Raw genomic sequence first — 140,596 nt, 5'->3', positions numbered from 1 at the left:
TTGACTTATATCAATCTATAAACATAAAATCCAAATATTATAATGTATTCTATTGTTCTCTATGCTATTTGAAACGTCGAAATAACAATAACATACCAAATCTTAGATGACAATGCTTCTTTTGGTCACAATATCCCTCATATACCTCATGACGTAGTATCCACATTCGGTGCTCCCAACTTATAGAGAACACTACAGAGAAAAAACCATTAAATAATATTGAAGTGATCTTTACGCGCTAGATGTCTACTTAATATGATGAATAAGTAGTCGTTGTTAATTTATACTTGCCTTTACTGTTCTCCATAAAGTTTTCTTTCAGGTTTTTAAAATATTCTTTTAAGATTGAAACATCGCAATTGCCCTATTTGTCAAGAAATAACCACAAATTATTCTAAAATAAAGTAGTATCACTCCATCCATATCTAACTTTTAAATTATACAATTTAATTAATGTAGACAACTTAGTGTATTTTTTGCACCCTTCGTATACTGGTTTTTAGCATCATTAAGCAACTTCTCAAATCCATTTGGATCTCTTGAATATTCCTCATGAGCAACTTCAACCATTTATTTTAAACATCCAACATCAGTCTCTTCATAGATATGAGTGTCAAACTTAGAAGATTCTCCACAAAATGATGAGTTAGGAAGTTTTTCCCCATGTTAAAACAAAATTTTATAACTTTCATCAATCCCATTGACATATAAACGATCTCTACTATCCTTGCTACTATGCTTTTCACAATTCCCACATTTCAAACAAGGACAAGGAATATAGGAGCTATTTGTCTTAGAAAATCCAAATTTAATAAAGTTTTCCACACCCAATTCATAATCTTTGGATAACCTACTCTTGTGCATCCATGATTTTGTTTAGATTGGTGTCCTAATTCTCCCGATGGTCTCTTAGTTTATAAACATTTTGTACACACATTTTTATTAATAAAATAAATGTTATTTTATATGCATTTACTCAAATCCAATAAACTAAGATTTGTGGTTATTTCATGTAACTTAAGCATGTATATGAGACACACAAGTGAATCATGCCTTAAGTAATAAACTAAATGGTCTGTAGTAGATGGATAAAGGAGAGATACCTTATCCTTGTGACACTATGGATACGGCCCGCTTTATAGATATTACAAGTGTTATAGAGTGCTACAAATGGTCTGATCCTGACCATTCATATGGAGACATGTGAGCGAGGTATCCTATACAAAGAGTTTGTATAAGATCGAACCACAAGATGATTAGTTTCTTTATATAACGCCATTGATAATTGAGACTTACATTTCACTAAAATGACCATAGGTGACATGACCTTAATCCTGAGTGAGTTGGGAACTCTTGCTCATGAGGGCGGTCCTTTGATTAATATGGGTAAGAGTGGCCAGATAGCCAACTCAACAAGTCTATCTTTTTTGGGGATTCGTCTAATTAAGGAAATGGGAACTCAACTGCACAAAATGAAATTCACTCCTTCTCCAAAGCAGGGGTAAGTAGATAAATTGCTCCCTCAAGGGCTGATTCCGGTCTCGAACATAGTGGCCACACCCTCTCTTGGGAAGAAAGGACTTAGTCATAGTAGGACTATGACTTATTGTTCATTAGAGGAATCAGTGGTACTTAAAAAGTTAGATGTAACTGAAGGAAATCGGATTCGAGATTTCCATGAGTAGCGGAACAAGATTATTCCAAATCAAAATCATGAATGAACAATACATTTACAGTTGACTTCAAACAAATGATTATACAATTCATATAGAAATTACAGCATGAAAAAACTCAAATGAACAGAGAATAAACTCTATGAACTTTTGAAGATGCGTCTCCACGCTTCGTTGCGCAATCGCTCGAACAACAGTAATCTCGAATGCTCGATCTACACAACCGCAACACCACATGAACACTTCGCGCTCGTCCTCAACAATCTCCTCAGTCACGAACTCCTTCGCAACACGAATGGCCTCCACAGCACCACGAACGACCTTCAGTAACCCTCGACGGTGTCGAGTTGAGTCTGACACCACCAATAAGGCGACCTTGGTATTCTCGGTGTGAGAATCCAAAGGGTGGGCTCTATTCAAACTTGGTATAAGGCTGACGAAGGAGGAAACACCGATCGTGTACACGACTGGGCAAGTGGGAGATGGCGGAGATCTATCGCATAGGTCGATGTCCAATCGTTTAGATAGAGCTAAGCGATCGTCTAGCAAAAGCTATGCGATCGTTTAGCTCGGTCTGTCGCCTACAAACATTACACGATCGTTTACTTAGGGCAAGTGATCGTCTAACAAAACTATGCGATCGTTTAGTAAATACTGCACGATCTTTTAGCTCGCCACTGCATGATCGTTTAATTCGCCCAGCCGTCGTTTAGTAAATTTGTATTTACTTGACTACCACCGTGAGATCCTTTGCGTCCAGTGAAAAATTCAAAAAACTTTTATCATTTGTAAAACTTCTTTTTCAAAGTAGGAAAACCACTTTCCTTTTAAACTCACGGTTATCATGATCCAATAACCACTCACTCAATTAGTTATTCAAAGAAAAAGGATTAATTAGCCAATAATTAATATTATTATAAATATAAATGATAACCAACTTATCATACTATATTTATAACCTATAGTTTTAATATTTCATCTCATAAAACATATAAACCATAGTTCTTTTTCTATTCTATGGTACTTAATGTAAATCTCATTTACATCAATCTTCCACTAGATGTATCTCATACATCATATCGATTACATCATATATAATCAAAATACCTCTTGTCAATTTGAACATTTCAAATCAACACCAAGAACTGATCCTCAACTGAATCCATTGACCTATGATGACGGAAAATTAGATGTCAATTACTCAACCACTAAACTTTCGTGGACGCAATATGCGATGCATGTTCTTGAAGTATGCGTCGATGGTCATGCGTTGGAATGACTATGCGTTAACAAATGTATGCAATGACCATGCATTCTATCATAAGTTTTCTTGCGCTCATGCCAAGTATAACGCGAACGCAACTTTCTCAGGTGATTCGAGGTCGAACTCAGGGACTTATAGCTGGATGTATGCGGTAATATGCATGCGGTGGTTTGAATAAAAGAATGATGGGGAGGTTTCTAAGCTAATACTACTCCTACTCCTAACTAACAAACGACGCAATGAGAATATGAATGAGAGGTAGAGACACGACAGCTATTGACATAAAGTAAATGGACAGAAAAATAGATAAAATGTGGAGATGTCTTCATTGCAACCCTTAAGAGTGATCGCAAGAGCAACCTTAGTCAATGTAAGCCATGCAATCATGACATCTATACTTGAGCCTAACTCTAAGACGTATGCGGTGTATCTGCGATATTTCCGGGAAGCCTATACCTGCCTAAACCTCCATAACCCACTCACGTGCTCTCGCCGCATGAGTGTGCTAGCCGCATACCACCGTATCCTACTTCCTGGACGCATGCAATATCCTATCCGTAGGGTGTATACGCTGGGTGATAGCAAATGGAGCTTATCTCTAAGTTCCCCATTCTTGCCTATGCGTTCCAATCTGCTCTCTCGAGTCTTAGATTTGGGTTTTAGACTACTCTCTCAAGTATGCCCAAACGATTAATGATGCGCTCATAAGACAAGGTAACTGCATGAACTTTGCTAACATAAGATTATTCCTATCTCTAGTGAACAATGGCTTACATTGCTTAACGCGACCAACTACTTATCCTCTCGGGCAGTTAGTTATTGTTGAGTTTACTCATAGACAAGCGTTGCATCTGCCTATAGACAGGCGTAGCTACAGCTTCACACTGAACAAATAAGGTTTATTCACACACTCACAGAACGCACACCTCTCAGTGGTTTGCTACATGCTTCATATCCCTAATCCACATGACTAAGTATGCAATACTCTAGCAATCTCACTAAGTGATGCAATGAAAGTTAAAGATGCTAAGTAAAGAAGACGAAGATGGAGTCGAAGGAACACAGAAATGCATTGAACACATCATGTATTAATTCCTTAATCACAATATGTATACAATACAATATAAGAAAAGAAAAGAAAATGAAATGACCGGCTGGAAGCAATGACTTGCTTCCAGCGGATGTACGTCAAGGCTGTCGGTGGTGCCATGGATGGGCGTAGGAGCTGACTCTCTCGAGATCTAGCTCCGGTCGAAGGCTCCGGTCGTCACTCGAAATGGAGAAAGGAGGTGAAGAACTCTCAAGCTTCTTCTCACGCATTTGTCTGGATCACAGGGATAAACCCTGGATTGCAGGGATAATCCTCGGATTGCAGTGGTAATCCCCGGACAAGTTGAAATTCTGCTCATCGACTTCTTTAAATAGAGCCTGGATCACCGACAGCATTAATGGACTGCTCTGATTCTGACATCCGCGGCACGTTTAATCCTTTCTGAATCTCTACTGCTAACGGCGTGGTAGGTGAAATGTCAACATTAGCTTTTGATTTTCTCGAGATGTGCGTTGATGCATTCATTCCACTAACCTTGTGTTGATCCTTTATTATGCGCTATCGTGTAGCCGCAATCGTACAGTGATCGCATTCGCTTAATACCGCAACTCTACACGATGACCGCAATCGCTTGACGAGCGCAACTCCCATGCGATGGACGCATGCGGCTGATTACCGCAACACCCATGCATTGATCGAGCGCGTTCGCCTTTGCGATGGAGAGTTTCTTTGCATGCGGTCATCTATACAGTAATTGACTTCCGCGTTTGCGTCCACTTCCTGTGTTAAGTACAAAAATAGAACATTGAACGCATAATAATGCATAATAATCGGTTAGTCGAGATTCTTAATGTTGAACAACGCAAGCTCATTTTCTCATGAATTCTTAACATAATTTCCGGATATTCTACTTATCAGCCCTCTTAATTCTAAATAAAAGGCCTAAAATGACATGCATTTCTGCATGTCATCAAGCTACCAATGGGACCTTATGAACCTGTAGCTCGAAGTTCCAACGGTATGTGAATAACTTACTAAACTCTTTAGTCACGGGATCCACCATCCGTTAACTGCCAGGCACTCCACTAAAGACCGATAACTGAACTCTCCTTACCATAGATATATTATGTGTCCATCTTAACCCATCAGCAGTGTGACAACCCTTCACAGATCGCTCGTAAGTACAGCTGAGCCAATAACCATTATGCTCCTGTAGTTACATCTGTCTCCTTAAGTATCATTGATCCCTCTAATGAACATAAGTCATAGTCCTACTATGACTGAGTCTTCTCTTCCAAAGATAAGTTGTGGCCACTATGTTCAAGCCTCGGAATCAGCCCTTAAGGGAGAAATTTCTCTACTTATCCCTACTTCGGGAAAAAAAAGTGAATTTCATCTTGTGGATTGAGTTCCCAGCTCCCAGATCAGACAAGTCCCCAAAAAGGTAGGCATGTTGAGTTGACAGTCTGGCCACTCTCACCCATACTAATCAAAAGACCCCCCCTCAAAGGTAGGAGTTTCAGAAACACTGAGGATTGAAGTCGTGTCACCTATGGTCGTTTAGGTGAGATGTAAGTCTCTTGTGTCAACAGCGTTATATACAGAGTCTAATCATTTCGTGGTCCAGGTATTATACAAACTCTTTATATAGGACACCCCCGATCACACGTCTCCACATGAATGAACAAGATCTACCATCTGTAGTAGTTTACAACACTTACAAACCTCTACAAAGTGGGTCGTATCCATAGTGTCACCAGGATCAGGTATCCCACCTTAATCCTTATACTAAAGACCTATTTAGGTTATCACTTAAGGCATGATCCACTTGTATATCACATATACATGCTTAAGTTCACATAAGATAACCAAGGAGATTTGCTTATTGAATATGAGTAAATGTCGGAATTAAATAACACTTATTTTATTCATTAAACAATGTGTATCTTTACAAAACAACAAGACTCTGGTAGAATTAGGACACCAATCCCAACAATCTCCCACTTATCCTAATGACTCGGGAGACTAATGTACAATACTATATAAAAATGTACAATATACAATAAACTAGGGCATACCCCAGTATCATCTCCCACTTTCCCTAGACAAGATGTTGCATGTTCCACAGACCAAGACTCTCCAAGTGACCTTCGAACACTTTAGTCGTGAGGGCCATTGTAAAAGGATTAACAACGTTTTGCTCCGATGCGATCTTCGTGACTATCACATCACCTCGATGCACAATCTCCCTGATTAGGTGATATTTACGTTCTATGTGCTTACCCCAATGATGACTTCGAGGCTCCTTCGAATTTGCCATAGTCCCACTATTATCACAACATAGTGTGATTGGAAAATCCATATTTGGAACAACTTCTAAATCTGAAAGGAAATTCCTCAGCCAAACAGCTTTCTTAGCTCTTTCACAAGTCGCTACGTATTCGGCTTCCATAGTGGAGTTCACGATACATCCTTGCTTGATGCTTCGCCAGACTACAGCCCCTCCATTCAGAGTAAACATTGACCCCAATGACGATTTGTAAGAATCTCGATCGGTCTGAAAGTCAGAGTCTGTATATCCTGTAAGGATCACATCCTTATCTCTATACACAAGCATGTAGTCCTTCGTTCTCCAAAGATACTTGAGGATCGTCTTGACCGCCATCCATTGATCAAATCCTGGATTGGACTAATATCGACTGACAATCCTTACTGCATAGCAAATATCGGGTCGAGTTCACAATATTGCATATATCAAGCTTCCTACAACAGAAGCATAGGAAATCTGTCTCATCTCCTCAATTTTTTGAGGTGTCTTAGGACATTGATCCTTAGACAGAATGATTCCATGCCTAAAGGATAACAAACCCCTCTTAGAATCCTGCATCCTGTACCTGATCAATATTTGATAAATGTACGATGCTTAAGACAGGGGTAACCGTTTGTTCTTGCGATCCTGAATGATCTGTATCCCTAGAACATATTGTGCCTCACCAAATCTTTCATTTAGAACTGGGTAGCTAGCCAACTCTTAATGTTAGTCAGATATCCTACTTCATTCCTAATGAGTAAGATATCATCCAAATACAGTACAAGGAAAGCTACTAAGTTGTTGATGATCTTTTTGTAAACACAAGGCTCATGAACATTCTGGTCAAAGCCAAACGACTTGACTGCAGTGTCAAATCTGATGTTCCAAGATCTAGATGTCTGTTTCAGCCCATAAATGGACCTATTAAGCTTGCAAACACTTTGCTCTTGATCTGGAACTATGGACCTCTCTGGTTAAGTCATATAGATCGTCTCCTCAAGATTACCATTCAGAAAGGCAATCTTGACGTCCATTTGCCATATTTCATAATCATAAAATGTGGCTATGGACAACAGAATCCGGATAGACTTCAACATGACAACAGGTGACAAAGTTTCCTCATAGTCAACTCCCTCAACCTGGGTATGACCCTTTGCCACGAGTCTAGCTTTAAAGGTTTGCACCTTTCCATCTATACCTATATTTCGCTTATAGATCCAATTACACCCAATAGGTCTTACCCCATCAAGTGGATCAACAAGCTCTCATACGTTATTGAAGTAAATAGATTCCATTTCCTGGTTCATGGCCTTAACCCATTCATCTTTGTCAACATCCTCTATTGCTTTCTTAAAAGACAACGGATCCTCGACCCCATCATTCGTAATGACGTTTTGGGCTTCAGTAAAACCCATGTAGCGATCCAGTGTGTTCACAACCCTTCCACTACGTCGAGGCAGTCTCAACTCTTAAGCTGGTTGACTAGACGTTTCGACCTCAACAACTCTTGTTGATCTGTCGGCTTGTTCAACAACTCTTATTAAATACTCAGCAGTCTCAGTCTCACTTGAGATCTCACGTAAAACGAGCTTACTTCATGGCTTATGTTCCCTCATGTGATCTTCTTCCAAGAAGATAACATTAGTGGAAAAAAAATACTTTATTCTCACTCGGATTATAGAAGTATCCTCCTCTCGTTTTCTTGGGGTAGCCTACAAAGAGGCAAACCTTCGAGCGCGGTTCCAACTTTTTTGGGTTAGTCACTAGCACATGTGTCGAACAGCCCCAAATTCTGAAGTGGCGTAACATACCTTTACGGCCTCTCCATAACTCAAAAGGTGTTTCAACTTCAACCTTATACTCCTTGAACTTGTCGAGGGCTTCAGACTTACGTTGCATTAGGAAGAGATACCCAAACCTTGAATAATCATCTATGAAAGAGATGAAATATTCATACCCACCTCGAGCTCTAACATTCATCGGACCATAGAGGTTTGAATGTACAACCTCCAAGGCTTCCTTGGCTCTGTAACCTTTTCCAGTAAAAGGTCGTTTGGTTATCTTGCCTTCGAGGCATGATTCACATACTAGCAAGGAGTTTTCTTCTAAACTCTTTAGAACTCCACTTTGCACCAACTTCTCAATTCTATTGAGCTTGATGTGACCTAACCTAAGATGCCAAAGATGGGCGTTTTCTTTTGAAGAAACCTTTGGTCTTTTAGCTGTCAAGTAAAAAGTGTTTTTACTAAGTGATAGCGTTGAGAGCATACACGTCGAGCTGCGAGTTGACTATATGATAGTTACTTGCTTGATCGTTATTACACGATCGAGTAGCAAAGTCTATACGATAGGTTTCATCTTCTAAACGATCGAGTACATCATCTATATGATAGACAGTCTTCATCTCCAACTTACTCGATCGTCTACCTCCTATTTTCCTCAATCCAAGATCATATAGAGCCCACAACTCCTGAATTCTGACACTGAGAATACCAAGGTAACACTTGTGGTGGTGTTCTAATTTAGTTCGAGGATTGAGTTGAACTTGATTGGGTTTGAGGTGCATCCAGTTGTATGTGTTGTTGGCTATTTCATTTGTTGTATTCATGTTCGTGTTGACTGAACGATTTGCTGAATGATCAAGGGATATTTGAAGAAGAGTTCTTCAAAGGTACGCATACTTTATCCCTTGTATCTTCATGTAGCATGCTGTAATTTATGTTTATGCATAATCTGTTCGTTGCCGTTTAAGACTGTAATTATTTTGTGTTCATTCTGAATGGGATTTGGAACGATCCACTTCCGCTGCTTAAAGGATCTCTATTTAGATTTCCTTTAGATTTATCCATGATTGTAAATCTAGTAAGAAAAGATGATAACCAATGATTAACTTCAAAAAACAAGTTGTGGAAAACAAACAAGTTTTCAATACATACAACTTATCATTTCTAGCTCTACGACATTCCAATCTCTAGAAAGTAAGACAAATTAGAGAACCTCAAGGCAAATCAGAGAACAAATACAAATACGTCTAAAAAAATTGAACCTAAGGTGTAATCGAAACCTTAAAAAATTGAACTCAAGGTATGTACGTGCTCTAATGTGCTAAACATATATTAATTCCAATAACTAAAAATTGAACCCAAGTTTGGGAAAGCATTGCTTAGTTCATAAAACCCTAACAAATTAGACACAATGACATATCTAACTTTGGCAAGCATTTAATTAAAGAAAAATGTCAAGTTCTCTAAGATTAAAGCCCCAACTTTGGTAAAGTGGCAATCCCAACTATAGCAAGTTCTGTAAAATTCAATCTCATTCAAGAACAATATGAAACAAGAGTTTATTATGAGATTCAATAATATACATGAGAGATTAAACCCTAACTTTGAAAGCTCAAGCCCTAAACCAAAAAAATCAAGCCCTAACTTTGAAAGTTCATACCTCAAACCAAGAAAATCAAACCCTAACTTTGAAACTTCATGCTTTAAACCAATAAAATCAAGCCCTAACTTTAAAACTTCATGCCTCAAGCCAAGAAAATCAAGGATTAAACCTAATCTAAACAAGAAAATCAAGATTAAGCCTAATCAAACCAAGAAAATCAAGACTTAAACTCAAATCTACTTACCTCAAATCTACTAAAAGCGCTGCAAAAGATAGATTGAAAATTGACTGCTGGAATTTCTTTTAAACTTGTCTGATAGCATTGCGACGCTACTAAAAGAGCGTTGCAACACTGTTCAAGAGGTGCGCAATTTTTTCGTCAAAACCCGAAGCGTTGCAACGCTGCGTGCGTGAGGCGTGCACGTTTTTCATTTTTCCGTCAAAATATGTAGCGTTGCAACGCTACCCTGTATATTCTACAATTCTTGACGTTTTTAAAACGTCAAGAATCTATTAATTGAACTTGACATTTTTAAAACGTCAAGTATTGTATTTTCCAGAAAAAATGCACAACCCTACTTTTTAAAATTAATTCTTGACTTTTTTTTTTCCTTTAAAATCACCTATTTCTTGATATTTTTCATAAAAACGTCAAGTATTTAAAATTGCAAACATCAAGAAATGTAGTTTTTCATGTAGTGTTTTTTTGCAACTGTCTGATCGAAGTTATATAAACCCAATGTATTGTCCCTCTCTCTGCTAGGATTCAATAGGGATTGTCGTATGTCCTTTTGTCCTTTATATGGGGCATATCTTGTTATGGTCATGCAAATATTTGGTTCCATTTTTACTTTGACACCCCTCCCCCCCCCCCCCCCCCCCCCTTTTTTTTGTTTCTTAAAATGGTTTAACATCCAAATTATCATCATTTGAGGAGCATGTTGAATTTGGGGTTGGATCTGATATTGGACTTGAAATTAGACTTGGAGAATCTTTATTTGTAGAAAGTGATGAAGACATCGTTTTCAACCTACCAAAGATTTAATTTTAAAAAATCCTATTTAGACTTAGACTTAATTTTCAAAGAATAAAAGTAAAAAACACAAACGGCAAACATAATTCTATTTTTTTTAAATATAAGCTTGTGAAAATTATCTTCTAGCATTCAAACAATAATTTTAAATTAAATCTTAACGAACACAAATACCCAAAGAGTTCAACTTTAGAATAAATTCCAATAGTAAAGCACAATAGTTTCAACATTAAAGAACAATAGTTTTTGTTATTTTTTAGCATTTTTCAGTATAAATTTTGTAAAAATATTCATATATATTCTTTACATGAAATTATTATTATTAACTAATTTTGATAAAATTTAACTTTGAGTGATTAAATTTAAGATTTATTAAAAATATAGGGACTCAAATTGAATATTTAAAAGTATATGCACTAAAATTAAACAAACCTCAAATTAAAGTATAAGAACCAAAATGATATTTTAAAAAGTTTAAATAAATGACTCCTAAAAATCATAGCGTTTGTCCGTAGTTAGACGAATCAATATATCTTGATTCAACCCCAACCAATGTAATTGAAAAAAAAAAAAAATCTTTGAATGAATGTTATTCTTATAGTCATGATCACTACTAAAACTATATTTCTATCTAAATAGGTTTCAATTATTTTCTTTAGTTTCAAACTCTTATTTTTATATTATTAAATTTACAATGAAAAAAAAAATCAAATAAAATTCAAGAATTCAACTCTATCCATATATGCAGAAACAACATTTTAATAATAAGAAAACGAGAGAAATTTTTTCAATGGTACATTTTAATAACATATAATAACAGGCTTACCGAATTACCATGGAGATTAGACTGAAGAGCGATGACGAACGTCGATAGCGTGACGTTGAACGGTGACGAACGTGGAGGGGCACAGAGCAAAGGCACAAATCAGGGAGCCGACGAACGCCGATAACTTGAGGTTGAATGGTGACGAACTTGGTCAAACTTGGCTTGGGAGGCGTCGAGGCGAGCACAAATCAGGGGCAACAACAGAGAACTTCTTCAATCTTCAGATAGAGATGGAGCTTGTCACACCCCCTCACAGTTTACCCTTTAAAACCAAAAGGAGCCATTTGATTGGAGACTTGGAGTTGGAGTGAGAGTTTAGGGGGTTTTTTTTTTTTTTTTTTCAGTTTTTAGGTTTGGGCTTGGCTTGGGAGTTGGGCCAGGAGTTTGGATAATTGTTATAAATCCTTGGTCTGCAATACAATAATATAAATCAATTATATTATATATTATAAATATATTTTTTAAAAAAATATATAAATATATCAAACTAGGGTCAGGGTCGGGGTGTCCCCGTCCCCGAACGGGGATCCAAAAACATTCTCCAGTTTGACCCCACCCCTTGGTCAAACTGGGGAATCCCAGACCCGAACGGGTCGTGGTCCTGCAGGTTTTTTTGTCAACCCTACTTCTCCCGGATAAAATCCAAAATTAAAATTGAACCAATCAAAATAGCTCAATTATCTAAATTTTGATTGTGGAAATTTCAAAATTAAAGGAAATAAAAATTCAATAATTTAAGAAAATTAAGTTGAATTTAACTAGAATTCGGAATGTTACACTATCAATTTAAACTTCAAACTAATAATTGTATCAATTTAAACTCTGAACTTTTATGAGTGTATCAATTTAACCCCTCGACTTTCATAACTGTATTAATTTAAACCCTCCATTATGTTGTACTTGAATACACTTATGAAAATTTAAGATTTAAATGGATATATTTATGAAAATTTATGGTTTAAATTAATACGCTTAGGAAAGTTTGAGATTTAAATTGATACAAATATTAGCTTGGGGTTTAAATTGATACAACTTCTAAAGTTTTAGTGTTTAAATTAATACAATCTTAAAGTTGGAGGGTGTAATGTAATAGTTATCCTTATTATTATTATTATTTTACCAAAAGAAACAATGTGTGTAAATGAACGAAGCTCTTTGGGGCCTTAACTGCGACGCTTTGGTCTTAAGGAGGGTAGTTATTGGTAACATGTGCGATAGCCAACACTGATGGTAAATATTCATAAACCGTAGTATATCAATTTTTTACACTGAATAACTTAAAAAGAAAATTTTGGTAAAATCTAGAGCAGATTATTTGTGCTATATATAAACCTTCAAAAAAAAATTAAAAAAAATAAAAGGAAATATGTTTATTTAAATATCATATATTTTTTTAACTCATTTACCAGGAAGAAATATTTTGTCCCAAATTCTTGTAATTGACTGGTCAAGAAACATGTGCAAGTAAAGTCGGGTGGTTATTTTAATCGTCATCAATTTTTAAAAGTTAAATAATGCAACAATGTTTATTTTAATGTTTTAGATTATTTTATTTTCTAAGAAAAAAATAATGCTTCTATGTAGTACAAAGAGTGAAAACTTGTGATAGTAGTTAAATTGTCAAATAATGTTTTAGTTTGTAGGCTAACAAGAGGAATAACAAATTTTGACTTTTCATTTGTAAAAATAGCAAATCAATTTTTTATTCGTAAAAATAAAATAAGAAATAAATGAGTTTATAAAAGTCTAAACTGCCCCCAACCATAAAAATGAGATTGTAACTGACTTATTAAGAAATATTCGTAATTACACTTTAATTAAAACAAACATTTAGAGACTATCACGGTCTCTCTTGGCCAGACTCTCCACTCTATACTTTAAGAAAGCCATTGAAGCAAATAAGAAGATGGGAGGATGTGCATCCCTATTGGGTTAAAATAACTTAAGTTTTTTTTTTTTTTTTTTAAATAAAAAAAGATAACTTGCATCATATATTGATAGATATATAGACGTGTGCCTTCAAATATGATATTTGATTGTATAAATTTTTCAAACTAATTAAAAAATCAAAATACAAAACATAAATTAAGTTGAAAAAAGATCAAAACAAAAAAAAACATAATGATATATGAAAAAAAAATTGATTTTATGATTTAAAACAGGTGAGATATTTTAGAAGAAAATAAAGATCTATGATAAAAAAAAAAAAAAAAAAAAAAGTTACACGGTAATTCAGATGAAATTTTGTAGTCATAAAGGTCTCGTGAAAGTTTTTTACAATACTTGCTATGAGATATGTATGTGACCTACAAATACAAATACACGATAGTTAGTCTCCAAACTACGTCGAATAAATACACTAAACTTAAAAACAAATATATTGTAATTAAAAATCAATTGACCAAACCATTTAAATTGCTCTTGAATTTACCCAAAATTTTGTAATACTTTTTCTCGAATATAAGTTGAGAAAGTAATACTTTTTCTTGAATATCAGTTTAGAAACCGAGGGTTGGATTGATAAAGAATTTATTTAAATAATTGCATTCATAAAGAAAGAAACTAATTTAGATTAGAGTATGGAAATTTCAATTAAAAATTGTCAATTGAAATTACTAACCAATTATGACGTGATGTTGACGTCAATTGTGAAGATTTCATGAACAGTAGAGAAACAAACAATATTCAACGATTGTAATAATTTCTTGATTGGATATGTCAAGGTGGGTTTAAGACCCCACAAATTGGTTAATACTAACACCATCTTTTACGATGAATCGATAAGAATCACCTTGGAAAGAAGAGACTTTGCGACTTGAACTCTTGGACGATGGTCGATTAAGTCGAGCCTTTCATCTATGCATAGGTTATTTGAAAACAAAAAATAAAATCAGTAAAAAAAGGATGAAAATTAAAAAATTATATAAAATAAAATTTGAAATTGAAGATCATATCAAATATGATATTTGGAAAAAAAAGATTATATTCAATTTTTAAAATTTGAAAAAGTGTAAGGAGATACTTTAGAGAAAATCAGGATTCATGCTAAAAAATCTACAAATGGCAAAATTAACTACAATCTAAAATCCAGACGGAGACATTTTAGGGTTAAAGAAAGGCGGGAACACGCGACAGAGTGCATTTATTATAAATTTGATGAAGTCTTTGTTTTGCTATTCTTCATAGCAGAATCTTTAAAACAAAAAATAACATGATTCAAAATATTAAAATAAGACTAATTAATAAAAATGAGATGATTTCTAATATTTCATGTTTAAAATAAAATTATAATAAAGATAATTATACAAACAATTTAGAAAATGTTTGATATAGTTATGATTAGGGATGTTCAAAAAATTCGATGACCCGAAATAAGCAATCAATCCAACCAATCCGTGCGGGTTGGGTTGGGTTCAAATAAATGAAATTTTTATGGATTTGGTTGGTTCATGGGTTCACCTAATATAACCTAAACCAATCTAAACCAACCCGAATTTATTATTAACTTTTAAATATATATATATATATATATATATATATATATATATATATATATATTTTATTACTTACAACATAATTATTTATACATATGTTGATTTTAATTTTATTTAATTCTAATATTTTTTGAATAATTTATTCTTCAACAACTCTTTAAAGTAGTTTCTTTGCACTTTAGAAAGAAAATGTTCACTATATAAATTGAAATTGAATTGTTAATCTTAATTCAATATATGAAAATAATTAAATTATATTTTTATATATTTAGTTTTGCTCGGCTTATTTTTAGAGAAAAATTTTAAATAAATGACCCGATTAACTCGAACCGAACCAATCCTTGATGGTTGGGTTGGGTTGAAGGTCCCTTAGTGTGTGCAACTAAAAAAATTGTACCTGAGAGTTTCTTTTAAAATTTATTTGGGTTGAAAAAATTTACAACCCGAACAATTTGGTTGGCTCTAAAAAGCAACTCAACCCATGAACACCCTGATTATGATTAAGAGAAAAACTAATATAAATATAAAAGGTTAGTTAAGAAAACTAATATAATATGAGATTTAAAAATTCAGAATAAAATAATCATAAAAATAATTTTAAAAATATGATTTAGTTAGGATTAAGAGAAAGTGTAATATAAATATAAAAAGACGATTTAGGAATTTAGAAAAGGATTTTGAAAAATTTTAAACATTCATTGAAGATAGAAGGATGTTGAGATATAAATTTCAATTATTTTCAAATTAAATCACGAAATTTATGATAGATTTTTCACATGGAAAGAGACATTTATTCTTGATCTCAAATAAAGTCAATAGAGTTCGCATTATAAATTTTATAAATTAATTACAATATAATTAAGAAATATGCAAATTAATTACCTGGAATTAAAAAATTGGTGAGGGTATTTTAGGATTAATAGAAAATCAACTCACCTGTGTGTCACGTAATTTGCTATATTTCAAAAAAATTATATAGTTAGCTATTTCTCCAAATGAAAGTGTATCTTGTGTTGTATATCTTATTTTTCCTTAGTTTTTTTTTTAATATAAATAATGCAACAATTTTTTTTTCTCTAAACTTGGATAGCACATAATTATTTTCTTAAGAATAAAAATAAGTTTATTTTATTTTTCTACACATACAATAGAAAATGTGGTACACTAGTTTGATATATAACTATCTCTATTTGAAACAGACAATTCACATCAATCACATTTATTGGATTCGAAAAAAAAAATACTATGAAAAAATCGTGTTCTATCTCGAAGAGTCACGTTCTGTCAACATCAATTACATATATTCGATATATGACTCTAATTTTGAAATATATAAGATTATTTTATAAATTGAAAGATCATCTTTATCGTTTTTCAAACATAGAATTGCACCCAAAAAGTCACATTCACTGCAAAAAGCAATATAAAAATTTACTGAAACTATAAAGACAGATGAAATACGTAGAGATTCTCCTCTCCTAACTCTCCGGATTTGTAAATTGGGTTTATAAAAAAAAATATCTTCATATAATAAAATGGTTACTTTCAATTTGGTATTATTTTTAAAAACCAATTTATTTTGTAAATAATACCACCAAACACGTAAAATGAAAATCCAAAACAATCAAACCATTGCCAATGGAATTGAAATTTTCAAATTTCAAATTAGTGGAGAAAAAGTCAGAACGAAAGTCCTGGTGGAGCATAAAGTCGGTGGTTGAAAGTTTGTGCCACCCACGTGTTGCTTGCTCACGTTTCCCAATGAGTTGACTGACAATTACTTTTAAATTATAAATTCTAGAAAAGAAAAATTTTTAAATGTATTAATTATTTTTTTATCCTATCAAATTGTTCGGGAAAATTAAAAGGATATTGTCATTTTAGAAATTATTTAGGAAAATATTGTTATTTTTTTTTAAATAAGTCGAGGGTTGAAAATTCGACCTTCCTTTCATTTGTACGTCGAACTTTGAACCCTCGACCTTACTCTTCCTAACATTATTATTGAGTCTGTTTAATTATCATTCCGGAGACCTTCCTCTATCAAAATATCATATTTCTAAATTTTCATAAGGTCCCAATAGAATTCCTTCCAAACCTTGTGGAATAATTTTTATAGATTATGTCATCTAAACTAAATAACTAGCTAATGAATCTTCTTCTTTTTGCCACTGAACTTCCCAATCAAATTCGAGAGCAAGATTACCATACAAATTTCTTTTTTTTTTTTTTCCTTTTTTAATTATTACACATTCCACCTTCTTCTTCTTCTTCTTTTTTTAATTTTCCATTTATAAAAACAATTTCTAAAAATATTTTATTATTTTATTTAAACTCTAAAAAGAATAAATTAAAAAATAATAATAACTCATAATATATATATTAAAATTGACTATAATTGAATAGTAGAGAAAAGTGTGAGAATAACTTTATTGATTACAATAAAAAAATGAATATACAATAGATTATTATAAAAAAATTAAATATACAATAAATTATAATAAAAAAATTGAATATACACTAAAATAATATATAATAACAAAATTATTTATTTTTCAATCCCTAAATATCTGGAGTCCATCTTAGTAACGAAGGACACTTCCTTCGATTATGTCCTAACTGGTTACAAAATCCACATCGTCGTCGTCGAGTGACTGGTTCTGTCCAATCTATCTCGTCGTGATAACGTGAACTTTTCGGTCTACAAGGTTTTCTCAAGAACAATGGATTAGGATGTAAGACGGGCATATTACGGTGCGTGATCCAGTAATCTTCATGCGGTACAAGTTGAAATCGATGAGAGTAACATTCAGCATACGTTGACAAAATTGTAGTAGTCCTCAATAAAATTAGTTCATGTTAAAATGTGAAAAAACGGCCATAAAATGCGAGCATTGAATGCCAAATGCTTGCCACTTATTACATGAACAGTACCGCTCGGACCTGTTTATCCTGAACGTTTCCTCCTTTGGCATTGAGACTATAACGTCCGGTCTTCACATGAAACACACGATCGTATGATTGTACTTCATGTTTATTAGATCGTGCAACCCATTTATTTATTTTGTCGTGTGCATACCTGAATTTTTACTCCACTTAGTATTATAAAATATATTTAAAATAAATTAATAATATATATATATATATATATTACCGGTATTTATCTCGACGCTCTAATGCATCCCTTATTTCTTCTCTTCTTTTCTTGAAATAGTTCACGCATTTGAAGAATGTTATCTGAGCAAGAGTATCTATAGACAACATTCGAGCTCCTTTGAGGACTCCAATAGATTTGTCGTCATCCACCCATATTTGAATCCTCCATCATGTGCTTGAGTCAATTGCTCTAAACTAATGTTGTAAAAAAAACTATTTATTCCTTTGATATCTTCAATTGCTTTGTTGAACTTTCGAATTTGAAACTGACACCCGGCACGATAAACATAATTTTTCAATGAATTAAATTTATACTTTTTATTGAAGTTGTTGACGATATGTCGTAAGCAGAAACGATGGTGACATTTCGGTCCCGTCCAACCATTTGCTGGGTTGTTCACTGCTGCAATTATACCAGTATGTCGATCTGAAATCAAACACACTTCTTCGTGTGTTACAATTTGTGTTTCAGGAACCATCCCCATGAGTCTGCGAACTCTTAATCAGCAAACGGCAGCGGAAGTAGATGGCCGTTCGAGTCAACTGATGTAGCAATCAACAGTTTTCCTCTACATTTGCCGTACAAGTGTGTACCATCTATCTAAATGATCGACTAACATTTATTAAAAGCTTCTATACAATGACCAAATGCCCAAAATACAGAAGTTAGGATAACATGGCCTTCAGTAAGCGTTTTAACTCTAACCATATATAACCACCTAGCAACAATTTGTAAGACTCATCCCAATCACCAAACATTTTAGCAACTCCATCAATACCATCAATCATATTACCATTTGTAAACAACAAAAATCCCAAACATTTGCCTGTCATTTTCTTAAAAAAAAAAAAAAAAAACAATTTTTTGTATTATACTTTTTATAAGAAGTATATTAAAAAATATTAAATTTCTTAGTTTATAAACATAAACTTTTTAAGTTTTATGAACATCAACTTTTTAAACCTGACAATAAATTAAACTTTGTATAACTATTTTTAAACATAACAATAAATTAAACTTTTTATAACCATTTTTAAAAATAACAACAAATTAAACTTTTCAAATTAAAATGAGGTAAACTTTTTAAAACTATTTTTTCAAATTTAATACAAAATAAAAAATTAAATTAAATTAAACTTTTTCAAACTATTTTAAACTATATTTTCAAAGTTAATACTAGAAAATATCAACTTATCACAATAAACATAACAACAATAATTTTCATATGAATAAACTAAAATTTTCAAACTATATTAAACTTTTGAAACTATACTAAACTTGTTAACTATCACAATAATTTTGTATTAAACTATAAATATCAACTTCTTAAACATAACAATAAACTAAACATTTTAACACTATAAACATCAAAGTTAATACTAAATAAATCAAATATCATAAGAATAAACTAAACTTTTCAAATATCATAAGTTCTAACTCACAGATTTGACGGTAGTTCTCTTTTTTCCTTCAAAGTGACAACGTTCACCTTTTTTCCTGTTATTTGTTATCTGACAACAATTACAAAAAATTAAAAAAAAACTAGAATCTATAAAAAATATATATATATAAGAACAAAAATAAAATTTATAATTATTCTTAAAAAATAAAAATTTAGTAGAGTAACGTACGGTGTGATAATATTTTGTATTAAATGAAATACAAGAAGAGAAATGGAAATGGAAATGGGAGGAGAGGAAGAAGATTTCAAAGGCAGTGAGGGGGCAGTGAGTTATGAAGGGGCAGTGAGCAAATCAATGGGAGGGGAGTGAACAAAATCAAGGACAGTGAGTCTTAAAAAATTATCGAGGAGTGATTGAGATAAAATGAAGAGGATGGTGGTTTAAAAGGATGTAGTTCGAGTGTTCAACACTCGACCCATGGGTTTAGGGTGGTTGAAAAGGCATTAAGGCTATGACAGAGAGGCATGAATGTGTCAATGAATGCATGGAATCGGAGCAGGGGAATCGAATAATGCCAATGCATGCAGGGTATCGTGTAGGGGAATCGGAGCAGGGGCAGCTTGGTGATATATATGCACTTTTTCAGACTTATGGAAAGTAAATAAAGTGAAGACGATTTCCATATGGTAGACCATGTCAGCGGACTAGTTGACCGTTTAATCCATGTGGCAGACTCAATCTCGCTCTTTCTTACAATCTGCTTCACCCACTTATCTTCTTCGTCGAGGGTTGAAGTTTCAACTTATGTATGCCAGAACTTCAACCTTCGACAACCTAATATACAAAGTAAGTGAGATTCCCTTCTAGAGCGAGATCATCATCACAAAATTAGTAAGATTTCATTTTCCTTGTCGAGGGTTGAATTTTCGACTTATGTATGTCGAAACTTCAACCTTTGACAACCCTAATTTACGTATTGTTTCCAAGTTTTTCTTTGTTTGTCGAGTTCTCAACTTTCGACCTCTACATTAGTCGAATCCTCAACCCTTGACTTCTAGCCTCGAAATCCCAAAACAACAATATTTCTCTAATAAGTTTCAGAACAACAATATTTCTCTAATAAGTTTTGAAAACAACAATATTAATATTAAAGGTTCCAAATTGTCCCCTCATAAATTGATATATAATAAATTCTTCTCACTCTTATTTTAAAATATTCCAATTCATGTGGTATATATTTGATAAATGTGAGGGCATTTTAGGATGCACTCACGAATTGTTTCTAAAAATATTTATTTAAACTCTCGAATTTGTAGTTTTGATTTTTCTAAATTTAGGTTTTTAAGCAGCTAAATATAGTTTCCTAAATGAATTTGATCAACATTATTATTAATAATAATTTCTTAAAAAAAAACCCACCGTTTGAACGTGCCCCTAAGATTTATAAATGAAAGATTAGTAGAGATTTTTTTTGTTTGAAAAAAACTATGCAACCATGGATTAATTTTTTTGTTCGAGAGTACAAAATTTAAGTTTAGACATTTAAAAGTATGTATTGAAACCCTCTAATAAGTTATAACTCTAAATATCCATAAAAAAATATCTTATACGTTCCATGAATTATAAAATATGTGTGAGATATGAAATTAATAAATTTTAGAGAAAAGTGAAATAGAGTTAAACTTTTTTTGGTTGAAATATAAAATGTTGTTAAAGTTATTCCATAGTTAATTGATATACAAGTCAAACTTATATTTTGTGTATTTTATTAAAAGTTAATGAGTATATGAAAATGTTTACAAAGGTTAGTGAATTAGCAAATAACGACAAAAATTATCGCACTTTTTCAGTTCAATGTCTAATTTAATGTAATTAAAAGTTTATGATGCAAACTACTATAATATGAAACGTGTAGGGGAACGTTTGTTCACAACGAAAATTTAGTGCTTCGGTTAAAATAGAGTAACGTGTACATTTTTTAAAAAATTTATGCCAACGAAATTGAAACTTTTTCCGACAAAAATATGTGTGGGAAAAAGTTTTTAAACAACCCTTAGATTTTATTAGATTTTCTAATTTAATTTATCCTAATTTCAAATTAAATTTTAAAAAATTAAATGAAGATATATTTAATTTAATTTTATTATATTTTTTCCTCAAATTTATGTCAAAGCAAGATTTGGACCTATTTTAAATTTTATTCAAAATCAAATTTAAATAGTAGATAAAATCTCAAATAAAATTTGGTCATGTTCCAAACTTTATTTAAATTCAAATGGTTCAACTTTGACATTAAATTGTACATAAAATCTCAAATTAAAATATGGACATATTCCAAAATTTATCCCAAATCTAAATCATCCAAATTCAAACTTTTATCCTCAACTCAAATTAAATTAAGGATAAAATCTCAAGTTGATGTAAAATTCAAATTTGGCATCTTCCAAATTTTATATCAAATTCATCCAAATTTTGGTTTTTATCCCTATTTTCAAATCAAATTGTGGGAAAGTCTAAAATTCATCCGACCAAATTTTACTCTCTCAATTACTCTCTTATTAAAATCTGAGTATATTCAGAAATTTATCTCAAATTCAAATCAAGTATGGCCTTTATCCTCAATCCAAATCAAATTGGGTAAAATCTCAAATTAAAATTTGTTCATACCATATACCAAATTTTATCCCAAATTCGAGTTAAGCTTATGTACTAAATTCATAGTTTGACTGGCACATTAATTGATGTCAAATTCAAGAACAAATATATTTGACTTTCGATTCTAACTTTATATTTTTTTAAGATTCATCCACCCATATATGCGCTTAAATCTTGAAAAAGGCATTTGTTGAATGAGAAATTTTAGATCAATGATAAATTGTCACGTTATTTACTAAATTAATGACGAAATTCCAAATAATTAAATTTGAGACTAATTAGAAGTGGACAGGTGTCCCAAATTGAAGTTGAAAACATAAATTGGAGAATTTGAATGATGCCACGTGTTTTTATCATGACCTTTGGATTGAATAAAATTATCAGGTCCAATTTAATATTATAATTTTGGCTAGTCCAATTGAGCCTAAAAATGGGTTTAATTTGGCCCAAATGCCAAAATAGACCAAAATCCAACTACTTAGGCCCAATGGCCAAGTCCATGGACTAACCAAGCTCAATCCCACGAAGCCCACCTAAGAACTCTAATTATCTTCATTTATGGGAGTCAGCAATTTTATATACCAAAAAGCCTAGAGAGAATTCTCATTCAACTGCAGACTCCTTAAATACACAAGTCTCTTGAATATACAAAGACTTCAGGAGACACAAAGACTCCTGAAGGTACAAAGACTCCTTCGACTTCAAGAACATCACGCACTCCGCTTCTTCAAGTGAAGTGTACATATTCAACTGGGAGAATCAGATGATCAAGTACTAAAGATCGAATCACATCACATTGCATCAACATTAAAAACTACATCAACTTAAATTCAACTCTACAAAATATGTCTGCTGATCCTCCAAGAAGACCATCAAGCCCAAAGGTCGATCATCCAAAAAGATCAACCAGCCCAAAAATTCGATCATCCAAAAAATCAACAAGCCCAAAGGCCGATCATTCAAGAAGATCAACAAGTCCAAAGGCGAATCATCCAAGATCGACAAGCCCAAAGGATGATCATCCAAGAAGATAAACCAACTTAAAGATTAAAGTTTATTTTAAACCATCAAAAAATTATATATGAGAGATTGTACTTGTTATACTAAAATCAATACAAATACAACGTTCAAATTCTACGAATTAAGTTTCTCCGGAAACCTCATGCGAACAGAGAGCATCATTTATTTTACTTTTTTACCCTATTTTTTTTCTTAGATATATATCTCAATGTTCTTTATTTAGATCTTATAATTAAAATAAATATTGTCAACCATATATATCACTCTTCTTGGTTATATTGTAGTTATTTTTATTTTTTTTTCAAAGGCATTTGAAGAAATCTTCTTTCTGGTTGCCATGATCAAGTCTATTAGAATACTCTTGTCTATTGTCACTTTTTATGATTATGAAACTTGGTAGATGAATGTCAAGATAGCTTTTTTGAATGACTATCTTGAAGAGAGTATCTATATGTCTCAATCAAAGGGGTTTATTGCACACGGTCAAAAGCAAAAGGTTTGCAAGCTTAATAGATCCATTTATGGGCTAAAACAAGCGTCTCGATCCTAAAACATGAGATTTGATACTGCGATCAAATCCTATGGCTTTGAACAAAATGTTGATGAATATTGTGTTTACAAGAAGATTGTCAACAATACTGTAGCTTTGTTGGTTTTATATGTTGATGATATTCTACTCATTGGGAATGAAGTAGAATTTATAGCTGACATTAATACATGACTAGCCACGCAATTCCAAATGAAGGATTTGGGAGAAGCAAAATATGTTATTGGGATCCGAATAGTTCGGAACCGCAAGAACAGAACGATAGCATTGTCTAAGGCATCTTATATAGACAAAATGTTGTCTCGATATAAAATGCAACATTCCAAGAAAGGTATGTTGCCTTTCAGATATGGAATTCATCTGTCTAAGGAACAGTGTCTTGAGACACCTCAAAAGGTCAAGGTTATGAAACAAATTCCATATGCATCAGCAGTAGGGAGTTTAATGTATGTCATGTTGTGTACTCGTCCCGACATATGCTATACAGTTGGAATTGTCAGCAGATATCAGTCCAATCTTGGATATGATCATTGGACCGTAAAACATCCTCAAGTATCTTTAGGAGAACGTGGGACTATATATTCGTGTACGGTGCTAAGGATATGATCCTTACTGGATACACTGATTCTGACTTTCAAACCGGTATAAATTCTAAGAAATCTACTTCGGGGTCAGTATTCACCCTGAACGGATGAGCTATAGTGTGAAGGAGTATCAAACAAAGTTGTATTGCTGACTCCACCATGGAAGCTGAGTATGTAGTTGCCAGTGAAGCAACTAAAGAAGCGGTGTAGCTCAGAAAGTTCTTGACCGATTTGGAAGTTGTTCCAAATATGCATCTGCATATCACTCTTTATTGTGATAATAGTGATGCAGTTGCTAACTCAAAAGAAACCTAGAATCCATAAACGCAAAAAACACATCAAGTGCAAGTACCATCTCATTAGAGAGATCGTACACCGAGGAGACGTGATTGTCACACAGATTGCCTCTTAAGACAACTTGGCCGATCCATTTACAAAGGCCCTCTCGCGTGTTCGAGGGTCACCTAATGGGACTAGGACTGCGAAATAGATATAACTAGGGATAAGACCGGGTAGATAGTTGGGAACATAGGGTGCAAGACGGAATTCACTTCTATCCACTTTTAGGGATAATAGAGAGGTTGTTCCTTTAAGTATTAACTCCGGGTCTTGAACAAAGGCCCTCCACCCTCTCATTATCCCGAGAGGGACTCGATTTAGTGATTGGGTCACAAACCAATTGTTCATTAGAGGATCGGTGGGACTTAAGGAGCAAGATGTAATGGTCATAGTATCTTGTGTTCAAATTTAAGCATGAGGAAAAATTGTATTTTACATGAAATATAATTTAAAATCAAATAATTAATTAATTAATTAATTATTTTTTAAAGTATTCTTGAACATTAGCATGGAAGTGTTTTTTAAACTTGATTAATATGATTAATCAAAGTTAGGTGTCAAAATAATTTAATATGTGATATTAAATTTGTTTTTAAATATTTTCTAAATTATGAAAAAAAAATTCATAAAAAAAATTGATTTATTGATTTTTTAAATTAGTTAGTGGAAAAACCCAATTGTTGGATTTTTTCTCTAACTAAGTGGATTTTGAAGTGACATTTCCCAAGCTTGACACCTAACGATTACATGCTAGTGGATTTTGAGGTGGAAGACATGCAAAATAGGATTTTGCATGAAATTTGTCTTTAAATAGTTTGGTTTTTCAAATGTAAAGAGACTAGTGCTTCTTTGACTTTTCACTTGACTTTTCCACCAAAATCTATTTACTCTCCATTTTTCTAGAGTGAAATTCCCTTGTCTTTACTAACAAAAACAGTCCCACCACCATGTTCTTCAACTGGAGAATAGCGAGGACTTACCGCTGGTGGTGTCAATCGAGTACGAAGAGGAAGATTGTGGTTGATTCTACAAAGGTTGTATTTTATAATCTTTTATGCATGCTTATTCTTAGTTTTATGTAATAAGAATGTTATCGATCCTTACTTTCGTTGTACATGTTGTTCTTTATGTTCCATTAGCATTTAGATGGTTTGCTTTCTAATTGTGAACCTTACCAGGGCTTGACATGCCACGAATCCTCTTGAAAGAGAGGGGTGTCTTCGGGAACGCGGACACAGGTGGTGCATGGCTGTCGTCAGCTTGTGCCATAAGGTGTTGGGTTAAATGCCGCAACGAGCGCAACCCTCGTATTTAGTTGCCAACCATTGAGGTTGGGTCATATGGTATTTTTACGTTATCTCCCCGAAAGATCTGGTGGGATAAATGAAAATTTTATAGATAAGACCTTTTCAACTTGGGTGGTTGGGATATCTTTATTCCATACATATTTGGTTGCAGCCTATAATTCGAACTAAGGACAGGTTTTTGGAGTTAGCTCACCCTTGCGGGATCACGACCCTTTTTCTCGAAATATGGACCAATGGAGGTTTAACTCCTAAAGAAGCACTTCATGAAGTCTCTCGGAATTTGATTGATTCGTGGAGAAAGGGGGCTCGACGAGAAGAGGATTGTACACTAATAATAGTAGAATCACTAGTAGATAGTCAAAACCATTGTGCAAGCAATATTAGTTGGATTAGCCAACTTTCTAGAAATAACCCCTCGCGTGCGAAAGAACAAGCATTTCTAGGATTTAATGATTCATAAAAGTGGAGTAGTTGGATAAATCTTAGCGATGGAATTATAAAAAGGGAAGAAACTTGGACAAAAAAAAAGTAACTTGGACAAAAAGAAACGAAGTGACCGCCGACTAGAACACTTAGAGGAGCTCTCGTGTCAATCACTTCCAATGTTCCATTAGCATTCATACTCAGTTTAAATTAATATTTATTTTATGAAAATTCTTAAATTAATATGGATTATTTTGTTGAAAAAAAAACATAAAAAATAATATGAACTATATATTTATTTTTAAAAAATAAAACTAATAAAAACAAATATGTTCTATAAACTTAAATTATATCAAATTAACTACAAATCAACGAATAGTTGAAGGAAATGCTTAGAATACTATGTACATATAAGATATTTTCGAGTACAAATGTTACTAAATAAAAATAATTATCCAAATATTTTCATTTATCTGAAAAATATTCCTACGAAATAAATAATCGATGTCAGACGTATATTTAAGTATCCATGATTTTGGACATTCAAAGTGAACTCCTAAGGGTTAAAATTGGTATTTCGCAAATCCCTTTTATTTGATTAATCTGAATATTCCGATTGTACTGCTAAGGCGTTGTGCCACGTTAGCTTATGCTTTTTGGCCTTTTAAATGGATAAGCTTCAGATTCCACCAATGCAATTTATGTATACTCAATAAATAAAGAAATAAATAAATAATAGAAATAATATAATACGATTTTATCACGTGCCATACGTACTAGACTATACTTTTTTTTTTTTTTTTTTTTTTTTTTTTTTTTTTTTTTTTGGGTTCAAGTGGATATTAGGTGTAGACAAATTAGAGTATTTTTCCCACATGAAAATTTGAACATTTAATTTTGACCAATTTTTTTTTTTTGAATATCTTAAATCACTAAGCTCTTGTGGAGACGTGGACAGGAAAATGAGTTTTATTTAAACATTTTGAAATAAAATTACAGCAATTTAGCACGTAACTATACATTTAAATTTATTTGAACTTTTAACGTGGTTCATTTTAGTCTATAAATTTATTAAAAAATATTTTAACTTTTAAATTTTAAATAAGTAATCATTTAAATCACCAAACATTTACAAAAATTATTATAGGTCTTAAATGAATAATGAGTAGCATAATAATACTAATATCTAATACTTATCGTATTCAAATTGTATAATATAATATATATCTAAATCAATATATTGATATATATTCAAGGTCATCCACAGTTAAAACAAATTTGAGCTAGCAAGGAATTATTATCAACTAAAAAATTTTGAACTTTGAATCTTCATTTATATGTAAAACTAAAAAGAAAAAAAGTCATCAACAATTCGATAGTTATTAATAAAATAAAAAAGAGAACTAAATTGTTATTTTTTCAAATGACCATACATTTAAATTGGTTAATGAACTACTAGCCTTGTTAAATATTATCAGCTAAAAAAATTCTAAAGTTTGATTCATTCACTTATATGTTAAACTATAAAAAAGCCATCCACAATTAGATAGCTAATAATAAAATAAGAAAGAGAACTAATTTGTTACTTTTCAAGAGCTCATACATGGACAACAAAATAAATCTGATTTTTTCTTTTAAATGACAAGATGCTTTTAAAATTTTAAAGACCAAAATAGAGAAATACAGTAATGTTGAATACTCAATCTTTAAAAGTCAAGACAATATAAGACAATATAGAAGCCTCTCTTTATTTGGTTATATCACATGGTTATATATCATTAGTAAAAATAACTTTTTCTTAGAAAATTTTCAATCAGACGAATTATAAAAGCATCTTAAAATAGATATAAAGTGATGTCTTTTCAGAAAGAAAAACGATGCTAAAAAGTAATGTATAAGAATAATTTCTTTCGTCCTTTCTTGGATAAATTTAATTCAGCTTTTCCTTATGAAATTAGTCTCATTAAATTAGAAGATTAAATCCTTAAAAAAAATTAGAAGATTAAATTACAATCCCAAAATCAATATCTATTTAATCACTGTATTTTCAATATTATAAAGAAAGACACCGAACTTCTTAATTCTATACGTTTAATAATTATCTCTTTATTTTTTTTTAGATTTTAAAAATTAAATCTATTTTCTAATCATTTCTTATCCTGATTTGCATCTTTTTAAAATATAATGATCGAATTCTTAACCAAATTTTAAAAAACAAAAAAAAAATTAGGGTGGATTTTTTAAACTATAAGAAGAAATTTGAATGTAGAAGTAGTATCTATAAATTTAATTAGAAAGAAAAAGAAAATCAAATTATTACCAAATCTGATCTAAAAATTTAAGATTTCATTATATATAATATTTATATTTATATATAATAGATCAGTTAACTTATTAGAAGCCTACCAATTACAAAATAAGTTCAAATGTTGGTTTGATAACCATTTCATTTTTTATTTTTTATTTTTGAAATTCAAGACTATTTTCTCCAACATTCATGATTTGCATTTTTTTGAAATATAATGGTTGAATTCTTAACCAAATTCAAAAAATAAAAATAAGTTTTTAAAAGTTACTTTTTTTTCTTCAAAATTTGATTTGATTTTTTAAATCATTGATAAAAAGTATAACAAATAAAGAAATTTAAAAATGAATACAGTGGCTATAAGCTTAATTTTCAAAAGTAAAAATACAAAAACGAAATAGTTATAAAATGAAACCAACTTTAAAAAATACTTCATAAACCTACCATTTTTAAATTTATAAATAAAATAAATATAAAAATTATACGACTAAACTGATGGTGCAAGAGGGATACAGTGCCAAAAAAGTCTGTGGCTGAAAGCTAAGTTGTGAAAATTAGGGAAATGAAAAGGGGCAATAGTGGAAATTGCTCTAGCCTTATTTTTTATTTATATATTATATATATTTTAATTCTTAAGTATTTCTAAACTCCAGGTCCTCCTCCAACCGCAAAGCGATCTTTCATCACCTGTATTTGCATTCAGAAACGAAACCAACCGTGTTTTTAGTTTTCTCATTTTCCGATCGACGATCTACAAAATGCTCGCCGTCTTCGACAAATCGGTGGCCAAAAGTCCCGACGCTCTGCAGAGCCCTGAGTCTGATTCCGTCTGGGCTCTCAAAGATGGAATTTTGGCTCAGCATTTTAGCTCCGTCTACCCTGGTTCTGTCATCGTCAACCTCGGCTCCGCCGGTCTCTTGGCCTATTCCGTCGAAAAGCAAAACCCTCTCCTCCCCAGGTATTACCATTACCTTTCATCATCTTCTGCAATGTTTTCCGGAAAACTCTAATTCTCCTCTCTGTTTCTTTTTTAATTATTATTATTATTATTATTCTTTCTTTCTTTCTTTTTTTAATATTTTTTTGGATCTGATCACCGATCTTGTTAACTTACTGTCTCCCGGAGGTTTCTTCTATTGGGCGTTTCATTTTGGTTGGATGAGAATCTGTTTAAATTGACCAGAATCCAGTTTTCTTTGTTTATTGATCTTGTTCCTGATTCTTTTGCCCATTTTGGTTTCGTCTGCAATTGGTTTTTTGTTTCTCGGGTACGAAATTGCATAGTCGATTTTAATTATGGAGGGTCAAATCTTTCGAGATTTGAAATGATGTTATTCTTATTTTGCATCCTCAATCAAAATTATGGGATTCTTGGTTTGGCTTATTCTTTTGAACTTTATTAATCATTATAATTGTTATAGGATTTGTATTGATTCGCTAGTAAGAGAGTTGGGGATTGTTTGAACACCATTATTTGCTTGTAATTTCATTCTTGTATGAACATTTGTTGGATTTACGTGCTGTTAGCAAATTGAAGAAATTTGGTTTTATAACCTTAGATTATTTGCGGTTGTGGACGACATTTTCTGCTTGTTCCAAGGGCACATTGAGAATGTTGCTCAACTCAAGCAACAATATGGTTTGAACAAAGCTGCAAACGAGGTTATTATTGTTATTGAAGCCTATCGAACACTAAGAGATCGAGGTCCATACCCAGCTGATCAAGTCGTGAGAGATATTCAAGGAAAATTTGTGTTCGTCCTATATGACAGTTCCTCAAAAACTGCATTTTTTGCTTCTGTAAGTTGCCGTGATCTCTTAGTTTAACCATGATTTGCTGCAAATTTCTATTGTTGTTGTTAATCTCTTTTCTCCATTGATGTAATTTTATATGCAGGATGCTGATGGGAGCGTTCCCTTCCACTGGGGAACTGATTCTGAAGGACAGCTTGTTCTCTCTGATGATGTAGAAACTATGAAGAAGGGTTGTGGAAAATCTTTTGCTCCTTTCCCCAAAGGTAACCTTTTTATGGTGTTTAATTTGTTCCGCCATTATTATGCAATGTTGGAAAGTATATTTTGTTTAGTTCAACAGTTGTGAGGTTGGAGGATTGAGCAATCGACCTTTAGGATAATAACTTGTATCTTATCCATTGAGCTATGCTCGAATTAGTCTTTCCAAAGTAAGACCATTACAAGGAGTTATGTTTCCAGGTGTTTATTTTATGCACTATGTTTTGTACTTTAGGTTGTTTCTTCACAACTTCTGGTGGGTTGAGGAGTTATGAGCATCCACTTAACGAGCTGAAGCCAGTGCCAAGGGTGGATAGTTCAGGTAATGTCTGTGGAGCCAATTTCAAGGTGGATGCAGAGGCTCGAAAGGAAAGTTCTGGTATGCCAAGAGTTGGGAGTGCTGCAAATTGGTCTTCAAACTACTGAGTGCATTAATTCGGCAAGGGCTTCTTTACTTTGCCTTGGCCTTCCTACTACGGCTTTTTTCCATATTTCCATCATTTTACACCTCTAACTGTGCCTTGTAAATGGGTACTGAGGTTTATACTTTACTTTCCGTAATGGGCATGTTCATGCAGTTAACTTATATCTTATGAATCTTGTTGGCTTAACTGAGTTTCATTCTGGTTGCGGTGGAATAATAGTTTGTTTTCCTAATGCTTTTCCAACTTATATATTTGGAGACATTCATCACAACAGAATTCAATGTAGTTTTGGATTTATGCCAATAAAGTTCCTCCTTGCCAACTACATATTTGGGTTTATCTTAATACAGCTGAGATTTGAGATTTATTTCAATTGTATTTTGGAGAATACCCTTTTTCATTATTTTATCCAATTGTATTGCATATGGGGTAAGCTAAAAACGTTACAATCTACACAGTGAGGATATCTTGTCACTTCAAGATAAAAATATGTATCTAGTAACTAGATGAAAAATTAAACATTTCGACCTGTGGTTGCCTTCAATGTTCTAACATCATACGAGACCTCAGTCCTTTGCATCTGCAATGCCCCCTGGTGTTATCTGAAATACGTACTTCTGCTAAGGAAAAATTGTGTGGAAGGTGGGTGTAGTAGTCTTTCCTCTTCGGTATTTTCTATCATAATTTATTTAGAGTGATTTTCATGTAGTGATGTGAGTGCAGAAGAAGTGTAGGAATTCTGCCTACATCATAGGTTGATGATTTCAGATCTCGTAGAGATAATAATAAATGAAAGTGGCAAGTGTGAGGTGATGTGAGTCAAGGATATAGCTTCAGACTCTGGCAAATTAGGGGCATCGAACACCTTGCAAATCCGTTGTTCACCTTTGCCTTTCCTGAACATCAATCTTACTGTAGCAGCATGGGCAAGAACGTGGCCTCCTGCAGGTTTTTTGGGATCTGATACAAACACTCCTCCACCTGGGTCTGCAACGACTGTTGTCAACAATAAGATTGCGTTCAGTAAAACCAACATTTTGAAGGAAACAATTTAGTCTCAGTCAATACAGCAAATACAAGTATGAAGACAGGATACTCTGACCATAAAAAGAGCTAACATGTCTGGGTTTCCTGAATGAGATAAACATCAAATGAAGCATCAGAAACAGTTCAATCGCTACCTTGGTTGGTCATGTAAACTGCTACGTTGAACTCTTCTGCAATTTTAGTTAATCGGGACAGCATCTGCGCCAATTTTTGCTGCATGTGACAACCAGCTTGTGTCATAAAATGATGAAACAAAGGAGACGAGTGATATTAAGCTACAGAAATCGAATCCTAAAACGTTGTTTATAGTGAATTCTATTTGATTCGACCTGGCGCTCTGCAAGTTCTCCTCTTCCGGTGAAATCCACCCGAAAAAGTGCGATGATAGAGTCGACAATCTGAAATTAGGAGATAGAATTTACAACGTCAGGACACCGTAGTTTTTGACATTTGAATTACAATTTACCTGCTGACTCACCAGAAGCTTAAATGGTTCTTCAGACATTTTTGCGGCAAGACCAAGCAGAAGGTTATGCTGGTGTTCGTAGGTGTATGCACGAGCGTATATGATCTGTTTCATTAATAGCAAATTAATGAATTGCATTCGGTAGTTTTGGTTGGAAGAAGCTAAATACAAAAAAGCGATGCTTACATTGTCGAGGACAGCCCCCGGGTCCATGCCAAATCTTTCAGCTATAGGCACAATTCGATCAGGTCGGCTGCAAGTGCATGTAGTTAAGGATAGGACACTGAAAAGGGGGCATCTCCGAAAATAATAATTTCATTTCATTAGACGTGCCCAAACCACAACCACATAATAAAATAAGCTTCAAAAAAGGATACAAAGTGCCTTCAGTGTCAATGTATGCAACCTTTCCATTCCCTCCTCGCATGCTGGTAGGAAGCTGCGAAGGCAAACGCCAAGCACAATTGCAAAGATGTCATCAGAATTGATGCAGTGAAAGAACCGCTCGGTAATTATTAAATGTAAAAGAAAAACACGCTAAACCTTAGTTTTCCTTTTAATGCATATATTACGAAATATAACATTACACAACACGAATTCAGTTCTAAAGATCAGATGTGAAGTCCAAGACGTAGATAAACCTGTGTAGAGACGCAGAGAGTATGCGCGAGTTGCGTTTTCCCAGACCTAGGAATTCGTTTAACGAAGTCAGAGGAGAGCTGCAAGTTAAAAACAGGACTTCGATTCTCAATAAACAAAATCGAAGCAACTATTAACATATACATCCTCACCTGAATTCTCCAAAAGCTTCCGTGATCGCTAGAGTTTCGATTCCACCTTTTGGTAAGAGTTGGAACAACTTTAGTGCTTATGATTTGCGAGATAATGAAAAAAGGAATATCGTAAAGCAGGACTAGCCTCCTAAGAGTTCATCGAGAGCCTGGCTTCCAGTCGTAATGCGAACCACAGACTTTCTCTACAAACAAAAATCATGTACTAAGTCTGCATTTCACGACGGAGAGGTTCATTGAAAATTGAACTTGTTAGGAGCTGGTAGAAAAACTAAAGGAAATCGAACACAGTTGTTTCCGAACATGAAACTTACAGTAAGCAGAAAAGGAAAGGGGAGACGATGCAAACTATACTCTTCGGTGAACTATGGATCTATTTGTTTAAACAGTCCATTTGTTACTAATAAAAAAACAGAAGCAGCTTACCTTGAGCAGAGCATCGCTTCCAGTGATATAACCGAAATTCTGAAAAGCAAAATATAAAAGATAATTGTTAGTTGAAGAAAAGCTGAAGTTTGTAGCATTATGGCATCAATGTGCAAAACATTGTACGCATCGTGGATAATAGAGAAGTGGTGACCGAGTCGCTCACCACTAGCTTTTCGGCAGCTTCGCAGATCTTATCAACCTTCGCCTCTGATAAACCTTTTATCCCGGTCAAGTGCTAAAATACAAATTCCTTGATCACTAAAACCATATCAATTTCAGGATATATAGAGTTTTACATGAAAATTATTCTACCTTCTTCGTGTGCATCATCAAGCCGTTGCAGGTGTATATCCCTGCGTCCTGAAGCTTCTTCACGTCTCCAGCATTAATTCCATGAGAAGTCACTGCACAGGAAATGCCAAAGGAACTCTTTCAGATGTACTGAAGCAACATGATAGTCAGTTAATTGGCTATAACTATTCGCATATTTCTTCACGAATTCAGCAAAACTCGAGTAGAATTGCATGCCTTGAGAAAATATAAACCTAGCTAAACTGGACGCTAGGCTATCGTAAAATGAAACGATCACTAAATGAAACTGCCGAAGCCGATATGTTTTCATAACGAATGAATCAATGGAATAAGATCGCATGACGCGGTACATAGATAATCTCATTTCACTTCGGAGAAAGAAAATTGATCAGAATTGGAGTTTTGCGAATCAACCTCCAAGAATAACAAGCAGATCATTAAGATACAACGTCATGCAATCAAATTCCGTTTAAGATTCATTAAACAAGCGTCGTAGATGAAATTATTTGAATGGTGAAACAATAACATAATTATGAGTTAAAAGCTCCGAAACTTACGTTTATCGATCGCTTCGAACAAGTCGTCTTCATCCTCGATATCTTCGCGCTCTACAAGCTGTAGTTGCTGGCTTTGTTCTTCCGCTCTGAGCAACATCACAGTGGCGGAAGATGAAAGATAACGTGACGAATAGATTGCAGAGTAATTGGTACAAAATGAAGAAAAACGATAACGAGAACAAATCTCTAACTCACTTGAGTGTTGCAAGCATCGTTGCTGGTCTTGAAGGTGCCTAAATCGGAGAACTGTTTTCCTGCTTATGAATGAAGGCAGAGGAAGGTCGCGGGAAATTTTGAAAAAAAAAAATGAAATGACATTGACAGCCCAAGACTGAATTTATAAGGGCGCGGGAATTGGGCAAATGAAAGTCGCGTTCGGTCATGTAAACGGCAGTGAAATTATGCGTTTTGACATGGTCTACATTTACAAATGCGGATGTAATTGGAGGGGTATTTATGAACTTTCACACCATCTGAGAGCACGCGCCCAAAGGCCAAATTGATGTGTTGGGGTGTGGGCACTCCCATCTCGAATCACAGGCGTAACCAACCAATTACGCCGGTCCTTACTGGCTCGTGGATAATTCGACTTTTCATTACCACATCAATATAACTAATTAGAGGCAATTTTTAAGATTTCAATCCTAACGGGTGATTTTTTTAAAAAAATTAAATTTAAATTTTTAAGTACAACCTAACGGGTGATTTTTTCCCCTTTCCTTTTATTTTGAAAAAAAAGGGTATTTGATTTCTAGAAAGTTAAGATATCAGATATTTTAAGTATCTATAAGCAATTTTAGACATCTTTTATGACATTCTAAAATGTCATTAATTATATTCAGAGTGTTCTTTTGAAAAGACATGGGTTAAAATTGAATTAGTATTTAACATTTTATCAAAAACTTAAACTAATGTATAAATTAATTTAGTGTACGAAATAACATATAAAGTTAATATAAATCAAAAGTGATATACAAATATAACATTATATTAATAAACAATTGCAGATGATATAAATTTAAATTATATTGACTAATAAATAAAATATAAGTGAAATACAAATATCACATTATATTAATAAAAAAATGCACATGATATAAATATAAATTATATTAGACTAATAAATAAAATATTTGAAGTTTGTAAGATCATTATTGGTACATTTCCATGCATGAATCCTGAAAAAAAAAAACATAATTATCTGAATATTTTCATGTATTATTATAAACTATTTCTTTAAAACAAGCCCAATCAACCAAACCATTGAAAATCTATATTTCAAGCATATGAAAATTTAAATTAATTTTCAAAAATACAAACAACCCCATTATTTCTATCCTTTATCTTATATAAACCAAAATGATTTGGTGGTTGGAAACTACTTCAATTAGACTTGAGGGCATGACCAAATGCTACTTAGAATAAATAACTTTTGTCTATGGATAAGTTAAATAAACTCAATTAATGTATTTGCGTGTTCATATAATTTAATAATTATTTCAAAAAAAGAATAATTAATTAATTAAATTCGTGAACAAATGTTTAAATTTTCTGTTTCCGAACAATCCAACTGATAAATGAGATTTGAGAACTATCTAGAACATCAGGACTTTATCCATTTAAAATTGAATGAGGGAAATTTAAAAAAAGGAAAAAATGGGGGGGGGGGGGGGTGGCCCCCCCCCCGCGCCTGTAAGGAAAAGTGGAGTGCTCAAAGCGTGTACGTAAACAGTCCAAATTCACCAAATTATTCAATCATCGCTCCAATATCCCGTCCCGTTATAACGTTTTCTTTTCTTACTGTCTCACTAGATTTCTAGGGTTTCTCTTAACTTATTCACAAGGAGCGGTCCTCTTCCGGCCATTGTCGCCCGCTCCTTCTTCCCCTTTCTACGAGTTATCCCTTTCTTTAACTTCAATTGTTGCTCTTCTTACGTTTCTTTTCCATGCTGTACGCTTCAATTTCTTCTGCCTTACGAAGATATCTTTTTTCCCGAAATCTTTGATACCTCTTCCAAAGGCTTAAAACCTTCAACCTCAGCTATTCTAGCCTGCGGATTAATACCAAAAGCCGCTGTTGCCCCCAATGCAGCTTCTTAACTCTGAAGAAACGGTCGCCGACTCCTCGGAAAGCGCCGTGGTGGAGTCAAGAAATTTGAAATCTTCTGAGTTGGTTTCGTTTGAAGATAACAATGGAAACGATGCCGATGATTCGGTTCTTGATGTATCGGGGAGAAACTTGGATTCTAATTTCTTGGAGGGTTCCAGCAGCTCAGTAAGGGGTCTGTACGTATTTCGGAATGCGTTCAATTTGATCCCGAAATCACTTGGTGACTTTAGAGAGTTGAGAATGCTTAAGTTCTTTGGAAACGAGATTAACTTGTTTCCGCCAGAGTTGAAGAACTTTGTGGGGTTAGAATGCTTGCAAGTGAAGTTATCATCACCGGGTTTTGGTGGTTTATCATTACACAAACTTAAGGGTCTGAAGGAGCTCGAGCTATCGAAGATTCCTCCTAAACCTTCATCGTTTCCAATTCTTAGCGAGATCGCTGGCCTTAAGTGCTTGACTAAGCTCTCTGTTTGTCACTTTTCTATTAGGTGAGCGAGCCTCATTTATATCTGTAGATAGAAGTATAAGGGAAGTTGATAATTTGAACCTGTATATTGTTGCTTTAATAGCCTGCTGTACTTATAGATGAGAATTTGATTTTTACGAAGGCAGAACGAACTATTTTTATGTTCAACTTATTAAGAAGGCGATGAGACGAGTTTAATTGTTTTCTAATTTTAACATTGTGTAATGGTCTGTTGGAATGTTTTAGAAATAGCCGAAGTAACATTAGACTGTCACTTCTTTTTTGAACAACACAATGATTTGATTTTCTATTTTGATTGATTTGTACGGGGTGGGGGGTATGTTTTGATACATGGAGACTAAAAGAGTGTCGGATGACTTGGTTTACATCCTGAACCCCTATTCCCTTATCTAAAACGTGAAACTGCTTCCTATATTTCCAAGTCATAATGCATGGTTCCTTAAAAAGTGACCAACTCTCTGTTTTTGACTCGTCTCTTTATCTGAAATCACTATACTGCTTCAAATAACAGTACCCAAAACATGTCACTTAGAAGTATGGAAAATAGCGAAGTTTAAGCCTCATGTTCTCTTGTTTATTTATTTCAAAGTCTTATGCGTGGATTCTCACAACACATTAGGTGGCATTGGAAACCAAAATTACGATCTCTCCTAAATGATGATTTTGGAAATAATGTTAAATGATAGATTGTTTTTGACCCGTCTCTTTATCTGAAATCACTATACTGCTTCAAATAACAGAACCCAGAAAATGTCACTTAGAAGTATGAAAAATAGCGAGGTTTAAGCCTCATGGTCTCTTGTTTGTTTATTTCAAAGTCTTATGTGTGGATTCTGACAACACATTAGGTGACATTGGAAACCAAGATTACGATCTCTCCTAAATGTTGCTGTAGGAAATCATATTAAATGATAGATTATGTAATTGTTGTAGTTTGGGTCCAAATGAACTTATGTTTCTATCATTTTGATACGAAGCCCGGTTTCTTGAAACGAAAAGGAATTCTAAGTTTCTTTCTTTCTTTCTTTTTTTTTTTTTTTTTGTGTGACTGTGATTTGTGATTTTTTAACAAAATTTGTTATGTTCCCTTTTCCTTCAGATTTCTTCCCCCTGAAATTGGCTGCCTGAATAGTTTGGAGTATCTGGATCTCTCATTTAATAAGATGAAGAGCCTTCCAGCAGAAATAGGCTATTTGGATTCCTTGATATTCTTGAAGGTTGCCAATAACAAATTGGTGGAACTGCCTCAAGCTTTGTCCTCCTTGCAGAAGTTGGAGAACTTGGACCTGTCAAGTAATAGGTTAACATCATTGGGGTCTCTTGAACTTGTATCTATGCATAGCCTTAGAAACTTGAATTTGCAGGTATTTGTCTATTGATTCTGTCTTATTTTCTCATCAAAGAAAAAAAGTCTGGTTTATGCATATTTACATAGTTTCTTTGGGAGGTTGGTAATTGAATGGTTTGGCAGAATTGGTCACTAAAATTTATTGTGTACTTCTCTAATTTGTCTAGGAACGACATAATGTATTTTTAATGTAGTTTTTGCTATGGTTTTTTTTTCCTATGGTACAGTACAACAAGTTTCTGAAAAGCTGTCAGATACCTTCCTGGATATGCTGTAATTTTGAAGGAAATTGTGGAGATGATACAGCCAATGAAGAATGGATTAGTTCTACAGTTGAAATGGATGTTTATGAAGCCACCATTCAAGACAATGGGAATAATTTTCCCCATAAAGGTGTGTTCTGCCCAAATTTTATGCTCAATGATGGCATATGGATTTTTCTTTTTTTGTTCTTTGATATTTACTGTTGAGGACCTTGTTTTTTCAGGTACTCGTAACCTCTCATCAAATCTATTAATGGGACCTTCAACGAATAGTAGATCTTTTGCATCTAGAAGATCAGGTAAGCGATGGCGGAGACGACATTATTTACAGCAGAAAGCTCGCCAGGAACGTTTGAACAGCAGCAGGAAGTGGAAAGGAGTTGATCATCATGCTGAAGTGAAGATCCATGAAAATCATGAACTTGGGAGGCTTGATTCTGCCCCTATTTCTGAAACTACAGTTGAAGATTCCTCAGTTATTGATGAATTATTTGATAGTAAAGAAACATGTCGCGTGGGAGATGAAAGGGAAACTCGTATCAAGAACGATGAGAATGACAATTTTGATCCCAACAAGGAATTTTCTGTGGAGGATTGCTCAAGTATCTGCGATGCTGCTGCAGAAACAATGACAAGGGATGAAAATGAATGCTGTGAGCCTAGTGAGGCTTTGCCGCTGACAGGAAATGGAGCATGTGACCATGAAGGATCATCTTCACAAATATCAAAAGATAATGCTAAGTTGAAAAGATATTCTGAGAGGGAACTTGATAATCCTAAACCTTGCAAGTCAAGAAAGCCAGTTGAAGATAGCTCAAGTTTATCTTGCAAGTACAATAGTACCTCGTTTTGCAACTTTGAGGATTATTTGCCTGATGGATTTTATGATGCAGGGCGTGACCGCCCCTTCATGCCATTAAGGAATTATGAGCAAATTTTTCATCTTGATTCACGTGAAGTCATCATCGTTAACAGGTAGATTAGTTAAGGCATTATATTGGTGATTCTGATTATTTACTGAGTAGCTTGAGTGTCCGATGACTTTCATACTGGGGAGTGGAACTTGATACTGATTATTTGTATGTGCCTCCAGGGAACACGATGAAGTATTAGATTCTATTACAATATCTGCCAAGTCATTGATACTCCGTCTAAAGCAGATTAACCACCTAACCCAAGAAAGACATCACGTTCTTGATGATGTGTATATTGCACAATTACTTGCTTTATTTGTATCTGATCACTTCGGAGGCAGTGATAGAAGTGCAATGGTTGAGAAAACACGGAGAGCTGTTTCTGGTTCAATGTATCAAAAGCCTTTTGTCTGCACCTGCTCAACTGGAGATCGGGATAATCTTACTATGTCCACCAAATTGACGGTGGATAATTATGAGGATATTCTTTTTACTGATATCTGTGAGAAGTCTCTTCGTGCTATTAAAGCAAGTCGAAATTCCATCATAGTGCCTCTAGGAGCTCTGCAGTTTGGTGTGTGCAGACATAGAGCTTTGCTTCTGAAGGTGATTATGTTACTAATTACTTTAACCTTTCCATGTTTGTTCTCGTGTGTTCTTTCCATCATGACTAGCTTTGTATTTACTTGGACTTGACAAAGCTTTGCTTACTACTCCAGTATTTGTGTGATCGCATGGAGCCTCCAGTACCTTGTGAGCTTGTGAGAGGTTACTTGGATTTCTTGCCTCATGCGTGGAATGTGATCTTAGTGAAAAGAGGTAATACTTCGGTTCGAATGGTTGTTGATGCATGTCGACCAAATGATATACGAGAAGAAGCAGATCCTGAATATTTTTGCAGGTAGGTTTCTTTTGTCAGTTCCAATGGCCTTGAAATTTCTTCAACTAACGATGTCTGTTTAAGGATTGATTCTGAACGTCTAATATTCCTTTGCACTTGTTTATTTATTTATATGTTTATTTTATATTTATGATAACGTCGTTTCATGCCTTATTTTGCAAAGTTCTCGATGGTGTTTGTTTAACTTTATTACACTTATTTGATTCAGTGCCATGTTTTTTATTTCATTGCCTATAGTTAAGATTGAGAATGTATACCTTGTTTTTATTATGATTTTTTTTTAATCTCTTTTTTGAATGCTGGTATAGGTATATACCTCTCAGTCGTGTCAGACTTCCTATTTCTTTTGGAACGGCGTCCAATCCGGGGATTTCCTTTCCGTCTCTTTCCAATTGTGATGAGATTGAGAAGGCACCTTCTAGTTCTGTAATAAAGTGCAAACTTGCGTCAATTGAGGCTGCAGCAAAGGTAACATTTTAAGCAACTGAAAAGCCTTATATCTTTTTATTATGCTGTACCGATATGAGCTATTATTTTAATTTATATTTGCTATGTTGTGTGGTCTATCGTTGCTTATAAGTTTTGCTTTGAAACCTATAATAAGGGGGCATCTATCTTGTTGGATATCGCAGTTACGGACACGTGAAGTTTGTGAATCTTCATTTGAAGAGATTAGAAACTTTGAATTCAGTTGCTTAGGTGAAGTTAGAATTCTGGGTGCTTTGAAACACTCATGCATAGTACAGATGTATGGACATCAGATATCCTCTGAGTGGATTCCTTCTGAAAATGGAAAACCAAAGCGTCGCTTGCTTAGGTCTGCAATTTTCTTAGAGCATGTTAAAGGGGGATCTTTGAAGGTAATCCGTCTTCTAGCTTGTTAAGTTACCATTTTTGTGTCAGTGTTTTTCTCATTGTATGTTTTACTTCTAGGGCTACATGGACAAGTTGTACAAAGCAGGGAAGAAACATATTCCAATGGATCTGGCATTGCATGTAGCTCGAGATGTAGCAAGTGCTTTGGTAGAGCTGCATTCAAAACACATCATTCATCGAGACATCAAAAGTGAAAATATTTTGATTGAATTTGATGAAAAATCTGATGGAGTTCCCATCGTTAAGCTTTGTGATTTTGATAGAGCAGTGCCCCTTCGATCTTTATTGCACACTTGTTGCATTGCTCATACTGGAATACCTCCCCCTGATGTTTGTGTTGGAACACCTCGATGGATGGCTCCAGAAGTTCTACGAGCAATGCATACACCAAACATTTATGGACTGGTATGTAGATTAGCTTTTCATTTTTTCTTTCGGCTGTATCAGGCTTTCAAATCAAGGCTTGTTTTTTACACTAGTGAACCATTCTGAGGACGGTGTTGTACATTTTCTGACAACTTATGCTAGCTTATAGTAGAATGGAAATAATGCCATAAAGTAGATAAGAATTACAAGAATAACTTATTTACAGGAAATTCTCTGTGGAAAATATTTACTTCAAATTTGTTTGTTTGTTCTTTTTTTGTGGGGGAGGGGGGGCAACACATTACATTTCTGTTTAGGGGAAGAAAGATACTAAGCAACTACCAATTTTTATGGCCTATGGGTGGGCCTTTCATGGAGAGAAAACTGACTTTTATGGGGAAACTACCATTTTTTTTAAATGGGGAAACTTTATTTTTATGGAGAGAAAACTGAAATAATACACAGGCAAAAACCCACAAAAAGGGGAGCACACTTACAAGAAAGGGATTTAATCAAGAGAAATAAGACCAAGCGAATATAATTACAAAGAGAACTAGAAACCAAGACCTAGAGAGAGAGAAAATCTAGCAAAGGACCAAACATTGGTAGAAGATCTATTATATCCTTTGAAGAGTCTATTATTTTTCTTGCCTCGAAGTCCTCACAAACACAAGCCAGGGACAAAAACTGCCCCATACCCCACAATCTGCCATCTATGTTAATTACCCGAGTTTTGTCACCTATAAACTCCGCCCTTGTATCATGTATCGACAAAGATACTTTTCGACTTTTGTAAGGACAAGTTCAATGATCAATTCAAATGGTTATCCTTCTTCCAAGTATCTTCAGTACACCAGCTCTTACAAAATTGTGAAGCCATCTTGGATGGTCTTTGAGAGTGGTCTTTGAGAGCCTAGCACCTAATGACAGGAAGTAAATTAGATTGTTAGAAGGTTGAATTTCAGGCACATGGGACTTCGTGTTCCTCAAGCTGCAACCTTATAGGAAATATTCATTGGCAGATAAGATAAATGGGAATATGAATTTGCCTTTATGTCACCATGGTTCTTTTAAGACATTGGAGGAAGTGAGGGATAGGTAGCTGATAGGAAGTGTATTAGGATGAAATTGGAAACACAACCTTACTTGAACGGGAATTGTTCCACACTGTATCCTTGAATTCTAAGGATGAAATTGGAAACATTATTAGGATTTTAAGGGTATATTAGTAATGGGTTAGAGAAGTTGCTAAGGTAATTTGTTATAAATAGATGGAGTGGGAAAGGGGAAGTTAGAATTGATTCAGTTGGCTTATGCTCAATTGTTCCCAAGAGAGGGATGGTCTAAGTACCTCAAATTACATGGTTTGTTTTGCGTTTCTAAATCATTTTGGTTATGCTTGGGTTCTCTATTAAATTGGTATAGGAGCAATTATCTTGGACATAGATATCTCCTTTTCATTATATCAAGTAAAACTTGTTTCTTGTCCCCAAGAAAAAAAGGATAGTGATTTTCAAAAAGGATTTTATCGAAAAAAATTGAGGGCAGAAATGCACACTCTAATAGAGGATTTGAAGAGTGATTTGAAGTTGGAAATACACTCATTGAAGATTTGGAAGTCTCATTTGAAGAATGAACCAACACTCATTATATTGCCCATGGATGTTTGGATGGAGACCCAAAGATATTTGAAAAGCAAATGCTAAATATGAACCCCTACTTAATTTTCGAAGGTTACGAAGGAGTATTGCAAAACGTCAAGGTGGGAAGTCAAAGCTGGAGCAAGAATCAAGAAAGATTGAGGTCGAATGGAATTGATCAAGGGGAGGTTGACCCACCTGAAGTTTCAAAGTTTGCGTGCAAGTGGGCTGGAAAGATATATGGTGCTTTGAATGCTGGATTTCTATGGAGAAATAACCGGCAGTTGTATCTTATATGGTTGGAGATGACAACTTGGGAATTTCACTGATGCAAAATTCGTGGAGGAGCATTGGTGGGCGTGGAGTTAGTTTATCACCAAGGAAAAGAGAGGAAAGAAGACAAAGCTTCAATCGGCACAATGCTCGTAGGGGTAAAAAGAAATAAAGAGAAAACAAATAGAAAGGAGGCAGAAAGAAATTAACCCTAACCATGTGGGTCATCAGCGGGGAGGAAAAATCTGGAAGAAGATGGGATCTGAACTGGGTGTGTATATTTTTAGGCTTTCACAGTTTTGGTTTGTATTTTCATAATGGTACCATGAGTGTTTTAGGGCGTCCCCAAGATATGTTTTCAGATACCGCTATACAATTACAACCCCTTTGCTCAATGGATACAAAACACCCATGCTTTAGCACCTAGTATAACGCTCCCCAGTGCAACAACAGGCACCAGTTTGACTTGGGGGGGGGGGGGGGGTTGATTTAGTGGTAGTGGGCGGCAAAGTTGCTCTGTTGCCTATTCTGTTAGGAACCGCTAATTTTTTTTTACCGTGGGCTTCTTTGTCTGAATTGGCTTGTTGAGGCTCATTTTAAGGTTAATGAGACAACAGGTAATATAGGTTGGGTCATGTGTTGGGTTGTCTCATTCTGTTAGATTCCAATAGCTCACTTGAAATTTTCTTGAAGAGCTTGATTTCTACGTAAGGGGCAATTGGCATATGTAGAAATCAAGCTCAACCGTAGCTGCTTCAAGAAAATTTCCCATCTTTTCATGTACGCCATGAAAACCATCGTTCATTGCCAAGTGTCACCAACGATTGTACATAGCTGACTGCCACCCATGATTGTACATGGTCAACCAAGTACATCGCCATTCTCCACTGCTTGCCACCGTCCATGTCCACTACACCATCTGTTATTGGCATCACACGCTTCTACTACCAGCACGTGTCGTCATCCATTGCATGTATGCACAACTCCAGCTAGATTTTATAATTGCAAGGCTAAGTTTCGATTGTCTTGAGGGCATTAGATGAAAAGGAAAAAATTTGCCTTGTACTGAATTTTGTTTTGTTTTTGTTTTTGTTTTTTTTTCTATGGGGGAAATAACAAGGTGTGTTTTATAGATGAGCAATGATAGGAACTGTATTAGGAATTGAATTGGGAATATTATTAAGATTTTAAGGGTATATTAGTAATTGGCTGGAGAAGTGTGTTGGTAATTTGTTACAAATAGAGGGAGTGAGAAAGGGAAAAATTGCATCAATTCAGGTGGTATAGGGTCAGTGATTTCAAGAGGGTTCAAGTACTCAAATTACATGGTTTGTCTTGTGTTTATTTATCTTTTATATTTCATTTATCTTTTTGGGTGTTCTGTTTGGCTTGTTTTATTAGCCTACAGGTTACAATTCCCCGAAAGAATGTCCACCCTACATTATGTCATATCACAATCACAACTACATCCAGTTAAGTGGGACAGATCAAAGGTCATAGGTCGAAGGTCAAACTCCCTGTTATATCGACTAAATTTTGAGTTTTGAATTGCAACAAGAGCCTGGGTCAAATAGGCTGTACTCTGCCAACCACCGATGCTGAGTTTAGAGAGTAGTGAGCTTGAAGTGTTAATATAGTATGAAGGACAAGCTTGCAGTGCTACATGGGAATCATTTGATCTATCAGCCTAACTTCCTTTGTTTTACTCACTTAGAGGTCAAGATGTATGTGTTGATGGGTATCGATAGGCACGTGAGGCCTCCATTTTGTAATATATAGAAGGAAAATTACCAATAATAGACAAAGAGGTAGCCCTAAATTGTGAAATATGGGGCTAGGGAGTAAAAGGGTCCTAATGTCTTGCCTGTAAAACTAAAGCAAGTGAACACGAGTTGTTACGTGTACTGTACTAGGAAGGAGTGATGTGTGGGAGTGTGAAGCAAGCAAATATTTTAGCTGGGGGGACCTGAGAAAAACTCTAGTTTCATTGGGTTGTCCCAAGCTTCTTAGAATGCTGGGATATCCTGTTATTGGCATGTACACGAAAATTCTGCGTCAGTTCTGTTCTGTTATTCTCCATCTCACATTGTGAGTTTGTATAAAAGTTTATGATGTCTAATTTTTGTTACCTAGTTTGCATTTAGTTGTGCATTATGTTCTCAACTTATGATTTCTGATGTCCATAACTGGACGGTGTTCGTTCTTTCCTTTGATTGCAGGAAGTGGATATTTGGTCGTTTGGATGTTTGTTATTGGAACTGTTGACCTTGCAAATTCCGTTCATGGGGCTTACAGAATTGCAGATCTTCGATCATCTTCAGGTTTCTTCTACTCTCTTGATCTAGATTTCCATTGCCCAGGATGGTTTAAAAAGAATTTGGCACAGTGCCTAAATCTCACTTCGTAGGAAGTAAAATTGTCATTTAGATCCAATATTTAAAAGTTTAGGCTATTACCTGATCAACAATTTGTTTTTTCAATCTGAACAGATGGGTAAACGACCAGAATTGACAAATGAGCTTGAGGAAGCATTGGGATCGATAAAGGAAAGCTCAATGCCTCGATCATCTGCTCAAGAATCAGATGGTCCAGAGAAAGACCAAGAGACAAAAGCCTTCTTGATTGACTTGTTTCGTAAGTGTACTCAGGAAAACCCGAATGACAGACCGACAGCTGAAGAACTCCACAGAAGTTTGGTCGAGCATACAGTCAAAAGTTAAATCTTAACAAGAACTAGCTGCATGAAATTAATACCCTCACCCACACCATAACCTTATCCCAAATTTTGAAGCCGTAGAATGATTGTATTAGCTTTCCTGAATCCTTTAATAGTTGGTGCCTTTTGCCCCCATAATCATCAGTTAGGCTCACATGTTAATTTAGGATACAGTGGGTAGTCAGGTAGAATATCTTCATCGTAATGTAATTAAAATCCACAATTTTTTAGGCAAATTTACCCCACGTTCAAATTAGGACCTCGCCCTATTAGACAGGAGAATCAATTGTGATGCAGTTATGTAGAGAAAAGTTAAGAGGTCATTTTAGAGAACGTGGGATCCTCATTAGTTGCTGTACCTCATCATTGGCTTCAACATAATCTTATTACAATTATTTTTCCAATGCTTGTCCTTGAAAAAGCAAGTTGCTTTGACATTTTAGCTTTATGTTCTTTACAGTCCACGCGGATATCATCATAATTTTCACATTCCCTCGTTCAACCTCGTTTCCCTTTCATTTTTGTATGTTGCTTTTGATTATTTATTCAAATCAATCTCCCTACAAAATATGATGCTAACTTGACAAACATTGCAAGGTTTTGCTAGGAGCTTTGTCGACATTTTCAGAGCTCTAAATATGGCCCGAAGATGCTTATGGAACGAAATATGGTTGAAAGACCAACCTTGGGTTCGTAAGGTCATCAATATGGATGCACTCCTTGATTTTAGTTTTTGCTCTCTTTTGTTGCTTCATAGTTTGTCTCTTCTGTAGTCAAGTTTGATTATCGATGCAGGTAGATTTAATAACATTATAGTTTCAAACAAACTTAAAAATTTAGAACTAAAATAGGCTTTCGATCAAATCATCAAACCTATCAAGCATCAGAGTTCAGATTTGTAGAGTACCATTTGTAATTTTGTATTATTTTAAGCAGGCCAACTAGGGATTTTGACATGGGATTTCTCACATGGAGTGGCAGGCAGGAGCAATCACTATGCCATGCCAATCCACACTAAACATTTGGCTGAAAAAAGAAAAAGGTGACCGGCTTTCCTTTACAAGCATTAAACTGACACAGATTATTCTGAATTGGAATCTTGTGGCCGGGAGGTACCCCTAATGTTAGGTACGATTGAAGGTCTTAAATTGTTTAATAAAAGCCTATGGTAATAGTGTATCATTATTCGTCTGTGGCCTCTGCTGTTTGATTTTAAATCTTTTTTGTGTACTATAACATGTAAACAGAGGCATTGCCATTGCCATTGCCATTGCCATTGCTTCCTCGAAGCACACAGTCCCGTCTGTTCACAAAAAAAAGGACCACTCTTTTTTGCCCACAAAAACCTCCTTATTCCTGCGACACCCACCATTAAGAAAATGACCCTCTACTTTCTAGCTTCTATAGGTTTTGTTGGGAAACCCCCTTTAACTTTTATTCCTTGATTCTGATTCCCTTTCTCCTTTCACTAAAGCTTAAAGTTGACAATAAGTTTATAATGGGACTAATCAAACCATTTTTCTCTCTTGTTTTTTTTTTCCACTGAATAATTTATTGTCACTAAACTTGGTTGCTACAAAGTCTTGCAGGTTTCTATATTTTGGATGAACTTTTTGCTATTTCTATTTAGTAGAGGCAGCTATTTAAGTATCATGGTTTAAATCCTTTTAATTTCTCATGTTTCTTATTATTATATATCAGAAATGCTTTTTGATTGTGATAGTACGTGGGATTTTAGTCTAACTTGTATATGAGTGCACTAGAGTAGAGTATCTTGTTAAAGTACATATGCATATGAATTTTGGTGTATATTCGATTGTTGTTTCGAGTGATATTTGGAATTCTTTTAAAGGAGGCTCGATCTTTAATATAATTTGTTTGCATGTAATGAGTCTCTTGTCAATATTATTGTAATTTAGTACTAAAAAAAATGTTTTTTTAATTAATGATAAGTGGGTAAATTAAGTTGATAATTTTTAATTGACTTGACTTCGCTCAATTTTTCCCTCTGTTTTAGAACCAGAGGAGGCATGATAAGACGAGAGTTTTTTACTTTATCATTTTAGATATGTCAATTTTTATATCTTAATATTGACATGGAAAATATTTCAAACTTTGCTAGATGATCATACTAATAATGAATAAAGTAATGATTTGAGCATGAAAGTACATTGCTTATTTATTAAGATGGGTTATACCCTTGTGTAAAAAAATGATATTATAAAACAAAAACATCCTACAATATTTTGACTCATGGATGCTCTAAGTTAGTGTTGATTAGCATATATTTGATGTATAATTTAAAATCTTAACTTAGAGTAAGCATAACTCAACTAGTTAGAATCGAATGATTTTGGTTTATGTTTTTTTACTCTCTAAACTTTTATTTGTATTTAATAGATACTTCACATTCAAATTCTTAAAACTAACTGGTATAATATCGATTTTCTGTCCAAACAAATCTAATTTTTTCACTCTTATGTCTAACAAATCTTTAAAATTCTAAAACATATGAAACTAGATCAAGTATTTGTTGGACACTAAATTATGTTGGCCTTTTAGTTCTTAATCTCAAATTAATTAATATTTTGATGATAAAAAACTTGAATTTATTCACTTAATAATTTTAGTAATTTGAATAGTCTATTGCATAGAGTTTGGAATAGAGATTTCAATGTATTTTGAATCACTTAAATTGGAGTTCGAATGAATAAGATATGACTGAAACAAGCTCAACAGTAAAATATCTAGTTGATGACGTGACATAATTTTTCTAATCGAAGTGAACTAAGTGAATGTACCATTTGGAGTGATAGAGAAAGTGATACATTGTGGGTTTTTGACTTTTAGTTATCTTGGGTTGAATTTATTTGCATAAATTTATTATTTAAATTAGTTGTTAGTAAAAAGTTTTGTTAATTTATTTAATTGGGTCCACTTAGTGAAAATGTTTTAATTAATTTTAATAAATCCTATTCACCTCCTTTAAAGTTGTCATATCCATTCTACAAATTAAAAATTCGAGAATCATACCTGAGTTAAAAATGTGATGATCTATTTAGGACATGTTTAAAAGTTGTGAGATTAAATTTTAAGTTTAGTATATTTAATTTATTCAATCCTTTGTATAAAGATGTGGAATAAAATATTAAAGAACGTAAATTGTAGGTGTGGCTATTAAAGGTAAAGGGATCTGTGAGATCCATGGTTCCGATTTGGCGTGCCTATGCATCAAAATATGTACCCATAAAAAGGAAACTTAAGAAATCGGGAAATATTGGGATCTTGAAAGCCCTAATATTTGGTATTCTGGAAGCCCTTAATGGGCCCAGGCCCACAATCATACAGCATATGTAACTCGTGAAATTGTAGCACAGCTCAGCTAACATAAAATTTTAAAAGTGAGATCAAATTATCAATTTTTAGTATCATTTTACTTTGCCATACTCAGAGTAGCTGTTCATAGGACTTGTAAAATTATTCCTGGTGTGGCATTACATATTTTTGTAAGAAATTTGAGTAAAGGAGAAATTCATATTCTTAGGTTATATGCTATAACAAAATTTAAAAGCATCAGTTAAGTTGCAAAAATTAGATTCTTTAGGTTCTTATATTAAAGTAAGAGTAACAACATAATATAAGTGAATAAATTCTTTTAGATTGAATTAATTGGTGGGACCCATTATCAATTTTTTAATTCTATTTATAAAAGGAGTAATTGTAATCCTATTGTTTTCCAAAATCTTTATTAATCACATTCTCATTTCTTATTCATTTTTATTAATTACTTCATATTATTGCCTTTTCTCTTTCATCTTAAATGATACTCCCAATCTCTTTATCAACTATTTTATAATTTTCTCTTTCTTTTATTTATATAATCAATATTATTTCTTCTAATAAAAAATATGTATACTTATATATTCTTTATTACATGAAATCATCTTATAAAACTAATGTGTTTTTTATGGATTGTTAAAATAAAATATTTGAATTAGACAACATGTACAAATAAAATTAGTGATTCTTCTAGTAAAAATTATTTTAATTAATTTTTTTAGTTGATGTAATTTTATTTTGGTTAGTAATTATTTGTTAATATTAAATAAAGTATTCAGACACAATTCATTATTACTACCATGAATTTTTTTTTTAAAAAAATCATTATCATGAAATTTAATAGATTTAATCTCATATTCATTATTATATTGTTTCTCTCATGAAAATTATATTGATTAGTTGATGTAATTTTATTTGAATTAGTTAAATTAAATAAATTGCTAAATTAAAAAAAAAAACAATACTCTCTAATAAAATAGAAAATAAATAAATTTGAACTATTATGGATTATTATTTATTTAATGAACATTATATTTACATATTATTTAGTAATGCATCTTACTAACAACAATCTATATGATTTCCCAATCAAATTTATGACAATAGCTTATAAACAACGTCATTGAGCTAGCTTTTCTTTCCAAATCCAATTTTTCAAATAAATAACGAAAAAAGATTAACATAATTCAAATTCTGATTTCAATTAGTTTTCATTTAATTTCTATTAAATAAACGAGTCATGTCTTTCATAATATGTATTTTTTTTTATTTAATACAATAGAAATGAAAGGATTCAAATTATATACCTTTTGATGGTTAATACACATTTATATTAGTTAAGGAGGTAGACTCGTTCTGGCTTTCATAAAGTATTGTTATTCTATGAATTAACTGTTTAAAAATATTGATCCAATCAGAAGAATATAATGGGTGAAATTAAATTAAAATTAGATATTTGGATCATAGTGTAAACCCTAGAAGGAAGAAGCTAGTACCCTAGAGTAGTAGTGCATGCAGTAACAGTTCTATTAAAGTAATATCATTAATTACTTCCCACATCACCCTTTCCTCTTAAATCTTTAAATAATTATAAAAGCAACCCATTTTTTGCTTTTTACACCCTAATTTTACCATGATTCTACAATTAGACTCTGTTTTATCATTATGGCAATATGAGAGAGGGAGAAAAGAAAAGAAGATGCTTTGTTCTTATTGAAGGGATACATTATCCATCTACCCTACAACTTTACAAGAAAAATAATAAATATATTCTTAATGCAACACTTTCATAAACTTTTTTCTATCTATAATATATGCTTTCTATTTATATTAATTCGCATGGGACTAAAAAAAAAAAGATGACAAAGTAGATCAAAAGGACTATACTAAACCAGAAATTAAATTAAAGCAAACGCCTTTAATTAATTAACATCCAACCCCCCTCAAGTAATTAAAGAAAAGTCATTAAATAAAGAAAAAAAGTTGTATCAAGTGATCTCTCCAAATTGTCGTTATCAAAGAGGATGCAAAAGTTGAGTTGGCAGTTGGGAAAGAAAGATGCTCATTTAATTTGGATTTACTCATTAAATATTGTTCCTAGATAATTACAACTCAAAGCCTATTCGAGAAATTATTCAATGTGACGTTTTTAAATTAAATAACCGTTTAATTCGGGTTCAAACTTTGTTAGCACTCACAAAATATACATATGTACATACCTACATAGTTTTAGTTTAAGTGAGGTGATTCAAACTATGAATCTTTTAGGTATCCTTGACTAACTATTTGATTTTTTTTTTTTTTTTTTGAAAATGAAACATATTTCATCCATATTTCTTATAATAATTTACATATTTCTTAAGTACAATAGTTGAATTTTTGACCAATTTTTTTTTTAAAAATGAAAATTATTTTTTTTAGTTCTCAAAATTTGGCTTGATTTTTTAAATCATTAGTAAAAATAGATAACAAAGGAAAATTTTTGGAGATGACTTAATTTTTTTAAAAAAAATAAAAAACAAAATGATTGTCAAACAGGACTTTAGTCATTCAATTTGATTAAGTACACTTTATATACACTTATAATATCTCCGATACGTCATCTCAATTCTCACACAAATCAATATATAGAAAAATGAGTAAAATTCGATTTGATTTTGTCGATTTGAGACTAACAGAAAACTAAACAAACAGATTAGTTTATTCAAATTGATGTTCAATAAAGAACCAAATCAATCAACTGATTTTTTATTCATATCGGTTAATCCATCAAGTTCCCGATTTGTTGCCTTTTTTTCCTTTCAATTTTTTAATTTTTGTTTTGAATGGGCCCTTTTGTAATTCTCAAATTATAATTGGACTTATTTCTCTTATTATAGATTAAAATTGGATGTTTTTGTTTTTTTTAAAAAAATTCTTTTATATTTTCTAAATGACAGACATATGTGTACTAAAATAGTTAATTTTTTTCTAAACAACAAATCTACTTGCACAATAATAATTAAAGTACTAAAAAGACCTAAGGTTTGAGTATATTTTTAAGAGTATATATATACATCGATTTAGTTCGATTTTTACCTGTTTTTCCTTTCAAAATCGGATTCGAACCAATAATATATTATTATCTCCAAATAGAAAAATCGAAGATGTCTAATTCTACCCTAAAAAACAAACTAAACTATCAAATCAGTTTGGTTCGGTTTAATTTTTAGATTTTTTCAATTTGTTGTTGCAGTCTACATAGAATCACTCAATCCCATCAATAAATCTAACCGATTGTAAACGAATCAAACTAGAGAGATTAAAGGGAAAAGATCCAAACTTTCTTAAACCCAATGGTAAAAATCAAAACAATTTTTTTAGAAAAAGAAAAGTTGAAAAGGGTTTTAAGTGACAACTAAGAATTTCCATGCAGAAACGGTCCCATTTATTGTTTTTGGTCTTTGGATTGTTGTGTGAAAGAGGTTTTCGTTAATGGTGCATCACAGTCCCTAATTAATCCCTCTCTTTCTCTCTCATATCTAGAGAGAGAGAAAAAAGAGTAAAAATTAAAATTAATTAATTAACTAATTAAAAAAAAAGGAAGAAAAGAAAGAGAAAAAAAAAAAAAGACAGAGAGAGGGTCCCCACCCCACGCCAATATAGGGTTGAAAGGCTAATTAATGCTTGAAAAACCCACTAAGCCCTTCTGCAAAAGAGCTGCATGAGGTGTAGTCTTGGCGTGATAATATTCAATTTGCATCCACTTGGGCTTAGAAAAAAAAAACTTTCAATAAGGGACCACTTTTTTCTTTATTAAAATTAAAATTAATAATTCTATTTATTTATTTATTTTCTTCTATTTATACCCATTTTCTTCAACCTCTTGCTTCTCCATCCCAAACCCTAGAATTTATTTCTCTTTTCCTTTTAGTCCAAATTATGGTGAATCACTACCAGTTGAAGCTGCCAGCATGATCTTAACTTTTCTCCCTTTTTTTTTTCATTTTTATTTTTCTTTGAGGAAAGATCAGATCATGCGGCAGTTTCACCTGTTGTTGGTTTTCCCTTTCACCCACAATCCCTAATCCCTAAATATTAGCCCTAATTTCATCTAATTCCTCTCCCTCAAAAACCCTAATTTTTCCTTTTTTTTACTTCATTTCCCTCTAAGTTAAGGTATGTGATCATTTTTCTTGTTTCTTTTTACTGGGTTGTGGTTAAAATTCCATTTTACTGTTGGATTCATGTTTTTTTTTTTTTTTTTGGCAGAAATTAGGGTTTGTGATTCCTTCAAAGCTTCTGATCATGGTGGTGGGTTTATCTTTAAGCTCTTTCCAGCTAGGGCTTATATGGGTATCTTATTTTTTTTTTTTTGGTTCTCATTATTGGTTTTTGATTCAAGGAAAAAGGGTGTTTTCTGAAGGAAAGATTCTGCCAAGAGTGAGACCCCTAATTATTAAGATTTATGGAGTTGCAATTTGTCTGTTTCATATTGTTTTTGGGATTGATGCCATCAAGTATTTTTCTTTTTTCACATGATGTGAATTATATCTCTTTGGTTTCATTAAGAGAGAGAAGTAGAAAAATAAGAGAGAGCATTAACTATCCTTCTGCAAAAAAATTTGATGATAAGTCACAATATAACACCAGTTTTAACGGCTTTAAGGAAAACCCCTACACCAAACTCATAATTGTTTAGCTAAATTCAAGTATAGCTGATGAATAAAATACCAATTTCATTTAGAAGATTACACTTGTGATTTAAAGATATGTATATTATATATCAGTTGAACTATGTTCGGTTAGATTAGATTTCATTACCAACCAAATTATTTACCTTAATCCTTTTCAATTGGTGTCCTAATGATCCATTTCCTCTCCCTAGTCCTTCCTTGGCCATCTCTTTCTCTCTGTTTATTTGGGGCATTAATTGTTTTTTTGGTCTTTCTCTTGATGATATGTTTTTGGGCTCAACCCCTTTGAACAGTGCTTTTAACAAGTTGATCTAAAACCCAACATTAGTATTAATAAACAACTATTAATTAATGGATTTATGAACCTCGTGACTTAAGAAACTTAATTATGTTGCTTTAGAAACTTTTTTTTTTTGTTTGTTTGTTTAAAATTCTTTGAATATTACTGGTAATATGGAAATTGGATAGACATTGATGTAAAACCTCAACTCTTTATCTCTCTATCTTATTTTTGGTAGGAATCTTTTAATCTCCAACAAGGTTTTGTTTTTGTTTTTGTCCATGCACAGAACTTTCATATTTCCATTAAAAGCCACAAAAAAACAAAACAACTTTTAAAACTTAATAATAATAATAATAGATATTCAAGAAGATGGAAGATAGTTATGTACAGTGATCATGTGGAAAACAAGAAAGGGTTTTTTTACATGCCATTTCAGGCTGCCTAGGAAAAGTAGCCCTCTGAAGAAAAACACTCGATCATCTTCAGAAAAAAAATCACATATTTTCCTTTACCAGATGGTTTTTTTATCTCCTTTTTTTCTTATCTGTGATTTTTCTTTGAGAGCTATTGATGAGTAGTTTGAGCAGAGCAAGGATTACTTTCATTTATCAGTTTGGTACTCTTTGGAAGACCATGTTACATAGTGTATGCATGACATTAAATTTTCATTTCAATTTTTCTAAAATTTATATTTTATCGATATTTTTATTTTTATTTACATTTCTATAAAATTGGGACTTTGACATTTTTGTGGCATTTTAAACCTTTGAGAGTATGTACACTTTGTGGAAAAATAAGATACTGAGTACAATGTCTATACTTATTTTGTTTTGGATCTTAACTTCTGAATAGAACCGATTTTAATTAGTTCTAGTTAGTTTTTAGTTAATTACCTTGTATTATATTTCATGTGTTTTCTTTTTATAATTAAATAGATTAATGGAGTGCAATGTCTATATTAGGATTAATGTTAGAAAGTTAAATGTGTTTGTTTACCAATTTTGTGTATTAAAACCAAAATTAAATAATTACATATAACTAAATGTAAGAGAATTAAGTAGTATAATCCTGAATTGAATTTAGCATTGTTTAATATATTGTTTTGTTAATTAATTATTTAATCAGATAAAATAAAAAATTAAATAAATATTAATAATTGATAATAAAGTTTTATATTAAATAGTTAATATACAGTTACATGACAAGTGTTTGGAACTTGAGGTAATATACATGCCACGTGTTTGACTTTCCAAAGTATTTATAAGATTTCTGTTAAATAGTTTACCATACTTAATAACAAAAAATCAAAATTTGTTTTTTATATTTAGTTTGGGATTAAAATGGGTGGTTTTAGTGTTTTATTTTTTTTAAAAAAAAACTGATTTTAGATTCTATTGTTTTGAAATTTGAAAAAATGATTTTAAATTACCTTGTTAGATGAGAGAATTTTTAAATTAGTGTAATTAAAATTCTTTGCTTGGGGATGATCAAGAGGGAAACAAAATAAAAAGTTTTAACTAATATATAAGCTTTTAATCTTAATTAGGAAATTAAAATAAAGTTAAACAAGTAACTTTTTCTTGAAATCACCCATGACGTTGATAGCACAATTTATTTGACCAACGATATCACAAAAAAAAAGTTGGACCAAAATTTTGTAGCCATATACGTATATATATTATCTATTTGATTTGTGGGTGTAAAATTGTAGTCTTGGACAACTCTTTATGAAAAAGTTTTGGATACTTATATATATATTTTTTACTCCATGATTAAAGTAGTTTAAAAAAAAATGTGTATAACCTAAGATGCATCCAAGTAAACTAAAAAACCATTTGGATTTTGATTTGAGAAGAAAAAAAATCATTTTTATTTAAACATTTTTGATAAAATTGATTAAAATATATTTGAAAAACTATTTTAAGTGGTTGTCAAATACTCTAATTTATTTCAAAATGATTTATTTTTTAAATTAAATATTTGAAAATGTATTTATTTTTTAAATTAAATATTTGAAAATGTATTTCAAATCAGGTAAGAAGGTTAATGATGAACAAAAAGTTAAAAGGCTAAGCAAACTTATGTTGATCAAGTAAATTGAGAAAGCTTGAAGCTCCTTGTGTTCTTTACAAGACTTTGAAGTAAAAATTCTGGGAGTAAGAATTGGGAGAATTTTGAATTTTCTCTCTGTCCAATTTATATCTTATATATTGAAACATATATTTTTTATTTATTTAAATCATATTTAAATTTTATAAAATGTATATTAATTCAACCCAGTTGAACCTCATTTAAACTTGTGTCTCACACATAGAAGTTTTCGGTTAAATCAATATTTTAAGATTTAGTAACCATTTAGATCATGTTTGGTAACTATTTTGTTTTTTTGTTTTTTAAATTAAGTCTATTTTCTCTTCATTTATCACTGCATCTTTTTAAGTATGATGGTTGAATTCTTACCCAAATTCCAAAAACAAAAAAAAGTTTTTAAAAGCTAATTTCTTTTATTTTTCAAATTTTGGCTTGATTTTTTAAATCATTGGTAAAAAGTAGATAAAAAAAAAAAAAGTGAAAGTAGTGTGTATAAGTTTAATTTTCAAAAACAAAAAAAAATCAAAAGTCAAATTGTTATCAAATGGTGTCTTAGTTTTGAGTTTTTATTTTTTAAAATTAAGATTATGTCATCTCAATTTATTACAATGATTTTCATCTATCTTAAGTAAAAGAGTTGAGTTTCAAACTAAATTCCAGAAATTTAGATTGGTATTGGTATTTATACTTAAAATATTGAAATTGGTTAAAATTCACGTATCTAAATACCTTTGTTTTTTTTGTAATGTCCTTAAATTTTTTATTGGATTGTTATCAAATATAGTAAAATGAATCAAAATACAAATATAGCAAAATATCATTATCTATCAGGTATCTATCATTGATAGACACTGACAGATGTTTATTAACATCTATCACTGATAGATTGTGACATATTACTATATTCGAAAATATTATTCTAACAGTTTTGCTATATAAAACAAAATTTCAAATTGAAACTTTAGGGTTTAAATATATACCATTAAACATTTTGTTTAATATGAGAGCAGTTTTTTTTTTTTAAAAAAAAAAATTGAATATGTTATTCATAAAATATTGTGTGTGGGTGCGCGTGAGTGATTTAAATTAACCGTGTCGCGATTCGGTAAGCTACGTGTCCGGAGAAAAGGGGCTTGACTTTAGGCCCAACCGATCTTGGAAAACTTAAGAAGAGTTCCTTCCTAATCACCCCATTCATCCAAAAGAGAAGGGGCACCTGAACCCCGAACCATCTTGACCTCGGCTAAGTCCGGGAAGCCGCTTCCTTTCGCCTCTGAAAGCGTCCTTCCTTCTCAATGCTCGGGCATCCATCCAATGCATTCTTTTCACTCTTCACGGGTTGGATTTCATTTTTTTCATCATCTCTAGATGTTGCGACTTCTGGCATCATCGGAAGGATCGAAACCACATTTGTGTTTGAGGGAGTTGGTGCGACGAAGTAGGGGATTCAATTCCATATATCCCGGATGCCAAGTCACTCAATAAAGTAGCTCGGCTAAGAGAGAGAAGACAAAGAAAACGACTTTCTTTTTTCATTTATAGGAGATCAAATTTCAGCGATCTCGACAAAGAGACAAAGCCAAAAAGGGAGAGGCCTTTTCAAGGTCTTTGTTAGCACTCTCTTTGAGAGTAGGCCTATATGTAGGTGGGAAGTACACACCGAATGTAGTATTAAACCAATGTTTATCGAAGTTAACGTGTACACGAATGCTCGCTTCCAACTTATAAGTTATTTTTAAATTTTAAAATACGCACTAAAAATAAAATAACAGTTATGTTGTGAATTTGAGGAGCATAACAACGCATAACGAGAACACAGAAATGAAGAAAATATTATAATAATAAAATATAAAATAAATAAATAATAAAAAGTAAATAAAATAACAAAAAATGAATTTCTCCACTTTCTCTAATCTTTTTGGATTGATCACTAATGTGTGTCTTTCAAAATCTACCAAATGCCACAGGAACAACACATGGGGTAATAGATAAGTGACACATGACCAATGAACACTAATAATGAACATCTATATCACAACTAATTTAACATATTTATAATAAGTGATATTTCCTCCGGGGAAAAAAATTGTGATGTTGACACACCAATTCTAATTGTGTCCTCCAGCCAACAAACAAAGGCCCTATTTTGAAAACCTTTATTACAAGAAAGTAGATGGATTAAGTCTAGACTAAAATAGAGCCCAAACAAAAAGAAAAAAATGTTAGAACTACAAATTAGTTCATTAGGCACGTTTGACGAATTGAATTGAGTTGGTAATTATTATTTGAAAAATTAGATTATCTGTGGAGTTAGATTTCTATATTTGAGGTGAAGAGTTGTGTTAAGTTGAAAAATTTGTGTTTGGAGTGTTGAGTTGAGTTAAGTTGAGTCGAAAAATTCGTGTATTGGGTGTTGAGTTGAGTTGAGGTATCTTAAGCTGTTTTTCTAAACGAAATTGATTTTATCTTAATTTTTTTCCTATTTTTTTAAATTTCCAACTACACGCTTACTTTCCTAAAAATTTTAACACTAAAAGATGCTTTATTCTCTTTTTTCTTCATTCTTAAAATATAACAAATTCTTATTAAATACAAATTCTAAATTCAATTTTTGACTACTAAATTATATAACATGCATTTTTTTTCTATTCCTAAATACCAAACATATTCCAAACAAATGAAAAATATAACAACTACTTAGCCCTAAATAATAAAACCTAAATGTCGGGCTGCTTCTTGTTTCAGGCCCATGATGCTGAGCAGTTCAGTCCAAAATGAGAGATCGCAATGAGCCACGCCTCTCAGCTATCCCGACAGTACATGGAAAGATCCACTATCAACGATCTGTGGGAGTTCAATGAGGCCAACCAAAAATCATTTGGTAAACGAAAATTCTCTCTCTCTCTAAGCAGGTTTCTAAAAAACTCTCAACTCACTCTAAGCTTCTTTGTTCTTGCTCGATTTCATAGTGAAATAAAGAAGAGAATCAAGCATGCAAATTGAAGAAGAGAAAGAGGAAGAGAGGAGCAACAAAGCATGTATGTGGTTTCGGCTAAAATTCAAGCCTACATCTACGGGAAGGGAAGATGATTTATTGAAGACTTTCAGAGATAAGTTTTTCTTTTCTTTACAGATCTTGTACAAGACAGAATGTAAAAATTTAATTCGAAATGAATGTAACCTATATATATGTGATTACAAATCTGTTATGAAGTCTGTTAAAAAGTAAAAACTAGCCGTTGATATATTTGAGATTAAAATCTTTCACTAAAGAGCTTAAAAAGAGAACAACTTTTTGTTTTTTCTTCTTGAAAAATGTAACATATTTTCATCATACAACTTGAATACTCAGTTGCATAATAATTTTATCTACACCCCAAAGACATGTTATATTCCAATAAAATGAACATTTTCTCTAATCCCTAACTCTCAATTAATTTTAAATCAACCATAAATGTTAATTAAAAAGGAAAAATAAATAAATTCTTATCTTGTTTTTTTGCCCATCTGGGAATTCCAATTTCTATGGTTAATGTTTTTTTATTTTTTATTTTTTGGAAATGTTTGATTCCTTACATTTTACACTAATAAAATGAAATGATGTTTTTTTTTTTTTTGTGGAAACTCATTTTTTGTAAACATTTTTTATTGTTAATTTTTAAGGTTTAATCTAATTTGCCACTTGCAAATGAAATAAAAATATTCACAAAATGGTCTATGTACATAACAATGGCTAATAATGAATAACATCCGATGCATCACAACTTGTTCCCCAACAATTAAACAAAATTTGGACAAGTAAAACTTAGGTGCAGGTTGGGTTACTTCTATCTTTTGCAACCCATCCTTATGTCAAACATTTATTGGCCTATAAATTATGATTATTTTTAGTAATATACTTTTTGTTAAAGTTAATGTCTGTTAGGTTGGGCTAGAAAAATTGATTTAGGTTTCCCTCTTTCCGACTTTTCAAACTTTTAAGTGGAGTGACCCACCACGTTGAATGACAATTTTTTCCCTTATTAAATGATCATTTCAAAGAGTTAAATCAAATCTGGCTCATCTTCCCGTGGAACTTAATGTTTTCTATTCTTCTTCTCGTTGAGTTTTCTTCACCATTTTTGGAATCTCTTCTCGAAAAGACTCTTATTCCTCTGTAAAAAAAGACTATCGTTCATGGTCATTGGACGTCTTCCAATTGAGTTCATTGTTATAAGTTACCTCACGAGACAAACTTATAACAAGTACTCAACTTCATGAGAGATAGAAGTCAGTATATGTCTCTCGTGAAGTTGAGTTCATCTCTGTATTTTTTGTCGTGTGAAGTTACTGTTGGGGTTGATGCCCTAAATCTCGTAGGGTTCTATAGTTTGTAAACTTTATATGAACAAAAATTTCTGTGATTAATAATATTTGATATTTTTATTCACTTTGTCTATGAAATATATGATATTTTAGTTGCATTAACCACAAACAAATAAACTAACATCCAGGGTTATTGTTGTAGCTTAAACATGTATGTGAAGACATACAAGTGGATCATGTTTAAGTGATAACGTAAATGGTCTGTAGTATATGGATAAGGCTGAGTGCCTTATCCTGGTGACACTACGAGTATGACTCGTTTTGTAGGTGTTACAAATGTTGTAAAGTGCTACAAATGATCTACTCCTGATCATTCATGTATTAGACATGTGAGCGGGGATATTCTATACAAAGAAGTTTGTATAAGACGAACCACGAAATGTTGAGTCTCATTATATAACGCCGTTCATAATAGAGACTTTCATTTCACTAGGATGACCATAGGTAACATGACCTTAATCCTGAGTAAGTTGTGAACTCCTGCATATGAGAGCGATTCTTTGATTTACATGGGTGAGAGTGGCCAGATCGTCGACTCAACAAACCTACCATTTTGGGGATTCGTCTGGTTGGGGAGCTGGGAACTCAGCTACATAAGATGGAATTCATTCCTTCTCCGAAGTAAGGGTAAGTAGATAAATTACTCTCTTAAGGGCCGATTTCAGATCTTAAATAATGTAGTGCCACACCCTCTCTTAGCCAAAGAGGAGTTTAGTCATAGTAGAACTATGATCTATGTTCATTAGAGGGATTAGTGGTACTTAAGGAGTTAGATGTAACTATAGGGGCAAAACAATAAATTGGCCCAGCTGTACTTACAAGCAATTTGTGAAGGGTATCGTACTGTTGATTGGTTATATCCAATGGACACATGAATATATATGTGGTGCGAATAGTACATTCGTCGATCTTTAGTGCAGTGTCCGACAGTTAGCGGATGGTGGATAATGTGATTAAAGAGTTTAATCAGTTATTCACATACCATTGGAACTTCAAGCTACAGGTCCATAAAGTCCCCTTGGTAGCTTAAAGGATTTAGTTGAGAATCAGTTTTTGGGTTAATTTGAAATGTTCAAATTAGAGGGAATTTAATTATATATGATATAATTGATATAATATATATGATACATTATAGTTTAATTAGAGAAACAAATATTTGAATATGATTGAAATATATTTTCTATGAATAAGATTCATAGATGTTAAATTTAATATAAATATGATTTATATTAAAATTCATAAAATAGAGCAAAAGAACTATGATTTATATATTGTATGTGATGCAATATTAAAACTATATGTTATAAATATAATATGATAAGTCGGTTAACATATTTATTTATAATTATTTGATAATTATCCCATTTTTCTCTCTAACCACCTTAGTGGAAAGTTATTCAATTTTTATGGCAAAATGGAATAAAACAAAATATGATTTGATTATTCTAGGAGAGAAGCGTTATACGATTGAGATTTTCTACACGAAAAATTGAGAGCCTATGCGATAGACTCCTTTTACTACATGATTGGAGACTTCATCTATGCGATAAAGTTTTTTCCTCTTCCATTCGTCTTCCTCCTCCAAAGAATAAATACCCTCTAACCAAAATAATCAGGACCCACCACTCTTGGATTCTCACACCGAGAATATTAAGTAATTAAATGGTAGTGTCCTCTTTTGGTTCGAGAGTTGCGTTGTTGCTTGCTACTGTTAAAGGAGAGTTCATGCTGTTCGAAGTGTTCGTGGAAGTACAAGGGATTTACTTGAAGAAAAGTTCTTCATAGGTATAATCTTTAAACCCTTGTTTCTTATTCAAAAGTACGTTGTAATTTATGTTTTATGCATAATCTGTTCTGTTTACTATAAATGTTTATTTCAATCGCAATGGGATTTGGACGATCCGCTTCCGCTCAAAGGTTCTCTGCAAAACGAGATCTTTTAGTTACTTCACGAAACAAACTTACAACAATGAACTTAACTTCATGAGAGACAGAAGACAAGTCTCTTGTGAAGTTGAGTCCATTTCTGTCTTTTGTTTCGTGAAGTTACTTTATCCCTAATCAACAATATTTTATTCCTAACACTATCAATTGTACATTTAATGACATATAATTATACATTTTTTCTATTATAAATAAAATCTGAAACAATTATTCAAAATTTAATTCAATTGTCAATCCACTTTATAAAAATTAGAGGTTAGATTCTATACATTATAAATTACAAGACCTTTTCTAAATAGTCAATTACAAATGGAAGACCTAAAATAACAATGTAACAAAAAAAATCATGTCTAAATTATAAAAGAAACATTCAACAATAATAGATTGCAAACAAAGTTAGTTCACAATAAGCTTCAACAAAATACACTAATGCTCTAAATTATTAATCTTCAATGGTTGCATTTTTGTTACCAAGTGCCAATGTTTCTTACAAAAAGAAAAAAAAAAATCATTTAATAAATAATCTCAATAAATCCAATTAATATATTTTGAATAGAAAATTAGCCTCAAGTAATGTCGTGAATGACATGTTTTGTGTATCCATAGATGTTTGTTGATTTATAATCAGCAACACAACTATTGTCTGTGCATCTTTTTCCATAATATTTTTCTAATTGAAGAAATAATCATTAGAATAACGAAATGTATTTACTCTAGAATCGAGTGAATATATGACATATTGTTTTGGTTCCTGTGTGAAGGTTATAATGTGATTTGATGAAGAAGAAGCTTTGTCCGATTTCACATTTTGTTTATGTTTCTCATTTCAAGTGGATCTTTCATTCGATTACGAGGACGATCAACGGTAGGCTTCCTCTTACTTCCACGTGCTTCTACTACATTATTTCCCTTTAAACTTGAATCCTCTATATTGCTTGCATCATTATTTTTCACCAAAATATTTTTTTTCATCTTCTCCAAATCTTTGAGCAATTGAATAAAAACGAGAAACAAATTGACTCAGTCCAAGTATGAGAAAAAAAATGAACCCACATGGACATAGGCTGAGATATGCGGATTAAACACTGGTAAAACACCTTAGAGAGTGCCTGCGAGAAGTCTTTAATTTGAGAAATACACACAATCTGAGGAGCCAGTCAAAAAGAAACGAAAATAAGAGAATTAAAGATGAAGTGTGCTTTGGGTTTCTTCTGCAAGACACTAGTTTCATGAAAGAGAAAATGAGAGAAAACGTTGATGTAACAGAGTTTAGTTTAGAAAAAAAAATATCTTCTATTATAAAATCAATAAAAATCTAATCCAATAGATTTTTGCCACATGGCTGGGCTGCAAAAGATGGAGACGCCCAGCCAGTTCCTAAGTTTTACTCAATTTGGACTACAAAAAGTAGACTATAAATTTAAAACTAATAAACCACAAACTAATTATCAGAGGAATTGTGCAATTAGTTTGAGCCCTATAAGTAAGATAGTTAGATTAGAATAAAGCTAAATGCAAATAAAATTTAAATCAAACATACTACAACATACTTTCAAAGGTTTGAAATGAATTAGTTCGAAACACTAAGGCTAAATAGGGTTGTCATTAAGGGTTTATTTATATGTTTACAAAATCTAGAGTTGTCACCAAGGTTCTCATTAGCGGTGGTCTTCATCGGAGTTGGTCGTCTGAGTTGGATGTTAGTGTTGATTGATAGAGGTGGTGTTCACCAAAGTTGATCATCAAAGACAATTTTTGTCGGAATTATCATCAAAGGTGGTTGTCGGAGTCCGGAGTTGATCAACAGAGTTGGCCAAGCGAAGGTGGTCATCAAAGTTGTTTTTATGCAAAGGTGGTCATCGGAGTTGGTTGTCGGAGTGTCATCGGAGGTGGTTGTTGGAGCCCATACTTGATCGTCGAAGTTGGCTAGCGAAGGTGGTCGTCGAACTGTGTCACCAGAGTGTGGTAGGGTAGTCGCCGACGATGGTCGATGGGTGGAGCTATTGAAACATTGAAAGGTGGGAGAGTTGTGGTGAGTTGAGGGAGAGTTTGAGTAAGTTGCTAAAAAAACCAACTCAAACTCCACCAGCATTTAAAGTTGGTGGGCAAACATTGAGTTGATAATTTTTAACAACTCAAATCAACTCATGCTTTCATTCTATTTTATTTCTTTTTGCATATTAATTCACTTTAATTTTTTATTTTGTAAGGGAGTCACTCCTCTTCATTTTGTGTATTTACTCTTATGTCGAAGAAAATATATCTCATAATGTACTATATGGGAATATGATCGACTAGTCATTATTCTCCCTACCTTGATTGTATGCTATTAAAATTGTGGTTCATTTTAAGTTAAAAAAAATACCATTTTTGTTATTGTATTTTAAAGAATTGGTTTTTTGGTTCATATACTTTCAAATGTTCAAATTTAGTATATAAATAATCCTAAAATCAATTCCAAATGTTAGTTTATGATAAATATTTGTTCCAATAAAAAGTTGTCTATATTGATCTTATTGCTACATGACTTTGAAAACAAAAACTTATTTATATTTTACCAATTTTAATAAATAAAAAATAACAAAAACTTCAAACTAGAAACATGAGCTCATAAGACTAATTTAGACATCTTTGAAAGTATAGAGATTGAAAAAGAACAAGCCTCAAAGTACATAGATCAAACTGTTTTTCAACACTTATCCAAACCTTTTCTCTAACCAAGCTTCTTTCTCGAAAACATGGGTGAGGGTCATGATATAGAACTATTGTGACATTGGTAGCCTTAGTTCAGATGGACTAATAACTTGCTTGTGGGTGAGAATGAGTTCCACACAATCACTACTTTATGAGTCCCATTGAAATATGATCGTGACCATTGGTATTATAGTCAAGTTAATTTCTCGTATTGGAAAATCATCCGCATCCGATAAACAAGCAGTTGAACAAGTTTCATGTTGACAAACTTATTGAAATTGAAGAGTAAATCTTAGGACTTTAATAAGAAATCAAAGTGGAGAACTGATAACACAATATTGTGGAAGTGTGCAACTTTCGCGATTACGGTAGATCCTTGGAGGCTAGTCAATACATTTATAAATAATCATTGGATAATGGATTGAATGTCTAATAATCACTAGATGCATATTCAATATATTGTATTGAAATACTTCGAAATGTTTAATAACTACTTTAATAGAACCCAAAGTCATTCGATTCCTTATTTGTTCTAGCTGATTCAACCTAGAACGAACTAGCATTTCAAATTCATTTATCACAGTTCATATCCCAAATGAAGTGTGAGTAACACACTAATAAACCATTTTGTAACTGACCTTAGTTTGATTTAGTTTGACTAGTCTCTTTTTGGAAGTGTGGAATGGAATATGAAGGGTACACATTAAGGCAACTGCTAACTTTGTGAGAGAAATTTCTAACACATCTATACTGATTCATTATGGAAAAAACAGCTCTTTACAAATGTGGGTGAGAAGAGAATCTCTCATCTGTGGCTTGGTGGGTGAGTCTGTGTTACTTGATTTTGACACTAAAAACTGCAGCAGTAAAGCAAATGTAAAAAAAAAAAAAAAAAAAAAAAATCTCTTCTCTTCACCAAAGGGATCTATCTAACTAAGCAACTCTACATTTACTCCCAACTAAAATCATCAACCTGATTTTGCAACACATCTGAACCCACATTGATGATGATGATGATTCATTTACATAGAAACTCATCAAATGCAGAGGAAGAGGAAGAGTCAAGTTTCTGATGGCTGAACATTTCCGGTCATCGATTCGACTACGAGCCTCTCCTTTGTTTGGTGCTTCTGATTTCTAACAGTAAAACATTACTCTCTTCACATTTTCCTTTAGAGCTGGCAAAGGACGAACCCCAGACTCTCCGGTAGTGCGTGTACTCTTGGCAGAACGACCAGCTGAGCCATTCTCCTGCATCTCTGGTTCCATGTAGAATCGAGCTCGGAATGCAGCTAAATGTGCATAGTATGCTGGAGGGACTGCATGAATGCCAAACAAAACTAGCAACTTCAGAACAGCAAATTTGTAACTACAAAATCTGAGTTGAAATCATCAACATGGATATGGCAGTAGTCGAACTCAAAAACTAATAAAAGAAAGCTTGCTTACCGACAGAAACTGATCGCGTACACCTTGCATACGTGTAGCAAAGATTGTTTGTTAACGACTGAATTCCATCGGCAGTAAAATTGTTTTCATCCCAAAGAACATGGTAGTGAGCTGGCCGACTCGTACCCTGCAGCAAACAAGGACGGAATGAATTTGTCTGGATAAAGATAATGAACTAATAGTAGCTTAGTTGAAAATACTTGGAAGGGAGAGAAGAGGGAGGAGATCAAAATACCTGAATTCCAGCATGGCTACAGAGATAGAAATCAAATTCTGTTGGGTGGCATATTTTGGAGTCGACTACAGTGCCTGACAAACAAGAAAAAAGGAAACAACTATGGGATTAACAACTCAACTCCGGCATCTCAGACAGATATAACTGATTGAATGACAAGGATTGAACTGTACCAGGTAAAATGTTCCCACTCTTGTCTGTGCTACTTCTATCTCTATAGTTGTTGGCAAACAATCGGGTGTGGTGTCGCTTTTGTACAACAATGAACGTTACGGGTGGTTGGTAATTTGGTTCTAAAGAAGCACATGCCTACAGAAAAAGGGTGCCTATATTATAGATATGATCAGAAACAAAAACAAAGAGGCTGATTCCTCGGTTCCTCACCTTCCTGATTGCATCCAACTCATAAAGTAATACTTGATAGAATTGTCCTTCGCTTACGCCATCCCTGGAAAGAAAATTGGCAAACACCATGAGAGACTAGCATGCATAAACTTAACAAATACTAACAAAAACTGCGTACAAATGGAAGCAGGAACTAGTTATACATAATGAACCATTGTTTCAGAAGCTCAACAATGAATTTTCAGCTAGATAATTTCTTTTGCACGCCACCTTTGAATCAGAAAAAGTTATCCAACTGAAAGTCGAAAAAGTAATAAGAACACTATTCAATATCACATGAAGATGAAACTGCTTACCTGTAAAATATTATCCTGAGAGGTTTCTGCCCTGTTGCTTTCCTAAACGAAACCAGAAGATCCCTGTGACAATAATTGGCAGTATATGAATTAGAATTTGAAGAAGAGATGTACGCACAATCCACTCCGTTGTCAGAAAAATGGTGTAACATAATCTACAATGAACAAGATCTCATAGACCAGTACCTGATCATGCCACCACTGATAGTGCCACGGACAGGATCCTGCCAAGTTTTGTACAAGTCTTGTATAAGTTCTTGTCTATGAGCCTGAGCACATACTAGTCCAGCATATTTTGTCACTTCAGGCCAATCCTGAGAGGCTACTACCTGCGCATTGGATCTAACTTCCATTAGTAACACAATCAGGAATGTGAAATGAAAAAAGTTCAATTTTATCAGTTACTAGGAAACCGCACAGCAGCTATTGAAGGGCTGGAATCTTCGCCGTTCTCTGGATGGGTCACGTCCGCTCCAAATATTATTGTTGGTATGTCACTCACAAGTGGTATCCTGCAGCTGATAGCATCTAAAAGAACAGTGTTTCTACCACCCATCTGAGGAGATAGCATTGGTAGCAAAGGGGGAAAGAAGAAAAGCAAACAACACTCGTTAGAATCAAAAGTGATTTTATAGTTTTCATTGTTGGATAAGTAGAGCACCATCAAGTCCTTCAGACCAGACCAGTGCACTTATTGAAGAAGTAAATGCACCAGATTATGGAGAAGATAAGACTTTTATTTGTGCAATTCCAAGATTATGGAGCAGCATCATACCTTGACATTGATCTTCAGTGACACATTAGCAAGGTACTGCTTACTAATCTTGAACACATGTTTTGTAAGACAGCATTGTGATATTAAACCAAGATCAGTTTCACAAATTCGCTTGAGATCACCTATAAAACAGAATGATGGAAGAGAAAAATATCAGTTTAGAAGGTCCATCTTCTTCATTTCCTGATCATTCTATTAGAAAATAAGGCCAGTAATCTTTGGTGGACAAGTTGCATCAGCTCACCGTAAAGCGACCCGTTATTGTCAGGTAAAATAGCTAATAATAGGTCTAACTCTTTCCCCTTAGTCTTGTTCATGGCAGCATGATAAACATGCTTCAAGGCTTTCTCCACCTGTTCTGGCCTAGCGTTGTATATTGGAATAACTGGTTCTGGATTGAATTCCTACGATATAATCAATTTGAGGTCAAATTAAATGAGAACCATCTTAATCTTGAAAAAGAAAGAATCAGCACCAATATACCATTCCGGACACTTGACACATTTGAGCAAGTTCAGAACAAAACCCACGAGCCACGCTCTCTTGCACGCTCCTAGAGAAGTTGATACATGCCCACCGGTTAACAGTCATTCCATTAATCATTTTCTGCAATACATGAGGAAAAAGTAAGCGCAGGTAAATGGCAGAAAGAACAGGAGGTTCATTCGAAGAGTCAAAGTATTGGGCCTTTTAGAATTATAATATCATTGGACTGAAGTTTATCTAAAACAGCACATACCTTGTTCATCATATTCCCTTTTAGAATTATAATGTCATTGGACTGAAGTTTATCTAAAACGGCACATACCTTGTTCATCATATTCCATTGACCCACTTGAGGCAAGCAATCCTTCTCTTTTCCAGTATCATGATATTTCAGCTGCGTTGGTTCATCGCAAAGTGATGTCAGGGTAAACAAGTCTATTCATTAATTTGCTGAATAAAATGGAATTAGAAGAAATAAGCATACCCATGGAGGAGGAAGAATTCTAGCTTCAACGGAAGCCAGCTTTTCACTTATTTTAATCCCAAACTCCTTAGCATAAGGATCATTATCATAAGCATTATGTTGGACAGTCTAGCAAAGTTTGAAGGACAAGAGACGAAACTGTTATTCCAGCAATCAGAAAATAGCCAAGAAAGAATGTGATAAAATTATTGCAATTAACTTTGTGTCAACTTCCTAATGAGACATTAAATATTCTTTTTTTTTTCTACGGATTATGGTAGGATCAAGAAGTTTGAGTCTTTAAACATCAATTTCCCGTAATAGTAGCTCCCAAAATGATTACAATATTACCTGCAAAATGTCATTTTCTCGGTCCCTAGGTCTTTGACATGTGACTTTAAGAAGTGCAGTTATTTGCTTCTCATTCAATCTCTTTGTATATCTCTGCCCCCCTACAATTTTGCAGGCCTGCGAATGCAAGACAAGAGTGTTCAAATTACAGTTAAAAAGAACACACATAAAATATATTTCCCCTCCTGTTAGGCAAGCAGGCCTTAGAGGTGCAAAGACTTGATTATATACCCTAACTTCATGTTTTACTGTCATTTAAACAGGTCCAGATGAGAAAGCAAGACTGAAGGTAGTAAGTCTAGTTTCATGTTTACTAAAATAATAACAGGGGAAGGATTAAAATCTACCTCCATTGGCAAATAATTTGCCTTCTTCTGGTTTCCTACTTGAAGGCAAGGGAGATGTGCGTGTTGAATGGTGAAGCCATACATCTCCTGGAAGTATTCAACAACTGACTTCATGGTTGAGTTGTCATCCACAGGAAATCTGAAAAAGAAGTACCATTGAGCATTTGCACACGTGAACAACCAACATAGAGAAAAAGAAAATGGGAGAAGAGTTTGATCTCAATACTTCTTAGTTCTTATAATACAATGTTTATCAGGTACCCATTGCAAGCACATATTCATGAATTTTAAAGCTTACACTAATTCTCTTGTAGGCTGGGATGTCAGACCCGAAACTCGATATTTCCGCCTTACATTTCCACGGTGTGTTACTTCAACTTTCACCCCTCTAAGAGCCTTTTTAATCTGTATTACGTTCCAAATCAAATTACACTCAAGAACGACAAGGAAACCAGAAAAGTAATTATGGGTCAAAACAAGTATACAATCAGTTCAAATGAAAGTAAGCACCTTTACTCGATCAGAGTCAGATAATGGCCGTGACAAAACATCTTTCCCTAGAAGCTGAGCAACAAACTCAAGAACAGGGAGAGGCTCAATGAATGCAGCTGAAGCCATATCTTTAAACAAAGAATGAAAAGAATAATAAGATGACTCACTTAGGTAAAATATGTACAAATCACAGTACAAGTTTTTAATTGTAAGTTTCAATTTACCAATGTTCAGAGACAGTCCCATTTGAGTAGGTCTAATACTCTGGTAAAAACCACACCATGATTCTAGCCCATCACCAAGCCGCTGAGGTGATCTAATATCAGGAGAAAAGAAGGATCTCCCTATAGGACAGTACCTACATGATATGCCGCCACAATGAGCAAAACATAGTTACAAAACATAAGATTGTGTTGCTGATCCTTATATGAACTTAAACATAGATTGATTTTCTACCTTTTGGATGATAGCTCTCTCAATACAATGTCCAATATTTGAAGAGCTTCTTGTGGAGCATCAGCACGCTTACCCGCCAGAAACTGACCCAAATGGTGTAAATTTGCGCGTGCAACAAACTTAATAACTACTTTATATTCCCTCTCCCTCCTGAATATTTGTTTAAAAGTTTACAATTGTATTAGTTGAATGACAATCGAAACAATCCACATTAGTTCCAAACTTTAGTTTCCTTTCTAACTCATTGGATATGTTTCATAATTAAGATATACAATACAGGAAAATGACAACACACAAAGTACCAAGTTTTCAAATTCAAGAGGGAGCAGAGAAAAAACAAAGGCACTGTTACAACCGTAAATTCTTACTTGGGACCACTGACTCCATCTTCTTCATCCACAAGCTTGATGTTAAACTCTTTCCAAACAAAAGGAAGCTCACCAGCTGTATACAGACTCTTTCTGCCATCATAAGCTGGTAATCTTTTTCCCAGATCAGATTCTCTGTATAATCTCACCAATTCAGTCATGATTGCTCTGTTCACAGTTCTTGATGCCACTTCAGGAGTAATTGTAACCTGTTGAACCCCACCCCCAACGGCGGGAAAACAAAAAAAGAATTAATAAATAGGGGAAGAAAAGTTATAAGTCAAGCGGACAAAAAGAACAATATGAAGGCTATTTAAGTTGAGAAAATGACGTGACGAAAAGAGAAACTTATTCATTTTTCAACTACAATACAACAGCAAAAATTTACAAGAAAATTGCAACTTAAAATTGATTGTCAGATGGGAAGGGGACCCCCCTCCCCTTCTCCCTCCCGCCCTACCCAGTTGTTAAAGAACAAATAAAACATATTGCCTGTTGTAGGCACATGAACAAGAATGCAAAGGGAAAAAACACTGTTAAACTCCTTGCTTGCTTACATCATATTGATTCAAATCCTTGTCTGGTAACTCTGCAAAGAAATGGTTTGCTTTTACAATACATTTTGTTCCAACTTGTCCGAATCCAGGCCTTGGGGCAAAACTCAAAGACTTGCTTGAATTTCGAAAACCCATTTGCACACCATTTGGATTAGTACTTGTCACCAGAGCTCCGGCGTTAAACTCCGGTTCATCGGGTTTACGCGCCACTGTGCAGGGCCGAGAACTGGGCCTCATAAACACTTCTCCCTGATCGGATTTCCGGCCGCCTCTGCTCCTTCTCCGGCCCCTGTTTTTACTTGGAGGAGATGATGGGTTTCGAGATTTGATGTTTTGGTGTTCCAGATTCGGCGGACCTTTTCCATTTTGGGTTGATTTTGGAGCTTTTTGAATAGAGTTCTGCAAGTGGGTTTTGATTACAAGGTGCTGCTCGGAGCTTTCTTTCATTTGCCGTACTGGCATGGTGGGTTTCTTTTACTGTCTCGAAAATCAACTGGCAATGGCGCAATAACTCGTTTGGAATGAGCTTAAAGGTTCACGAAATGGTGTACATGAAGTTTCTTCACAGTCACGTTTACTCTGAACTCATTTTCCCTCTTCTTCACGGATTCAAGACGTCATCCTACTAAGGAGGGGAAAAAAAACAACCCAGAAGAGGAAAATTGCATGTCAGCAAACAATATGACGAAAAATTCTTCAAAAGGTTAAAAAAACAGAGAATGATACAGAGAAATACATCCATTGTTTCATACGCAAAGTAAAGTTGAAAGCGGGATAAAATTTTGGCCGTTTCTTAAACATTTTCAAGCATTACTATTCCTTTGCAAAATAAAAAAAAAACCCAATTGAAAAAATCATCGTTTCAGCATATATATCCCTAAAGAAAACATGGTAAAAGAAATTCAATCAAACGAGCTTTCATTTTCATATAACAGTGAACCAGTACTATATACAAAGATCAAAAAAGAAAACCATCCCCGACGGCTCGAAAATTCCTATATACAGAGAGAAGAGTCCAAAAAAAAGTGAACGAAATTCCGAAACCCAGATCTTGTTTGGTAGTCTGGATTTCAAACCAGGGATGAAATCTTCCATTAAAGCAAGACAAAACAGAGAAAACCCAGAAAAATAAACCCAAAGTGGAAATACCCATAAGACAAACCTATTTACATAGTCTTGTCTGCCTATTAGAAACGAAAATCTCGAAGGGGATGATGAGTAAACCCAAGCAGATAAAAACGCAAGAGGAGTATGTATAAAAGAAAAGAAAATGGTATTAAAAGGAAGAGGAAGATATGGAACTTAGGGAAGTGGCAGAGACAGAGAATAAAACCATCCAGAAGAAAACAAAAATCAAGAACAAATCCAAAGACAAAGAATAAACATTGAAAAGGGTAGTAAAATCACTATCCATCCAATACCAAAAGATTTAATGATGTAAAAAAGGGGGCAGGCCCCATTGAATATCCTCAAGAAGTACCAGTGAAGAGGAGGAAGAAAACCCAGAATTTCAAAACACAAAACTCACCCAAAACCAATCCAATCCAATCCAATCCAATCAAGCAGTGAGGTACCAAAACTGGAACAAACAAACAGAAAAAAAAAATAGATTGAAATGGGAATGGGTGAAGAATGTGAAGAAGAGTAAAGCAAAAAGTGGGTTGAGGGGTTTAATGTGAGAGATTTAAGGAAGAAGAAGAAGAAGAAGAAGAAGAAGAAGAAGAGAAGGGCGTGGAGAAAGAGAGATGATGATGAAGAAGAAACTTTATACACGCATGCAAGGTGGCTTTTGGTGTTTTCTTTATCACGTGTAAAAGGCTTATGAGCCCCCAGCCCCCCCATCCATCTCCTCCTTTCTCTTTCCTTTTTTTCAAAAAAAAAATTGTAAAGACTCTGTTTTCTCTTTACTCTGTTTCTCTATCCTCTAATTCGGTTCTGTTTCTGATCGCGCAGCCTCGGGGACGTACCACATATACCATAAATTAAAGGGCATTAGAGAGAGAGAAAGAGAGTCCAAAAGAGACTACTGAGTATTTATAAAAGCAATCATACACAGAAGAAGAATAATTCGAACTTGCAGTCCTCTCTCCTGCTCTATTTCCCCTCTCTCTCTCTCTCTCTCATTTTGTTTAGACCCTTTTTCTTCTGTTTTTTGGCTGTTCCCTATGCATTGGTTTAATTGTTATAGCCCAAAAAAAAATTCAATCTTTTTATGGTAGCTAACTAGACTATCATGCCGTCTATCTCTATTCTTTAAACTTAACCCTTCTTCCCCTGCCCTTTGTAACGGTCCATTCCTCTTGTGTCCACTTCTCTTCCTCTCTAATTTCTTCCCTTTTCTTTGTTTTTGTGTTCTCATGAGATGAGATTGGTTTTTCATTAGAGTTGATTTGAGATCGAAGCATTGACCCTTTTTTTATGATAATAAGTCTCTTTTTACACATGGAGTCTCGACGTGGGAACTCAAATTGGCAAAGGATTAAATTGTGTCGTTGTTTTTTGTTTGAAGCAAATGATTTCTGATACGTTAGTATTTCAATCAAAATAGTATCGAGCTTAGCCATAGTAGTATTGTCCTCCTATTTATACCCTTCCTTGTTATCTTAATGTCATTCGGTAGAACTTGACATGATGATATATTACGGAGTAGGTTGATACGGATCTCAACTTGATCAGTACTAAATTCAATTTGTCGCATGTGTCTCTACTCAATTATATCTTTTTAGAATCTTTACAAGAATAATTTAGTTCTATGACTAGTCTACTTGTCGTTTTCACGTATAAAGGTTGGACTTTGTGATTCAAATCTTACATCAATGATGAAAATTATAAAACAATGGTAAAACAATGACAAGTCAACACTACACTTTTAATTTTTTTTTCAATGGTCTTGCAATTTGTACATGATTTGAAATTGAACAAATTGCAAAACAACAAAAGCATTTATACAATCTCTCAAAATCATGCCTTACCATGGATAATCCACTTATGTGATCTTTCTCTTTCACCACAAACTTTTACAAAGTGCCCACAGCCTCAATACTTTCCCAAAAACATGTTTTTTCCACATGTGCACACATAATTAGAATGTGATATAAACTTTAGACCAAACATATTTGATTATTAAGTATCACAAAATAATTTTGACATTTTCTATAATAGAGTCGTGTAAATTTACCATCAAAAGTTCATAATTTTGAATTTTGATGTCAAAGTGTGTTTGTTCATAAATCATATCAACACTATCTTCTTCGTTTCAATAGAGTGTTTTTTAATGGACTCCATTGTAATTTGTATATAATATTGGACAACCTCGCCCCTATATGAATTCCCCAACTAGATTAATTAATATGCTTTCTAGACTTATGATGTGAAAGAATAGTGGAAAATCCTTATGGATATAGATAGAAATGGTACCTTTTACTTTATTTCCCTAAGTTGTGGACCTTAAAATGGAAACAAATTATATGTTGGCCTACCTATAAACAACCCAACAACAATTCACCTCTTGGTCCTCAAGAAAACTTCCTTTTAAAGAGGTTTTTAAAGTTAAATTACAAGGTTGGTTTATGAATTTTCCATTTTGATTTTCTTTGACCTTAGATCTTAAAAAAAAAATGTATCTTGACTTTTAATTTATTATAAAATAAATATTTTAAGTCTAAGAAAATGTTTAACAAATATTTAAGGTCGTCGGGACAAATTTAAAATTAATTGAGTAGACTATAATAGTCCACTTAACTTTTTAAGCATGTGTTAAGAAACTTGGATTAATGTTTTTTAACATTTTATTTTGCTACAATAGCACTATTAACGATTTAGTAGTTTAATTTATCCAACTATCCCTCGTTCCAATACTTACAATGTCTCCATCGACTACCGGCCAACTCCAGCATCAACCATCATCGACAACGTTCGTTGCCTTGATTCAACAACATGCTCTGGATACAAACTCCAACGACCAACTCCAACACCCACCTTCGGCAATCAACTACAACGACCATTTCCTACAACTAGTTCTGCCAACTACTTTTGGCAACCCAACTTTGTCGATCTCCTGTTGTGACCACCTTCGTCGATCGTCTCCAACAACTAACTCTGATGGCAAACTCAAAAGATTGTATACTAAAGAAACAAAAAGCAAAAAACGCAATTAATGAAAGTGTTTTTAGATACAAATCGAAACGGTTAGTTCATAGTACTTAATAATATTCTTTAGAGTATTTTAACATCAACAGAAACGCATTAAATGTATAACAAACCAAATAAAACTAAAACAAATTTGAAAAATATGTAACCAAACACATTAGTACTTTTATTTTAAACCATTTTTATTAAAAAGAATAAATGAAAACAATCTTTAGAAAATAATTTTACTAGGCAATCCAACACATCCCATAATTTAATCTTTGTATATATTAAAAGAAGATGGAACTTCACGTTAAACAAATATTTTTATTTTTATTTATAAAATATGATATTTAACATACACCACTCATCCACTATGAAAAAACAATCAATACAAACTCACACTTCATAATTCTATGTTAAACAAATCAACACTCCAAACACAGATTTTATAAACTAAAATCAAAATATTACATATCTTAAATATAGACTATCTAATTATATAAATTATTATATACAACTCTATCTCTTAATCTCTTTTGAAATTTTAATTTTGTGTTTATTTTTTAAAAAAAAATATACATATGGATGATCGAACGGTTAGAAAAGAAAAGATGAGAAAGTCAGGAAAATGGAATGGGGAGTAGGAAATCATATTTGTGGATGATGTGGACAAAGGGGATGACGGGCAGAGAAGGAAGAAGAGGAGTAATGATTGTGTATGATGACATCCATGACTTAATAGAGAGGGTGAAAAATGGGTCCCACAGGGCACGTGTCCATATTATGTAATGAGTTTTCGCGAAGAGCACTCATTACATTTTTTATTACTTTTTATGTTGTTTTCTTGTGTTATGAGTTTGTATTGACACATGGACTCCACATCTAAATCTGTAATGAAATAATGCAATTTGATTAATGAATAAAGAGTACTCAATCTGATTGCGTCTAAGAATTATGTCCTATCGTTATTGTTATGTTACGACTACCATTAGTATTACTGTTACAACTAAAAAATTATCAATTTTCGACATCTTTACTGTTATCGTTACCGTTACTGTTTGACCCTCAGACATACAGGTAGAAGTAACAATAACAGTAAATTTGACATAATTCATAATTTTAAGTAGATGCGATCAAGATCAATCCAATTACATCTGCGATTCAAGTTCATTACAATCGATCCATCGATGAAATTTCATTACGATTACAACAATTTTAATCACAATTTGGTAAACGTGGCCTAAATACTATAACCTTATTTCATCTATTAGACTACTACAATGTCAGTATGACCGATAGACAACAATTTTATACAATTAAATGCATCAAAGGAAAATTGTGAAAGTATCTTAATTTTATATTTGTTAGCATATGATTTCTATTGCCTTTATACCTTTACTTTTTCAGTATTTTTCTTTTTTACTTCTTTATTATCTTTTATGTTATATAACTACAAGTATTATGTTGGCATGTGGTTGTATTATTGTTTTTATATATCATTAATGAAATCACAACTAGGCATTAAGCTCGTTCTTTTTGTGTCATTTATTATTTGTCCATACATGGTACTAGAGTTACGTTCTAGGCTAGCAATTTTCTTTTATGGCGTCAAGCTCAGACACTTCAAAAAATGACGACAACCTGTCTATTGACTTCAACCTTTTTCTATTTCCGTTACATTGCTCTAGAGCCTTTACATATAAGAATCCTCCCAAGTTTATCCACTTCTCCTTTAATTTAATTCTTCACAAGTTTTTTTTATTCTAAATGAAATAATGCAATCTGTAATGAATAAAGAGTACTCAATCCAATTGCGTCTGAGAATTACGTCCTCTCGTTATTGTTACCGTTATAGTACCTGTAACGACTACCATTATTGTTACTGTTACAACTGAAAATTATCAATTTCGACATCTTTATTGTTATTGTTACTGTTACTGTTACTGTTTGACCCTCGGATGTAAAGGTAGAAGTAACGGTAATAGTAAATTTGACAAAATTCGTAATTTTAAGTAGATGCGATCAAAATCAATCCAATTACATATGCGATACAAGTTCATTATAATGATCCATTGATAAATTTTCATAACGATTACAACAATTTTCATTACAATTTGGTAAACGTGGCATAAATACTATAACCTCATTTTATACATTAGACTACTACAATGTCAATATGAGTGACAGACAACAATTTTATATAATTAAATATCTGAGAGGGAAATTGCGAAAGTATCTCAAATTTATATTTGTTAGCATATTATTTTCGTTGCCCTTATACATTTACTTTTTCAATATTTTTGTTTTTTTTCTTCTTTATTATCTTTTTTATTATGTAACTACATGTATTATGTCGGCACGTGGTTGTACTATTGTTTTCATATACAGTAATGAAATCACAGCTAGGCATTGAGCTCGTTCTTTTTGTGACATTTATTATTTGTCCATACATGGTACTAGAGTTACGTTCTAGGCTAGCAATTTCCTTTTATGGCGTCAAGCCCAGACACTTCAAAAAATGACAACAACCTGTTTATTGACTTCAATCTTTTTTTAACTTCGGTACATTACTTTAAAGACTTTACATATAAGAATCCTACCAAGTTTATCCACTTGTCCTTTAATTTTATTCTTCATAATTTTTTTAATCTAAATGAAATAATGCAATATGTAGTGAACAAATAGTACTCAATCCAATTGCGTTGAGAATTACGTCCCATCGTTATTGTTACCATTATAGTTACTGCTACGACTATCATTATTGTTACTGTTACATCTGAAAATTATCAATTTCGACATCTGTACTGCTATCATTACCGCTACTTTTTAACCCTCGGATGTAAAAGTAGAAGTAACAGTAACAGTAAATTTGACAAAATTCATAATTTTAAGTAGATGCGATCAAAATCAATCCAATTACATCTGCGATTCAAGTTTATTACAATAATCCATCGATAAAATTTCATTAAGATTACAACAATTTTCATTACAATTTGGTAAATGTGGCCTAAATACTATAACCTCATTTCATCTATTAGACTACTACAACGTCAATATTGAAGGAAATCGAAAGAGAGATTTCCATGAGCAGTGGAATAAGATTATTCCAAATTACAATCATGAATAAACAATACATTTACAGTCGACTTCAAACAAGCGGTTATACAATTAAAATGCAAAAATTACAGCATGAAAAACTACAAATGCTCAAAGAAAAAATTGTATGAATATTTGCAGATGCATCTCCACGCTCCGTTGCGCGACCGCTCGAATAATCAGTAACCTCGAATGCTCGATCTACACAACTGCAACACAACAACGAACACCGCACGAACACATCGCACTCGTCCCCAACGATCGCCTTGGTCATGAACTCCTCTGCAACACGAAAGGCCTCCACAGCACCACGAACGATCTCCAGAAAACCTCGACAGTGTCGAGTTGAGTTTGACACCACCAAGGCGACCTTGGTATTCTTGGTGTGAGAATCTAGAGGGTGGGCTCTGTTCGGATTTGGTATGAGGCAGACGAAGGAGGAAACACCGATCACGTACACAACTAGGCAAGTAGAAGATGGCGGAGACTTATCATATAAGTCGATGCTCAATTGTTTAGATAAAGCTAAGCGATCATCTAGCAAAAGCTATATGATCGTTTAGCTCGGTCCGTTGCTTACAGACTCTACACGATCGTTTATTTTGTGCCAGCGATTGTTTAGCAAAACTATGCGATCATTTAGTAAATACTGCATGATCGTTTAACTCGCCCAGCCATTGTTTAGTAAATCTGTATTTACTTGACGACTACGTGAGTTTCTTTTGCGCGAAGAGAAAACTCAAAACTTTTTCAATCTTTTGTAAAAACCCTTTTTTCAAAATACGAAAACCATTTTCATTTTAAACTCATGGTCACCATGATTCAATAACCACCCACTACTTTGGTTATCTAAAATAAAAAGAATTAATTATCCAATAATTAATATTATTATAAACATAAATGATAACCACTTATCATACTATATTTATAACCTATAGTTTTAATATTTGATCTCATGAAACATATAAACCATAGTTCTTTTTCTATTCCATGGTACTTAATGTAAATCTCATTTACATCAATCCTCTACTAGATGTATCTCATACATCAAACCGATTATATCATATATAATCAAAATACCTCTTGTCAATTTGAACATTTCAAATCAACACCAAGAATTGATCCTTAATTGAATCCATTGAGTTATCAAGGGGACCTCATGGACCTGTAACTCGAAGCTCCAATAGTACGTGAATAATTGACTAAACTCTTTAGTCACGGGATCCACCATCCGTTAACTGTCAGGCACTCCACTAAAAACCGACAGTTGGACTCTTCTTACCACATATATATTATGTGTTCATATTAACCAATGAGCAATACGACAACCCTTCACAGATCACTCGTAAGTATAGCTAGGTCAATAACCGTTATACCCCTGTAGTTACATCTGTCTCTTTAAGTACCACTGATCCCTCTAATGAACATAAGTCATAGTCCTACTATGACTGAGTCCTCTCTTCCAAAGAGAAGTTGTGACCATTATGTTCAAGCCCCAAAATCAGCCCTTAAAAGAGGAATCTCTCTACTTATCCCTGTTTCGGGAAAGGAGTGAATTTCATCTCGTGGATTGAGTCCCAGCTCTCAGATCAGACAAGTCCCCAAAAAGGTAGACATGTTGAGTTGACAATCTGGCCACTCTCACCCATACTAATCAAATGACCGCCCTCAAAGGCAGAAGTTCCCAAAACACTCAGGATTGAAGTCGTGTCATCTATGGTCGTTTAAGTGAGATGCAAGTCTCTAGTATCAACAGTGTTATATACAGAGTCTAGTCATCTCATGGTCTAAGTCTTATACGAACTCTTTGTATAGGACACCCATGCTCCACGTCTCCACATGAATGGTCTGGATCAACCATCTCTAGTAGTTTACAACATATGCAAACCTCTACAAAGCAGGCCGTATCCGTAGTGTCACTAGGATCAGGTATCCCACCTTAATTCTTATACTACAGACCTATTTAGGTTCTCATTTAAGGCATGATCCACTTGTATATCATATATACATGCTTAAGTTCACATAAGATAACCAAGGAGTTTTATTTATTGGATATGAGTAAATGCTAGAATTAGATAACACTTATTTTATTCATTGAACAATGTGTATCTTTACAAAACAACGAGACTCCAAGAGAATTAAGACACCAATCCCAACAAATATGACCGATAAACAACAATTTTATACAATTAAATGTCTCAGAGGAAAATTGTGAAAGTGTCCCAAATTTAGATTTGTTAGCATGTTATTTCCATTGCCCTTATACCTTTACTTTTCCAGTAATTTTCTTTTTTACGTCTTTATTATCTTTTCTGTTATGTAACTACAGGTATTATATAGGCACATGGTTGTACTGTTGTTTTTATATATCAGCAATGAAATCACATTTAGGCACTGAGCTCGTTCTTTTTGTGTTATTTATTATTTGTCCATACATGGTACTAGAGTTACGTTCCAGGCTAGCAATTTCCTTTTATGGCATCAAGTTCAAACACTTCGAAAAATGACGACAACCTGTCTATTGACTTCAACCTTTTTCTATCTTTGTTACGTTACTTTAGAGACTTTACATATAAGAATCCTTCCAAGTTTATCCACTTCTCCTCTAGTTTTATTCTTCACAATTTTTTTTTATTCTAAATGAAATAATGCAAGCCCTAGGCGTAGGGGAGATCGGAGCAACAAGGAACGCCTAGATGATGTTTTTCTTCTGTAATGAATAAAGAGTACTCAATCTAATTGCATCTGAGAATTACGTCCTTTCGTTATTGTTACCATTGTAGTTACCGTTACAACTACCATTATTGTTACTGTTACAACTGAAAATTATCAATTTAGACATTTTTAATGTTATCGTTACCATCACTGTTTGACCCTTGAATGTAAAGGTAGAAGTAACAGTAACAGTAAATTTGACAAAATTCATAATTTTAAGTAGATGCGATCAAAATCAATCCAATTACATCTGTGATCCAAGTTCATTACAATGATCCATCGATAAATTTTCATTACGATCACAACAATTTTCATTATAATTTGGTAAACGTGGCCTAAATACTATAACCTCATTTCATCTATTAGACTACTACAATGTCAATATGATTGATAGACAATAATTTTCTATAATTAAATGTCTGAGAGGAAAATTGTGAAAGTATCTCAAATTTATATTTGTTAGTATATTTATTTCCACTGCCCTTATACCTTTACCTTTTCAATATTTTTGTTTTTTCCTTCTTTATTATCTTTTCTGTTATGTAACTACGTGTATTATGTTGGCACGTGGTTGTACTATTGTTTTCATATACAGTAATAAAATCACAACTAAGCATTGAGCTCGTTCTTTTTGTGTCATTTATTATTTGTCCATACATGGTACTAGAGTTACGTTCTAGCTAGCGATTTCCTTTTATGGCGTCAAGCCCAGACACTTCAAAAAATGACGACAACCTGTCTATTGACTTCAATCTTTTTCTAACTTTGTTACATTACTTTAAATACTTTACATATAAGAATCCTCCCAAGTTTATCAACTTCTCCTTTAATTTTATTCTTCACAATTTTTTTAATCTAAATGAAATAATGCAATCCGTAATGAACAAAGAGTACTCAATCTGATTACGCCTGAGAATTACGCGACTATGTCCTATCGTTATTGTTACCGTTATAGTTACTGTTACGACTACCATTATTGTTACTGTTACAACTGAAAATTATCAATTTCGACATCTTTATTGTTATCATTACCGTTACTGTTTGACCCTCGGATGTAAAGGTAGAAGTAACGGTAACAGTAAATTTGACAAAATTCATAATTTTAAGTAGATGTGATCAAAATCAATCCAATTACATCTGCGATTCAAGTTCATTACAGTGATCCATCGATAAAATTTCATTAAGATTACAACAATTTTCATTACAATTTGGTAAACGTGACCTAAATAACTATAACCTCATTTCATCTATCAGACTACTACAATGTCAATACGACCGATAGACAACAATTTTATACAATTAAATGTATCAGAGGAAAATCGTGAAAGTATGTCAAATTTATATTTGTTAGCATATTATTTCTATTGCCCTTATATCTTAGTTTTTCAGTATTTCTCTTTTTTACTTCTTTATTATCTTTTATGTGATGTAACTATAGGTATTATGTTGGCACATGGTTGTACTGTTGTTTTTACATATCGGCAATGAAATCACAGTTAGACACTGAGCTCGTTTTTTTTGTGTTATTTATTATTTGTCCATACATGGTATCAGAGTTACGTTCCAGGCTAACAATTTTCTTTTATGGCATCAAGCTCAGACACTTCGAAAAATGACGACAAACTGTCTATTGACTTCAACCTTTTTCTATCTTCGTTACGTTACTTTAGAGAATTATATATAAGAATCTTTCCAAGTTTATCCACTTCTCCTCCAGTTTTATTCTTCAAAAGTCTTTTATTTTAAATGAAATAATGCAATTTGTAATGAATAAAGAGTACTAAATCCAATTGCATCTGAGAATTACGTCGTCTCGTTATTGTTACCATTGTAGTTACCGTTACAACTACCATTATGGTTACTGTTACAACTGAAAATTATCAATTGCGACATTTTTAATGTTATCGTTGTCGTTACTGTTTGACCCTCGAATGTAAAGGTAGAAGTAATAGTAACAGTAAATTTGACAAAATTCATAATTTTAAGTAGATGCGATCAAAATCAATCCAATTACATCTACGATCCAAGTTCATTACAATGATCCATCGATAAATTTTCATTACGATCACAACAATTTTCATTATAATTTGGTAAACGTGGCCTAAATACTATAACCTTATTTCATCTATTGGACTATTACAATGTCAATATGACTGATAGACAACAATTTTATATAATTAAATGTCTGGGAGGAAAATTGTGAAAGTATCTCAAATTTATATTTGTTAGCATATTATTTCCACTGCCCTTATACCTTTACCTTTTCAATATTTTTGTTTTTTGCTTCTTTATTATCTTTTCTGTTATGTAACTACGTGTATTATGTTGGCACGTGGTTGTACTATTGTTTTCATATATCAGTAATGAAAACACAACTAAGCATTGAGCTCGTTCTTTTTGTGTCATTTATTATTTGTCCATACATGGTACTAGAGTTACGTTCCAGCTAGCGATTTCCTTTTATGGCGTCAAGCCCAGACACTTCAAAAAATGACGACAATCTGTCTATTGACTTCAATCTTTTGCTAACTTTGTTACATTACTTTAAATACTTTACATATAAGAATCCTCCCAAGTTTATCAACTTCTCCTTTAATTTTATTCTTCACATGTTTTTTAATCTAAATAAAATAATGCAATCCGTAATGAACAAAGAGTACTCAATCTGATTGCGCCTGATAATTACGTGACTACGTCCTATCGTTATTGTTACCATTATAGTTACTGTTACAACTACCATTATTGTTACTGTTACAACTGAAAATTATCAATTTCAACATCTTTATTGTTATCGTTACCGTTACTATTTGATCCTCGGATGTAAAGGTAGAAGTAACGGTATAATCTATTATTTGACCATACATGGTATCAAAGTCAAGAGTTACGTTCCAGACTATCAATTTCCTTATATGGCATCAAGCTCATACTCTTTAAAAAATGACGACAACCTGTCTATTGACTTCAACTTTTTTCTATCTCCGTTACGTTACTTTAGAGACTTTATATATAAGAATCCTCCCAAGTCTATCAACTTCTCCTTTAATTTTATTTTCGACAAGTTTTTTAAACTACGTTCAACGGTTATGACAAAGCACATATATTATCTAGCTTCATTACATAAAATTTTCCAATTTTGAGTGTTTCCCATTTAAAAATCTGATATGATGTGACACTAGTAAAAATTGGGAAGAAGATTTAAGAGCACGAGAGTTGTGTCATGTGTTTATGACCAAAGTATTTTGATAAAATTAGTAAAAGGATGTAATGCAAGTTGGCCAATTAACTTAAAAAGGTTTAGGACCACAAAAGGAAATGCCTTTAAATGCTTCAATCACACAAATCTATTTTGAATATAAACCTCCCCCCACGCCATCTATTTTTAAAAGTGAATTCAAAGTTTCAAATCAAACACAAAAGGGAGAGAGAAGGTGGTGACGAGGATGAGGATTAGGTTTGAAATTGGAAGAAAAAAAAAAAACACTTATGAAATTCTTTGAAACTAAAACCCACGTGAATTTAGGTTTGGTTTTACATAAAAAGTTATATACCAACTAAGATAGTAATAATAATAATAAAATTAATGGTTACGAAATTGACAATTAAAAAATACAAATAGAACATAGAGTAGGAAAGATCGATACACAAATATACGTGGTTCACTTACAGTATATTAGCTACGTCCACGGACAGAGGAAGAACAATATTATTTGAGAGAATGTTTTTAAAATTACATAAAAACGGCGCCTCTAGGGTTAGATAGTTTATATAGCGCACTACCTTAAACCCTAGAGTCAAAATCGTAAATGACTGCAAATAAATAAATATGTTGAATACGTACTTGGTTGTTCGAAGCGCCAACAAACATATTCAAAGCATTTCAACACTAATAAATCAATTTTGTATTAATTTATGTTATGAACTTTGAATTTTGTTGAATTGCATTCAAAATTTAAATAAGTGTTTCAATCTTAATTTTGAACTTGAATAATAATTTTAAAGTTTACTTTCAGATAAGTTTTCATCGAGAATTCATTTGAAGAGAAAGTTATTCTCATATGCTTTCAACAAAATTACATAATATATATATGATACGAATTGATAAGATTCCAATTTTTTTTATTAAAATTGTAAGATTTGATAAAGTTATTCAATAGTTAAATTAGATAAAGGGTCAAAATAGCAATATTTAACTAAGTTTGGGGTCTAACCAAACATGACAAGTTAAAAGTAAACATAAAAACCTCTCCTAAATTTGTATCATTTGGAGAAGGTGGTAGGAAAAGTTGTTGAGTTTTGACAAAGTATTGAGAAAATAGTCGTCTCACATCTGACAAAACATTTCAAAATAGTGATGGATTTCAAGGGTTATAAAGAAACCAATGTCTTTAATTTTCAAATCATCTAAATTTGAATCACTTTAATCTTGGCATGTTAGTTCAATTGTGGGAATGATAGTACTCTTGTAATTAGTGTTGGAGAAAGATTTCTATGTGATTGATTTTTTTTTTTTGATTTGTGGTTTTTTTTCTTCTCTAAATTAGAGTCTTCCACGTCAAATTTTGCGTTTCTAATTTTATTTTTTTTCTTTGAATTTTTAAGTTATTCCTCTACTTGTTCTACATGGGAAGTTTTTCTCCAACCAAAATGAGATAGATGTTGGTGGGGTCTTTTTTTTTTTAGATAGACACAAAAAGTTAAGGGTATGCAATAAATGCACGAAATCATTAACCCCACAACACAAAAGAGAAAAGAAAGAAATAAAAGAGAAGGCTTTGTGTGGGAGGCATGGGCTTATTTTGTTCTATTTTGTGTTGTTTTTTTGGGGTTGTGGCATTTTCCCTTTTTTATCAAGGGGAAAGAGGGGTTTTCTTTTGGGGTATTGGATTAGGGAGGAGAAAAGAAAGATGGGCAATATTTGTTTGATTTGAGTTTGGGATTTGTTTTCCCTTCATCCAACTTAATGCAAAAAGAAAACCTTTTTTAAGAGAGACAAAGAAAAGAAGGAATAAGGAGGGGAGTTTCCCAAGTAAAATGTCCACTTCAACCATTTGCTCAAAGGGAAAAACAACATTAAAGTTGTGTGCGTGTGGTGGGGCCTAAATTCCACCCTCTAATACACAATTCATTTTTTTTGTGCTCATAGTAGACATTATGTTCCTCATATACCTTTTTTTAATACGCATAACAAACAAAACATTACATTGTCCCATGTAATGCATTGGTTTTGACCCGTGTCTAATTCAAAATGTTAGGAATATATAAGTAAAGACAATAACTTCATTCTAATCAAATTCATAATACCATACACAATATCACATAATTTTAGTTAAACAAAAGTAATTAATGAGCTAGTTTTGAGTTTTAGTGACTAATTCGAAGAATTTTCAATGGTTATTATTATTATTATTATTTTAAAAGAAGTTGTAGTGGTTTCTTGTAAGGAAGTGGTGCCAAGTGGAGCTTTTAGTGGTTTTGTTTTTATTTTTTATTTTTATATTTTTACTTTCGTTTTTTTTGGGGGGTCAAAGGCATGTAAAGCGTAAAGGTATGGCCGAAGGAATTAAATAATAATGTGGTGAAACTCCATACAATATCCACACATGCCCCCGATTAATTCCTCGTTTTCGATTTGCTTAAGATTTTTATTATTATTATTATTATTTTACTTGTTTTTTCAAGTTCTTTAAATTAATTTTTTTAATGGTCAAGCGAGGTGGTGCACGCGTGTGACATGTCATCTTGTTCGTCCATGAAGTCCTCTTTTACCGAGCCAATTTGAGTTCTCCATCTTTATCTCCTCTAAAGAAAAATTTAGGTTAAATTTTTATTGAAAAAAAATATATTTTTAAAAATAGGAAAATTATTTACTCAAAATAATAAAATTTTATTTTTATTTTTATCAATAGAATCTAATAGAAGTGGATAGAAGTCTATGATGTCTATTAGTGGGTCTATTCGTGATGGAAGTCTACCACTAATAGACATTGATAGAAATGTATTAGTGTCTATAGTATTTTTCTTTTTACTATTTTTGTAAATAACTTAACATTTTTTCTATCTATAAAAATTTTCAAAAACACTCTTAAAGCTACTGGATTAATTTCAATTATATATATATGATCTAAAAAAAACTATTTTGACTCTTCAAATTTAAAGTTTGTTTCAAAATAATATTTTTAGACTTTTGTTATCAAACCTATATATGTAATTGTTTATTCGTGTGAATAAATCTAAACCTAAATAATATATATATATATATATATATGTAGAGGTAGAATTAAAAAAAATTGAAGGTACGGAGTTAGAAGAATGAAGGTCGAAAATATGTATGATTCACATATGTCACCTTTTTATTTTTAATTTTTTTAATTTTTTTTTATAATGCATGTGTTTAGATTTGTTCAACATAACTTTTCAGCAAAACCTATCATAGTTGTTTTGAAAGAAATTCAAAAGGTTAAAATATAACTTTTCAAAAACCAAATTCGTAATTGAAGGATGTTATCCGTAATTTAAAATTTCTTTTATCTTATTACTGGTAGATTTGAAATATCGATGTTGATGGAAATATTGGAATCCCAATTTTATGGAAATATCAATATCGATGAAAAATATGGGAAACTTTTATGGAAATTGATGGAAATTATTATAACTAGTTAATGAAACTTTAATTGTGGTTGTGTTAGACTATAATCGACTATTTTCAATCATCATTTCTATAAAATAAGACAACATTTATGTGTATATTATAAAATATGTGTGTAAATGTTGATGCGATGCCATAAATTAAAAAATGAAAATAAATACAAAATAATATCAAATATTAGAAGTTGAACAAAATTAAAGGGTATGAAATATTTACGTATAAAATAATTGTAATTTGTTTATTATAAAAGGAAGTGGATACAAACATGAAAAACATGACATTAAACTAACATGACATAATAAGAATATATTGAAAAATCATAACATTAAGCATAATGCAATCGAATGAAAAAGAAAGAAGAAAAAGAAAACTCTAAGATAAAACTCGAGAGAAAATAATAGGAATATTAGAGAACTCACATTAATTCAAGTTTGAGATGAAATGATGTAAAAAATATTTGAATTTATGATTTCTTGAAAATAAAGATTTTATATGGCAAAAGGAAAAAAAAAACATATTTTTTATATATGTTTCTTAAGCTAACCTAACTAATTGCTAAAAAAAAAAACAAAAAATTTCAAAATTTCAAAATTTAGATAATTAAAATTTCGAGAAATCGGGTAAAAATAGAAATTTCGATTTGTACTACGATTACTGTATTATTGCCTCTTTTTTCCTCTCCTCTCTTCTGTACACATTACTTCAAAATTATGCATTGATGTGATAACTTTTGAATTTTGTTCATGATATTTAAAAACTCTCCACAAACGTAAATAACTCAATTATTGATAATTATTTTTGTTAAAAGAACATTATTTCAATAATTAAGTCATTAATAGTTATCAATCTAAACATATTATAATGGACAAAAACATGAACCATCACATCAAAGATCGATAGTTCAATTCGACACCTCGTACTTGTTGAACTAAAAAAAACTAACTTATAATTTATTTTAAATTTACATCTTTGATAATGAACTACATATAAAATAAAATGTTAGGAGAGCAATCATTCCACATCGGTTAGATAGATAAAAAGATCATATGTACATAAGCAAAAAGAGACTATTTTATTTATACTAGACTTTTTGGTAAAATCACAAGTAAATACAGTCCATTATTGTGCCTAAAACTACAAAAACTACATGAGTTTACTTTATACTCTTATCTAAAATAACTAATACCAATAAAGGGTGTTGTGGTTACTTTTATGTATATAACAATTTAATATTTACAAGAAACAAAGTGGGATTTTAAATATATAAAGTATGAAAAGGTATTACAAAGATAATAAATGTATGAAAAAAAGTGAATATTGAACGTGAAATCTGAAAAAGTATAGAATTGAATAATGGAGAATTGATTAAGTTAAAGAGAGTGTTTAAAAGAGTGATTAAAGAATATTGAAAAATTAATTAAGTTAATGAGAGATGTTTAAAAGAGTGATTAAAGAAGGTGAAAATGATGGATAAAGTGAGGGAAGAGGGACATGGTTGAGCGTGGGCATGCATTGCAAATCCAAATAAATAAAAGCCCCTAACTTTTCGTAATTATTAATTAATTAGATTAAAAGCACCCACCCAAACTGCAAAGCCCTCCCCCTTTTCTTCTAACTTTAAAATTACCGACTCTTAAATTACAAGTTTACCATTACTTTAGCATGCTATTTATTAGAGTAAATAATCCATACCCTTTAAAACTAAAGTTGATAGTTGTAATTAAAACTTTAAAATTTTATAAACATATCGATTTCGACCACTTATTATTTTTTAGTAGTAATTTATTTAATTTAAACATGTATATAAAACGTCTTTAAATTCATAGATTATCGTAATATTAGAGAGAAATATTAGATTATTATAATAGATAGTAGATGATCTTTTTCATCTTCTAATCTTCCTTTATTTGTTTGTTTGTTTTTTTTTTTTTTTTGACTTATTTAGAAAGAGTTATACGATAATTTTTAGGGGTAATTTGGCAGAATTTTGAGAAAAAAAATAGGTTTACTTGGATAGATTTGATATGAAATCGAAAGACAAAATATGTATAAATTAATAATAGATAATCTAAATTGATTTATTTATAAAAGTTTAGAGTTTTTTTTTTTTTTTTTTTTTTTTTTTTTTTTTTTTTTTTTTTTTTTTTTTTTTTTTTTTGCTTTAGTATAATTAAGGTATGTGGATTTAAACCTAAATTTTGTAGTCACTAACACTCTTATATGTCTGTTGAATTATGTTCGCTTTAAGTGTAAAAGTTTAGAATTTAAATTCATACCATTATTAGTATAAAGTTTGAATCGAAATAATTCTTAAAGATTAGGGATATAAATTGATTTTCTCCTAATTTTTAAGATTAAAACCACTTATTCACATTTATAAGTTTTTTGTTATTATGATTATAAACTAAACGCGCTTCGATTAATTTTTGTCAAGAGGCAAAATGTTACCCAAAAAATAGAAGACAAGTAAGGGGGAGATTTTGAAATCTTAAGCTATTTGGTATAACTTAAAAATACATCACTACAAATGTTGAAGCCAATAACTCAAACTAACAGAGGCATGCCTTCTTTACTCCATCATTTGTAACATGATAGGTCTATTAGAAACAAAAAATTGTTGATTTCACGCAACTTGTTAAACAAATAACAAAAAGAAAGTGATAATCCTACATAATACATTAACACATAAACACACCCTCTTTTTCTATGTAATGTATTAAATTATTTGGGTATATCAATTTATATCCCTAAACTTTGAGGATCATATAAATTTAAATCCTAATCTAAGAATTGTATCAATTTAAATTTTGAGGATTGTATCAATTTAAACACTGAATTTTGAATTTTGTATCAATTTAAAACATGAACTTTCATAAGTGTATCGATTTAAATCCCGAACTTTCATAAATATATCAATATAAACTTTGAACATTTATAAGTCAATCTAAATAAACATAATGGAGGGTTTAAGTTGATACAATCGTGAAAGTTTAGGATTTAAATTAATATACTTATAAAAGTTCAAGATTTAAACTGATACAATTATTAGTTGGAGTTTACATTGATACGATTTTCAAAATTCGAAATTTAAATTGATATAATTATTAGTTTAGAATTTAAATTGATATTTTCTCAAATTATTTTATAAATCATGTCAGCTGTCTTTATATATGTATATAGTCCTTGTCTTTCATCATATATTTTATATACATTGTATCTAATCATAGATAACCTTTTGTTTGTTATATAGTCAATAATATCCATAGTGACATAATATCCATAGTCAATAATATCCATAGTGACACAAAATACAAATATATATAAGAAAATCAAGACATTAAATAAGATGATATTTGAATTTTAAATATAAAAATGTGATTCTAAATCCTGCAATTACTCGAAAAGAGAAACATTCATGATTTATACTTGAAAAACAACTATTTTAGTTTGTTTAAAATTTTATAGATGAAACCAAAAGTAAATTACAAAGTTGTATCAGTGTCATGACTCAGATTTAGTTATGTCTATTTTTTACCATTGATCGTATCATCGTAGAAATATATGAATGATGGGACATCATTTAATTATTATTAATATTTCTTTTAAAAGAGAAATAGGAGTTGTAGTAATTAAGATGGGTGGAGGGGTATGAAGTGAAGGGCAGAAAAAACAAAAGTGAGAAGGGGTTGTATTGAATTGTACCATAAATAAAGCAAATTAGAATCTTTCCTTCATTTTTATGCCCTACTCTGAGTCTATACAAAGGACGTGGTAAACCAAATTACCCCTAATCCCAACGCCTCAAAACGACGCCGTTTCACTTGCGATCTGGTAATCCATTTTAATTCAAATTGATTACTTATTATTTATTTTTCTCTCCTTGTGTGCAAACCCATCCACCCCCCCATTTTTCATAAACCCATTGGATTTTCTTTCCTTTATACTCTCCCAAATCTTTATCCTTTTCCATTGCATAAAAACAAAATGGGTTAAACTACCCAAAAAGATCTTAGTAAATGTTTCGAAATTTACCTTCTAGTAAAAACCCCTTCAACATCAAAGGTAACTTTTACTAACGGTGAAAATTGAATTATTTTCGAATGAAAATCGATTTTTTTCCTCAATATTTCAAGCCTATAGTTTAATTTACAGATGTTTTTTAATATAAGAAAATAAGTTAATTTATTTATAATTATAGCAAAATGTCACTATTTTTTAGTGATAGATGTGACCATCTACCGTGACATTTTGTTATGTCTATAAATATTTTCAGCAAGGTTTAAATACTACTTTAGTGTTTATACTTTTGGTTTTGTTCATTTGGTTCATGTACTTTAAAAATATTCATTTTAGTCGTTATACTTTTAGTTTTTTTTTCATTTTAGTCCCTATGCTTTAAAAATGTTCATTTTAGTTATTATACTTTTAATTTTTATTCATTTTGGCCCCTATACTTTTAAAAATTTATCATTTTGATCCCTTCATTTTCACTTTCAAATGATAAAAATGGTCATTTTTTTAAACGTTCAAAGACCAAAATGAACGAAAATTGAAAATAAAAGAATCAAAATGAATATTTTTAAAGTATATGGATCAAAATGAACCAAATTGAGAGTATAGGAATCAAAATGAACATTTTGAAGTAGATGAATCAAAATAAACAAAAACAAAAAGTATAATGATCAAAATAGTATTTAAATCTTTCAACAATTTACCATTTAACGTGGTCATTGTTTAATTTAATAAACCAATTTAATCAAAATAAAGATTAGTCGCCGCAACATTTTTCCTCTTATAAAGATTGACACAACCTCCATTTGCTGTTGCTCATGATAAATGATATAAAGTTAAATCTCAACTTTAACAAAGTTTAGTGAAAAAGAGAGAGTACTTGATTATGGGAAATATCTCCCTTTCAATTAGTTTTATTGTCTTTTCATCACTCATTCTCATCCCTAACAATGATTAAATAACAAATTTTACAGATTCCACATGTAAACCAAACTAATATTCTAATGTCAAATATTATTAACATCAACCATTTATCGCAATGATTTTTTATTTGGTTTTTAAAGATTTTGTTTTTTTTTTCACAATTTTATTTTTTTAAGGTAACATTTCAATTCTTTAACTCGAATCTTAAAAGAAAAATAATTTTTTAAACATTGTTTGGTAACCATTTAACTTTTTATTTTTTATTCCTGATAATTAGACATATAAACATCACTTTCATCTATTAACTTCTATGTTTTGTCGTCTATATTGTAGAAATATTTTCAAAACCAAAACCAAAAATTGAAAACTTAAGATCTGGTTTGGTAACCATTTCGTTTTCCATTTTTTGATTTTTTGATTTTTTTTTTTAAATTAGACATATTGCCTTCTCATTTCTTACAATAATTTATATTTTTCTTAAGTACAATAGTTGAATTCTCAGTCAAGTTCAAAGAAAAAAAGTTTTAAAAGCTTTTTTTTTTTTTCTTTCAAAATTTGACTTTGTTTTTTAAACTATTAGTAAAAAGTAGATAACAAATCAAGAAATTTGCAGGTGGAATTAGTGTCTGTGGATTTAATTTTGAAAAACTAAAACTAAAAACCAAATAATTATTAAAGGGCTTAAAAAGTAGTTTTCAAAAAAATTATTTTTATTTTTTAAAGGAAAATAACTAAAAATTCAAATGTTTGCCTAAGAAGTATGAAAACTATTAGTAATAAATTGTGAGAAAACAAACACAATTTTCAAAACATAAAACTAAGGGTCCGTTTGGTAACTATTTAGGTTTCGTTTGATAATCATTTTATTTTTTGTTTTGTTTCTTAAGATTAAGTCTATGGATACTACTTCCACCTTTAAATTTTTTTATTTGTTATCTACTTTTCACCAATAGTTTAAAAAACTCAAATCAACTTTTGAGAACTGAAAAAAACAACTTTCAAAAAGTTGTTTTTGTTTATGGAATTTAGCCAAGAATTCAATCATCGTTACTTAAGAAAGATACAAATCATGTAAGAAATGTGGATGAAATAGACTTAATTTTAAAAAACAAAAACAAAAAACCAAAATGTTACCAAACGGAGTCTTAGTTTTTTGTTTTTAAAAATTAAACTTAGAAACACTATACTCATCTATTGATTTATTTGTTTTGTTATCTATTTTTTAGGAGTGTATTGAGAATGTTGAAAAACTAAAAATAGTAGTTTTAAAAAACTTGTTATTCTTTTTGAATTTTGGTTGAAAAATCAACTATTTAGTTAGGAACAATAAAACATTGTTAAAATAGTTGTAAAAAAAAAAAAAACATAATTTCCTAAAACTAAAATATTACTAAACGAGATCTAATTTTTTTTTTTTTTTGAGAAAAAAACTTCATATAGATTTTTAAACTTATTCTTGGAAACCAAGGAACTAAAATTGCTAATTTTTAAATTTAAGGGACCAAATACACATATTCTTCAAAATTCAGATAAAAAATAATAATGGTCTAAAAAACCAAAAAAAGGAAAAAGACATCATATCAAATAATTATTAAATAAAGTCTTAAAATTATGAATCCAGTAAAGTAGATGTAATAAAGAAAAAAGATTGAGATACCAGGTTTTATCACTTTTTTGAACAGTGTTGGGGACTGTTTGGTGGGTTCAAATGGGACTGCTTTATAATGGTTTAGAGTGGGATCAGGATGTGAACTGTGAAGCAAAGGGTCAATCCAAAAGGCCCATATACCAATCTTTATGGTCTAAATTGGCTGGGCCACACCACAAATATGAAATATTCAAGCTGAAGCTGCACCAAGACAATAATACTGTAATAAATAAATAAATAAATAAAAAGAAGAAAACAAAGTTGTCAATAATTAGCCAATGTGGCTTCCAAAAATATAAGATAAAAAAATCAAAAATAAAATAAAATCTTATACATAGATAGCATTATCACAATCTTTTCCACTATATCATTTATAGTCATGTTTGAGAGTAGTATTTGGGAATTGGAACTTTTGAAAAGATTGTTAATTAAATACCTTTTTCCAATTGCCTTTTACACATTTAAAATCTTTTCTTACCCACATTTTTCTTTGTCTTTTCTTTATCCTTTTAAATACCTTTTTTTTTTTAAAAAAAAAAAAATTCAATGAGGTCTTGAAAAATGATTTTAGAAATAAAGATAAAATTACTTCATATGATTTCAGAAAAAAAATTCAAAATCATTTTTACTTTTAATTTCGTAACAATTTAGTTTTTATACTTTAAAACTCCAACAATTTAATCTCTATTATAATAAATATTATTAAAATTTAGTGAAATTTCTTAATATCATAAATTGATTAAAAATATAAATACTAAATTGATACATAATAAAAATTGTTTATTATGAAAAAAAAACCAATAAATATTGTTATAATAATCACTATTATTAAAAAAAAAAAAAACCCAAAAAATTGTTTTATTATCAACGACCCTACGAGTAACAAACATTTTCTTAGAACAACATAATTCTTGTGGTATAACTAAACAATATACCAATTACCAAATCAATAAAGTGAGGAATATGTATTGGTTTAAATTACCTTTTTTTCTTGAACTCTCATGGAAGTAAGAGTGTAATGATTTGATCATTTTTATTTTTAATTTCGTAACAATTTAGTGTTTATATTTTAAAACTTCCAATAGTTTAGTCTTTATTATAAAAAATATTGTCAAGATTTAGTGACATTTCTTAATACCATAAATTGATTAAAAATATAAATACCAAGTTGGTACATAATAAAAATGTATACTTAATTTTAATGAAACCTTTTACAATAAATATTAAATTAATCGAAAATTAAAAATACAATCACAAAATTGTCACAAATTATTATTTTTAACTAAATATAATTTTAGTCAAAAGTACCAAAAACATTACAATTACTAAACGCACTATAAGTCTCAATCTCAATGTCATTTCAGTTACTTTGATGCGTTTATAATGTGTTCTCAATTCTTATTGATTATTAAAATTTGAGAATTTCTTAGAAAAGAAACGTTTTTTTTAAAAAAAAAAATTAAGAATTAATTAATAAACTTTTTTTTTTTTTTTTTTCTTTTTTTGAAGAGAGAGATTTTGAAATTGACTCACAATCTTATCACGGGAAGAATAGAAACCATCACTATTCCATTGACAATCATAGGGCTTGATTTTGAAGATTGAAGAAAAAAATGGTTTATTTTTATAATAAGAATTCCCAACAAAACCATTTCAATCACTGCCCAAAGCTTGGTGCAGCCTGCAGCTTTCATCAATCTATCTCTGTCCCTTTCCCATTCCCACACCACCCAATTTAATAATTTAATTATTTTTCTTTGTTAAAAACATGATTTTCGTCCCTCCATTTTATTATTATTTTTTTTAATGTTTACTTCAACTAAATTCGTATGATAGGTAAATAATCACTATGTATAGAAGTAATTTCATCTAAATTATTTATTAGATTCATAGTCTTTTTTAACCACTAGATCAATTCATTAGAGTTATGACTTGCTCTATTTTACATATTGTTCAATATTCTCTATCGATAGTTTGAAGTTATTTTATATCAATTTAAAAATGATAATAACTTATAATAAAAAAAATGTATGATATAGATATATTTGAAGATGTAAAAGTTCAAACTCTATTTATTCGTTTTTCATAGAAGCTTAATAATACACAACAAATGAAACTATTCCAAGCTTTATTAAACATAGAATACAATGGTTACATTTAGAAAATTAAAAGTATAGATACTAAAATATAGGAAGGAAAATGATATTTTTCAATCCTATTTTTTCTTTTTTACTTAGTTTACTTGTTCAATGGCATTTCTGTCTTTTCACTCTATATCTACCCTTTTTTTTCCACTTTGGCCATGTTGCCATCAAAAGGCACCAAAACACTTTAATCCTTCACCCAAAAAGCAAAACGGTCAGAACTCCCAAAAAAATACTAAAAAAAAAAAGGAGAGTGCTCAACAAAGTACTTTGCCATCTCCCTTTAATCATCACTCATCCAAACCCTAAAGAAATCTATCCCCAATCCTCATCCCAAGAAAAGAAATATGGAACAATAAGTAGGGGTATTTTCGTCATTTACTCCTCTTAGAAAGTTCCCATAAAAAAATTAAAATATAAAATATGAAAATAAAAATAAAATTTGTCTTTTATTGTCTTGTTATTGGGCCCCATTCCATGAATATAAATCCAAAGTCCATGATCTCATCAAGACTTCACTGTGGGCCCCATGTAATCTCCCAAATTTCTTTTCCCGTCCGTACAATTTTGTAAACAAAATGAAAGCGAAATAAATGAGAAAGGAAAAGAAAAGAAGAGAAAAAAGAGAAACAATATCTCATTCTCAATCAATTTAGGGTTCACTTTAAAATCACTAAAATAATTACAATAATAATAGTAACAAAAAAAAAAAACTTTGAAATGGGTTTACAAATGGCAATTATAAAGTTTTTTTTTTTCTTAAAAAGAATGTTTGGAAAAAACATGAAAATTATTATCTCAAAAAGTGGATGAAAGTTAGAAAGGGGGGATTTATTGGTATTGAAATTGGGGTGTGAGTTTATGACTTTAACTTTAAGGAAGAAAGGAAAAAATTGGCAAAGAGAGAAGAGAAAAAAGGGGATTATGTTGGGGAAGGAGGCCTTGGAGTTGGGACCAATGAAGATGTTTGTTTTGAGAAAGACTAAAGACCAAACATTATCCCTTTTCTTTTTTGACTGCCTTGTCTCCTCTTTAGACCATTCTTTTGGATTCTCTCTCATCAACACACTTCTTTCTCTCACTCTTCTCTTTTTTTTCTCTCTTTTTGTAGATTGATTTTGATTCTCTATCATTATTAAAGACACTCCTTCAATTTTATATCACTTTTTCTCTCTCAATATATGGGGTTTGAGAATTGAACTTCTGATATCCAAATTATAGTACAAACACTATGCCAGTTGAGTTATGCTCATTTTAGCTTTTATTATAGTGTTTAAAAGTATTTCATTTGTGTTAAAGTGAGTTTAGTTCAACGGTAACTGGTGTGACATTCTTCTCGAAAGTCGAATTCGATCCGTCGTCCTTATGATTGTTGTACTACACAAAGGAATATCCAATTTGTAAATATTGATATTTGAAAAGATGGGTGATACTTGATAGTTATTCTTATTATGCTTTGGCTTCTATGAATGATGAAAACTTGTATCATTATTGAATATAGTTTGTGTCAAGGGCCCACATGTAAATATTTAAGTGTCTAAATAAATAAGGTTGGGTTTGTGGGTTTGAAAAGGTTGGTTGTGTATCATGACATTCAGAGGTTTAAATTTGTGTGGTTTAGGTTTCATGTTTCAAAGACTTTAGTTTGTGTAATAATCCATGCTTAGTTTGACGATTTATAAAATTTGAAGGTTAAAACTATAAATCTAGTATTTAAACTTATGAATATTTATTTATATTTGTCTATTTATGATGTTTAAATTCAGTCTCATTTGAAAATGATTTTGTTATAATTTTTTTGTCTTTTAAATTTATGTTTATTTTCTCACTATTTTTTTAAATATGGTTTTCACATTTCTTATAGAAACGTTTGAATGTTTAATTCAATTCAAAAAACGAACTAATTAAAAAAAGTGATTTTTAAAAACTTTATTTTTGTTTTTGAAACTCGACTAAGAACTCCATTTTTTTTATAGTAAAGAAAATGTCAAAACAGACACATTTTTTAAAAAACAAAGATAAAGAAACAAAATGGTTACCCAAACTGAGCTTAGATGGTCGTATTTTATCATCAAATATGTATTTTCAAAAGATTTTAATCAATTCCATTTATAAATTACACGTAAAAGTAAGGGCAAAGTTATATGGGAGCCATCCCTCCTCCAAATTATCGGTTTTTGTATCTTTAATATAAATTTTTAAGTAATAAGTAATGATATTAATTAATAAATGCGCTTCCATTATCAAAGGATCTTTGTGGTTCATTGGTTAATGGGTTACTTAAATTGCACGTGACCCAAATTTGAATCCCGCTTCGTACTTTATTTAGGTCATTTTTGTGTGATTTTAATTCTAGGTTAAATAAAAAGTATGATTTAAAATCGAGTCCGCTCGCTATCTTATTCGTTGATGGAATTCCATTTAGTAGATTTTAACCTTTTGAGTTGCAATGGCAAATTAGTCTCTTAATTAAAATATAAAGTAGGTTTTCTTTTAACCTTTTAGGTTGTAATTGCTAATCAGTCTCTTTACTTACAAAAAAATTAGAAAATCATTGCAATTCTTTTATCTTTTGTAGAAGAATTTTTTTTCCCTTCAAAATTTACAGAAGTTTTTAATTCTCAACAATGTTCTCTTGAATATATGAGTTTTACTTTTCTTTTCCTATGTAATTTTTATATTCACGTCATATATACGAGTTTTAGTGTTCTACAAGATAATTTTGTGGTTACTCGTCAGACTATACGTATCATATCGTTGATACGTAAGTTTGAAATTCTTCTTAGACTTCTTAGTTCTTATTTTTATAAATCTATGTAATAGTTTTAAATATTTTTATTGTGAATATTTTTATTGTGAATATTTTTGTAGAGTTAGCTCTAATTCAATATGGAGATATATTTTTATTGCGCTGTTAACTTTTTGTACATAACTTTTATATTCACATTACGCTCTATATATTTTCGTCTATTTTCATGTTATTTTTACATTCACATTACTCGTATAGGTTTTTAAAATTAATTCCAGAGTTCAAGTTAGAGAATTATTTGTTGTCACCGCTTAGAGATACGAACTTAACAAGTAAGTTTTAAAATCTTCTTAGACTTTAAGTTTTTATGTTTTTAAATCTATATAATAGAACAATATTCTTATTATTAATACTTTTTTAGAGTTAATTCAAAATTAATATGGAGAGCTATTATAAAAGAAAAACAACAATAGAGACAATAGAGATATCATTTTTAAAGAAGAAAAATGTTTTGGATTCTAATCAATCTTATACAAAATTCAATTTAGAAGAACTACCCACAGATTATGGTCTAAGAACCAAAAATTATGATTATGATTATAATATTCGAGATCAAGTTCGTAGAGCATATTTACTAAAAGATCTTTGTCAGCCTCAAAATCATACTTTTCTACTTAAGAAATTTGGTACAAAGACAATACGATTTAATCCAGCTTGGTTTAGTGAACATTCTAATTGGTTAGAATATAGCATTTCAAAAGATGTTGCATTTTGTTTATGTTGCTATCTATTCAAACCAAAAGTAAGTGAAAAGTCAGGAGGTGACTGTTTTATATTTTAATTGGAAGAAAAAAGAGAAAATGCGTATTGATGTTATTAGTTCTAATAGTAGACACAATAAGGCTTTTGGTAAAATGTGATGCTCCTTTGAAACTAAAACAACATATTGAGACCCTTTCTTTTAAATAGGATGTCAGACCAAGCACAAGTTGAGTATTGGACTAGATTAGGTGAAGGAAACCATAACAAAGATTTTCATAAGTAGCAAACGTGGATCATTCCAAATTCCATTCAGAATAAACACAACAATCACAGTCTAATCAGAAATGAACATATTATGCATCAATAGAAATTACAACATGCTATAAGAAGAAAAAAGGGATAGAGTATGTGTACCTTTGAAGAACTATTCTTCAAGCATTCCTCGATCAATATCCAATGCGTCCAAAATAGCATTTGAATGTAATGAACATAACTCGGCCTCCACGAACGTCTGAATGCTCTTCGAACCCAATCAAGTCCAACTTGATTCACGAATGGATGTAGAACACCTCCACAAGTGTTACCTTGGTATTCTCGGTGTAAGAATCTAGGAGTTGTGGGCTCTGTATGATATTGTCTTAAGGAAGACAGGAGGTATACGATCGAATAAGTGGGAGATAAGAAGACTGTCTATCGCATAGACGATGTACTCGATCGTTTAGCAAACTGAAACCTATCGTATAGACTTTGTTACTCGATCGTGTAGTAACGATCAATAAGTAACTATCGTATAGTCAACTCTAAACGATCTATGCTCTCAACAGCTATCGTTTAGTAAAAACTATTTTTACTTGATAGTCTTTTTTCGTGAGAATTATCCAAATGAATCCAACTTTTAATTTTGGAAAACAATTTTCCTTTTATATCACGGTTACCATAAAACTTTCAATAACCTCCCACTCAATTCGGTTATTAGAGAAAAAGAATTAATTATCATATAATTAATATATTATAAATAAATATGATAATCAACTTATCTATAAATAATATATTATAAATATATATTATATCTATAACCTATAGTTTTAATATTTGATCATATGAAACATATAAACCATAGTTCTTTTTCTATGTTATGGTACTTAATATAAATCATATTTATATTAATTCCTCCAATTAATGTATCTAATACATCACACCAATTATATCACATATAATTGAATTTCCTTTTGTTAATTTGAACATTTCAAACCCAACATCTGATTCTCAACTTGAATCCATTGAGCTACCAAGGGAACCTCATGGACCTGTAGCTTGAAGCTCAAACGATATGTGAATAACTGACTAAACTCTTTAGTCATGAAATCCACCATCCGTTAACTGTTGGTCACTTCACTAAAGATCGACAGTTGCACTCTTTGAAAGAGTAAAACAACATGCAGCGAAAGTATCAAGGATCCATAAGCTTTCTAATTCACTAATTTTAGCAAAAACTAAAGCATGCTCTTCTCCAAAAAAATGAGTTTTATGAACATACCTTTGACGAACTCTTCAAGATAACGCATGTTCAGCTGCTGTCTGCCCTTGGTATCAACGTGAACCACCTCAAAGCCTTCCGTACTATGCTCTTGGAGCTTTAGGCAGAGTTGTAGGACTCAAGAACAACTTGAAGATGTCGAAAAACTAGAGAAACTCATAGCAGCACAGCTGAAGAAGACAGCTTCTTCTTAAGAGAAAATTCTTTCGAAATTATGTGTTTTTTCCCCCTTCTCTCCAGTAACTCCAATCTTCTTTATATACTAGAATGAACATGCAAAGAGATGGAGTGCATGGCTTACAACTCATGCTTGGAGAATCAAGGTAGAAAAGATCATGGTTTGTGTGTGAGCATAAAGATGATAATAATGGAGAAAACTCTTTTTCCATTATGTAAAACCATGCAAAACGATTTTCATTTTCTTTTTTAAAACAAAAAAGATGTTAAATCATTTTAATTCAAAATTTAATTTTCATAAATTAATTTCACAAATTAATTTAAAATAATAATTAATTTAATATCAAATATTAAATTAATTTTTGCACAATAATCATCTTTATATATTTAAATCATATTTAAATATATATTCTTTTGTTCTGTTTAATTTGAATGTTTCAAATTAATCTCTCAAGCTACCTTAAAGCTTATCCATTTACGAGCTAGTAGGGGGACCTCGCGGACCTACATACCATGGGTTCCAACGATTCGAGATTAATCGACTAAATTCATTAGTTCAATCTAACCCCCATTCGCTAACTAATGGGACACTCCACTATAGCCCATAATTGAACTCCCCTCATTGTAGATATATTATGTCCACTTAATAACCATAATTAGTAAGTCAATCCTTCACAGGTTGTTCGTAATCACAGCTAGGTCAAAATTACCGTTTTACCCCGGTGACTACTTCTTATTCCTTAAGTTCTTACTGATTCTCTAATGAACAATTCTGATTCATAATCTCTATGAATCAAATACTTTCTCTATCATGAGAAGGCGGGGCCCTGATTGTTCAAGACCTGGAGTTAGTACTTAAGAGAACAACCTATCTGCTAACCCTAAATAGGGTAGGAATGAATTCCATCTTGCAAGGCCATGTCCCTAGCTATTCATCTGGTCTTATCCCCAAAATGGTAAGCTTATTGAGCAGTGCTGTTGGACTACTCTCACCGTTTGCAGATCAAAGGATAATCTCGAACAAACAGGAGTTCATAGCTAGCTTATGATTAAGATCGAGTTAACCAGGTTATATAATAAATGAAATAGTCAGTTTTAACAGTAAACAGTCGTTAGATAGAAAAGTGATTGTTTTCGTGGTCCAGTCTATATGCAAACTCATTGCATAGGATACCTCCACTCTCTTGTCTCAACATGAATGATTTGTGTATCACATCGTTTGTAGCATCTTACAACTTCATGTAACAACTATAGAGTGGGCCGCATCCAATAGAGTTACCAGGATGAGATACCCAATTTCATCCATATACTTATTAGACCATTTAGGCTATATACTGTCAACCTGATCCTGTTTATGTTACTACATAAAGTCACAACATTCAGACTATAGCCAAGGATGCGTTTATTGGATTTTCATAATAAGATGAAAAATCAACAAGTCATTGTTATTGATTAAATAGAAATGTTTAACACGAACTGCGAGTTCTAGAACATTTCTAACAATCTCCCATTTGAACTAAAACTCCAGTGAGAACAAATATATATAATATAATGTTGAGATATATAGTGGAAAAAATACAATAAACTAGGGCATCTACAATACCATAGACATTCTCCCACTTGCCCTAAATTACACTACTCGGAGTTCTAGACTCACTAGGTGGCCCTCGAAAACTTTAGCCGAGAGGGCTTTGGTGAATGGATCAGCAAGGTTGTCTTCAGAGGCTATCTTTGTGATGAACACATCTCCTATGTGTACAATCTCCCAGATGAGATGGTACTTTCGTTCACTGTGTATTCCACGCTTGTGACTCATGAGTTTCTTGAGTTAGCAACAACACCATTGTTTTCACAATACAGTGTGATAGGTAGGTGCATATTCGGAACAACTTCCAAATCGACTAAGAAATTGCGTAGCCATACTACTTCCTTAGCAGCTTCACATGCAGCCACGTATTCCACTTCCATGGTGGAGTCAGGGATACAACTTTGCTTGATGCTTCTCCAAACTATGGCTCCTCCGTCAAGAGTGAAAACAGATCATGAAGTAGATTCCCTGGAATCTATGTCAGTCTGAAAATCAGAATCAGTGTATCCTATAAGGATTAAATCCTTAGGTCCATACACAAGCATATAGTCCATCGTTCTCCTAAGATACTTGAGGATATTCTTTACAGCGGTCCAATGACTATGTCCAGGATTAGATTGGAACTTGCTGACGATTCCAATTGCAAAACATATGTCGGGACGTGTACACAACATAGCGTACATCAAACTCCCAACTGCAGAAGTATATGGAATTCTATTAATCTCCTCAACCTCTTGGAGTGTCTTAGGACATTGTTCCTTCGAAGAATGAAATCCATACCTGAAAGGTAATAAACCTTTCTTGGAATTTTGCATATTATACCTTGACAACATCTTGTCAATATAAGATGCCTAAGATAGTGCTAATGTTCTATTCTTTCGGTCTCGAAAGATCTGTATTCCTAGAACATACTGAGCATCACCCAAATCTTTCATTTGGAACTGTGATGCTAACCATCTCTTTATGTCAACAAGAAAGCTTGTCTCATTTCCAATGAGCAAGATATCATCAACATATAGAAGTAAGAATGCTACAGTTTTGTTGACTATCTTCTTGTATACACAAACGTCAACGTTCTGTTTAAAGCCATAAGATTTAATCGCAGTGTCAAATCTTATATTCCAGGATCTGGACGCTTGTTTTAATCCATAAATGGATCGATTAAGCTTACAAGCTTTCTGTTCCTGTCCTGTTTTGACGAACCCCTCTGGTTGAGACATAAAAATACTTTCATCAAGATAGCCATTCAAAAAAACTGTCTTGACATCCATTTGCCATATTTCAGAGTCATAATATGTGGCAGTGGCAAGAAATATTCTTATCAATTTAATCATGGCAACAGGAGAAAAAGTTTCTTCATAATCAACTCCTTCTCTTTGGGTAAAACCCTTTGCCACGAGCCTGGCTTTATAGGTCTATACCTTACCAGTTTGGTCTCGTTTTCTCTTGTATGTCCATTTACAACCTATAGGTGTAACACCTTATGGTTGATTTACAAGTTCCCAAACTGAGTTGAAGTACATAGACTCCATTTCATCGTCCATGGCTTTTATCCATTATTCCCTGTCAACATCTTCCATTGTCTTCTTAAAGGTTAATGGATCCTCTAAACCATCATCTTGTATGATGTTTTGAGTTTCAGTTAAACCCATGTAGCGTTCAGGTTGTTGAATAATCCTCCCACTATGACGAGACATCCCCAACTCTTGGGATGGACGTGTCGGGACAACAACCCTTGTTGATGGATCAGTTTGATCAATAACTCTTGTTGATTTATCTGTAGCATCTTTAGACAGTTCTTACAATATTAGTTTGTTGTGAGGTAGATGATTCTTAATATGATCCTCTTCCAAGAAAGTTGCATTTGTCGATACAAACACTTTATCTTCTTGGGGATCATAAAAGTATCCTCCTTTTGTTTCCATGGGATATCCTACAAATAGACATAATTTCGAACGTGTTTCCAATTTCTTAGGATTCTATATCAACACGTGGGCTGGACAACCCCAGATGCGGAAATGACGTAAACTTGCATTGCATCCTTCCAAGTGTTTCTGAAACACTTTTGGATGGAACAACTTAGAATATAAACTGCAGTCTGTACTACATAACCCCAAAAGGATTGAGGTATTTGAGCATAACTCATCATAGACCGAACTATGTCCAACAAGGTTCTATTTCTCCTTTTTGCAATACCGTTTTGTTGTGGTGTTCCAGGTGCTGTGAGTCTGGATTGAATTCCATGATTTACTAGATAGTTCTGGAATTGCAAATCCATATACTCACCACCCTGATCAGATCAAAGCGTTTTAATTCTCTTACTTAACTGATTTTTAGTCTTAGCCTTAAATTCTTTGAACTTTTCAAGAGTTTCAGACTTGTGACTGATTAAGTAAATATAGTCATATCGAGAGTAATAGTCAATAAAACTGACGAAATACTGATATCCTCCTCGAGCTTTAATATTCATCGGACCACAAAGGTCTGAATGTATAAGTTCAAGAGGTTTTTTGGCACGAAGACCTTTGTCAGAAAAAATCTTTTCGTCATTTTTCCCTCAAAACATGATTCACATGGAGGTAGGGAATTGTCTTCTAACTAATTTAGATGACCGTTTTTTTACAAATCTCTCAATTCTGTTGAGATTAATGTGACCAAGTTTGAGGTGCCAAAGATAGGCGTTAGGAAAAATTTTCCGCTTTTTATTATGAGTTTCAGCCATATTTAAAATAGCTTTTGCTTCCGTTGGTTGTAATATGTGTAAGTTATTTGCAAGTCTAGTAGAACAAATATGAACACCTTTTGAATAAACAAACACTTCATTATATTTAAAAGATACACTGTACATATTTTCTAAAAGACAAGAAATGGAGATCAGATTCCTTTTCTTCTTAAGTACAAAAAACACATTCTTGAGTAAGATAAAAGAATCTCCAAAAAACAACTTTATATCTCCCACTGCTTCAGCTGAAATGACTTCACCTGTGCCCACTTTGAAAATCATTTCATATTCAGAAAGTCTTCTCCAAGAACTAGTTTCCTGTAGAAAAGTACAAACATGATTAGCGGCGCCTAAATCTAATATCCAGGTAAGGTGAGAATTTTCCACTATACATGTTTCAACAACTAGTAAATCATATTTACCTTGTTTATTCTTTTCTGCTTTCTTTTTAGCCAGATATTTTGGACAATTACGCTTCCAATGCCCAACCTCTCCACAATGGAAACATTTTCCTTTGGGAGTTTTGTTTTGTTTTTCTTCGCAGCAATTTTCTTTTTCCCTTTTCCTTTTTTTTTTCATCTGTACAGTTTTATCTTTTGAAGAAGAAGAAGGACCGACTTTCTTATCATCAATGGGTTTCGTACTAGACGTAGACCCTTTGTAAAACCTTTGAAGGTTTAGAAATAACATTTATTTCTTTTTCCTTAAGTTTCATCATCGATTGATAAGTTTGCAATTCATTCAATAACGTCCTCAAGTTATGAGTGATTTTGTTCATGGCAGCATTTGTCCTGAACGACAGATAGCTCTCAGGAAGAGATTCCAGTATCATGCTCACCTGACTTGTTTCATCTATCATAGCCTCGTGAACCTCTGCAATGTTAAAGTGGACCATCATGTCGAGAACATGTTCTCTCACGTTGGTTTCATCCTTCATACGTGTCACATACACATATTTAATGGCTTCGTGTCTAACAGATGATGACGGTTGTCTGAACATCTCCTGTAACGTTGCCATGATCTCACGAGCTGTGGGCATGGCCTCATGTTTTTTATTGAATAAATCAGATATACTCGCCAAGATATAGGCTCGGGCTTTTTCATTCACCCTTACCCACCTATCATAAACATCCCAAACAACTCGGGTTGCTGTTGAATTGGGAACTAGAGGACACTCCTCCGTTAACACAAACCTCAAGTCATCTACTACTAATATTGTATTGATATTGGATTTCCAATTGGAGTAACCCTATCTGTTAAATTTGTCAGAAGCAAGCAGTTGTATAATCGAGTTCGACATTGCTGAAACATTTTAAACAAATTGTATTAAATATGCATTTAAATCCATTTTAGCAAAACTAATAAAGTACCCAATAAATCTTTATTTATTTGCAACGATACTTAAGTGATTTAGAACAAGTTCTACCGTGGGGCAGTCAAGAATTCCTTCACAGAAGCAAGACAGTTCTTGACCAAATACTATTATCTAGAATAACTCATATCCCGATAGTTCTTTTGGTTATCGTTTTCGGTCAAGATCTTTTACTAACACTTAATAATTCTTTAGATTTGACCCGTCATTTTCAGATCTTATAGGACGGTATGAATATGCCTCCGAAAGAGAAGACAATATCCAAGACAGAACTATAAGACCCTATTCATTTTACTGAAGCTTGGTTTGTTCCGAATCCCATATTACAACCCTCCGTAGGAATCGCCGTGGTTAACAACTAGCTAGTGCCACATAAAAACGACAGCAGGCGCAACATAGGAATCTCATGGTTCAAACTAATGGAGGAGGCCGTAGGATAATGTTGACACATTTTCTTCACCCACTTACTATGAACTACTTCCCTCATTCAACTTGTTATTGACCCATGCAAACACTTACTATGAACTACTTCCCTCATTCAACTTGTTATTGACCCATGCAAACACTTTCCGTATGGAGCAGTCGAGGTAAAATTGACAAGAAGCCGAGCATGGATCTCATGGTGTGAACTCTTAAGGACATGAGAGCTAATAACTATATATAAAAATATATTGTTAATCTCCCACTGAAGTGTTCTAAATGTTTGGGTAATTTACTTAGGCATGACGGCTAATTTCATACAACCTAAGTCTAAGTGGTTTATCCAAATATAACTCTTATAATTGGATTTAACCTACATTGTCTAGGTGATAAACTATTTTATTATCTCACATCACTCACGCACACTCATAAAATTAGTTAACAACTCTCAATTGTTCGGTCATAATCCCCAGGTAGGAGGTGTTCCGTAAACCGTCAATTTAAGTACCCTCAGTCTTAGACAGGTTTATGAACCGATATGAGTTTGTAACCATATTTTATCAGGCAACAATCTATTTTAACGATTAAAATTAGTTGTTAACCTAAGTGAGCATGCAGCTGTTCTTTATATGGATTTTAAACGTCTAACCAGTTTTATAACAACTTACAAAATTTAGACATACTTAAACATCCACAACATTCAACAAAGATATCTAATATAACTATTATATTAAACATAACCCTAACATGCATACTATATAAAATAACAATTATAACATACTGTCAATGCATGTAAACTACTTCCTACGGTGGGGTTTTAAATCTACATGGCATACTGCATGCATATACATGAATTTATTTAATTATCACATACATCTCATGCATAAACAATTAAATATTAACTATTATGGTTTTCGTTTTGGCATAAACAGCTAACTATTACAAACAGCTTCAAAACCATCTTTGAACCAGCTTCAAAACCATCTTTGAACCGCTCGAACCGCTCCAAACCAAACCCAAAACAACTTGAATCGGGCTGGACAAGTCTGAACCGGACCAACCACAACCATTTGAGGCTGAACTAGATTGAACCTTGAGTAAACCGGTCGAACCGGTTACTCTCGATCCAACCTCAATATGTTGCTAAGGCCGATCGTGTAGTGTCTGGAAGTAATCGTCTAGTGTCATCACCTGGAGTTATGAGGAAGTAGACGATCGCATAGTGTTTGCTGGAAGCTAGACGATTTTTAGCTCTATCGCATAGGACTAGACGATCGTTTAGTTCCATCACAGTGTAATAGTTTAGCTCCATCGCATAGTACTAAACGATCTCGCTGATCTCGCTCTCAGCGTTCGCATAACACCATTGCCCAGCGCATTCAAGTCATCGTTTAGTATCCACCGCAGCTAAACGATCGCATAGCTCCATCATATAAAACATCATCGCATTGCATAGCATTTATCTACACGATCGCTTAGCTCCACGACCAAACGAACGCTCAGTGCTATCGCGTACCATTTCATCGCATCATTTAGCGTGCATCATTGTTGAACGATTGTATAGCGCCATCATTTAGCAAAATCAACGAATCGTTTAGTTCCCATGATAAAAACTAAACGATCGCGTAATGCTATCGTATAGCAAATGAACGCATCGCTTACCTCCCGTAAGTACACAATCATTTAGCATTCAACATCACAACGACCAGCACATATTACTAAACGATCGTATAGCTTTCTTCTTATCGTGTAGCGTCTGGAGCTAGACGATCGTTTAGCAACTGTACCTCAACAACAAATTGAAGAAGAAGCTGAAAACTCTGGAACAGCAGCTCGACCTTCTTCGCTTGTTTTTTCAATTATATCTTAATTTCAACTCTAATGACTTCAAATAAATTACAGACTCTTGTAACACATAAATGCTCATTAAGCAAGAGCCATTACAAATTTAATTTAGAAATTAAGGGAATTAAAATGCCAAAACAAAGTAAACCATAACAGTGCATCAGTTTCATATATCTCATGAAAAAACACCCACCTTTCCAAAATTAGACCGAATTGAAAGCTTAAAAGATGCTCTGATACCAATTGAAAGAGTAAAACAATATGCAGCAGAAGTATCAAGGATCCATAAGCTTTCTAATTCACTAATTTTAGCAAAAAGTAAAGTATGCTCTTCTCCAAAAAAATAGATTTTATGAACATACCTTTGACGAACTCTTCAAGATAACGCCTGTTCAATTGTTGTCTACCCTTGTTATCAATGTCAACCACCTCAAAGCCTTCTCTACTATGCTCTTGGAGCTTTAGGCAGAGTTGTGGGACTCAAAAACATCTTGAAGATATGGAAAAAGCAGAGAAACTCACAGCAGCACAGCTGAAGAAGATAACTTCTTCTTCAGAGAAAATTCTTTCGAAATTCTGTGTTTTTTCCCCATTCTCTCCAATAACTCCAATCTTCTTTATACACTAGAATGAACATACAAAGAGATGGAGTATATGGCTTGCAGCTCATGCTTGGAGAATCAAGGTAGAAAAGATCATGGTTTGTGTGTGAGCATAAAAATGATAATAATGGAAAAAGTAAGACCATGCAAAACGATTTTCATTTTCTTTTTTAAAATAAAAAAGATATTAAATCATTTTAATTCAAATTTAATTTTCACAAATTAATTTAAAATAATAATTAATTTAATATCAAATATTAAATTAATTTTTGCACAATAATCATCTTTATATATTTAAATCATTTTTAAATATATATTCTCTTGTACCGTTTAATTTGAACGTTTCAAATTAATCTCTCAAGCTACCCTAAAGCTTATCCATTTACGAGCTAGTAGGGAGACCTCATGGACCTACAGATCATGGGCTCCAACGGTTCGAGATTAATCGGCTAAACTCATTAGTCCGATCTAACCTCCATTCGTTAACTAATGGGACACTCCACTATAGCCCATAGTTGAATTTCCCTCACTGTAGATATATTATGTTCATTTAATAACCATAATTAGTAAGTCGATCCTTCACAGGTTGTTCGTAATCACAACTAGGTCAAAATTACCTTTTTACCCCTGTGACTACATCTTGTTCCCTAAGTTCCTACTGATCCTCTAATGAACAATTCTGATTCATAATCTCTATGAATCAAATTTTTTCTCTATCATGAGAATGCGGGGCCCCGATTATTCAAGACCTGAGTCAGTACTTAAGAGAACAATCTATCTGCTAACCCTAAATAGGGTAGGAGTGAATTCTATCTTGCAAGGCCATGTCCCCGTTTATTCATCCGGTCTTATCCCCAAAATGATAAGCTTATTGAGCAGTGCTGTTGGACTACTCTCACCGTTTGCAGATCAAAGGATGATCCCGAACAAACAGGAGTTCATAGCTAGCTCAGGATCAAGATCAAGATCAAGATCAAGTTAATCTAGGTTATATAATAAATGAAATATTCAGTTTTAACAGTAAACGGTCGTTAGATAGAAAAATGACTGTTTTCGTGGTGTAGTCTATATGCAAACTCATTGCATAGGATGCCCCCACTCTCATGTCTCAACATGAACGATTTGGGGATCACATCGTTTGTAGCACCTTACAACTTCTTGTAACAATTATAGAGTGGGCCGCATCCAATAGTGTTACCAGGATGAGATACCCAATTTCATCCATATACTTATTAGAACATTTAGGCTATATACTATCAACTTTATCCTGTTTATGTCACTACATAAAGTCACAGCATTCAGACTATAGCCAAAGATGCGTTTATCGGATTTGTATAATAAGATGAAAATCAACAAGTCATTGTTATTGATTAAATAGAAATGTTTAACACGAACTGCGAGTTCTAGGACATTCCCAACACTCTTCGCACTACAAATATATTTCTGTATCCATGTGACCAATAAATAGTGCGATAACCTTTCACAAAACGCTCGTAAGTACAACTGGGCCAGTTTACCGTTTACCCCTGTAGTTACATCTAACTCCTTAAGTACCACTGATTCCTTTAATGAACAATAAGTCATAGTCCTACTATGACTGAGTCCTCTCTTCCAAAGAGAGAGTGTGACCACTATGTTCAAGACCCGAAATTAGCCCTTAAAGGAGCAATTTATCTACTTACCCTTGCTTCGGGGAAAGAGTGAATGTCGTCTTGTGTAGTTGGATTCTCAATTCCCCAATCAGACGAATCCCAAAAAAGGTGGGTTTGTTGAGTTGGCAATCTGGCCACTCTCACACATACTAATTAAAGGATCGCCCTCATGGGTAGGAGTTCTCAACTCACTTAGGATTAAGGTCATGTCACCTATGGTCATTTTAGTGAAATATAAGTCTCAATTATCAATAACGTTATATAAAGAAACTAATCATCTTGTGGTCCGGTCTTATACAAACTCTTTGTATAATACTCCTTCGCTCGCATGTCTCCACATGAATGGTCAGGATCAGACCATTTGTAGCACTTTACAATACTTGTAAATATCTACAAAGCGAGTCGTATCCATAGTGTCACAAGGATAAGGTATCCCTCATTTATCCTTATATTACAGACCATTTAGGTTATTACTTAAGGCATGATCCACTTGTATGTCTCACATACATGCTTAAGTTACATGAAATAACCACGGATCTTAGTTTATTGGATTTGAGTAAATGCAAATAAAATAACATTTATTTTATTAATAACAATGTGTGTACAAAAAGTTTACAAAATACGAGACCATCGGGAGAATTAAGACACCAATCTTAACATTAGGTGCATCGACTGATTATATTCAATTTTTATTATGATAAAAACTTTCGTTCTGTGGACATGATGAAATCGATGATTTGAAGAATGAAGGTAATTTCTTGAACTTTTACAATGGTTATGTAGCCATGATAAGGATATCGAACTGTGACTTTGAAAAATACCTCAGATAATTTGAAATTGACTTCACCCGGTATTAAAAAAGATATAGTTCATTCCATTGCAGTAGAAGTTGTTAATGTGTTCATAAAAGATACAAGTGACAAACGGTTTTCTATATTGATAGACGAATGAAAAGATGTATATTCAAAGGAGCAGATGTCAGTTGTATTGCGATATGTGGATAAAGGTCATGTGATTGAACGATTTGTTGGAATCATAAATGTTAATGATACAAATTCTCTATCACTTAAGAAAGCCATAAATGATTTTTTTTTCTCAACATGTGTTAAGCATCGCTAGTTTATGAGGACAGGGATATGATAGAGCAATTAATATGCAAGGTCAGTTCAATGAATTGAAAACACTTATTTTGAAAGAAAATGAATGTGCTTTTTACATTCATTGTTTTTCTCAACAGCTTTCATTAGCTCTTATAGCTATTGGTAAAATTCATGTGGAAATTGCTGGTCTGTTTTTTATTGTTACAAATGTGGTGAATGTAATTAGGGCATCAACAAAACGTCAAGATATTTTACAAGAGAAACATAGAATATAAAATTTTGAAACTTTAAAAAATGGTGGAATAGTAAGTGGCCAATGATTAAATTAGGAGTCAATGATTATATGACCAGGAGATACTCGATGGGGATCATTCTTAAGAAATTTGGAGACAAAACTCCAAACCTATTTTTGTAGTAGATGGATAAGGCTGGATACCTTATCTTAGTGACACTACAGATACGACCCGCTTCGTAGATGTTACAAGTGTTGTAAAGTACTACAAATGATCTGATCCTGATCATTCACGTGGAGACATGTGAGCAGGAGTATCCTATACAAAGAGTTTGTATAAGACTAGATCACGAAATAGTTAGCTCATTATATAACATCGTTAATAATAGAGACTTACGTTTTACAAGATGACCATATGTGACATGACCTGAATCCTGAGTGAGTTAGAACTCTTGCTCATGAAAGCGATCATTTGATTTGTATGCGTGAAAATGGCCAAATTGCCAACTCAATAAATTGGAGATTCGTCTGATTGAGGAGTTGGGAATATAGCTACACAAAATGAAATTTGCTTATTTTCTGATGTCGGATAAGTAGATAAATTACTCCCTAAGGGCTGATTCCAGGTCTTGAACAATATGGCCACACCCTCTCTTGGCCCGAGAGAGACTTAGTCATGGTTGGACTATGACTATTGTTCATTAGAGGAATCATGGTACTTAAGAAGTTAGACGTAACTACAGGGGCAAAAGTAATTTTGGCCCAACTGTACTTACGAGCTATTTGTGAAGGATCATCACCTGTGGATTGGTTATATCCAATGGACATAGAAATATATCTATAGTGCGAAGAGTGTAGTTGTTGGTCTTTAGTGAAGTGTCAATAGAATTTAGGTAATTTAATTAAAAAGTTTGATTAATTATCCAAGTATCATTGGAGCTTTAATCTACGGATCTATAAGGTCTCCTCTGTAGCTCAATAAGGATTTAATTGAGAATAAATTTTGGATTAATTTGAAGTGTTCAAATTAATTAAGGGAATTAATTATATATGATATAGTTAATTAAATTAATTATATACGTGATATAATTAATATAATGTATTTGATACATTATTGTATAAGTATTTTGAAAGGAATTTGAATACGATTCAAATACTAATTATATGAATGAGATTCATGTAATTAAATTTAATGTAAATATGATTTATATTAAATATCATAATTAGGTGAGAAGAATTAAAATATTTGAATATGATTCGAATATTAATTATATGGATGAGATTCATATAATTGAATTTAGTATAAATATGATTTATATTAAATATCATGTAATGTTGAGAGAAAATAAAGCTATAGGTTATATTGTATTTGATACAATATAAAATTATAGGTTATCTGTTGTATTTGATATAACATATAGAATAAATGTATATAATAAGGTGGTTATTATATATATATATATATATATATATATATAATTTAATTATTTTTTAAAATTTAATTAAAGGGAGGGAGTTGAGTTATAACTCTCTCCTCCTAATTTCTCTCAGCCATTTTTGATCTGCAGTGGAAGTTGGTTTTGGTTGAATAGTTCACCAGATCATCTTCCTCCTGGCTCAATGCAGAAAAAACACAGAGAAGATAATTTTTCTTCTCCTTCCTCTCAATCCCTGTTCTTCCCTCTTCCAAAACTCTAGCAGAGCTTACACCTCCTGCCAATTCTCAACCCTAGAGAATATAGAAGGTTCTAGTTGTGGTAGTGCCCAACTGGGATTTCGAGTTCGAGATTCGTTCGAGGGAATATGTGAAGAAAATGTTCTTCAAAAGTAAATATTTCTTCCCAATTTTCCTCAAATTGCATGCTGTAAAATTTAGAGTTTGTTAATGCATAATCTCTCTGTATGTTTTGTAATTTTGAAATTCTGTGAAATCTAAAGAAATGGGATCGATCCTCGCTTCTACTATGAAACCATCATTGGTTTCCCTTCATTTGGCCCATTGGTAGAAAATGTGGCAACTTAAGTATTTACATGCGTTATGTATGAAGAAAAAATGGTAGAAGGCCGATAGCCAATTTCTGCCGCTAAAGAAGAAAATAGGATGATCCTCCATGGAGATTTTTCTTCAGCATTTTAGAGTAATAGTAAGCAAAATACACTGTATAGTTTTTCTTGGATTAAGGGTTTCTCTTATTATCTATTCCAAGTTACCGAGTTGTGGTACTTGGATTCAAATAGTTCTTGTTGGACTATTTACGGACAGATTTTTAACGTGGGTTTGGTTGTCTTTACAATCTTCATCGTAGTAGAACCTTCAGTTGCAGAAGATTGGACCTAGTCCCGATTTTGGGGCAAACCAATATATTTTCTAGTGTTGTTCTCCTTTTTCCCCTTCGTTTTATTATTTGTTATTTTATGACTAACCATTTATTTGGCTCTACCTGTGAACTGGGAGTTTGAGATATAATTCACTTATTTTCGTATTTATTTATATCTCGCATAAATTCCCAACAGATCACATTACTACACTTTAGTGAGTTTTATTACAGTGTTCTCTTCAATAGTTGATGCACTTAAGACAGTTGTGCAAGGTGGATCAAATTCAGAACAAAAATATGAAACAAAGATTCTAATAAGTTCGATTCTATCTTTTGAATTTTTTGCATATAAAATTTATGAAAATTATCTTGGGAATCACAAATTACTTATTCCAAGCATTACAAAAAAAAAAAAAAAAAAAAAAAGATTAAGATTTTGTGAATGAAATGAATTTAGTCAAAATTTGTAAAGAAAGGATGTAGAAAAAAAAAGGAGTCTTTTTGGGATTCGTTGTTGAGTATGGTTTCTGACTTTTTGTCATAGTCATGATATTGAAGTCCTTAAAATAGATGACCTATTTCTATTTTGAGGACATCATAAGCGAAAATCTCTATCAGTTACAAAATTACATCATTATCGTGTTGAAGTTTTCTAAGCTATCATTGATATGCAACTTCAAGAGCTGAATAATCGTTTTACCAAAACAAATACTGAATTACTTCTTTATGTGACATGTCTAAATCCGAGTAATTCATATGTTTCTTTTGATAGAAACAAGCTTAGTCAACTTGTTGAATTTTACCTAAGAGACTTTTCAGCTATTGATCTCTCTATGCTTGAGGATCAACTTCAAAATTACATTATTGATATGCGTTCAAATAATAAGTTTGTTGAGCTAAAAAATATTTGTGATTTGAAGGTTTGTGAAAACCGTGCGGAAGCGAGATCGGATCCCAATTTTAATTTTTCACAAAAACATAAAATTACAAAGATAAAAAATATTATGCATTCAACAAAAAACAACATGCTTAAACAAAAGAGAATAGGAAATTAGGGTTAGTAGACAACACTTACCCTTGAAGTTACAATTTTTTCTTGATTTCCTCTTCAAACAGTCACAAACTCTCCTTCGTAAATGATCACCAAAACACAGTACCCCAAATGACCAATTAGTTGGACACTACAAGAATGGAAACCACAATATTCTTTTAAAGGTTGAGAATCACAAGAGTGGTGGGCTTCATAAGATAATTTTGGGAGAGAGATTAAGAATTTTGAGAGGAATTATTTTCTTGCAGAGAGATTAATTGGGAGAGCAAAAAGTAACACATACCTTATGTGTTCACAAGAAGGCGATTAAACATAACTTACCTTCATCCCAGATTTAATGGAGAGAAATAAGGGGAGGGAGTTACATAACTTTCTCCTTTGATTAAATTCAAAATTTAAATAAAATAATTTAAAACTAATTTTAATTTAATTAACAATATATAATTATATAATAACCACCTTACTATATAATATATATTATACTATATGTTATATCTAATATAACATATAACCTATAGTTTATATTATATCAAATATAATATAACCTACAATTTGTAATTATCTCATTAAACCTATAGTATCTAATATAAATTGAATTTATATTAAATTTAACATATAGTTTTCATATGAATCCAATTCATATATTTAATATTTGAATCATATTCAAATATTTATTCTTCTCAAAATAAACTTTAGGAGTCTTTTTAAATATAAAAAATATTTAAAAATATTTACACTTTATAGCAAAAAGTTCCAAAAGTGTAAATATTTTTATGAACTTTTTAAGATTTTTCTATAAAGTGTAAATATTTTTAGGATTTTTCTATTTATAAGAATTTCCCAACTTTTATATTATAATGCATGAAATACATTATATTAATTATATCATATATAATTAATTTCCTCAATTAATTTGAATAATTTAAATTAACACAAAATTAATTTGATTATCAATAATCCCAGTTGAGCTATCGGAGAGACTTTATGGACCTATAAATTGAAACTCCAATGATACTGGGATAATTAATCAAACTCTTCAATTAAATTACCCAACTTCCATTAATTGTCGATCACTCCACTAAAGAGTGACAATTGCACTCTTCGCACTACAAATATATTTATGTATTCATTGGATATAATCAATCAACAGTGCATTGACCCTTCATAAATGCTCGTAAGTACAGTTGGGTCAAAATTATCGTTTTTTCCCTGTAATTACATCTAACTCCTTAAGTACCATTGATCCCTTTAATGAACAATAAGTCATGGTCCAACTATGACCAAACCCCTCTCGGGCCAGGAGAGGGTGTAGTGTCACATTATTTAAGTCCCAGAGTCAGTTCTTAAGGGAGTAATTTCTCAATTTTTTTTTTTTTAACTATAGAGACGAAGTGAATTCCTTCTTGTGTAGCTGCATTCTCAGGTCTCCAATCAGACGAATCCCCAAAATGGTAGACATGAGTCGACAATAGTGGTCACTCTCATCCATGCAGATCAAATGACCATCTTCATAGGTGAGAGTTCACAACTCCCTCAGGTTCAGGTCAAGTCACCTATGGTCATCCTAGTGAAATATAAGTCTCTTTTATCAACAGTGTTATATAGTGGGACTAGTCATTTCGTGGTTCGATCTTATACAAACTCTTTGTATAAAACACCCCCGCTCATATGTCTCCACACGAGTGATTAGGATCAAATTATTTGTAGCACTTTACAACAATTGTAACATCTACAAAGCGGGTCGTATTCGTAATGTCACCAGGATAAAGTATTTCTATAGACCGTTTAGGTTGCCTCTTAAACATGATTCACTTGTATGTCTCCACATACATGTTTAAGTTATAGAAAACAACCTTGGATCTTAGTTTATTAGTTTTGCGGGTTAATGCTACAAAATATTAAATAAAATACTGTTTATTTTATTAAATAAATAAATTTTTTGTATATTACAATTACAAACTACAGAACGCATAAGATTTAGGGCATCAATTCCAACATTGTAGAAAAAATTGTCCTAACAAATAAAGACAAGGTCTATCCATTAATTTATAGATTACTCACCTTGACGTTGATTTTACCTATCATCATATCTACTGTAGAGAGAACATTTTTTACTATGCATATTATGAAGACTTGATTGCTTATTGAATTGGAGATCAATGGGTAAATGATCGTCTTATAGTTTATATTGAAAATGATTTATTTGATAAGTTAGATACTGAGGTTATCATGGATCGATTTCAAAATATGAAAACTCATAGAGAACAATTGTAATGTATTAAATTAGTTAATTTATGAAGTTATGAATACTTTTTTGCATTCATTTATAGATATTTTTTTTGTTAGACTTGTACATATAGTGCTCCTATATAAAATTTTTGGCTCCGTCACTAGTAGGATATGTTTGTTAATTTATGTTGTCTTAGTTTGCAACAAAATTAGTCCAATGGTGTATATTTATTTTAAAAATTCAAAACCTAAACAAGCATGACATTCAAAATTCATTAACCGAGGTCATTTGATAATTATTCGATTTCAAGATTTTGATTTTTGAACATTAAATCTATTTGCTCACAATTTCTTACCATAGTTTGCATTTCTCTTAAGTGATGAGTTGAATTGTTGATTAAATTCTAAAAACAAAAATAAGTTTTGTATAACTATATTTTCTTAGTTTTCAAAACATGGGTTAGTTTTTAAAAATATTGGTAAAAATTAAATAACAAAACAAGAAATTTAGAGGTGAAAGTAATGTTTAAAGGTTAATTTTAAAAAATTTAAAACTAAGACCTGTTGGATAGCCATTTCGTTTTTTGTCTTTAGTTTTTGAAAATTAAGTCTATTTTTTTCTGAATTCTTACAATATTGCATCTTTATTAAGTAAAATGGTTGAACTCTTAGCCTAAATTACAAAACACAAAAACAACTTTTTTGAGGCTACTTTTTTTAGTATTCAAATTTTTGTTTTTTTTAACTATTGGTAAAATGTAGATAACTAATGAATAAATTTGATGGTGTAAATAATATCTACAAGTTTAATTAATTAACTAATAATATATATATATAATAAATGATTATCAAACGATGTCTAAATGATTATCAAATTTGACCTAAACATATAATTTAATCTACAGACAAATATACATGAACAAATTCAATTTATAATTAAAATGCTATTGACGTATGAGCATAACTTAGTACGTAAGTTGGGATTTTGACTGTGCAACTTTACATTAATAATTGAATTAAAATATCAACATGGCTCACGTAAAATTTTTATTATCGATTTTAAACTTCAATTCTCTTCCTATAGGAAAAAACAAAGGAATAAAGGGATATACATATATATTTATTTATTTTGATCGAGTCCTGATAAACAAAGCAAAAGAACAAATGATATTAAAAGATAGTTGAGTGGTAACTATCATTTATGATGAACAGAGAAAAAGTAAAAAGAGCATTTAACAGTCTCCTAAGAGTCTGGTATATTTAGTGCCATATGGCAACATGACGATCAAGAATTTATTAATTATATGTTGAAAAAAATTAAAATGAGCACGTATTACTAATTATTTTATGGGTTTAAGAAAAATAGTGGAGTTAAAGCATGAATTGAGTCAAAGTAAATATAGTTTAGCGATAATTTAATCTATTCTATTGTTTTTTAGGTTGGAAGTTTAAGTCCCTCTCCTTCTATTGGTTGTATTAAAAAATTAACGTCATGGACAGACATGAAAACCACTCAAATTCATCCTTTCACTTTTTTTTTTTAAAAAAAATATTAATTTTAATTTTTATGATTGCTATAATAATAATAATTATTATTATTATTATTATTATTATTATTTTAGTATGAGCATAGCATGTGTTATAAAAGTGCTTTTATAGATGTTTGGAAGTATTTTTCCTTTTACTACAAAAATTGGTAGTATTTAGTAAAGGTTTTCGAGAATGGTAAAAAGTACTTTCAACTTATTAAAAAACTTTTAAAAATATTTTAGAACTAAAGGTAGTTCAAAATCCCTAAAAGAAAAACGTTTAAAGTGCTGTACATGAGAAAACATTAAACTAATTTTCTTTAACTATTAATAACTTCATTGAAATTACATTTTCCAAAAGCTATGTACAACACATTAAAGATTTACCAAAATACCACTTGAAATTACTTTTTTTTTCCATCACTCGTGTGCACGAAGTACCATTTAAAATTTTTATTTATTTTTATTTTTTTAAAAAAGAAAACTTCTGGACTTTCAAGACTCCACGTCCGAAAGTAAAATACTAAAAAGCCAAAAAGGTGAACAATCTATCAAAAGTGAAGTCTATCAAAAAATAAGAACTTAGGTTGCAAGAGACTATTATATTTGAATTTTTAGGCAAATAACATAATCTCTTAAATCCTAACTCTATTTGAAATTAAGTAGTTATACCATAAGTATAGAATAAATGAAATGTTATTCTAGAATAAGTAAATTAATATGCCCATAGTTGTAATACCCTAACAATAATTTCTTACACACAAATATTTAATAATTCTATGCTAATGATAGCTTCAACAAATTAGTATCCATATATATATATATTTTTTATAGCATAATGATAGGATTGTGCATTGATTTAATAACAAGGCAATCTAAATTATTACAGTAATTATGTGTGGGGCAAGCATATTGTATTATGTGTAATTAAAAGGAAAAAGAAATGATATCATTATGTTGAACTCATATATGGCTGTATTAACCTTAATTTTTGGTTTTAATATTATTAATCCTTCCACGTATACGTTTTTCTTTTCTAGTTCTAAAATTTTAAAAATATCTCTCTCTTTACATTTTATAATATGTAGAGGTAGAGATTCGAATATCTAATTTTAAAGTTAATAGTGCAAACACCATGTGAGTTTTTTTTCTTTTTTTCTTTTTTAGTTCTAAAGCTTTGAGAATGTCTATTATGGTCTTTAAAATTTAAAGTTTCCATATTTTATTCTACGAAATTTTAAAATGTCTATTAATTTTGGATCTAAACTCAAATTAAAATAATTATTTTTGTTTGTAGGCTAAAATAAACATTTTTTTTCAAAATCTGGATAAAAAACAATACACTCGAAATATGAGATAGGAAAATAGGATTTAAACTTAAAATCCTACTGAATATTTCCGATGGGCCTTATGTTTGGGCTTTCTCCACGTTTGTGCTCCAGCATAACATGGGCCTCATTTTCCCCAATCGGATAGGAGGGGCAATTTCGACATTCCAATTAACTTTAGGGATTAGATTTAATCCATTTTGAAAATTTATTTTCATAAATGTCTAAATATTTAGATATTTTTATTTAAGTAATTTAATACTATTTTTGGACAAAAATAACCCTTGTGGTGGGCGGTTAGAGAGAGAAAATTAGAGAGAGAAAGTGCATTTATTATATACTTTTCCATATTTACGAAACATTTTTAATGTTAGAAAGAGGAAATGTATTTATTATATTCTATTAATTATTTGAGATTTCTACTAAGTTTCAATTGGAGAGAGAAAATGTATTTAATATTATTATAATTTTCATTTAACACATTTGACGTATCAAACAACTGATTTTCTGATGAATTCATGGTTATGTTAAGTATATATTAGAACATTGGTTTAGGTGTTTGCAAATGTTGTAACTAATATATGAAATATACCACGATATGTAAATCAGAATTTGTCTTAATGTTCAACATAAATCCCAATATATATCGTAAATTTCGTTAATATCATAGTATATATAATCTCAATAAATCAAAATTTAACAATAACTCCCTAACCAAGTGTAACTTAAATTAATTTAACAATTTTAATGTACCACAATATATCATAAATTTAATTTGTATCATGGTATATATCATACATTTCATATTTTCGAATAAATAAAGTTATATACAAATACATATATTAGTGTGTGATATATATATATATATATGAAGTCAAATTTGGAGACAGAAAATCACATTAATTTCAAATGAGAAAAAATCTTACCTAATTAATAATATATAATAAATACATTTAAAACTTAAATGGAATTCATTGGGATTTCTAACTAATTAAATGGAATTTATGATATATACTATGATATAAATGATTTTTTTATATGTACTATGAATCATGTTGTACGTTGAGTGATTTATATACTTTGGTATATTGAAATTGTTAATTTAATTATGCTCTCTTTAATTGAAATTTGGAAGAAATTTCAAATAATTAATAGAATATAATAAATGTATATTCTCCCTCCAACATTTAAGATGATTCATAAATATGAGAAAGTATATCATAAATATAATTTTCCTCTCCAATTTTCTCTCTTTAGCCGCCCACCAAGGAGTATAATTGTAGGTTGGGAGACTAAAAGGTAATTGGATCCTAATTTTTGTGTAAACCAACCTACATAGACATTTGTGTAAATAATAGAAAAGGTTGATATAATTGAAATATATGACCTTTATTAAGGTGTTTGTGTTGTTATCCCGTAACTTTATTTGGGAAGTTCGGACTTCTAGTCTTATAGTGATATGGAAGGAGTCTATGTCTCTACCTTTCTATGTGTGACATGTGCCACTATCATATATTTTTATATTATTCTTACAGGACTCTGCTCATAATTTCAACCATGGTTTTTTTTTCATCTATCAACTTTCTCTCTCTAACTTTAATTTATATATTTTTATATGTCTAATTTTAATTTATTTCATTGTTGCTTTGGATGGATTTTATTTTTGAAAGATTTAAATAATTAACTTATTTCACAATGATATTTCATAAATAATCTAAACTTAAACGATATTTCACGATTAGATTTTTGTAGATTTTTTTGAACAAATTTAACCTTTATTACATTCTTTTATTTAATTTTCGTAATATTTTATTATTAAAATATTAAAATAAATCAAAATGAATTTAATATTAATTATTTAGAGAATTTTTATTTTTGTTCATAATTAATTACGAAATATACTGTCATTAATGAGTGTTTTCTATTTTATTATTTATTATTTTATTCGTTACCAAATATATTGTATAATATGTTATAGTGGTTATGTTCCAAAAATTATTCACTTGCTATGAAACTCTTCAAACAAAGTGTCTAACTCCAGATGACAATTGCAACAATTACCCTATGTTAAGCATATATTTTGGAAATTGCCCTAGCATTACTATTATATAATATGGGCATCTATTTAAAATACATGGATAGATGACAAAATAAGTCGAATATATATCTTAATAGAAATGAAACAAAAATTATAATATAAGATATATATATTATATAACAACTTTAAATCTGTAATTATTTTAAATATATTTGAAATAAATATTTTAAATATTTAGAACATCGTATGTATTTGAAATAAATCTAGTATATATAAAAAACATAGTGTAGATGGAACCCAAAATTTACTACTATAATTATGTATTAAATTGCAATCCACCGAACTCGGAGATTCTAAGTTTTAGGAAGAAATAAAATCTCCAAAATTTAATGGAAATAGAAAATTTATTTTGCGATGAGCTTTGAAAGTTTTGGAAAAAGAACTACTTAGACACAAAATTTTGGAAGGCTAGAAATCAATGAGGTATTAAGCTATTTATGAAATTTTGTAACATATTAGACTATTCATGAAAAAAAAAACGGTGGATTTAAGTCATCTTTATAATTTGACCTATTTAATTAAGCTATTAATGTAGAATGCCCTTTTATTTTAGTACGTTGAATTATTCGTTTTTTATTCCAAAATTGGGGTATATTTAGGAGCAATTTTGAAATGATTAATATTACTTATCATTTTAAAAATAATTCTAAAATATATTCTTAATAATTTCAAATCAAATTTGATGAAATGAAAATTGCATTTAATAGCATATAATTAGATATTAAATTAAGTCTGAGTAATTAAAAGCATATTTTGAAGTGATTTTAAACCTAACAAAAATTATTTTAATAATTTTAAAATTTCTCCCAAATATGCTCCCAAACTTTTCATTTAAGAATACCGGTGAAAAAAAATACTAATTGGAAAAGTGTGCAATGCATGTGTCTATAACTTATTTTTTATGAATTAAATATTAAACAAAAAAAAAAAAGCTTCATTTTTTAAATTGAAAATTTAAACTCTCAATTCAAGAATATACTTAAGAAATTATCGATTTTGATCAATTTTTTTTCCCCATCCAAAAGTAATCTCATCTTTAAAATCTACATTTTTTTTTAACCATTTTTCCAACGTTTCAAAGAAGTAGATTTTAAAGATGAGATTACTTTTGAATAGGAGAAAAGTTTTTGGGTCAAAATCGATAATTTCCTAGTATACTTGTTTAATTTCGATTGCATTAAAAAAAAAAACATAAAAATTACAAGAAAACATAAATTCAATATTCTTTTTTCTTTCTTTTTTTTCAAAATCAACCTTAGCATCCTATAATAATTCCTTAAGCAAGGAGAACATTGAAAATGTGGCATCCCAATAGTTCAATTTCCATCGTCGAAGAAAAAAAAACAATTTATTAAAAATGAGCGTGGTTCATTTCAAGATTAATTTAGCTTAATTACTTCATTTCAACAATCGGTTAAATCAACAAATTTATTGTCTTTGCACGGTTGGGTAAGAAATATATATAATATATTTTAAATCTCATTCAATAGAAAAATCAATTATTGTTGTAAAATTGAAAAAAAAAAAAAAAAAAAACGAGGTACAGCGGGAAAACAAGTACCAAGATATTATAATATTAAAATAAACAAGTAAAGTAATATAACTAAAATTATAAAATTATGAAAATAGGAAATTATAGAGTTATGGAGTTTCTCTTTAATTTTCTCACCCATTATTATGTTTCTTCATCCACCAAATGTCACTATTTATAGGTAAATTGGCAAGTAGGAGGTGGATTATATGGACACTAATAGTGTGTAATCTTAAAATACATGGACAACATATGGGATAAAAGAGAAGTGATACTTGATCTTTGGACACTAAGAATGGGCATCTAAATTATACCTTATTTGTAATATTTATAATACTCCCTTTAGATGCCCATTATATATATGAGATATGCCTGATTAAACCTTATTAGGACAAATTCAATGGGAAAAAAAACTCTAGTGAAGGAAAAAGATTACGTATTTCATATAATTTATACTTCTAAAAGAATACAATATATTTGCTCCCCCTCATGAAAACATCACTTAAGATCTTCAAGTCGTCGCATTCTAATGTTGTGCACTCATTTTTCAAAGGTTATGGTTGGTAATGATTTTGTAAATAAGTTTGCCAAGTTATCCTTCGAACAAATTTGTTGTACAATGATGTCACAATTTTCTTCAAGATCATGAGTGTAGAAGCTTCGGTGAAATATGCTTTGTTCTATCTCTTTTAATATATCCTCATTTGATTTAGGCTATGCAAGTTGTGTTGTTTTCGTATAATATTATTGGAAGATATGTGCTGAGTCATTGATCTTAGCCATACATATTCTCAACTAGCCTCGTGAATTACAAGAATTTCAGCATGATTTGAGGAGTGACCATTATGGTCTGTTTCACTGATCGCCATGATATAACAATTCTTTCACATGTTAATAGATAAGGGCTAGTTGCATAAATGGAACTCAAGCCCAAAATAATAGAATATGCAGTATAAGGACAAAATAATTGCATATATAGAACAAAAAATAGTAAAAGACTAAAAAGCCCACACCTAACCTTCATTTTGTTCGCTTCTTCCTGATTTTCTCAAAACTGAAAATTATAAGTGATAGCCACTGATTGCTGCTATTACCGCTATCACTAATAACTACTATCAATAGTGGCTTTCAATTTGAGAAATATTAATACACTTTTGAAATATTAGCTTTTAATTTGCTATCAGTTATCAATGGCTATCATTGATACACTTTCATCAATTGAAATCAACCTTGAAATATGAACAGTTAATGCTATTAGTGATTATCAATGATAGACTTTTATAAGTAGCTATCAACATTGAAAGAAAACTAACAACTTTGAAAGATTGAGTTATACCAGTGATGAAAAATTATTAGTGGCTATCACCGATAGACTTTTATAAATGACTATTAACTTTGAAAGATTAACACAACAACTATCACTAATAATCCTCTATCGTGACTATCACTGATAGCAGCTATCAGTCGCTATCACTGATAGACTTTCATAAATTAGAATCAACCTTGAAATATTAACACTTAAGGCTAGCAATAATAGAATTCTATAACTAGTTATGAACTTTCAAAGAAACTCGATATATAGATTTTACCTAACTTCTATCACTAATATAACTCATATCATGGTTACAGTGATAACTTCTTTCACTGATAACATCATTGATAAGATGTTATCAATGATGTCACTAATATCATGCTGTCAATGATCTCATTGGTATCATGTATCAGTGATAGCTCTCTATCATCGATAACATGCTCGCAGTGGTAGCTTCTATCACCAATAACGTGTTATTAGTGATAGCTTCTATCATCGATAACGTACTATCAGTGTTAGGTTTTATCACCGATAACATGCTATCAGTGGTAGCTTCTATCAATGATAGCTATTTACCATCTTATTGTCTCTTTCCAAATATTTGTACGATCCATTTTCTTTTCGATACCTCTCAAGGGAACTTCCATAAAACAACAAACACCAAACCAAACCCTTCTTCTTCGTTTGATTTTGTAAACAAATATTATGGTACACAAATACACAAATATTTCAATATGTGCCACATTTTGGGTCATCTATGCCATTTTTTCAAATTTATTTTTGATAGACATTATACTCTTAAAGTCCTATAAAAGGGGGAAAAAAAAAAAAAGAAAAACTATTGGCCTATCTAATATCGTTTGCATTTCTCATTTTTTGAGAAATAAACTTGTTTCTTATTTCAAACTTTTTAAGAAATGTTTCTAAAAATGGTGCAAATTTGTCGACTAAAAAAATAGTTTCTTTCAAATCCGTGTTCATTTGCTATTTATATTTAATGTTTCGTTATAATAATCAAACTTGATGATTGGCTTGCTGGTGTTAAGTCACATATGAATTGAGTACTTTCAAGTCTTGGGTACAAAACTCAACTTCATAATTCTTATAAAAAAAAGGAAGAAGCAAAAATCGGATGAAGTAAAGAAAATTAAAAAAAAAAAAGAAAAGAAAAGAAAGAGAAGAAGCAAAAATTGGAGAAATAAAAGAAAATAAAACCAATAGTAAATTTTATTTTTCCGAGATCTTTCTTCTCAAATTCTTTCTTAAGATATTCTATTGTCTTTAAAAGCTTTTCGGGAGTTCCAATTATATTTAAATCATCAAATATATAGTTATAATAGCAAATTCTATTTGTGATTTTTTTTTTTATAAAAATACATTGACATATTGGATTATTTTGATATTATTCTTTCAACAAATATTCACTCAGGCGATTCTACCACATTCGTCTTGATTGTTTTTAGGCCATATAGTGATCTCTGTAACTTAATTGAATACAATTCCCAATAACTTGATTTATATGTTTTAGGTATATTAAATTCTTCTGGGATTCTCATATAAATGTCATTTTCAAGTGATCCATATAAATATACTGTGATAACATCCATAAGATGTATGTCCAAATTTTCATACACAGTCAGACCAATTAAAAATCTTAGTGTAATTGCATCTACCACTGGAGAATACATTTCCTCATAATCAATATTAGGCTTTTATGAAAAACCTTACGCAACTAATCTTGATTTATATCTTGTGACTTCATTATTTTCATTTTTTTCCCCCACAAATACCCATTTGTATTCTACAGGTTTGACATCTTTTGGTGTTTAGACTATTGGTCCAAAAATCTGACATATTGAAAGTGAGTTTAATTCTGTCTCGATTGTTTCTTTCCACTTAAGTCAATCTTTTCTATATCAACATTCTTCAAAAAATTTTGGTTTAAGATACTCACTTTCATATATAATATCAAAGGCATCAATATACGCAAAAACGTTATCAATAACTACATTAGTTCAGTTCCATCTTTTTCTTGTCATGACATAGTTTATTAAAATCTCATTATTATCTTCAAGTATTTCACTTTCTTCACTAATTTTACTATCGGTTTTGTCCAAGGTTTCTTCATGGATATTGACATCCTTAACCATGTCTTTTTGACTATTAACTAATTTTCTTTTTTGAGAATTTTTATCTTTGGACCCATTGGTTTACCACACTTCTGGCGTGTTCTAGACTCATTAATGACAACCTGCTGCATTGGGATATCAATTTTGATGGAACATTTACAGTTGGTATATGTGACTTGTGATCGACCAAATGTATGAGTAACAAAATATATGGATAAGTAGGTCTACGTGCAAGCATACATTGTCAAATAAGTAATAAACCTTGAAGTATTCCAAGAGTCGAACTCACATGACTAGCTTTAAATTTAATTTGATTACAACTGTAACTAGATGTGACTAAAGGTAACATGCGGTAAATTGGGTTGTTAATAGTTGAGAATTTAGATTAAAAACAGTAAATAATTATAATCGAACAGGGGCTAACAATGTTTCAACCTTTCAGACTTTATACCAAAAGTGATGCAGCCGTATCACACTAGGACAATGAAATTTGCATGGGCAGAAATCTACACCTAGGGGTATACATGGGTTGGGTTGGGTTGGGTTTGAGGGTGTTTTTAGGATCAACCCAAAAATCCGGGTTGGTTGGGTTGGCAACCCAAATAATCTAAATAAAGTCTCCAACCCAACCCAACCCAACCTTAAAACTCGGGTTGGGTTAGGTTGGATTGTCGGGTTATAACTTTTGTTTTTAAAAATTAAAAATATGTAAATTTATATACAACATATGACTAATAACTAAAATCTCATAAAAATTCAAATGCTAAATACCAAATATTTATGATATTTATTGCAAACATTCAATAAAGACAACGATCATAACAATTTTTTTAAAAAATATTAAAAATTCACAAATTAATCAATACAAAGTAATCAAACTTTATGTTAAAGTTAAGAAACATGCAACGGAAGAAAACAGGATCATTAAACATTCTAATTCATTAATCTTGGCTTTAAATCCAACATGCTCATAAAATATAAAGTGGGTTTCAAACATACCTTTGAGGATGTTCTTCTTCAAGCTTGATTCAACTGCAATCTCTTTGATTTCTGCTCGTAAACCAACACAAGACCGTCCCTACTATCCTCTTGGTGCCTTAGATTGAGTTGTGGGACTCAAAATAAGCTTGGATTAAGGGAATAAGAAGAGAAGGTTTCTGGTTTTTGACAATATGAAGAACACTTTCTTCAAAACGAATTTTCAGCCAAAATGCAACCTTTTGCATGCTCAATTCCACTTAGAATCTCAAGTTTATATTGCATGATCATCATGCAAATTCAATTGCTGCATGAATTCTAGCAGCTACTTGGAATTTGAATGAATTTGGTTACTGTTTTGGTGTCTAACCTACTTGGTTAGAAATGAAAAAACCCACTTTAGGATTTTTCCAATTTCCTTTATTTTTCCAATTTTGAAACAAATTTCAAATTTCAAAATTAATTTCAGTTTTTAATTTTACATTTAAAATTGAAATTATACTAATTTTACAAAAACTAATTAAAATTAATTTTTCTAATAAAATTAAAAATTAATAATTAATTAAACAATTTAATTAATTCTAATTATCAAATATTAAATTAATTAATCATTAATTCCACTATCATGAATCCTCATTCATGAATTTAATATTTAAATCATATTTAAATATTAATTGATTCTCCAATTTCGTTTAATTCCAAAATTAAACATGTAATTATATCACTTATAGTTACTAATTCCCTTAATTCTAATTTGAATGTTTCAAATCAACTTATCATGCTATTCTAAGGCTAATCCATTTGTGAGCTAGTAGAGGAACCTTGTTGACCTACAGATCATGGGCTCCAAGGATCTGAGATTAATTGACTAAACTCTTTACACCTAATTAACCCCCATTCGTTAACTAATGGGTCACTCCACTAAAGTACAAAGTTGCACTCCCCTCACTGTAGATATATTGTGTCCATTCGATATAACCATGATTAGTAAGTTAACGCTTCATAGATTTTCGTAATAACGACTGGGTCAAATAACTGTTTTACCTCCGAGATTACCTCTTGTTCCTTAAGTCCTACTGATTCTCTAATGAACAATTGGTTTATGATCCGATCAACATACCGATTCCCTCTCGAGCCAATGAAAGAGTGAGGGCCCTTTGTTCAAGACTCAGAGTCAGTACTTAAGGGAACAATCTCTCTACTATCCCTAAAAGTGGGTGGGAGTGAATTCCATCTTGCACCCAATGTTTCCAACTATCTACCCGGTCTTACCCCTGAAATGGGAGGCTTATTGAGCCGACACTGTTAACCCAACCCTTACCCATGAAAATCTAAGGATAATCCCCAATAAACAAGACTTCATAGTTAGATCAGGATTCAAGTTAAGTTACCTAGGTCATCGTTGTGAAAGAATCAGTCTTAAACAGTAAACAACATTATAAAATAAGAGTGACTTATTTCGTGGTCCGATCTTGTACAAACTCATTGCATAGGATGCCCCCACTCCTCATGTCATCACATGTACAAATTAGGATCACTTCGTCTGTAACACTTTATATCTCCTTGTAACAACTACAAAGTGGACAACATCCAATAGTGTTACCAGAATAAGGCACCCGACCTTATTCATATACTATAGATCATTTTGACTATTTATTCGAACCTGATCTACTCTTATGTCTCCACATAAAATTCAAGTACTCATGTAATAGTTATGGATCTTTCTAGTTTATTGTATTTATTTCTAAAACAAAATATATAATTCCTATATTCAATAACAACTTTATTGAATTTTCAGAATAAGTTTTATTGTTTATAATCTACAAGTTTTTGGACATAAAACCCAACAAACTCCCACTTGGATTAAAACTCTAGTGGTAACAAACATATGAATACATAATGTTGAGTTTTTTAGTTTTACAGAGAAATACAATAAACTAGAGCATTACATACCCATGGTTTTTTTTCCACCTGCCCTACGTTAAAAACCTCGTTGTCTTAGTTTTACTAGGAGATTCTCAATCACTTTAGCCGAGAAAATTGTTGTAAACCAGTTAGTATACAATGGACTTCTTATTAAACTATATGGGGAATGCATCTAATTTTCACAACTCTTTGTTTTTCAATTAAATCACCTAGACTTGATGGCACAAGTTTCTAATAAACTCAAAACATGGCTAGGGTATCATACATCCCTCCCACTATATCAAAGTATTATTAACTCTTTGAGTAAGATGCATCTGACCTGCCCAAACAACTTTTGTTACAGTATCAGTTTTAATCAATAACTTTTTATTGATATATTTGCTTTTATGGAATACAAGTAATACATGGTGATCTCGTATATTTTTTCAGAAAATTTTGGTATTTTTCAATACAAACACTTGATTTACTTGAAAAATATACTACTTTTGGATTGCCTACAGATAGGCATATCTTTTGAACAATATTTCAACACTTAAGGGTTCGACACTAACACATGAGTCGATCTTTTCAGATTTCTGAACTATGTAAACATCTTTTACATGAATTTTTCATATCTCATATGGATTTTCAAAATCACCTTAAAATTGGAATGATGTACAAAACAATTAAGGCAACTAGGCGTAGAAAGTTTTCACTGGATTTCATGTTATATTAGAATAACCCTAGAAATCTCAAACTTTCTATATTCCTTACTTTGATCTAATCGAAGTATTTTGGATTTTATTTTACCTAACAATTTTTATACAGTTTGAACTTGTCAAGTGTTCTGAACTTATTATTTAGGTTAAATAACTATTTGCCTTTATTGTTTTCTAGCCATTTTTAAATATCTAAATATTTGCAAATGACTTTTAACTTTTTTGGTTCTAACAGAAGTTTCTTTAGTAGAACAAATATAACTTTTTCTAATGAACATTTCATTTATAACAAAAAGTGTATACAATATGTTCTTTACAAAAAGATAAAATAACTTTCATTATCATAACAAAAGTAAACAAGTTTATCTTTCAATAGCAACTCCAACATCTCCCACTAGTCATTTTGAGATATGCTTCTATATTCACAATCTAGAGTACTATCTCATAACAAGCAACCCTCAGGAACTAGTTTCCCTGTTTTTCTTTCTCTGCTCTTTTCTCCGTAAGGTATTGTGGGTAGTTTTTCTTCCAATGTCCTTCTTCACTGTAGTGGAAACATTTTTCTTTATCTGTAGCATTTGCCTTGCCTTTTCTGCCAATTGGTTTCTTTTTCCCTTTCCTTTTGTTCTTCTTTACTGGAATACTTTTATTCTGTGAAGAAGAAGAAATATTAGGCTTTTTAGAGGATGATCCTCTTTTCTCACCAGTAGTAACATTTACTTCTGGTTTCAGACCTTTAGCACTCATCATCGTCTGGTAAGCCTGTATTCATCATTAAATTTGTACAGAACTACAAAAAACTCTTCGGAGGAGATTTAAGAATAAAACCAACTTGACTCTTCTCATAACTGACAACACCATTTACTTCTGCCACGTTAAAATGGACCATCATGTCCAGGACATGTTCTTTAACAGAGGCCCCTTCTTTCATACGATAGTTTTAATCATATTCGATTGCATCATGCCTTAGGGAGAAGGACAGTTGTCCAAACATCCAACGCAGAGACTCCATAATCTCCCTGGCAATACTCATGCTCTCATGTTTTTTGGCCAATACATCAGATATGCTGGCAAGAATATAGGTACAGACTTTCTCGTTAGCCCTAATACATCCGTCGTAAGCATCCTGAACATGTCGGTTTGCATTTGAGCTAGGAATGAGAGGACATTCCTCTATTAAAATGAACCTCAGATCATCAATCACTAGTATTGTATTTAAGTTTGACTTCCACTTAGCATGATTAACCCCGGTAAGAGTTATTTTATTTGCATTTACTCATATCCAATAAACAAAGATCCGTGGTTATTGTATGTAAACTTAAGCATATGATACGACCTGCTTTGTAGAGGTTTACAAATGTTGTGAACTACTATAGATGATCTGATCCTGACCATTCATGTGGAGACATGCGAGTGAGGGTGTTCTATATAAAGAGTTTGTATAAGACCAGACCATGAGATGATTCACCTCTTTATATAACGCCGTTGATACTTGAGACTTACATCTCACTTAAATGACCATAAGTGAGATGACTTCAATCTTGAATGTTTGAGAATTCTTGCCTTTGAGGGTGGTCCTTTGGTTAGTATGGGTGAGAGTGACCAGATTGTCAACTCAACAAGCCTACCTTTTTAGGGATTTTTCGAATTGGGGAGCTAGGAACTCAGTTACACAAGATGAAATTTACTTCTTCCCCGAAGCAGGGGTAAGTAGATAGATTGCTTTCTTAAGGGCTGATTCCGGGTCTTGAACAAAGAGGCCAAGAGAGGACCCAATCATAGTAGAGCCATGACTTATTGTTCATTAGAGAAATCAGTGGTACTTAAGAAGCTAGATGTAACTCTAGGGGAAAAAAGGGTAAATTGGCCCAGCTGTACTTACGAGCGATTTATGAAAGGTTATCGCACTGTTGATTGGTTGATATGAATACAGAAATATATCTGGAGTGAGAAGAGTACAGCTGTTGGTCTTTAGTGAAGTGTTCGATAGTTAACGGATGGTGGATCCCGTGACTAAAGAGTTTGGTCAGTTATTCACGTACCGTTAGAGCTTCAAGCTACAGGTTCATAAGGTCTACTTGGTAGCTCAATGGGTTCAATTTGAGCATCAGTTCTTGGGGTTAGTTTGAAGTATTTAAATTAACAAGAGGAAATTCAATTATATATGATATAATTGGTGTAATGTATGAGATACATCAAGTGGAGGAATTAATGTAAATATGATTTACATTAAGTACCATAAAATAGAAAAAGAACTATGGTTTGTATGTTTCATGAGATGAAATATTAAAACTATAGGTTATAAATATAATATGGTAAGTTGGTTATCATATTTATTTATAATATATTAATTATATGATAATTAATTTTTTTTCTCTTATAACCAATTGAGTGGGAGGTTATTGGTGGTTTTATGGTAACCGTGAGATAAAAGGAAAATTATTTTCCTAAAATTAGATAGTTGCCTCATTCGGAAAGAACTCACGGATAAGCTATCAAGTGAAAGAGTTTCACTAAGCGATTGCTGACAGAGACTAAACAATCGTGCAACTTTGACTATACGTAGTCATTCAGCTGATCGTAGCTAAACAATCAAGTGACTAAGTCTATATGATAGGCTGTCGTTTACTAAATAATCGAACACATCGTCTATACAATAGACAACATTTTATCTCCCACTTGCTTGATCGTCTACTCGATCGTAGTCCTCCAGTCTTTTCCTCAAGCAAAGATCATACAGAGCCCACAACTCCTAGATTCTCACTCTGAGAATACCAAGGTAACCATTGTGGTGGTGTCCTCACTTAGTTCGTGGAGGCTATGTTCGTTGTGTTCGTGTTCATTGGTTGTACCGGTCGTTATGTTCGAGTGCATTGTGTTGGACGTTTTGGACTGATCGAGGGATTCGTGAAGAATGTTTCTTCAAAGGTATGCATCCTCTATCCCTTGTATCATCCTATAGCATGCTGTAATTTCTTGTTGCATGACCTGTTAGTTTTCGTTTTAAGACTGTAATTGATTGTGTTCATTCGAATGGAATTTGGAATGATCCCTTCCGTTCCTCATGCAAATCCTCAAGTTTGATTTCCTTCAATTGGTATCAGAGCCAGATTGTTTTGATATTCCAAATTTCACTTCTATTTTGAACTTCTTTTACAACCATGGTGGGTTTTAAGTGTTATGCATTGCATTTAAGTGTTAAATGCATTTGTGGATGTGTTGATGAATGTTTACAAGATGGTTGCCTCTATTTAAAGCTTTTTTTTACGATTACAAAGTGTTAATTTGTAAGGGCCCCTACATTTATGGGCATAATTAACAAGCAACCGAGTATGTAATTCAAAATGTTTGAGTTTGTTGAGTCATTCGTGATGAAGTTTCGAAGCATGGAGATGCGGTTCTCATCGAGGAAAAAGACCAAGGGTTGGTCGTATTGTGTAACCTAAGGTAAAAGATCGTTGAGATTTGGCTAAACGATCGTGTAGAATTATTCTATCCGATCGTGTAGTATTTACTAAACGATGGGATAAAGCGTTTACTCTATCACATAGCGTTGGTTGCTCGATCGCGTTGACGCTAGAGGTAAACAATTGTGTAGATTTTTTGACACCCACCGTTTAATAAAAGGTGCGCGCACTAAATGATCGTGTAGTTAGCATGCTTCATCGCATAGTCACTGAATACACGATCACCCGATATACGATACCTTGACGCTTGCTTAGCGATCGTTTAGACAATTATGCTTTACCAGATCATTGTCATTTAGATGATCGTTTAAGGCTTGCGTTGTACATTGTGTGTTGCACGATCACATGCCTTCATGCTTCATCACATAGTTAAAGGTACACGATCGTTTCTAAACGATCGTTTATGCTCACATAGTTTCCTAAATGATTGAGTAAAGCGTTTACTCTCTCGTGTATGATCACAAGGATTTGGTGCACGATCAAGGAGACACATTTCTTTGCCCAGACGGTTCAAGACCCGGTTCGGCTGTTTGAACCGGAGACTCAGTGTTCTTTTTAATAGTTAGCTTTGTTTTTTGAGGATTTGAGGCTAATTATCCCGGTTCATCAACTTTTATTTAATGTACATGTGATGTATGTTGTTTATATGCCATAGTGTATGACATATAGATTTAAAACCCACCTTAGGTTATGCATTTAATTCATGCATAATATATTATAAGTGTTATAATATAGTTTCTGACATGATGAAATTATAAAAAAGCATGCACATGCATCATGAAATATAAGAGTTATATTTATGCATGCAGTAAGCATATATGCTTGGTTCATTGCTTAGTTGTATAAGTGTTATATAAAAATAGCAATGAATGGACAATGCATGGAGCATGAAACTTAGGCTAATTTATAAGCGTTATGAATGCCTTGTATGTGTTGCTTCGCATTGTGATAGTTCTGGTTGTTTCCTGTTATAAGCATTATAATGGAAATTAGAACTAAAATCGATAAGAAAGAGTTGCATGCAAACTTAGGTGAACTCATATTTTAAAAGGGTTTTAAAATTAGATTGAGATACATCTAAGTTCAAGGTTCTAATGAGATTAGCAACCTAAGTTTAATCTTTTAAATCGGTTTAATATGATTAAATTGATTTACATAGAAGATTAAATTTGTATTAAATCTATCTATAAGGGACCTTTTGTCTAAGGCGGGTTCTGTCTAGGTTGGGGTACTTAAGCTGACGGAAATGGAACACCTCTACCTGGGAATCTACCTAGAAAGGTGAATTAGATTGATTTCCTGTAAGCAAGCGACAGTTGATCAAAGACTACGTTAAAGAGTTTAATGAATGATGATCAAAAGTTGTTCAACTTTCCAAAGTAAGCGTTATATTTGGGCAAACCTAAAAAGTCACTTAGTTAAAATCCTTAACCGTGTTTTTTCTAAGTAAACTAAACCTTAGGTTATAAAATACTCAGTAGGAGGAAGAGATATATGTGATATGTCAATGATTTCGCTCACGCTTCTCCCTGAATATTTATGCCGTGAGATTCATGCTTGACCTCATGGTGCCCTGGGAGCATCCCCCTTTGGATGGTGTTTGCACGAGTCAATATCAAAGTGAACGGAGAGAGTCTTTGTTGTAAGTGGGTAAAGGGTGTGTGTTAACACGTCCTGCGGTCTTCTTCATTGGTTCGCATTATGAGATCTTCTTGCACTCCCCCGTCGCGCCCTGGGAGCGTCCCCCTTCAGATGAGTTTTGTACAGTTGGTCAATATCAAGGTAAACTCCAGAAATGGATAGGGTCACTTTAGTTTTTGCCCCAATTGGATTTTTTCCCTTTGGATTGGCTGCTTGGGGCAGAACTCTAGGGCCTAAAATAACGGGTCACACTTACGAGACATTGTTAAGCAAGTTAATGATTTCTTGACCAAATCAATGATGGCTAGTCGTTATAGGAGCAAGAGTTGTTATGGTATTAATGGTTGGTTGAGAATGTCTCAATTCAGAGGAGGGATAAATTGACTACCCTTCGATGGTTTTTATCCTAAACCTTTGAAGCGTCATTGCAAAACTAGATGTCACATAGGATTCATTTTAGTTTTGCTAAACCGTATTGGATGTTGTTTGTTTTCTTAACGAGTATTTGCTAAAACCTAATGTAGGTCAATATGTTTCTTTTTCAGCAACATGTATGATTTTCCGTTAGTTGGCTCTTTTAGTTTGACTGATTACATACATTGAAAAGAGTTCGTTAAAACACATTTCGTGGTAAACGATCTCGAGTTTGTCATCGTTGAGGAGTGTCCTCAAGTCCTGACCCTTGATGCATCGCAAAATGTTCGTAATGTTGGGATTGATGTCCTAATTCTCCCGGAGTCTCGTTATTTTGTAAAGATACACATTGTTCAATGAATAAAATAAGTGTTATTTAATTATTGCATTTATTCATATCCAATAAACAAAGCTCTTTGGTTATCTTATGTGAACTTAAGCATGTATATGTGATATACAAATGGATCATGCCTTAAGTGATAACCTAAATAGCCTGTAGTATAAAGATTAAAGTGGAATACCTGATCCTGGTGACATTACGGATACGACCCGCTTTGTAGAGGTTTGCAAGTATTGTAAACTACTACAGATGGTAGATCCTGACCATTCATGCAGAGACGTGGATCGGGGGTGTCCTATACAAAGAGTTAGTATAAGACCTGGACCACGAGATGACTAGACTCTGTATATAACGCCGTTGATACTAGCGACTTGCATCTCACTTAAACGACTATAGGTGACACAACCTCAATCCTAAATGTTTTGGGAACTCCTTCCTTTGAGGGTGGTCCTTTGATTAGTATGGGTGAGAGTGGCAAGATTGCTAACTCAACTTGCCTACTTTTTTGGGAACTTGTCTGATCTGGGAGTTGGGAACTCAATCCACAAGATGGAATTCACTCCTTTCCCGAAGCAGGGATAAGTTGAGAGATTTCTTCTTTAAGGGCTGATTCCGAGGCTTGAACATAGTGGCCACAACTTCTCTTTGTAAGAGAAGACTCAGTCATAGTAGGACTATGACTTATGTTCATTAGAGGGATCAGTGGTACTTAAGGAGACAGATGTAACTACAAGGGCATAACGGTTATT

The 140,596-nt window shown here is 32.0% G+C and overlaps 5 protein-coding genes and 1 long non-coding RNA gene across 15 annotated transcripts; 3 read left to right on the top strand and 3 right to left on the bottom strand.

Moving 5' to 3' along the window:
- The first annotated feature begins 29,376 nt into the window (after nucleotides 1–29,376).
- On the top strand, nucleotides 29,377–31,542 carry LOC120070223 (aluminum induced protein with YGL and LRDR motifs). The gene is made up of 4 exons (XM_039022106.2): nucleotides 29,377–29,737; nucleotides 30,339–30,579; nucleotides 30,677–30,797; nucleotides 31,028–31,542. Exons 1-4 carry the CDS (start codon nucleotides 29,538–29,540, stop codon nucleotides 31,216–31,218), a joined length of 753 nt encoding a protein of 250 aa, XP_038878034.1. The 5' UTR covers nucleotides 29,377–29,537; the 3' UTR covers nucleotides 31,219–31,542.
- A 38-nt stretch (nucleotides 31,543–31,580) lies between these two features.
- On the bottom strand, nucleotides 31,581–35,161 carry DMC1 (DNA repair (Rad51) family protein). 2 transcript variants are annotated; one of them, XM_039022095.2, is made up of 15 exons: nucleotides 35,015–35,161; nucleotides 34,820–34,905; nucleotides 34,263–34,354; nucleotides 34,114–34,185; nucleotides 33,948–33,986; nucleotides 33,649–33,706; nucleotides 33,522–33,567; nucleotides 33,372–33,417; nucleotides 33,108–33,169; nucleotides 32,917–32,983; nucleotides 32,743–32,835; nucleotides 32,594–32,662; nucleotides 32,399–32,477; nucleotides 32,047–32,213; nucleotides 31,581–31,828 (listed from the first exon to the last, which is right to left on the bottom strand). In XM_039022095.2, the coding sequence occupies exons 1-15, from the start codon at nucleotides 35,029–35,031 to the stop codon at nucleotides 31,784–31,786; spliced, it is 1,038 nt and encodes a 345-aa protein (XP_038878023.1). In that variant the 5' UTR covers nucleotides 35,032–35,161; the 3' UTR covers nucleotides 31,581–31,783. The 2 variants fall into 2 exon arrangements, with proteins under 2 accessions (XP_038878023.1, XP_090168356.1); XM_090312230.1 differs by lacking the exon at nucleotides 31,581–31,828 and having other exon boundaries at nucleotides 31,835–32,213.
- Nucleotides 35,162–36,471: 1,310 nt separating this feature from the next.
- Nucleotides 36,472–47,117, top strand: LOC120070210 (Leucine-rich repeat protein kinase family protein). Its single transcript, XM_039022082.2, has 11 exons — nucleotides 36,472–37,417; nucleotides 38,516–38,780; nucleotides 38,992–39,157; nucleotides 39,252–40,002; nucleotides 40,121–40,547; nucleotides 40,661–40,842; nucleotides 41,151–41,310; nucleotides 41,475–41,702; nucleotides 41,776–42,123; nucleotides 46,217–46,318; nucleotides 46,487–47,117. The coding sequence occupies exons 1-11, from the start codon at nucleotides 36,906–36,908 to the stop codon at nucleotides 46,715–46,717; spliced, it is 3,372 nt and encodes a 1,123-aa protein (XP_038878010.1). The 5' UTR covers nucleotides 36,472–36,905; the 3' UTR covers nucleotides 46,718–47,117.
- A 6,613-nt stretch (nucleotides 47,118–53,730) lies between these two features.
- LOC120091284 (uncharacterized) lies at nucleotides 53,731–65,651 on the top strand. The gene is made up of 5 exons (XR_016528598.1): nucleotides 53,731–54,210; nucleotides 54,304–54,387; nucleotides 59,848–59,983; nucleotides 60,072–63,252; nucleotides 64,173–65,651. It is a non-coding gene; the product is annotated as an uncharacterized LOC120091284 (long non-coding RNA).
- Nucleotides 65,652–66,825: 1,174 nt separating this feature from the next.
- On the bottom strand, nucleotides 66,826–74,969 carry AGO10 (Stabilizer of iron transporter SufD / Polynucleotidyl transferase). Of its 9 annotated transcripts, none has more exons than XM_090307964.1 (22): nucleotides 74,838–74,969; nucleotides 72,786–73,410; nucleotides 72,229–72,437; nucleotides 71,861–72,010; nucleotides 71,629–71,762; nucleotides 71,423–71,532; nucleotides 71,211–71,317; nucleotides 70,913–71,051; nucleotides 70,566–70,682; nucleotides 70,236–70,343; nucleotides 70,005–70,145; nucleotides 69,749–69,871; nucleotides 69,510–69,669; nucleotides 69,266–69,387; nucleotides 68,909–69,046; nucleotides 68,677–68,819; nucleotides 68,491–68,553; nucleotides 68,174–68,237; nucleotides 67,963–68,098; nucleotides 67,790–67,863; nucleotides 67,555–67,681; nucleotides 66,826–67,424 (listed from the first exon to the last, which is right to left on the bottom strand). In XM_090307964.1, exons 2-22 carry the CDS (start codon nucleotides 73,245–73,247, stop codon nucleotides 67,243–67,245), a joined length of 3,009 nt encoding a protein of 1,002 aa, XP_090164090.1. In that variant the 5' UTR covers nucleotides 73,248–73,410; nucleotides 74,838–74,969; the 3' UTR covers nucleotides 66,826–67,242. The 9 variants fall into 9 exon arrangements, with proteins under 9 accessions (XP_090164090.1, XP_090164073.1, XP_038903294.2 ...); XM_090307947.1 differs by lacking the exon at nucleotides 74,838–74,969 and adding an exon at nucleotides 74,314–74,616; XM_039047366.2 differs by lacking the exon at nucleotides 74,838–74,969 and adding an exon at nucleotides 74,314–74,616 and having other exon boundaries at nucleotides 70,074–70,145.
- A 33,309-nt stretch (nucleotides 74,970–108,278) lies between these two features.
- LOC150038290 (uncharacterized) lies at nucleotides 108,279–108,674 on the bottom strand. Its single transcript, XM_090312603.1, has one exon. It carries the CDS (start codon nucleotides 108,672–108,674, stop codon nucleotides 108,279–108,281), a length of 396 nt encoding a protein of 131 aa, XP_090168729.1.
- Between the last annotated feature and the right edge of the window lie 31,922 nt (nucleotides 108,675–140,596).

This window comes from Benincasa hispida, chromosome 1 (genome assembly GCF_027475165.1).
Source record: "Benincasa hispida cultivar pf3 chromosome 1, pf3_genome.v1.1, whole genome shotgun sequence".
In the NCBI taxonomy this organism is placed as follows: Eukaryota; Viridiplantae; Streptophyta; class Magnoliopsida; order Cucurbitales; family Cucurbitaceae; genus Benincasa; species Benincasa hispida.
Note: the sequence above shows the minus strand (reverse complement) of the source record. Positions and strands in the feature narration are given on the sequence as shown.

Excerpts from the sequence above, each read along its gene's own strand:
- LOC120070223 (XM_039022106.2), top strand. The coding sequence starts at position 29,538 with ATGCTCGCCGTCTTCGACAAATCGGTGGCCAAAAGTCCCGACGCTCTG. Across the intron at positions 29,738-30,338 it reads CAAAACCCTCTCCTCCCCAG|ATTATTTGCGGTTGTGGACG; the intron begins GTATTACCATTA and ends TTATAACCTTAG. Across the intron at positions 30,798-31,027 it reads TTTTGCTCCTTTCCCCAAAG|GTTGTTTCTTCACAACTTCT; the intron begins GTAACCTTTTTA and ends TTTGTACTTTAG.
- DMC1 (XM_090312230.1), bottom strand. Across the intron at positions 33,418-33,521 it reads GAAGCTTTTGGAGAATTCAG|GTCTGGGAAAACGCAACTCG; the intron begins GTGAGGATGTAT and ends ACGAATTCCTAG. Across the intron at positions 32,478-32,593 it reads GAGAACTTGCAGAGCGCCAG|CAAAAATTGGCGCAGATGCT; the intron begins GTCGAATCAAAT and ends TGTCACATGCAG.
- LOC120070210 (XM_039022082.2), top strand. The coding sequence starts at position 36,906 with ATGCAGCTTCTTAACTCTGAAGAAACGGTCGCCGACTCCTCGGAAAGC. Across the intron at positions 41,311-41,474 it reads CAATTGAGGCTGCAGCAAAG|TTACGGACACGTGAAGTTTG; the intron begins GTAACATTTTAA and ends TGGATATCGCAG. Across the intron at positions 42,124-46,216 it reads CACCAAACATTTATGGACTG|GAAGTGGATATTTGGTCGTT; the intron begins GTATGTAGATTA and ends CTTTGATTGCAG.
- AGO10 (XM_090307964.1), bottom strand. The coding sequence starts at position 73,247 with ATGCCAGTACGGCAAATGAAAGAAAGCTCCGAGCAGCACCTTGTAATC. Across the intron at positions 68,099-68,173 it reads AGTTGGATGCAATCAGGAAG|GCATGTGCTTCTTTAGAACC; the intron begins GTGAGGAACCGA and ends CTTTTTCTGTAG. Across the intron at positions 67,682-67,789 it reads GTAGCCATGCTGGAATTCAG|GGTACGAGTCGGCCAGCTCA; the intron begins GTATTTTGATCT and ends TGTTTGCTGCAG.
- LOC150038290 (XM_090312603.1), bottom strand. The coding sequence starts at position 108,674 with ATGCCCACAGCTCGTGAGATCATGGCAACGTTACAGGAGATGTTCAGA.